Source organism: Vanellus vanellus, assembly GCF_965231255.1.
Source record: "Vanellus vanellus genome assembly, chromosome: 10".
NCBI classification, from domain to species: Eukaryota; Metazoa; Chordata; class Aves; order Charadriiformes; family Charadriidae; genus Vanellus; species Vanellus vanellus.
The window spans coordinates 22,965,025-23,095,190 of record NC_138915.1 but is presented as its reverse complement, the minus strand read 5'-3'; the positions used below and the strand labels follow the sequence as shown (position 1 = coordinate 23,095,190).

The following is a 130,166-nucleotide window of genomic DNA, read 5'->3' as shown; positions in this document are numbered from 1 at the left end:
ATGTCCCAATGTTTTTTCTGTCTTTCTAGTCCTACTGGGCTTTGCTTAGGTGAATTTGTGTCTAGGTTGTTCAGTTCAACAGGTTCCGTTTTTGTGGAAGTAACTGCTAAATGATCTGACACAAAGCTGGGATGAGTGTTGATTGGTGTCTTTAACAGTCACTTCATTTTCATCTCTGGCTTTCCAGTGGTTTTAGCATCAACACATAGGTTCGTGGAAAGCTCTGAAAGACCTTTTTCAAACTCGGTGCTGCTGGAGCTTCCTCTGAACTTTTGGCAGTTAAAGGGCTCAACAGCTGGAGGCCTCGTTAACTTTTACAGTATGTACCTGCGCAGGAAAAACAAATTCAGTAAGTTCTTATTGAGGTCACACTTCTTGCAAGACGTTACAGACATTCTGAGCTGCATTATCCACAGCGCTACTCAGATTGTACTTGGATTTGCTTTGGGGAGATCTGTGAAAGTTGGAGTTTTGAGACTGCTGTGGCGTTGGTTCTCCTCAAACTCCATGTCAAGCTGGTAGGTTTTACGCTCGTACCCATGGCGATGATTTTTCTAGCGCTGGAGGTGAGCACACTGTCCAACATGCTCTGTGTTTCCCCGGTGTGTGTGCTATAGCTGCTGGAGTTGTCTGAGGAGGACATAGACTCCTGAAAAAATGCATAATATTTTTCTAGTTTTGTCATGTCACAGGTGTGTGTGACAGTCTTGTTCCTTGCCACGAACCGTATCAGTATATCCCCAGTTATTCTGTGACAAACAAGTAATAATGGATGAGTGAATGGGCTTATTTACTTAAATTTAAATTTGGTGTTCTTTCTTCTGATAGTAAACTGCTGCATGTTTGTGTTTAAAGCAGTCAAGTTTGGAAAACAATGTGATTGGAAATAAGAAAATAAGCTAATTCAGAGCAGAAACGGATCTTAAAGACCTGTTGTACTTTGAAGAAGAAAAAAAAAAAGCCTGAGGAACACTTTGTATCAAATGTTGCTGGGTGTTCAAAAAATCAGTAAGATTAGGTGGAGGTTTTTTTTATAATTCAGAAGGTATGGCAGGCAACGGGAGGACAGACTTTTGGATCAAACGGTGGTAGACGAAATTAATCAGGCACTGGACTGGAAGTTAGTGGTACCCGAGAAGCAGTGATCCTGGCCTGAGCAGATGCGTTGCGGAACAGCCAGTAACCGTGACAGCTGACACTTCGGAATGGGCACTCTGCTTAAACTGAAGGAAACTATAAAGAAAATTGATTGTGGGGATGAAGTTGTTTATCAAAATGAATCCTTTGCTCAGTTCTGTCCAGCCATTGTTTCTATCTGCTCGTTTGGACCTTTCCTGATACTTGAAAGCTAGTCTTGAAACCAGAAAAGTTTGTTTTTAAAAAAAAAAAAAAAAAAACACACCTTTTTTTAAATTATTTTTGGTGCACCTGGCTGTTGTCTGTAAGCCTAAATAAATTTCTGTGCATGCAGTCCGGAGAGGGCTGCAAACAGGATGCTGGACTACTCAGTCAAGTACAGACCCAGACAACAGGCTGGTGGTGGTCTACTCCATCATTCTTGGTTTGGAACACAGAATTTTTTTTATTATTTTTTAAATGATAAAAGACAGTTAACCTTTGGCTCCAGGGCAAACCCAGGAAATTCTTACAAGACTTCCAGAACGCAGGCAGCATTTGACATGCCCTCTGTATTATGAGTTTAACGTCAGGCAGCAGCCAGCTCTCTCCTCTAAGATAACCTTTGATTTCCCTGATGAAGAATCTAACCCATGAATCTCTGTTTTCCCAAGTGTGGAAAAAACTGTGGTTAGATTATCCGGTTCAGCAGGGCTTGTGCTCCTGGTCACTTGGGTGCCTTGAGAATGACATCTGCCTACCAAATCCTGAAGAACTGAAGTATACGTGTCATCACCTGTGAAGCAAGCAAGGTGACGGACGAAGGGAAGAGAACCACATCGGTGCTATCAACAGGTAGACTTCACCTCATCGGAGCTCCTCACCTGAGAACAGCCCTCTTGTGAGACACGGGTGGGAGCTGCTGTCACACCTGCAGAAGTGCCCTGCTTTACTTTGGGACAGTGTCGGTTCTGCTGGTTGGTACCACTAAAGCCGGGGAAGTTTTTGTCTCTGAAAGGAGAGATGGCTGCCTGTGAGGATTTGCTGTCATGCCTTCTGTAGGAAAACCCCAACCAGCTGTCACTGTTTTACCTCTGAGGGAAGATGTGGAAAGCTTGGGAGGGGAGTGGGAGGAGGTGGCCAAGACTTCATTCCTCTGTGTGGAAAAGTGGCTCAGGAGTGACGTGGAGTTCCAGAATCAGTGTCAAATAGAGTGTCTTTTAGACCAGACCATGCTGCAGCCTGTTCTCCCTGCAGTTCCCTCATCTGTGATCAGCACAATTCCAAATGCTGTGGTAGAGCCAGGTCCCTGAATCAACCAGTTCTTCAGGCTTACTAGACCTCTCTTGCTTCTGGGCTTGCTCAAACGTTTGCCTACGGAAGCATCTCCTCCAGAGCCGGACTTCATCCCTGTTCCTGCCTCCTTGTCATCAAGGTGAGGACAAAGCATTGTTCTGGCAGGGAAGAGCTCTCTAATGGATCTAGTGTCATACACACACCCTAGATGGTCACATTTATATGACCAAAACAATCGGAAAGGCCCAGACCACTCTCCAGCCTGCCATGGGACAACCTCGATGCCTGGTATGTAAGTGTTCCTGCACAAGGAGCCGGAGAGCCACCCAACTGCCCTCGGAGCTCCTTGCTTTTGCTGCCTGGAAACAGTTGAGAAATTTTGAAAAGGCGAGCGAGTCCTACATTGGCCTGATTTAAGCGCTGTACTTCATGCTGTAGAGCATATTGTGAAATAGATTTATTGGAATGGTGGTGACCCCTTCATACTGTTTTCTGGTTGGTCTAGTGTATCTGTGCAAGGAAACAAACAACAAGATCTTGCCACTCTTCTGCCTTTTTACCCAGACTTTTCCTGTAAAATACTGGGCTGAGCCCAGGCAGCAATGGCGTTTTGACCCCAAGTGGGGTGTCCGCAGCTGTGTGCGTATATCCTCCTCTTAATTGCCGTCTTCTCTGTCCAAGCTGGGGCGGTGCTCCTGGGAGTTGTGTGAGATCTTAATAATCCTCTTGTGTAAATGATCTTTCAAGACTTCAAGCAGAGGAAGAAATATAGGGGAATACTCATAAGCTGAATTCTGCTTTATTGCTCTACAGCTCTACTTCTTAAACCAAACCCTGTACTTCTGTACCATCGCTCCCATCTGCTTAGTTGGAATCCAGGATGCAGAAAAAAGGGGCCAACGTGAAGAAGAGCGTGTCCAGCACTTCAAAGGAGGTGCTCTTTCCCCTCTCCTCGGCACCGATGAGGCTACAGCTCAGCGGCCACCTCCTCAGTGGGCAGAGAGACATGGATGTACTGGAGAGTGTCCAGCAATGGGCTACCAAGATGAAGAAGAGGAGCTTGGAGCATCTGGCACACGGGGGGGGGGGGAGCCTGAGCAAGCTGGGGCTGGAGGAAGGTCACTCAGGGGCACCTTACCCACGTGAGTAAATTCCTGATGGGGTAAAGACGGTGGACACAGACTCAGTGGTGTCCAGTGGAAGGACAAGAGGCACTGGGCATGAATGAAACATAGGAAATTCCATTTAAACATAAGAAACACTGTGTGTGGGGGGGGTGGTTTTTTTTCCTCTCAAAAGTGGTCAAACGCTAAAACAGACCCAAATCTTTGCCTCTTGAAGCGTTCTCAATTTACCACGAGTGGTTCTCTCACTGAAGGATGTGTGTGTGTGCGATGCTCTGTAGCCTGCACGGGCAGCGAGGCAGCACTGCCGCCGCTGCGTGTGCTGGTGCTGGTGCAGGCGGCAGCTCCGCAGTAGCTGTCAGTGCTCTCCGCTTGCGCGGTGAGCCCCGTCCCTTCCTGGTGGTCCTCACCACCAATTGTGTCTTGACCCCTCTCCCCTCCACCATCCGGGGGTACAGAATACCTGGAGTGATAATGGGAGGTTTTATCTCTGTCCTGTTCTTGGTGGCAGAAGGAAAACAAAAAAAGTCTTTAAATCCCCCCTTCTTTATTTTTTTTGAGACATACTGGAGTAGCTGTCCATCTAATTTGTAGTTCTGTATCTGAAAATAGTTACCGGCAGGTGTTTCAGAAGCAACATGTCTTGGTTTCATTTTGTTAAATCGGATTTTATGATGAAGTACCTTATTTCCCAGGAAATAAAACCTTGGGAGAACTTTTTGTATTTCAACAAAATACAAAACTCTGATGGCCACTGGGCCAATATTGTCTCTTTAAGGCTTATAGCTGTGCTAGGGACAGCGTGGTACGTCAAAAGGATTTACCGTTACTGGTGGTACCTCTTAGTGCTCCTTCACTGACCAGAGAAGGAGTTTACCCGTGGTCCCCGCAGACCCTCGTATGCTCTTCCATGAAGGTGGGTGCTGGTGGGAGCTCACGTGGACATGGAGCTGCTGCGGTGCCTCCCATCGCCGGGAGCCCAACAGCCCTGGCACGAAGCGCGGCGGCGTTTGATCCTGCCCAGTGCTCGGCCGGAGGGTGTCCTTGTGGGAAAGGCAGTGCTTGGACTGGGCATTCCTCCCACCTTCGAGGAGCTGTGCCGTGCGATCCTGGGCAGGTCAGCAGAGGGCAGCCCCTGGACAGCGAGGACTTTGCAGCGCTGAGTCAAGCGTCGGTTCATACCGCGCAATCGGAGCGTCTTCCAGTCACGGGCGTAGAGAAGCCAACAGTAAGTAGGTGCTTATTGGCAGCCCTGTTGACACCTCTAAGGGTTAGTGACACGTGCCAGTAGACGGGACAGATGGCACACAGGGAGTGACAGCAGTAGCGGTGGAGTCCCAGCGCCTGCTCGTGCCGTATCCAGCCCTGCACGGTGTTTGTAGCTCTCCCGGTGCCGCAACTGGACTTCTCCTGAGTGCGCCAGAAGCGCTGCTGCCTGCCTGTATAGCGAAGGAGCGATGCCGAAGCAGATTACCCAAATACGTAGGTTTTTCCCTTGCTTTGGCAGGAGGCACGAGCTACGCAAAACCCATTGTTTAAGGAGTTCTTCACTTGTGGGTCTGGAGCAATCTGTCTCGGTGTTGTTATCAACAGAGGTCAATGTGCAGGTGTGATTATAAGGCCGCTTTTTTTTGGGGGGGGGGAGTAATGGCATTTATAATCCTCTCCCTCCCCAGCACAAAAGCATGTCCGGATCTGGGTTACTGAATCTTGCAGGAATGTGGGACCCTATCCAACGGAGGGAAGCACTGAAATTAATCACCTGCTTAAGGTTAATCACACAGTTCAGTGTTTTTCAGGGATAGGCCCATTTGCAGGTGATAAAAAGGCCCACAGATAACCAGTGAAGGCAGCACAAAAGAGAGGATTATTTAATTAGTGCCTTTTACCTTGGATGGCTTGAGAAATGAAAATTGTAAGCCTGCCGCTTACCGCTCGTTTGGGAGGTTTTTAGAGCTGGTCCAGGCGTCCCCTACATATGGTTTCAGACCTTTTTATCGGTGTCAGCTGCAGACTGATAGATGTTAGCCAAAAAAAAAATTGATTCTTCCTTAACGCACCCTCTGTGCTATAGTGCTACTGGTAAGTGGGAAGGATTCCACCAGTGGTCTAATAGGATGTCCTCTGCAAATTTTGTTTTCTTGCAGTCTGCGCTGTCTGTCAGAGCTGGGGAGGAGGCGGCAGGAGAGCTGTTTTCCACCCCCCCTGCCCCGTGTTGGCTCGACCTTCCGGCGTGGTTCCTGGCTGCGTGCCGCTGCTGCTGCTCGCCCTCTCATCAGCCGGGCTTCCCGCTGGCGGGGGAAGACAACCCCCGATGGCCCGAAGGCTGGAATGGACGTGGTTAAAAATTTAACTTTCTAGCAAGTCATGCAAAGATGCGTATGTCTGCTTCTGCAGTTATCCCTGTGCTGTTTTCTCTAGGAACGCTCAGATTTCCGGGGTGCAAAGACTGTCTGCAGTGTGGCATCGTCCCTCCTTCCCTTTCCCATCTCCTCTGCTGCTGGCTAAAGTCCCCTGGACACCTCTTCACCCACCTCCTGATGTTGTGGGGTTGCACCGTCAACACAGGTAATGCCGAACACTGACGTTCCCACCGCTTTTCTGGCGTCATGTCATTAATTCCCTGCGCGCTGTAAGGATGGTTCAGGTTTTTTTTAAAGCTGATGGTCAAAGTCAAAAGCTGCTGCAGGCTGGGAGTTTGGGATCAGCCAAGAGTTCCCTTTGCCCGTGAACTCCCCCTTGTTTCAGCAGATCCATTTCTTTTTTATTATTATTTTTTTCCCTCTGAGTTGATGTTTATGTTTTCTTGATGTTTCCTTTTGGGTTGGGTGGGTCATCAAGCCTGGCCGGTAGCAGAGCACATTTCTGTTGAATTTGAGTCTTTCCTCAGAAAGAGGAATTCCCCGTCTGAACTCGGCGAGTAGAGGGGGACAGACGAAGGAAGCGGAGAGAGCTGCCTGTCCTAAAGACGCTCTCAACTTGCAGCGAAGGCTCTTTCTTTCTTCGTTGCCATTCCCGGGCTTCCAATAAACGCATGTGCCGGGGAAAAGGGCAGTTAATCCATCAGCTGGAGCGCCTGGTGCTCGGGGCTCTTGATTTGAATCCGCTAAAGGCAAAAGAGAAGCTGCAGTTGTGTACGTGGGAAGACAATAGAAGCGATTTCAGTGATGCTTATGTTTTGGGAAAGCCTGGGATCAAAATGACATCGGGAACCTCAAGGCTGTAGTCTCACCAAAGAGGTATAAGCAGTAGCGCGGTTGAGTGCGCGAGTTCCCCGTGGCAGGCTGAGCTCAAGAAAATTTGTTACCTGAGGCAGTGCAATTCCTGAGCACCTCCAGAATGCCCCTGCGTGTTCTCCGGTGCCTTTTTTATGCGGATAAACCCTCACCGGCCTCTTCCCCGTGAAAAAGGAGATGAAAACCACAATCCCTGCAACCTTGGGCTTGTCTTGGCACGGCGGTGCCGTGGCCGCTGTTGTCTTGCCTTAGCGCTCCTCGTGCCCGAGACTCTTATTCTGATGTTTGGCCTTCCTGAGAGGGAGTCACAGCTTTCTGCATGTTGTTTTCATGTGATGTGTCCTTCCCATCGCTTCTGTTTTCCTTTTGTGTTCCAAAAAAAAAACAGCCTCGCTGTTCGCTGGTTTTCCGCGGCGGCGTAGCTGGGTTGAGTGGGAGGCTGATGGGCGGCTGATCGGATGCAGCCCCTCGCTGGCACCCAGCCGAGCTCCCAACCTTTGCAGGAACTTTGTGCTTCTGACTGGATAAACAAGGGGCGGGTGCTGTAGGGATGATTTTATTTCTTGTCAAGTGACCCGTCACGGCATTCTTCTCCTCAGCCCCTTGGCAAACGCTCCGGCTGTCGGAGCTGTTCCCAATGCAGCAGACCGAAGGCAGAAATGGCACTGCCGTAAGTTGTTGGCATTCTGCTCGCTGAGGTTGTACTGGCCTGTCCTCTCCTGCAGTGCCCAGCCTGCTCCGAGGAACCGCAGGGGCCGGGGGCTCTGCCCTGCAGGCTGGATGAATCATAGAATCATAGGATGGTTTGGGTTGGAAGGGACCTTGAAGATCATCCAGTCCCACCCCCTGCCCTGGGCAGGGCCACCTCCCCCCAGCCCAGGTTGCCCCAAGCCCCGTCCAACCTGGCCTTGAACACCTCCAGGGATGGGGCAGCCACAGCTTCTCGGGGCACCCTGCGCCAGGGGCTCACCGCCCCCACAGTCAACTATTTCTTCCTAATATCTCATCTAAATCCCCCCTCTTCCAGTTTGAAGCCATTCCCCCTCGTCCTATCAACCCATGCTCTTGGAAAAAGTCCCTCCCCAGCTCTCCTGGAGCCCCTTTAGGCACTGGAAGGGGCTCTGAGGTCTCCCCGGAGCCTTCTCTTCTCCAGGCTGAACCCCCCCCAACTCTCCCAGCCTGTCTTCCCAGCAGAGGGGCTCCATGAACTGGGCTGCCCCGTTCTGTGATGAGCATCATTGTTTTACCTGTCCTCACACGGCCGGGGGAGTGAGACCTCATGATTTTCCTTACCAGTATAGCTATAGCCCAGTTCATCGCAGTGCAGCCACTGGGGCTGTGTGGTGGGGTGGTTTGGAGGGGTTGGGGAAATCACTGCAGGAATGTGCGCGGGTGTGGGGATAAGGAAGTGAACGTCAGTGCGCTGCAGCTGGAATTGTGAGTCACAAGAGTTTTTTCGCTTCTTAATTTAGACAGATTTGGAAAAGCTTTGTGTTTGTGAAAATGCTAATTCTTTGCCTCATGAACTCTTTTTTTTCTGTCCCTCATCTAATTGATATTTGATAATTAACTCTTTTGATAATAAACTCTTAGATTTGTTTTGCCTCTGGTGTAAAAAAAAAAAAAACCAAATAAAAAAAAAAATCAGAGCAATGTTTAATATGAAATGGCGTCTGCTGCCCCTTCAGTGAACTGCTAAAAAGCAGAACAATCCCTGGCTTGCATGCTTTAGGAGTCACAAATAACATTTTGAATGGTTTGGATCATAATAGCTGTATTCATTACCCCCTACAGACTGGCTCTCGTAATCTAAACAATTTCTCTATATGTTGAGTGACTGACAGCATGCCTGTAATTCCTGTGCAGTCCTTGTAGACGGTATTTAATCAGCCATGTGGCACAACATGTGTAAGTTGAAGAGTATGACTACCTGCCAACTCTGTCCAGTTCAGTATCTTGCTGTGAAGATGCAGCACGCCATAAAAAAAGTAAAAAGATGTAAAAGTAAGGCTTTAACATACCGAACATAAAGGGTCAGTGGTCCTGTCTTACCTCTATTATGATTTCAAAATCACCATCCTTAATAATAGTGCACAATGACAAAGTAACAAGGACCGGGAATTCACTTCAGCCCTAAGGCACCTCCCTTTTGCATCCTTACTTCTTGCCTTTGCAGCCTTCGTGGCCTCTATAATTGAAGCTCTTTCCTACAGCAAACCCTGTGGGTTGGAGATGCCGAGTGATGGGATTTGGTCCTGGATCCGGCTTAGCCTGATAGGAGTACGGCTGCTATAGCATGGACGTACCGTGGGCTGAGCTGCGTGGAGACCACCACTCCAAACGGACTGGTGCCCTGTTTGATGCTGAGCCTCCTCGGGGGGGTGGTGTTATAAGTGTCATCGAATTATTTAGTTTGGAAGGGACCTTTAAGATCAGTGAGTCCCACCATCCACCCAACCCTGCCCAACCCACCACTAACCCACGTCCCTCAGCACCACGTCTGCCCGTCTGTTAAATCCCTCCAGGGATGGCGACTCCACCACTGCCCTGGGCAGCCTGTGCCAGTGCTGGACACCCTTTTTGGGGAAGAAATTTTTCCTAATATCCAGTCTAAACCTCCCCTGGTGCAACTTGAGGCCGTTTCCTCTTGTCCCATCGCCTGTCGCTTGGGAGAAGAGACCGACCCCCCCCCCCCTCTCTACACCCTCTTTTGGGGTCACTGTGCGTCCGGTACCTCGGTCCGCAGGCAGGCGGGTGAGCCCAGTGCCACGCCGTGCCCTTACTGGGCCAACTGGGGCTGCGAGGGCGGGACGCGGGGCGCATCTCCCCGCAGCGGCCACCGCCGGCCCGGGAGGAGGACGCTGCTCCCCGGCGGAGCCCGGCCGGGCCTGGCGGGGCCGGAGAAGAGGACATCGCGGCACCTGCTGCGGGGACAAAGCGGGGCCGGGCCGAGCAGGGGCCCTCCCCGGCCCCGCCTCCGGCCCGGCCCCGCCGCGCCCGCCGGGAGGGAGAGGGCGGCAGCGGCCCCGCGGCGCGGCTGGGCTGGGGCTGGGCTCGGCGCGGACCATGTCGCCATGTCGGAAGTGAGGAAGTTCACCAAGCGGCTCAGCAAGCCGGGCACGGCCGCCGAGCTGCGGCAGAGCGTCTCGGAGGCGGTGCGAGGCTCCTTCGTCCCGGTGAGCGCCGCCCGGCCCGGCCCGACCCGGCGGTACCGCGGGGTGCGGAGCGGAGGGCGGTGGCGGGGCAGGGTCGGGCTGGGGATGCGCAGGGAGGGGGAAGAGGAAGAGGAAAGGGGATGGAGAAGGAGGGGGGTGGTGGGGGAAAGGGAAAAGAAGGGGCTGGGAAGGGGATGGGGAAGGGGGAAGAGGGAAAGGAAGGGGCTGGAGAAGGGCAGAGTGGGAGAAGAGGGAAGGGAAGGGGATGGGGAAGGGGTGGTGGTGGGGGAAGCAACAAGAAGGGGATGGAGAAGCAGAGAGGGCGGAAAAGCAAAAAGAAGGGTCTGGGCAGGGGATGGAGAAAGGGCAGAGGAAAAAGAAGGGGATGGAGAAGCAGAAAGGGGGGAAAAGCAAAAAGAAGGGTCTGGGCAGGGGATGGAGAAGGGGCAGAGCATGGGAAGAGGGAAAAGAAGGGGCTGGGAAGGGGATGGGGAAGAGGGAAAGGAAGGGGCTGGAGAAGGGGCAGAGTGGGAGAAGAGGGAAGGGTAGGGGATGGAGAAGGGGTGGTGGTGGGGGAAGCAACAAGAAGGGTCTGGGAAGGAGATGGAGAAGGGGCAGAGAGGGGGAAAAGCAAAAAGAAGGGTCTGGGAAGGGGATGGAGAAAGGGCAGAGAGAAAAGAAGGGGATGGAGAAGCAGAGAGGGGGGAAAAGCAAAAAGAAGGGTCTGGGAAGGGGATGGAGAAAGGGCAGAGGGAAAAGAAGGGGATGGAGAAGGGGCAGAGGGGGAAAAACAAAAAGAAGGATCTGGGAAGGGGATGGAGAAGGGGCAGAGCATGGGAAGAGGGAAAAGAAGGGACTGGGAAGGGGATGGAGAGGAGGCAGAGTCGGGGAAAAAGGAAAAAGAAGGGGCTAGAAAGGGGCTGGAGAAGGGGCAGAGCATGGGAAGAGGGAAAGGAAGGGGATGGAGAAGGGGCAGAGTGGGGGAAAAGGAAAAAGAAGGGGCTGGGAAGGGGATGGAGAAGGGGCAGAGCATGAGAAGAGGGAAAGAAGGGGATGGGGAGGGGTCAGAGTGGGGGGGGAAAGGAAAAAGAAGGGGCTGGGAAGGGGATGGAGAAGGGACAGAATGGGGGAAGAGGGAAAGGAAAGGGATGGAGAAGGGGAAAGAGGGAAAGGAAGGGGATGGAGAAGGGGAAAGAGGGAAAGGAAGGGGATGGAGAAGGGGAAAGAGGGAAAGGAAGGGGATGGAGAAGGGGAAAGAGGGAAAGGAAGGGGATGGAGAAGGGGAAAGAGGGAAAGGAAGGGGATGGAGAAGGGGAAAGAGGGAAAGGAAGGGGATGGAGAAGGGGAAAGAGGGAAAGGAAGGGGATGGAGAAGGGGAAAGAGGGAAAGGAAGGGGATGGAGAAGGGGAAAGAGGGAAAGGGAGGGGATGGAGAAGGGGAAAGAGGGAAAAGGAGGGGATGGAGAAATGTCGCAGCGGGGGAAGAGAGAAAAGAAGGGGCTGGGGAAGGGGCAGAGTGGGGGATGCACAGGGCAAGGGCCGGGCAGGGGCCAAATTCCCACTTTGGGTCCCCCTCTGTCCTTCCTATCCTGCCTTCCACCCCGCTTGTCACCTGCCGTCCCCATCTGAGCGCGGTTTGGAGGTGTGAGAGTCGCGGGGAACCAGCGCTTTTACCTCCTGGGGTGGGTTTGTGCTCGTGTGGTGGGAGCGGGAGTTGGCGAAAATCTGTCAGCGTTGAGCAAACAGGTAACGGAGCCCACCCTGCGCGGGGCACAGGCAGCGTCAACCCGGCGAATAACTAGGGCAGGACTGAAGGGCACGGTGCGAGAGAGACACGGGCGCTGGCGTGAGCCGGGAGTCCGACGTATCCCGGGAATCGCGCTCAAACGTCTGGGGCGAAAGTCACGTGCGTTATCGGCTGCGTTTCGTCCCCGCGTGTGGGATGCTGCAGCAGGTTGGCTTTGTTGTGCGCACAGCGGTGCAAACGATAGCCGCCGTCCCCCGGGTGGGTGCAGGGGTCAGCTCGGCGCTTCCCTGCGCTTTGTTGGCTGTATTTCAGTGTTGCTGGTTGAATTACTCTAGCGTGTAATCAACTTTGACCTTGACTTTGAGGGAAGGTTAGTCAGTGGGGTATGCAGAAAGTGCAGTGCACGTCCAGTCCTTAATTCCTGTTAGTTCTCTACTGACAGATTAAATGGCCTGTGCCGTTAAATAAACGGAGGGATTTAAACAGTTCTTTTAAAAACAGAGTTTTCTTATAAATTTACTGATTTCTATAGCTGAAAAAAGCCACAGTGATAATCCAGTCTGCTTTCCTAGTGCCGTGGCTGCTGCATCCTATGTGCAGATGTTCAGGGATCCTTACGGGCTCCCGTGCGATACGCTTTCCCTCTTTCATCAACAATACATGGGGACAAATGCTTTGTACGAGCTGATGGAACCTCTCATTAAAAATGAAATTGTTTGGATAGGGCCCGGAGAGCTTTGGTGTATCCTACAGGCAAATGGTTACCCGGTGCCTTTGGCAGAGAGGGAAGGGATGGGTGGGACTGCAGATGAAAATACGTAAAACCTTGACGGCAACCCAAAGGAGCCGGCGGAGCCCAGCGTCCACCAGCAGCCGCTCTTTTTCTCATCCTCGCCGGGGTTTCGCTGCCCACAGCGTCCCCGCCAGCCTCTCTGTCTCTCTGATGGGCAGATCCCCCCGAGCTGCCGTGCCGCTCGCTGCCTTTGCAGCCAAGCGCCGGAGGAGGGTGAGGGCAGGTGGCTCCGCTTCCCGGGTCTTGGCAGAGTTTCCTGCTTTCGGCAGTAAGGGATAAATCCCAGCACTTCTGCATCACTAGAAAGAGCCATAAGCCACTGCGGCGGCGTTCAGGGTGCGGGGAAGGAGGTGGCTTATAGGGCCGTCTCAGACGGCGCTTTGGGCGCCCTCAGTGATTAAGGATGCGGTTCACGCTTTCCGGGTTGCTCCAAGAAAAAGGTGGTTCCTCTCCATCTACCAAGTCATCGTCCTTGCGAGGAAGGGGTGTCTGTGCGCTGGCGTGCTGGCTGTGGGGAGGGTGGAGAGGGCATCCCGGGAAACGATGGTGGGGAGTGGTGGAGAGAGGGGGAGACTGAAAAGCCCTATTTTCTCCCAAGGCAAGGCTCAGCCTCGGTGCTGAGCAGCGTGGCCTGGTCCCCTACCCCTCTGCCCCCTCCTTTGCCATGGGCAAAGCCAGGGAGACCACCGGCCCCAGCATCAGCCGCGTGCCGGCGGGCTGCGGTCCCAGCCCTGCCGTGGCCTGGGGTGGTGCTGAGCTCACCGGTGCCAGCGGGAGGCAGGGGCTGGTCGACGGGTACGTGGACGAGCAGGCTGGCAGCGTGCGGTGTGTCCCAGGGTGTCGGAAGCGGGGGCTTTCTGGCAGTCTGAAGCAGGCTGGAGTCGCACTAGGGACCTCGCTTGGCAGGTCCCATCTCCTTCCTGCAGCCTGGACACGGCAGGTGACGTTAAGTCAATAAAAGCACGTGAGTAGAGACCCTGGGGACACCTTGCCTGTCCCTCGGGGATGCTGTCCGGTACCTGCGCTCTCTGTTTGCTTTGGAGCAATCGTGGCCGAGACCGTGAGGATCTGCGGTGGTGAGCACGGGTGAGATGAAGGGGTGGGGAGCAGAGCTAACGCTGCCTGTAGCGGAGCACGCAGCTTCAGCCGCAGGAGGAGTGGGCGCTATGGGGCTCTCTCAGCGCCTAGGCTGAGCTCGGCGTTTTGGGCGTTCAAGGCACTGCCTGGAGACGAGGAACCGTCTGGAGTAAGAAGCCATTTGTAGTCAGTGAATGAAATAGGAGTAAGTGAAAACCTCTCGGTGAGGAAAGCTTTTAACGTCATGGGAGCGGTCAGCTCGTACAGAGCCATCATTTGTGCGTTAAAGGAGTCGCACCTGCAGCCGGGAGCGCGGTGCTCGTGCGTGGCTGGCAGCGTGATGTCTGGTACTACGCGTCTCCAAAACTGCTGTCCTGCGGGTGCAGTGATGCTCATGTCATCTTATTTCTGTTCCTGATTTTCCCTTTACGCTCGTCTAGCGCCAGGAGAATATTTACGCTTCTCTTCGGTTTGCCGAGCAGGAGTGAAGTCGATGGGAGTTTGGTTGGTGTCTTCTGGCAGAGCTTCGCTCTTTTGTAGCTGTGGAAGGGGAGCGCTGGATACGGTGGTGGTCAGCCGTCAGCAGCAAAGAGGGGTTGTCCCTCTCCCAGGTGTCCTGGGGTACCCGTGTCCCACCCGTTGCCCTTTGGACCAGCTGCTGGGATGCAGTCAGCACTGGTCCTGTCGTGGTGTAAGCGGAGCTGTAGCAGCGAAAGTGAGCGTAGGCTGTGGTGGGGAGCTCCGAGGCGCGATGGTCCCCGTGGATGGGGAAGGACAAAGCTTTCACTTGGGGCTCTTCTGTTTCCTCTTAATGCGCTGGTGTTGCCGGCCTCCTGGCTGCCGTTCTGGCCTTGCGTGGCTTTCGGGGACCGCGTAAGGGCGGTCTTGGGGAGGGAAGAGAGTTGAGCGGGGGTGCCTTGAGAGCACGCACAGCCCTGGGGGGGGCACAGGCAGCCCGGGCGGGTGGGAGCCCCGGTTTTCTCTGCGCGCTTTCCTTCACAGAGCTGTAGGGCGGAGGGTGGATCGTAACCCTTTCGGCTTTGAATGGTCCCCGGTGCGTGCTACTGATTATAATTCGTGGATGGAGTTTTGGCTGAATAACTAACAAACAAAGTCGCTGTTTCAATAAACAGACCAATTTAGCAAAAGCATTAAGTTAACAGATGGGATAAATGACACGCTAAAAGATGAAGGAAAACTTTCAGATTAGGTTAAAGAGAGGAACAGTCAAAGCCTAAATGCGATAACTTAAACCATTCTTAACCGAGAGATCACTTGCAGCTTCAACCTTGCGGCATCAACAGTAAAATACAGTGCTAGACGCGCAATTTCAGAGCCGGAGTATGAAGTGCTGATGATACCTGGGAGAGACATCGAGGCTAGACCTCAAGGAGAGCAGCCAGGGACCTTTGGCAGCTGAGTACCAACGAGAAAGTCACGGCGAGGCAGGAGAAACCTTCATGGAGGCGCTGGCCATGATGGGACGTAGGCAGGAGAAACCTGCACGGAGGCACTGGCCATGATGGGACGTGGGCAGGAGAAACCTGCACGGAGGCACTGGCCATGATGGGACGTGGGCAGGAGAAACCTGCACGGAGGCGCTGGCCATGATGGTACGTGGGCAGGAGAAACCTGCACGGAGGCACTGGCCATCATGAGATGTGGGCAGGAGAGACCTGCATGGAGGCACTGGCCATCATGAGATGTGGGCAGGAGAGACCTGCATGGAGGCACTGGCCATCATGAGATGTGGGCAGGAGAGACCTGCATGGAGGCACTGGCCATCATGAGATGTGGGCAGGAGAGACCTGCACAGAGGCACTGGCCATGATGGGACGTGGGCAGGAGAAACCTGCACGGAGGCGCTGGCCATGATGGGACGTGGGCAGGAGAAACCTGCACGGAGGCGCTGGCCATGATGGGACGTGGGCAGGAGAAACCTGCACGGAGGCGCTGGCCATGATGGGACGTGGGCAGGAGAAACCTGCACGGAGGCACTGGTCATGATGGGACGTGGGCAGGAGAAACCTGCATGGAGGCACTGGCCATGACGGGACATGGGCAGGAGAAACCTGCACGGAGGCACTGGCCATGATGGGACGTGGGCATCCATGGGAGCGTTGCAAGACGGAGCTCAGGCCTTGCCGGGAGGATGTGCATGCGTGCTCTGGTGTGCAGTCCCTTGGTCTGGCGGAGGTGCCCGTGCACATCTCCTTCACCCCACCTTGGCTTTCCCCATGAAAGCATTGATGGGCACCATAGAGTTGAGCAGTTTAAGATCACAGGTCAGCACACGCAGATCTGCGATCTTAAGGCGCCGTTAGGAAAATAGCAAAGGCTTTCCCCTCTGCCTCAGGACCCGAATTAGCTGCACGTGGTCACTTGTTTCCCTGTGTGCGTGTACGGCCAAGACTGAGCCAGAGAATCCCCTCTCTCGTTGGGAACGATGCCCTGGGAACTGCCGGGGCCCCGCATGGAGAGGGCTGTGTCTCAAGCCAGTTGCCAGTTTTCCAAAGGTGCCCTTCTTTGTGTCATGACAGAAATAAAACATGCGGGAGACGAGATCAGAGGAGTGAGCACTTGACAAAACCCATTTTCCCACAGCGCTGCCAAGACCAGTCATCTGGTGGCAATTTTAAGTCTCCCACAATTACTCTGATTTTCTTTAGATCGTTTCTAGACAGATTAACTGAAGATACACGCGTTGCTTCTCAGGAGAGATTGAGAAAGGATGCAGACCTGGAGCACCTTATCTGAGAAGGAGCAGCTGCCCGGGCTTTGCCCACGTTGAGCGTCGGCCAGCCCAGTGGTACATCCCTGGGAACCCCAAGGCACAGCTTGGTGGCACCCAGACATACTTACAGCTCTCGGCCACCCATCTGCATCCAACTCCAGAGCCTCCAACAGCAGAAGGCCCCGGAGCTGTTGGAGTGGGGCCAGAGGAGGCCCCGGAGATGCTGGGAGGGCTGGAGCCCCTCTGCTGGGAGGACAGGCTGGGAGAGGTGGGGGGGTCAGCCTGGAGAAGAGAAGGCTCCACGGAGACCTCAGAGCCCCTTCCAGTGCCTAAAGGGGCTCCAGGAGAGCTGGGGAGGGACTCTGGATCAGGGAGGGGAGCCATGGGATGAGGGGGAAGGGTTTTACACTGGAAGAGGGGAGATTTAGATGAGAGATCAGGAAGAAATTGTTGCCTGTGGGGGCAGTGAGCCCCTGGCACAGGTTGCCCAGAGGAGCTGTGGCTGCCCCATCCCTGGAGGTGTTCAAGGCCGGGTTGGACGGGGCTGGGAGCAACCTGGGCTGGGGGGAGGTGGCCCTGCCCAGGGCAGGGGATTGGGACCAGATGATCTTCAAGGTCCCTTCCAACCCAAACCATTCCGTGATTCCATCTGCCCGCACATGAACTCCCAGCAATTGCAGTGCGGGAGAACCTCTGCTTGCAAACAGCTGCACCGATTCTTGCCGTTAGAGAGGTATTCAAGCCGGGTGTCTGCTCTCCGGTGTTACGTGGTGCTGCGGGATGTGCTCCCCGAAACCTCGCCGTGAGACTGTGGGCCGTGCGCCGGGGGAAGGTGGGTTTTGTTGATCCTGGCTGGGCCGGGCTCGTATGGGCGGCTCAGTTTCAGGCAGATGCAAAACAGGAGATAAAAAGCTCCTTAACGGTGATATGAAGAAGGTTTTGATGGGAGGCAAAGAGGCGTTTTGTTCTTTCTGTGGTTTTTTTTTTTTTTTCAGCTGAAACGGTATTATTAGTGTCTGAATTTATAGTCACGCAGAGGAAATCAGCTTTCTGCATAGAATCCTCTTTTAAGAAGCTAAATTCGCTTTGATCGATGTGAAGACTGTTTATATGCAGCCTTTGTAGTGATCTTGAGAGACACGGAATATATGCATGTTCCCCCCTCGGGTGCAGCCCATAGGCTGCGTTTGCATAATTTTACGTAGAAAAAGAGACGTATATGAGACACGGGAGGAAATTCTGCCCCTGCGTGAAGCGGGTGGAAGTTTTGCTGGCGGTTCAGCCTGGGCAAGTTTTGCCCGCTGCGGCGGGGTGACTCCGCAGTCGGCCACCCCGGCTCGCTCGGGATGCGCTTACGGAGAGATTAGTGCCCACATTCAAGAAAACACTCGAACGCATTCTTAAAATTAATGACATGCTTTCCTGAGGCGGGGCTGGTGTGCCCCGAGGGGTTGGCTTTAGCTGGGGGCTGGCTGCGTGCCGTGGAGGTGGTCTGGTTTGCTCCCGCCCGAGCACGCACCGGTTGCTCCGGGGATGAAGGGCACCGTCTTACGTGCTGCTATTTTTGGGGCCGCCTCTTAGCAAACCTCCGGCATTTCTCCTTACAGACACCCACTCCGGAGGAGACGGAGCGATACCTTGCTCCCCCGCGCGCGCCTGCGTGCCGAGGGATGGGTGCTGCAGGCTGAGCCGTGGTTTCTTGAGGTTTTCGGAGGCTACGACAAGCTTTTGGTGGGCACTACACCTTATCCTTCCCAAGGCATCGTTTAAATAGACGTGTCCTGCCGCTCGTTACAGGAAAGCTCCGGGAAGAGAGCAGAGCATCCGGTCCTTACACGCGCGCGTGTATACTTCTTCCCCGCGTGGCCGGGGTCTGAGCGCTTGCTGGGCAAGGCTGAGAGCGGTTCGCGCTGCGCCAGGCACAGCGTCGTGGAAATGCGGGTGTCCCTGCACCGGCGGCGTCTGCCCCGACCTGCCACCGCCAGCGGCGGCGGAACGGCTGGAGCAGATGGTCGGCGCTGGCGCCCGCAGCTAATGCCAGCGATGCGGCTGGGGATTTGGTGCACGCAAAATCCAGCGAGGGGACGACGCTCGGGCTTTTTTTTTTTTTTTTTTTCAGCCTCTTCTGGTATCTGGAGATATTTGCAGAGATGCCCTCCCCCAGGACCGGCAGTGTTTGAAGCTGGACCGCCTGCTGTAGCCTGTATCGGAGCATCCTTTTATACATGCGGCTTGGTGGCTCTTCCAGCATTTCGCTCAGCCCTTTGCGCGCTGATTTATTATCTCTAATGGTGCGAAATTACACAAAGCTTTTGACGTTTCTGCGGTCTGAGACCGCGAGTCGCAGTCGCGCACGGCAGCTGAACAGCAGCCAGGTTTGGGACACGCGTGTGCTTTAGCTTCCCCGGTTAATTGGCCTCCTGGCTCCCTGTCTGTCCGAGGAAGAAAAGGGCGGTTTCATATGCCTTCGTGGGCATTGCTGTCATCTCGGAAAAGCTGGAGCGTGTTTCCCTGCCGCCGCCTCCTTCCATCTCTTTCATTGCCTTAAAAAGTACAAATCGAAGCTCTCCCTTGCTGGCTCCTCTCTGACTTGTCTTTACAGCTTTTTCCTGCCCTCCCGCTGCTTCTCTAACGGGGTCAGGTCTGCTCGTTCCTCACCCCTCTCTCCTTTCTTGCTGAAATGCCATTTTTTTTTCTCTCCCCCATTAATATCTGCTGCCGCGGGGCCGTCCCCGGGGAGCTGCGGCTGGGAGCAGATCCTGCCTGCTTGGGTCCGGAGCGCTCCCTGCTCCATCACCCGGCTCCTGGCGCCGTGCTGGCTGGTGTAGGCACAAACGTGACCATGGGCAGTTCCATCTCAACCTGAGGAGGGACTTCTCTCCTGTGCGGGCGGCAGAGCACTGGCACAGCTGCCCAGAGAGGGGGGGAGTCTCCCCCTCTGGAGCCATTCCAAACCCGCCTGGAGGTGTCCTGTGCCACTGCTGGAGGTGCCCCTGCTCTGGCGGGGGGGTGGGATGGGGGAGCTCCAGAGGGCCCTTCCCACCCTCACCATTTCTGTGAAAATATAGCCATAAAAATCAAACATATATATATATATATGTTATATATATATATATATATATATATATATATATGTATTTAGGCAGTGGTCGGGAGCCTGGGACGTGGGTCGGAGCCCTGACAGGGCTGGAGGAAGCCACGGCTGGGGATGGTGGCTGTCCCCGTGCCTGCCAGGGCTTGGCCAAACCCACGGCTCAGCCCCTGGGGACACAAGGCGAGCTGGAGCGGGGGTGCAGGGGACAGGGCTGGAGGGGCACCGGGAGATGGGAGGCTTGGCGGGGACTGGGTTTGCGACGGGGGCAGGTCGGAAAGGCACAGTCGGGAGAGGAGAAAGGAGCCTCCATCCATCTCATGGAGGGAGATGATGACACTCGCAGGGTGGGCCAAGTGCCCACAAAGGGGGTTTTCAGGGGGGCAGACCCAGGGGCCGACAGACATCTGCTTCCCATGGGGGTCCAGAGAAGTCGCGTTGGACTCGGACCGGTTTCCCGTCGCAGTTCTGCCTTTTCCTCTGTGCCGGGGCAGCCCTAAGCGCTCCCGCGTCCCTTTGCCTAACGCCAGAGCTTGTGTGGATGTCTTCGCCTGGGGGAAGCTTTGAGGTGCTTCCATCAAAAATGGCATTTTGACTGCGGGTGGGTCGCAGCAGCGCGGAGCCCGTCCCCGGGGCGCTCCTGCCTTTGCCGGGGAGAAAAACGTTTAGAACTTTGCAGCCGCACGCGATGCCTGAAGCCGCAACGCAGATGGGGGCTGAGAAAAACAACTTCCTCGGGCGGTTAAACCACCACGGACATCTCTGGGGGTTTGGCTCCACTGTCGGAGGGTGTTTGCTGTGTTGTGTAAAACAACCCAAAACCAGCTCGCCGCTTCCAGCTCCGTGTTTTTCCCCGCCGCTGCTGTACGGGCTCGGGCAAGCGGCTTGACCGGTGCCGTGCGTGTTTGGTGGCCCAGCAATGCCGAGGAGGGTTTTGCCCGCTCGCCCCCGGGGAGCGGCTGCGCGGTTGGCTCGGCCCCGTGCGCAAGTGGTTTCTTGAGTGAAAAACAAGAGTTTTGAAGAGCAGGCAGGAAAGGGAGGGGTTCTGCTTGTGTGCAATTAATTGCTTTAAGATGTGAAGCTGGCTGTTCTGGAACTGGATGCTAAATATAAAACTGATACCACATAAATAAATGATGAAACACCAGTGACATCTGAAAAGCACTTTGGGATGCTCCAGTTAAGAACTTATATAAATAACGTGTATTATTGTCGTTGTAATTACTATTTTCCTTTTTTAGCATGACTGTGCTTAGAGAATGTTTTGAGAAGTCGTATCTGGCAGAAATTCAGCTGTCCCATAGAAACCAGTACCCTTTGGCCAATTTCTATCAATCCTCTTCTTTTCGGAGGAAGAAAATCGAAGCTGGGCTGTGTTTGCATCCCTCTCGTGCGCTGCGGCAGATGCTCAGCTGGATGCAGGTGCAGCTCTGCTGACGTAGAGCCGCGCTGGTCCCTCCCTCTGCTCCCGGTGCCGGACCGGAGCCGGGATGTACCTGTGCGGGCAGGGACACGTGGGACACACAGGACTTAAAGGTGGTGTATCCGGGCACTGGAGATGCCGCGGCAGCCTGTACTGAGCGGTCAGTGGTGTCTCTCACGCAGAAGCGCTTGGTGATGCCGAGGAAGGTCAGGGCGGAGAGGACAAGGGTACCGAAAGCAATGTCAGGCGCTTGCCCTAATGCACCGCGTGGTGCAGGAGCAGTGATGGATCACCTCCAGTGTGTGCTCATGGCAGAGACGGGCTGTGCCCCCCACTACCGCTCGTCTCCGACAGTGCTTTCCCTATCGACTCTGTACTTGAGGGCATCATTTTTGGAGGAGGTGCAGGAAGACGCTGCGCTCCCTCGCAGCCCGGGCTGCTCGCAGGTCGGCTGCGAACCGGCGCTGCTTCGTGAGGGCTGTTTCCTCTGCTTAAGGGGTTATGCAAGAATCTCGAGCTTTCAGGAAAAAACCAGCCCTCCTGGCCCTCGTGGCTGCAGAACCAAGTTTCAAAACGCGATCTGCTGAAGGCTGTCAAGCGTGGAGCCCACTTCTAAGTAAGTGGAAGGGAAATGAAGAGCCGTACGCTAATTTGTCCTGACTTCCTGTTGTTTCTAAGCCAGTTTGAAAATGTTTCAAGGCCTGAATTAGTTTTATTTGCCTAAGCAGTAACGATAGGTAAATGTTTGTATGTCTACACTGACATCAGTTTTTTGACTGTTTTCTTGAAGCCTTCTCCGAGCCGGTGTCTCGCGCTGGTTTCACGCCGCTCTCGGAGGCAGCGCTGGTAACGGCGAGCAGTGCTTTGTCACTAGAGAATCGGGTATGGCATTGAAAAAGGAGATGTCTGAGTTAGGAAAGACCCAGAACCCAGCCTGCCCTTCGCAGGGAAGCTCCGATGAGGGGGCAGGAGGAGGGAGGTGTGAGCGGGCGAGATGCTTTTGCACGGGGCGGCGGGGAGCGCAGGAGAGGGGGCAGGCTCTCGCTCCGCACTTTCGGATAGAAAATGTGACTCATTTCCACTGCAAGTGTCGTCTTGCAGGGTGCCAGAGCGGGTACCCATCCTCCCCTTCCCCGCCACACGGCTTTTTATTTCTCTGAGAGCTCCCGTCAGCCGCAGCCCTCTCCATTTAGCGCAGGGAGGGGTACAGCAGCCTGAGCTGTCGGTGTCCCCGAGCAGGAGCGTGGCACAGACTGGCACAAACTCCCGCGTGGAGGTGGGAGTGTGGGGGCTCTCTGTGTCCTGCTTTCCTCTTTCTGCTCCGGGTTACAGAGCATCCATGCAAGGTAGTGCTGCCGGCTTCGCCCTGGGATGCAGGATTTCACAGAATCATAGAATGGTTTGGGTTGGAAGGGACCTTGAAGACCATCCAGTCCCAACCCCCTGCCCTGGGCAGGGCCACCTCCCCCCAGCCCAGGTTGCTCCCAGCCCCGTCCAACCCGGCCTTGAACACCTCCAGGGATGGAGCTTTCGGGTGAGCTGGAAGGAGGTGTGGGACGGGCTGTCCTGCAGCAGGCAGTGCCCGCGGGGCAGGCATGTTGGAGCTCTCGGGGGTGATGCTGTTTCGGAGGTTGCTCGCTGCCCGCGGCAGGGCTGTGCAGAGCGTTGCGCTGAGCTGCGGTGGTACCTGATCTCTCCCTGTGTCCTGGCTTGAGCCACACAGGACAAATTTTTCTTCTAACTCTTGGGAAAACTGCACTTTTAGAAGACTCCAGTGTCTGAATTTGTGAAAATACTTATTCACAGCCAGCGATGGTGTGCGGGTTTCGAGGTCACAGTGTTTTCGAGCTGGCCGGGTGTGGGGATGAGGGGGAGCGAGACCCGGGCACTGGACCTGAGCTGCCAACAGGGTTATTCCATACCATGGACGGCGCATTCCATAGAAATCAGGAATTTTGCTGAGGAGTTCTCTCTCTCCACCCTGAGAACCCCTCGCCCCGGTGCCGCAGCCCTGAGCCCTTCCCTTCCTCCCGCAGCCGCAGCGCTGGCGGTGTCCCACGTTGGCTGTCACTGCGGGGAGCGCACGGCTTCTACCCACAGAACGGGCCGGGGGTAATCCCTGTGTATTTTATATTGCTATTGGGACCAGTATTGGTTCTTTAGTGTTATCAATGTTAATTATTTAATATTCGTCTATTACATCTGTTTATATTTCAACCCTCAGGTTTTCTTGTTTTTCCCCAATTCCCTTTCGCGGGTGGGGAGGGGTCATCAGATGAGAGAATCATAGAATGGTTTAGGTTGGAAAGGACCTTGAAGACCATCGAGGTCCAACCCCCCTGCCATAGGCAGGGCCACCTCCCCCCAGCCCAGGTTGCCCATGGCCACATCCAGCCTGGCCTTGAACACCTCCAGGGATGGGGCCTCAACAACCTCTCGGGGCAACCTGGGCCAGTGCCTCACCACCCTCACAGTGAAACACTTCTTCATCCCGCGGGGTTCGCGGGATGCTCGTGGATACACGCTCCCCATCGCCCGGTGAGAGCCGCTTCACTGCCTCTCCTCTCATTTCCCCCCAAAAAAAGTGGTTTTGCTGAGAAGCCCACGCAGCCCTTGGCAGCGGCGAGGCCGCCTCGCGTTGTGCCTGCTGCTACGTGTGCTGACTCACGCGGGCTCCCGGGTCCTTCCACCTCTCTCCTGTGCTTTTGGATGCAAAGTCTTTGGGGCAGAGGCTTTATTCTGGCTTGGCGCAGGGTCAAGGCGGTTCCGGGTGCTGGAGAGCCAAGCTCAGGGTTTTCCCCACTTATCAGTGCTCTTTCTTAAGCCCGGGTTCCTGGAATGACGCATTATGTGTGAATCTCAGCTTTTTTTAAATGAAGCTCTGTCGCCTTGCTGCAAGCAGGAGTTAGAGCCTGTAACTGGGATCGGATGGCCATGCGGGAACTGGGGGCAGGAAAAGTGAAGAGTCATAAGAGTGCTATTAAAAAAAAAAACAAACAACCCCAACAAACAAAGAACAAAACCCCAAACAAACAACTCTTAAAGACCACACAATTTGAGAGCGCCCTGACCTGAGGTCTTTGAATCCCTGGCTTTGGAAAAGCTTTTCTCTGGCTAGAAATTCCTCAGTGCCACGTGCCCATAGGGTTTGCCAAGAGAGTTTCTCAGTTCCCGTTTAGATTCTCCCATGGACTGTCAGCTTTCACGAGCGAAATAAAAAATGGGGAGTACTCTTTGCTGCCTGCGAGGCATCCTCGCGATTCAGGATCGCGCGTTGGGGTGGGAAGCGGTCCCTCTCCGCCCAGTGCCGTTACCAGTCTCAGAAGTGATGTGACTGTGACTGGTGCCCAAAGCGTAGTCGTGTGCTTCCCTTTCTACCCCCGCTTTAGCTTTCAATCAATTCCCCAGATTGACTTCGCCTCTTGTTTTCAGTGTATTTCGCCTACTCGGTCCTTTGGGATTTTAAAATTTTAAAATTTGGGCTTTGCCAGGCTCGCCACGCAAGTGCGTTCCAGGGTTGCGAGGGAGGAGGCAGTAAAGGGGCAGGCTGTGAAATGCTGGCTGAATTTTGGGGAGCAGTTGCCCATCCCTACGTACGTGCCGTCCATACTATTTCCGCCTCTTTAGCTACGGTAAAGAGTCAGCGCTTTTAGTGTTCGGATCGCCGGCGTCTCTCTGGCTGCTTTGGCACTGGGTTGAGCTTCGCTTCTGAGGAAGTGAGAAAACGCCACATCCCACGTGCTGCGCAACCCGCGAGCGATTTGGGGGGAGGCACGGCGGAAACGTTGCAGGGCGGCGATGGAGCAGCCTGTGTGTGTGTGTGTGTGTGTGTGTGTGTGTGAAGCGAGAGCGGAGCGTGCTGCGGCTCGTGCTGGGTGCTGGAGGTTGCTCACGCTTGGCTTCCACCGCACAAGGGGGTCGTGTCGTCGCAAAGGGCTGAGCGAATTGGTTAAAGTGGAGCCAAACCAGCCAGGTTTGCCCTCGAATTGTTTTCTTTGAATATTTTTTGTTTAAGCTGAGAGACAGCCTGAAAGGACTGAAAATACAAAAGCTTTCTGATAGTTTTCTTTTGGCCACTGTTTTAAAAAAGTACTCGGATGAAACATTTTTCCTTTACTTTCTGTACACTGGATTATTACACTTGGATTATACCTGTTGTCATTCTGGGAGAAAAGGATCTCAGAAAAACATTAATGATACAGAATCACAGAACGGTTTAGGTTGGAAGGGACCTTAAGGATCATCTCATTCTAACTCTCTGCCCTGGGCAGGGCCACCTCCCCCCAGCCCAGGTTGCCCCAAGCCCCGTCCAACCCGGCCTTGAACACCTCCAGGGATGGGGCAGCCACAGCTTCTCGGGGCACCCTGCGCCAGGGGCTCACCGCCCGCACAGGGAAACATTTCATCCTCATATCTTATCTTGTCTAAGAGTTTCTTCCTGATATCTAATCTAAATCTCCCCTCTTCCAGTTTGAAGCCATTCCCCCTCATCCCATGGCTGCCCTCCCTGATCCAGAGTCCCTCCCCGGCTCTCCTGGAGCCCCTTTCGGCACTGGAAGGGGCTCTGAGGTCTCCCCGGAGCCTTCTCTTCTCCAGGCTGACCCCCCCCAGCTCTCCCAGCCTGTCCTCCCAGCAGAGGGGCTCCAGCCCTCCCAGCATCTCCGGGGCCCCCTCTGGCCCCGCTCCAACAGCTCCGTGTCCTTCTGCCGTGGGGACCCCCCGAGCTGGAGGCAGCACTGCGGGGGGGTCTCCCCAGAGCAGAGCGCAGCAGAGGGGCACAATCCCCCCCTCACCCTGCTGGCCACGCTGCTGGGGATGCAGCCCGGGGTGCCGGGGGCTTTCTGGGCTGCCAGCGCACATTTGTGGCACGTTAGTATGGTGTACAAGCACAGCACACTGGAAGAGAGGTGGCCACTCTTTTTCAGGCAATAAATGTTTAAAACAGAAATGGCCTTTCCTGTACTCCCCCACATGAATATCTCCAGTTGTCGTTGTGAGCCTTTGTTCGCAACAAGCAAATATAAGGAATTTTATAAGCTTTGCGAATGGATACAGAAAGGTGACGGTTTAATCTGACTTCTTAAGATCCCTCCCTCTTGGTTCATGGGTTCCTTCAAACCCTCTCTGGTGGCTTCCCTCCAGCGGGGTGCGTGCCCGGGCTGGCAGGGGGCGGCAGGACGAGCGGGGCGCTGAGGTTGAGGACCTTTCCTTGGGGTTTCCCTCACGCCGGGCTCTTTGCGCTCACGCTTGGCCGAGGGCAGAGCATCGCGTCGGTGTTGGCGGGCATGTTTTTGTCGAAGTCATTTCACTGGATTTCCTGTTAAAATGCCAGCCAGCGTGCCTGCTGGTGGAGAGGCGATACTCCGATAGACGGGCTGTTGTCTCGCCGGTGCCCAAGCGGAGCCTCCTGACCCAGCCTGGCCGAGGGCTCCAGCGCGGCGGACCACCCTCTCCCCCGTGCTCCTCATGGCCTCGTGCTCCGGGCAGCAGCAGGACAGAGCGAGCAACATGTGTTTTTGGGAACACGCTGGCGCACGCAGCTTGAACTGATGTGTTTTTTTTTTTAAAGAGGTGAGTGCGCATCTCCAGGAAGAGCACATTGCTCTCCTCTTATCTTTGTTTAAAAATCACTTTTTTTCCCTCGCTGTGAGGTGTTTCCCAGGGGTGTGGGTTTTTATCCCGGTGCGGCGGGCTTGGGAGCCGCTGCCGGCTGGGCTCGGGGTGCCGCAACCGCGGGAGGAGGCGGCTCAGCCCCGACCTGCCCCCGCGGTCGCAGGGACGCGGGCAGCATCGCCGTGCACCCGGCTGCCTGCCCTGCGTGACCGGCTGCTGCCCGTACGCTGCGCAACAGGGTGGCTTTGGCAGCACCGCGTGGGTTTGGGTTTGGATTTTGTTTTTTTCCCCCAGCAGAAAATGGGTTGATTTCGTTGCTGGGCTGGCAGCGTTTTCTTTGTACTTGGATATCGGCTTTCCCGGTGGAGGAGTTTGTGGTTTCTAAGAGTCTAATTGTTTTAGCGTAATAGTTTTTCCTCTGCTTTCGTAATGACTTTGGTGGGTGCCATCTGCTGTTGTGGCAGTGCGGGGCTGAGCGCTGGGTGCCGGGAGCCGTGTGCTTTAACCCAACGCGCCAGGGAAACTAAGACTTCGGAATCTGATTTTCAGGGCTTAAAGCTTTACCTCCAGCCCTGTTGGGCACCGGGATGGGCCAAAGGGAAAGCGATGTTTGTGCCGGCTCCCTCCTTACTCGGCGGGTCTGTTTGCAGGGGCACGGGCATGCCTGGCCCCGCTGGGCAGCCGGCACGGGTCGGCATGGATGGAGAAGGCTCTGGTCCATCGATGGCAGGCAAGGGACGGGCCACAGCCTTTCGTGCTTTGCTTGGAAAGAGCTTGACCCCCGTCGTTTGGCTTCAGTTTAGAGACATTGAGTCATGCTCAGCGCGAGCGCGGCTGGCGTAACGCTGTGATGCGGGTGACAGAGGGCTGAAACGGGGAAATGGAGTGCTGCCTCCAGCTCTGGGGGTCCCCAACAGCAGAAGGACACGGAGCTGTTGGAGCAGGGCCAGAGGAGGCCCCGGAGATGCTGGGAGGGCTGGAGCCCCTCTGCTGGGAGGACAGGCTGGGAGAGGTGGGGGGGGTCAGCCTGGAGAAGAGAAGGCTCCGGGGAGACCTCAGAGCCCCTTCCAGTGCCTAAAGGGGCTCCAGGAGAGCTGGGGAGGGACTTTTTACAAGGGCATGGAGTGATAGGATGAGAGGGAATGGCTTCAAACTGGAAGAAGGGAGATTTAGATGAGATATTGGGAAGAAATGTTTCCCTGTGCGGGCGGTGAGCCCCTGGCGCAGGGTGCCCCGAGAAGCTGTGGCTGCCCCATCCCTGGAGGTGTTCAAGGCCGGGTTGGACGGGGCTTGGAGCAACCTGGGCTGGGGGGAGGTGGCCCTGCCCAGGGCAGGGGGTGGCACTGGATGGTCCTTCCAACTCTAACCATTCCATGAATCTATGAAATCACACAGCTTGGGTAAGGAGAGCTCTAGGGACTGCATTTCTAACAGCTCCGGAGGAGAAATCCCTGTCTGTGGGTGCTGCAACACCCATCTGGGTTGCGGCTCTTGGCATCCCTGACCTCCTGGGGCTCTCCGGGTTGCTGGCCCCATGTCCGGGGACTCAGCACGGCCTCACGGGCTACAGAGGCCAGCACCAGCCTGCGCAACACATTTTGTCCAATTTCACTAAATCCGCAGGAGTGAGTTATTTTAAGCAGCTTTTTCCTATCCGTGGTGAGCAGTGCTGTACGGGTTTTGAAGCCTCTCATGTGAGGTTGTGGGATCCTTTTCCATCCTTACCCTTTAATGATCATCAAATCCCCCCAGTGTCACGGCCAGGATGTTGTCTTGCGGGTCATCAGAGACGTCAAAGCTAGAAAAGAAATGTTATCGGAAAGCCCGCTTTTGAAAAGAACAACTTCAGAAACAGAGTCCCGGTTTCAGGTTCACGTTGCAAAAATGGACTGAAGATACTGTGTAATTGGAAGGCCCGAATTCTGCGTACCCAAAGCCGCTATTTAATGCCGTAGCGATGTGAAAGGCTCTTAGAGGGAATCTAATTTACCGTTCCAGCTGCTGCCAGGGTGAGGTGAGACGGGGAGTCGGTGTAAGCAGGGCTGGGGCTCCCGGCGCTGCTTTAACCGGTGATGCTGCAGAGCTTTGCTGGGATTGCTGCGGTGCTGAGCAGCGCGAAAGGTAAATCGGAGGGGTCGGCAGCGAGCCGTACCCCTGGTCTTGTGGAGTCCTGCCTGGTCCCCTGGGGTGGCCAAGCTTTGGGGACGCCTGGCCCCAGACCTGCAAAGGGGAGAGTGGCTCGTGAGTGTCCTCTTAATTCGCATTAATAGGCAAAGCTTGGCAAATTTTCAGAAGTGCAGTCTTATCCTGAAATCACTCTCATCACTCTCTGCAACTATTTGAAAGGACACTGTAGAGAGGTTGGTGCTGGTCTCTTCTCGCAGGTAATTAATGACAGAACAAGAGGGAATGGCTTCAAGCTCCAACAGGGCAGAGTTAGACTGAACATTAGGAAAGAATTTTTCACAGAAAGGGTGGTCGGGCATTGGAATAGACTGCCCAGGGAGGTGGTTGAGTCACCATCCCTGGATGTGTTTAAGAGACGTTTAGATGTGGTGTTGGGGGATATGGTGTAGGGGAGAACTTTGTAGAGTAGGGTAGACGGTTGGACTCAATGATCCCAAGGGTCTCTTCCAACCTAGACAATTCTATGATTCTATGACTCTATGAAATAAGTATTTCAGATGATGCACCAAATTCAATTAAGCTTGTAAAGAGCATGAGACTAACTGAGAGAAAATGGGTTCCTTTTCGCCGTCCACCTCTTGGGTTTTGGGGACTCACAGAATTTTTTTTTCAGAGTTGGAAGGGACCTCTAGAGATCATCTAGTCCAATTCCCCAGCTAAAGCAGGGTTGCCTGGAGCACAAGAGACTCCTATTTTTCAGATGATCTCTTTCTTTTTGCTGACACTCCCCTGCAGCTCGGGTCCGGGATGCGGGAGCAAGAGGGGCCCCACGTGCGATGAGGATGGCAGCACGCAGCGCTGGGGCTGGCAGCATCTGCCACCCCGTGCCCCAATCCCCCCCGTGGCCGGGGGACCCGGGCAGCAGCGCCTGGCCACCCTGTCACCCAGCGTGGGCTCTCTGCCGAGTGGCCTTTGTCTTTCCTACCAGTAAACTGGTGGGCTTGGCAAGTTTGCCAATGATACCAAGCTGTGTGGAGAGGTAGACACACTGGAGGAGAGGGATGCCATCCAGAGGGGCCTGGACAGGCTGGAGAGGTGGGCTCACGCCAACCTCATGCTGTTCAACCAGGCCAAGTGCAAGGTCCTACATTAGGGTTGGGGCAATCCCAAGCACGAACCCAGGCTGGGCAGGGAATGGCTGGAGAGCAGCCCTGAGGAGAAGGACTTGGGGCTGTTGGTGGATGAGAAGCTCAACATGAGCCAACAATGTGTGACTGCAGCCCAGAAGGTCAACCGTATCCCGGGCTGCATCAGCAGAAGCATGGCCAGCAGGGCGAGGGGGGGGATTGTGCCCCTCTGCTGCGCTCTGGGGAGACCCCCCCGCAGTGCTGCCTCCGGCTCGGGGGGTCCCAACGGCAGAAGGCCATGGAGCTGTTGGAGCGGGGCCAGAGGAGGGCACGGAGGTGCTGTGAGGGCTGGAGCCCCTCTGCTGGGAGGACAGACTGGGAGAGGTGGGGGGGTTCAGCCTGGAGAAGAGAAGGCTCCGGGGAGACCTCAGAGCCCCTTCCAGTCCCTAAAAGGGGGCACAGGAAAGCTGGGGAGGGACTTTTTACAAGGGTATGTAGTGATAGAAAGAGTGGGAACGGTTTTACACTGAAATAGGGAGATTTAGATGAGATACAAGGAAGAAACGTTTCCCTGTGGGGGCGGTGAGCCCCTGGCGCAGGGTGCCCCGAGAAGCTGTGGCTGCCCCATCCCTGGAGGTGTTCAAGGCCGGGTTGGACGGGGTTTGGAGCAACCTGGGCTGGGGGGAGGTGGCCCTGCCCAGGGCAGGGGGGTGGGACTGGATGGTCTTCAAAGTCCCTTCCGACCTAAACCGTTCTACAAGTCTCTACAAGTCATTCTACAAGTCTCCCGCCATGGCTGCAGTGCTAACACGGCACCAAGGCTTGGAAGGTTTCTTTCAGGACTGTGCGAGCAGTGCAGCAAAGTTTCCAGAGAGCAATGAACCACTTCAGATAGCTGAGCTAATCCACGCTGGATTCCTGCAGCATGGAATAGAGCCATTCTGAAAGCAAAACCCTGTGGGGCAGGAGGCGTATTTTCCCCCGCCAAGGGTAAGAGCTTCTTTGTGGACAGCCAGAAGCACGGCAGAGCAGGTGCTCGGCGAAAGGCTGTGCAGAAATTGCTCTGCCCAGAGGCTTGTATGGCATCCAGGCATGGCTCGCATTAGTAAAACGGGCCTTAATTGCACAGAGGCTCTGTGGTCTCCTCCATCAGAGAGATGCTGGGATGTCATTGGTGCTGCTGGGATGCAGTCCTGGGAACCACGGCGTGAAAGGGACCCGCCTTGCATTTCTGCAGTGCTGCGGGGAGAAGCTTTCATCTCGGTTTTGCTTTCTGAACGTATGAAAAGCTCACCCGTCGTGCACGTGGGAGAGTGGGATGGCCTCTGCCCGGTGGGGCTGGTCCTTTGGGTGAGAGAAGCCAGAGGCAGCCTGAGAGAGGCGGCTGCCTTCTCTGCTCCAGCCCAATTGACCGTCCAGCTCCACTACAGACCCTGAATTTTTATTCTCTTTTTACTATGTACCAGAGTACGTACCAGAGTACGGCAAAAATGGGGAAAGAAATTTTTTTTTTTCAATTCCTGGATTTATTTATTTTTTTTTTTAAAAGATGCTGCTGCATGAGAAGATTTCACCGTACAAAGATTTTTTTTTCTGCAACGTTTCAGAAAAATATTAAAACAAGCTTAAAATATGACCATCCCCAAATAGCTCTTGCCTGGGGCCGTTACCTCCTCTCATGACAACTGCTTCCCCAGGGACCCAGCACCAGCTCCACCTCAATGCAGGAGATGCTCAGATGCCATTAAAGCAAAACCCTGACTCATATCTGCTGCAGAGGGCTTGAAAACATTCCTGAATATGTCCCAGAGCCAAAGGCACAGGACAGAAACCCTTTGGTTGTGTTGGTTTTGGAAGAGCAATATTGTCTTGGCTTATCTGACGTGTCATAGGCAATACCGGGCTGTTTGGGCGCTTGGTGGCGCAGCAGTTTACCCCGTGGCGTTATGTGATGCTGAGATTTGATCCTCATTTTGGACTTATTTTCTCAAGCTGCAGGTTTTGCTGTCTTCTGCGAGAGACCTTGTCCTGGTCTCATGTTTGACTCCGTGAGCTTGCTATGTGGGTAGTCCATCCCAGCAAAACCGTTCAACCGGGGGGGGGGGGGTGAAGTTTGGTGCCGATGGGGAAGCGTCCGACGTTCCTCTTCCGAGGGTGGAGAGCCCAAAGACGCCGTCCCGCGAGGGTGTCATCGCCAGCGGCACATGCCAGCCCGGCATCACGAGGCTGCCGGCGGCGTTTCACAAACGCTCTCCTTGGCGTGGCACGCTTGAGATCCAAAAAAAGGCAAAGCTGATGTTATCCAAACTTGCTTCCCCTTTTATCATGACCGTTCCTATACGCAGTCACGGGTTTGTTTTCAGCGTAAAGTTTGGTTTTCAGACCTGCAGTGCTAAGTGCTCGGCTCTTGCGTATGAAATCCAGAGTTTGGCGCTGCACAGCTGAGGTGACGTGCCTACTTCAGAAGTTGCCCTCGTGTTTTTCTCACTCTTTTTTTTTTAAGTTCTGTTTGCCGGACTTGTAACACAGACAGAAGTAGTCCAATAGCAAACGTAATGGCGTTCTCCTAATAGTTTTCACACGCGACCTCAGGGATTTTGGAGAAGTTCCTCTCGCTTCCCAGAAGTGTAAGCGAGAACAAAACCAAGCCCCAGATGTTTTGAGCCTTCGCCTGTGGCTGAGGTGTGATTTATGGAGAGGGCTTTCCTGCCTTTCCAGAGGGATTCTCTTCCTTCCACGGGGCGAGATTCCTGCGCTGGAGGCTGTAGCAGCCGCCTTGCTCTCATCTCTCCAGAGAGAGCGCGACTCCATCACCTCCTCCAGCACAACCAGCTTCGAGCTGAGCAGAGCCAACGTAGGAGGCCGTATTTCTTCTCAGCTTTACGGACGAGCTGCTCGTACATAAAGACGCTGAAGCCTGCAGCTGTTAAAGCTGTGGCCTGTCCAGGAGGATTTCGTGGTCCATTAAGAAACCGGAGACTGCACTTGGACCAGAGCAGCGCAGCGCTTTGTTTCTTCCCGTAGCTTCTTACCAGGCGCAAATAACTTAACCCCTTGTTTCCCTCTCTGTCAAACACGCACGGCGGTGGTTCCCTGTGTCACGTGAGTGCTGAATTAACGAGCGGTCCGTCGCTAACACGGTAACGGTTTGAAATTGTCGGGCTAAATTAAGCACGAGATGTTAGTTATTTTAGGTATTACGTATAGGTAAATTTTTTCATCTTCTATTTTTCCTGCAGGAAAAAACCAAAGTGGTTGAACCCTTGGACTATGAGAACGTGATCCTTCAACGCAAAGTTCAGATCTACAGTGATCCCCTCCGGGACCTGCTGATATTTCCGATCGAAGACGTATCTGTGAGTTTTCACTGGCTATTGCTCACGTTTGAGGCTCACTCACCACCAGTCCCGCTTACCTTGGAAAATCTCCACTGTTTCACCACCAGTCCCACTTACCTTGGAAAATCTCCACTCTTAGCCACGTGTTGATTTTGGCTGCGTTACTGACACAGAAAACCAAAACGACCCACCGCATTTATTTAAAGCGAGCGTCAAGCCCTGAAGACCCAAATTTGCGCTGAAACCGTTTTCTCCTTTTCCGTGCAGATCTCGGTCATCGGCCGACAGAGACGGACTGTGCAGTCCACAGTGCCGGAAGATGCTCTGAAGAAAGCTCAGAGTCTCTTCGTCAAAGAGGTAAGGGCAAAAGGCTGCTCAACGCCTGCCTGCAGCACATCCTCCCTCCCTTAGGCGAGATGCTCTGCTGCAGCTCCGGGGCTGCGGGGTTGCAGATCATTTAGTTTTCCCCCATGTGGAAAGCACCGCTCTTGGGCGGGTTGGCCGCACGTGATGGTTCTCACAGGTGGCTCTTGCCTTGGGGCTCCTTCTCAGCGGGTTTTGTACGCAGTAGATAAGGCACATGGCTTTGCGCGCCGGGAGCATCCCGAGCGCCGGGGCTTTGTTCGGTGCAGTGCCGCTCTCTCGAACCATTCCCTCCCAAGTGCAGCGGGACTAAATGTCAAGCGATGGTCAATGTCGAATTAGAGGCGCTACATTGCCGAGGGCAGAAAATCGGTGCTTTCTGGAAAACAGTTCCCTCCCAAATCACTACTGCTTTTTTTTAAAGCCTTGGAGCGATGTAAATACAAAATCAGTAGCTGTGTGGTAGGCCAGATGCTGTGTGATTATTTTTATTTTTTTTTTTGTCTCTGTGCTGAAAAGGTTCATTATGAAATTCCGGATTGCGACGCCAAAAAAAAAAAAAAAAAAAAAAAGGCGAAGCGGCCTTATTCCGACCCTTTCCGCTTGGCGCTTACCTCACCCAGCAGTCTGTAACCTTTCAGACTCGCGCGTGGTTTTATTTGGCTTGGTGTCGCTTTCAAAGAGCCGTATTGTTTTCCTTTCAGTGCATTAAAACCTACAGCTCAGACTGGCACGTGGTAAACTACAAGTATGAGGAATACTCGGGAGACTTTCGGATGTTGCCATGGTAAGTGTCGCGCTCCCTTGGAATACTAATACATGGTCACGGGGCTGTGGTTTGCTCAGGAGTAAGCGAACGAGCCTGTCCTTTTTCCCGATGCCTGTCCCACAAGCGGCGTCCCCTCCAGAGGGATATCACCCTGAAGGTTGGAGAACCAGAGGTTGGTGTTATCACGCCCTGGTCGCTCGGCTGTGCCGAGGCGATGCCGACAGTATTGCCAGCGTGGCTCGTTACTTCGCGTCCCATCCGCCAGCGGGGGTATCCCCTCCATTTAGGACGAGGTCGGACTACAGCCTGGGCACGTGGCGGGATAAATAGCGTCGGCAGCGCCTGCTCCTCCCGAATCGGGAGCCCCGTTGTCTCCCCTCCCCCCCCCGCGCTGGTGTTCTCTGTGTGCTGGACGCGCCGTTCCCGTGCCGAGCGGATCCTCTCGGTGCCCGCCGTCGCTGAGATGTTGTTTCACAACTTCAGCCCGGCGGTGTCGTATCGCTGTTCATGCTGGCGGTGCCGCAGGGGGTTCTGTGCTCCGAAACGCGGCGCTGTGCCAGTGGTTCCAGCCTCAAAGTAATGGGTTTTTTATTTCAGACAGGCGTATACGTCTCGGATTTCTGCTGGATTGTTGTTTTCTCGGCGGTGGCGCCTGCTCTGCTGTTGCTCTCCGTGCTCCGCGCGTGTGGGCACCACGGTTCAGACTGCTCATGTGCTTTTTTAGCGTGCTTTTTCTTGTGAATTGGCTGAAGTGGGTCTGTTCTGAAGACCTCGCAGGGATGTGAAGCAGCAAGAGGGCAGCACCGTGGCTGAAACCATATTAAAATTTGTGAATAACCTCGCAGTCTGATCTTCCTTCTTTTTTTAGCGAGGTGGAAGATAAACTGGCCCGCTGCATCTCTGTGCTGCATAAACGCAAGTCAGCAAAAACTGCCGAATAAGACAGCTAACCCGCAGAAAGCTAATTACATATCGCTCGTGCTTAATTTCCACGAAACGTACACTCAGAAGTTAGCTTTCTCCAGCTGTAAGGGGCTGTAGGTCTCTTGAAATCCGTCTTCTGCAAGGAGGGCAGTTCTGCTGTGCTCTGCAGTCTGCAGTTGGGCTGTTGCTTCTGGACCCAGCATCAGCTGCTGGCTGGGAGGGCCCTCGCGTCCCAGTCATTAAAAATGAAACTGTGTTGTCATTTCAGCAAATCCTTTAGGCCAGACAAGATTCCAAGCCACGTGTTCGAAATTGATGAAGACTTTGAAAAGGATGAGGTAAGGAGATTTTGTTCTTTACCTATCCCTCTCTAAGATCTGTTGAAAAGCAGATTTCAGGAGGCAAAGTCAGAATTCACTTCCCAGGAATGGTTTTGGGGTGAGATGCTTCGCGCTGTGAAGATGGGACCAAAACTGAGGCAGTGATTTATTTCAAAGTATGACAAGATAATCTCTGAGAGCCACGGGTCTCCTAAATTATCTGGAAGATTAGACATATTTCTCCTGGCTTTTTTACTTGAAACGCTGCAGCAGCAGAAGAGGAAAAAAAGGAAGTCAAACCTGGTGGTCGTTTTGGACGATGCAGATGCCGCGTTTCCCCGTGCCTATCGTGTTTGCTGTGAAAGGGGAGGGTGGCGTTCTTCTGTCTCAAGTACCCCGTGCGGCTTAATTCACACACATGACACTCAGAACTTTTAGTTTACGGTGGGAAGAGTTTTCCCAGCTGCTTAAAATCCACACGGCACCAAGATGCTGCTGGGGAGGACCTGACAGAGGAAAAGGGGAGTTTCTTTCTTGCAGAGCTGAAGATTTGAAGGGACTGTTTCATACGCATTTCTCACAGTTGCCGTGAGTGTCCCAGCGCACCTCAGGTCTGGACTGGGATGGCTTTTTCCTAAATGGAAATGTATTTTCAAGTTTGGCCTTAATTTTTGTTTTTCGGCTGCGCTGTCGGTTTGCATTGCATCGTTCACTTGAGCTGTTACCTCTTTAATAATATCTAATTTGGGCTGGAGACAGAGCTGGGCAGTATGTTTATCAGCATGCTTCTGAAAAAAAAAAACAAAACAAAGGGACGAAAAAATGCTATCAAAATTTGGTGGAGACCTTTTTTCTTCCGGCCAGTGTCCCAAATACTTAAACAAGTGAAGTTACTGATGTTGGTTAGGGAAGAGTGTTCCAAGAGCTTTGGCAGATCTTTTGGCATGGCCATATCTAAAGGATTCTGTTACAGTTCCGTGACAGAGCATTTGCCTTAGAATTATGTAGTGGAAATTCAAGTAAAAGAAATCTCTTGATGAGAAAAGGCGAACCATTATAAAGGAGAAATCGTGGGGTTTTTTAACCCAGGGAAATAAAGCACCAGAAAATTTACTTTGTCGTTGGAAGTTTGACAAGAAAAGAGGACAAACCTGCTGTTTGGGATGCAGGAGACGATATAAACCAGCCCCTTCGTAGCTCATCGGCAGACAGCTTAGGTCCGCCTCCGCTGCTGAGTCACTGGCAGTCCCAGGGCGAGGTTTTTTCCATCCATCTGGATTCTCATTTCCCTCCCGCCCCAGCGGAGGTCACAGTCAGGTAGGGATGGAGAGCCGATCGCCCTTCCTGCGCCCGCCAGGCAGGAGCAGAGCTGGACATCCCGGCTGGTGTGCCAAGAACAGCCCGGTCGGGTCACTTGAAACTTTTTGGTTTAAAATGTGAAAACAGTCAGTTACGTTTCAGCTATTGGAGGTCTGGTGGGTTTTTGCCCGAATTTGAAACGGGCAGTTGATTTATGCAAAAGGAAATGACGAAATGAGCCTGGCGTTCCGCGTTTTGCAACTTCCTAAACAGACCGTTTTGAAAATTTCCTTCTTCCCCAGGTTTTTGAAATACTGTGTAAGAATCAACATGCTTTTCCTCAGTGCAAAAATCGCCGGCGTAGGTGTAATCTAAAAGGTGGAAAAAAAAAAAAACCAAACAGCTAAAGGTTTAGATTTAGCTAAAAAGCTAAAGGTGACCCAAACCAGCCTGTTCTGCCTCTGTCTTAGAGAGAGTTAACCCTGATTTTTTTTGTGATAACACCGTACGTGTAGCTGTAGATGTTACGTGTACGTTCTACACGTTCCCCTATTGCTGTAGTTAAAACAGTGTTGCTTTCCAGGGTGGACTTATCCCCTGCGTCCAGGGGGAATTTTGCGTGGGAAGCAGTTCACCTGACCTCCTCTTTTTCTGCTCTTTCTCTCTTTTTCAGGATTCCTCGTCCCTCTGCTCCCAGAAGGGGGGGGTGATAAAGCAAGGCTGGCTGCACAAGGCAAACGTAAACAGCACCATCACCGTTACCATGAAGGTGGGTATGATCCAGCGTGATGCTACTGGCGAACAAGGCATGAGGTTTAAGCTCAGGCCACATCTCGAAAGCTAACGGGAGTGCAGCGGGTGGGTTTGGGTTTGGATGGGCATCCATCCCTCGCGGAGAGTATCCCAAAGGTGGGCAGGAAAACCCAGTCCGGTGACAGCCATTGACCCTTCCCTCCCCAGAATATAAGACTGACGCACTCCAAATCCTGCCGGGCAAGGTGGACAAAAAGGGGAAGCGTGTTCTCGTAAACCAAAATTGTTTTCCGGATGAGCAGCTGAGGCCCAGAAGAGGAGGGCAATCGAAATAACTGAAACAGCTGCCCCGCAAAGACGACTTTCCCAATCGATAGTTTCCTTGCTGGTAGGAAATATGCACGGAGGCGAGATTTAAATGGAAAAGTCTTTGCTTTAACAACAGGGGTGATATCCCTGAGGAGATGGAGCATTACTGACCGAGAAGCAGCAGCTGCATTGTCTCCTGTTCTCCACTGGACGTAATCCGGCGTGACGTTGCTTAGATTTTGCAATGGAGGTTTTTAATACTTCCACCACAGGTTTTTGCTGTGGCGATGAGCCCGTCTGCTGTTCGACCACGCGGCTGCCTCGGTACAGCATAGAGAGATTATTCGGGAGTTACGCTCCGCTGCGCAGCTGAAGGATGGCTGCAGCGATATTAACAAATCTCAAAAAGCTCCGTTGTTCGGAGGCTCGATTCAATGAGTTGTGCTTTCACGAGAAGTGGGACAGGACAGTTCATAGGGCTAATTTCAATTTGAGTCTGAAAATGACTCCTCGTGAGCTTGAAGGCGGTAGACAGGACGGGGTTTTCCGATCCTCTGCTTTTCTGAGCAGCAAGGTTGAAGCCATTTTTACTCCCGTAACTCCCGGAGGAGGTATCATACATGCTCAAAGCGGTTAGTTGGGTCCATTCTTGACTGAGCCTCTTGTGGTATCGTCGGCCTCCGTGCCCAGCACCACAGACCCACCTTTCGGAGATGTTTTCTGAACTGCACTGGCTTCAGTTCCGTTAATAAGATCCACAGAGTCTCTCGTGAAACTCGGAAATGAAAGTACCGAAAACCACTAGCCATTTTCTGAGCTGGTCCTGCTCACTTCTGTGTCTTACGAACCCCCTCCTAAGGCACGTGCGAGAAATGCGAGGGCTGTGGACGTCTTCACCCTTACCATGTCTTCAGCCTTACCACCGCGTGGAGAGGCGGCTGTGCTATCGCAGAAGCCGCCGCGTCCGTCTTTTGAGCGCCGGTTCTTTCGTCGCCGTGACGTGCTGAGCTGTCGGTACCTCACGCTGTTGCTAAGCGTGCGCAGAGTGTATTTTGTGGAGAGCCAGCCCCCGAGCAGGCTGTAGTCAGGCTACAGCTGCCAACCTTTATTTGAGAGTAGCTCGTCCTTTGCAGAGAACTCCCCTGGTTTGGGAAGTCCTTGCTCTCCGCTTTGCAGCGAGCGGGTGTGCTGCGTTACAACCACGGTGTCAGGGGTCTTCTCTCTCTCTCTCTTTCTTTTATCTCTGCCCAAATGGACTTCCCCACTTCTGTAGCCGTCCCTCGGCAATTGCTGTGCTCACCAACGGCGTCCGTAGCCTGATCCGAGGGGATGTTCCCTCTGCCCCAGCGTTTATCCATTTCAAAGGATCGTAGTCTTCTGACAATTATTTCTGACAGCAGTGCTTACGTGGGGGGGGCAGATCATGGGAACAGTGTGTGCTGCTTGCTTCTGCGTTTTCTTTTGAACAGGACTCAGAAGGTGCAAATGGCTGAGCATGGAATCCCATACCCACCAGGGATATCAACCCTGTAATATCTAGAGAGAGATCTGCCATGGGTTTCTGTAGCATCTGCTGCCAAAGCTTCTGAGATTGATTCGGCGCAGCACTAAATCAGTGTTTCAACTGGCTTAACGCTCAGCGTGCTGAGATTTCCATGGGGTTTTATGCTGTGGTGAACTAAAGGTTTCGTTAAATCTTACGAAACTTAAAGCTCGACAACCCTTGGAATATCTCTGCAGCGAACGACTCATCTAAATGATGCCGGAGGTTCGCTTGCGGAGGGCTTGGGTCACTGCTCGGAGCACAGTGCTCCCTTCCAGTTCTGTGCGAGTAAGCGAGTGGGTTTATTGAACGTTTGCTAATGTCAGAAATGATGGGAGCAGGAGATTAGTAGTAGTCTTCCATCTGGGATGAGAAATCCTGTGTTTATTCGCAGATCTTCCAGATATGCAGAACAGGGGAAATACTGACAGTGCCGCTTGCCCTGGCTTCCTTCGTGATTCTCCTACCACGGATATCTAGCAACCGTGAAATGCGCCCCGCTCCTTACAGACCTGTCAGCATATGGTGCTGCCGTGATTGCTGCCAAAATGCTCTCCTGAGTTATAGTCCGCTGCTTATTGGCAGACAAGCAGGAAGGAAGGTGTTCTGAGACACTGGAGAGCTGGTGGTTTTTTCTATGTAATTAACACACGGGCTTCATAAAAAAAAACAGTAGCTCAAACATAGGAACAGTTTTCCCAAACTTGCTGCTTTCTGAGGTGAGAAATGAACACTAAGCCAAAGCCAGTTCATGAAAATAGGTTTATATATGAAAAAAAAAAAAAAGACAAAAGCCAAAACCCACACAAAATATGAAGCAGTTGAATGGATTACAGTGTCCCTTGGCTTACATTTGAGTACTAGGAATTTCCACGTGTCTGTTCCAAAGCCTTCTGGAGAATTGCTTTGTAATTCTAACTGAGGGCTTTATTGAAAAGGCTCTGGAAATATCTGCTCTGGGGTGGGGTGAATCCTCAAGTGATGTGCTGAGCTGAATGTACCGTGCAGCATTACCCTGTAAAGATAAATGAGGCGGGAGCCAGCTGAGAGCTGAGCTGGGAGCCCTGGGGCTTGGCTTCAGATGGGCAAACTTAAAATAACAAGAAGGACATGAAAATTAAAGAAGGTGACGAAATCTCTCTTTACCAAACCAAGTCATACTCAAAGGGGTGAGTCTGCAACACTCTCGGGTCATCGGTGTTTCTTGTTACGGTGTTTTCTCAACATCAGGAGGGCAGATACTGAAACTGAGACGGTGGTTTGCAATACACAAAAGACTGTTCTTTTGCAGGTGTTCAAGAGGAGGTATTTCTACTTGTCGCAACTCACAGATGGCTCCTATATTCTTAATTCCTACAAAGATGAGAAAATTTCAAAAGAATCCAAAGGCTGTATTTTCTTGGACGCGTGCAACGACGTTGTTCAGGTAGGTGTGCTTTCTGCATGGTGGTTTCGTGGTTGCCGAGCTTGGGCACTGCCGGCTCCGAGACAGGAATGCTCTCTCAAGGGCTGTGAAGGCATGGATTTCCGAGAGACGGGAATGCTCTCTCGAGGGGTGAAGGCATGGATTTCCAAACTAGCCCGGAGCTGGTTTGCTGTGTCAGCCAGTCTGATTAAAAGGCAGGCGAGAAGTTTCCTAAAGGTGCCCTACTTTTGGCCAGGAAGACAGCAAGTGGAAGAGCCGCTGGCAGAGTAACGTGGAAGCGTTTCATCGTTGCCTCATCTGCTGTCTCCCTGCTCTGTTCATCTCCTTTACCCGGTTATCGTAGGGCAGGTGCTTTCCAAGACACCGTGAGGGCTGGAGCCAGTAGGTAATTGATGTGACTTAGTCTTGGACACCTTCCTCCTCTATTCGCTGCTCACATCAGCTTCTTGTTTCTTAAGTTATGTCCCAATAGGTCCGTGCAAACGTGCAGCCCTTTGGGACTTATGACTTGCAGAGAGCTCGTAAGGTTTTAGGACAGGTATTTCTACAGGGCTTAAACCCGGGTTTGCTTTGTTAGGCCGAGAGTGGATTGCTGCTGTCTCTGCAGAAGCTTCAAGCACCGCCTGTGGTGGAGCTGGTAGAGGGCAGCTTCAATTACTGCGGCGGTTTGCTTCAGCGGGGATGAGTCAGAGCTGTGTGTTTCCGTTGATCTGTCTGAACACAGTGAAAGCAGCAGTGCGCACGCCTCGGTGAGGTACAGGAGGCGCTTCCCAAGTTGCACCAGTTTTGCCTTGGCTTCGCCTTGGAAAATGCTGTTTAAAGGCCGGCAGAGCTCAGAAAAGTTGCGTTGAACCATTTGCTTTTAAGATAGATGCCTGGGAGCGTCCCGGAGCGCAGCGTCACTTACTGCGTCAGACTAATCCAGTTCCTGGCTTCTGTGGGTAGACCTTCAAGGTGTACCGACGCAAGAAGGAACTTGCTCCCGCCCCGAGTGGGGCAAGGAGGGTGCTTGCATTATTATGATGTGATTTATTTTCTTTTTTCCCCCCTCTGTCACGATATTTCAGTTCAGGATGCTTTCACGGAGAGGACCCTTATGGCAGGTACTGTGCCGAGTCGTCGGGGAAAATGTAATACAAATCTTGGTCTTTCTTGTTTGGTTGTTCAGTGCCCTAAAATGCGCCGTTACGCGTTTGAACTCAAGACGATAGACAAGTACAGCCACTATCTGGCAGCTGAAACTGAGCAGGAGATGGAAGAGTGGCTGGTAACCCTGAGAAAGATCATACAGAGCAATACTGAGAGTTTGGTGCAAGAGAAGAAAGAGACGGTGGAATCTGCGCAAGGTCAGTTTATAAATAAACACCTCCCTTCGCCCTTCTCCAGCAGACGCCTGGAGAAGCGTGTGCTTTTCTTTCTGGATAAATAGCAAGAATTGTGGCTGACACGTGATATCACGCAAAAGGGCTTTGTATAATGTAGACGATAGTCTGAGGAATAGGAGTGGAGGGAAACATGACCCTTCCTCTGGATGGGAAATCCATGGCAAAATTTCAAGGCTCTTGGAAAATTGGCTCTCTGCTGAAGTTCTGCTTCGGATAGACCTAGCGGGGCTGTAATAGTACGCTCCGGTGCTGGTAACGTATGGAAAAATCTTCCTCCTGAGGAATGGAAAAGTCTCCGTAAACTGTTTCTCTGCTATTGTAAGCAAATACTGCAGGATGCTTTCTGGCAGAGCAGTGCTCCTGCGGTCGTTTTGAACATCTGGGTTTTGTATCCTTGCAGATGATGAATCGAGCACGCAGGGAAAATCGGAGAACATCCTGGAGAGCCTGGAGAGGAGCATGCACCCGGAGCTGATGAAGGTATCGTGGTTGCAGAGATGGCTCTCCCAGCCCGTAGCTAGTTCTCTCTACCGTGACTTCAAAAGGGATTTGGCACTTTCCGTGTCTTCAGCTCTGGGGGCTCCGGGCAGGCACCCAGCACCGCTGGGGTCTCTGTTGTCTCCTCTGCCTGTCTCACGGATGGAGCTCCGTGGTTTAAGGCTGCACGCTCCTCACCTCCAAACGTGGGGCACTGAAGGAAGAACCAGACTTAGAGCGAACGAAGGGTCGTTATGGTCGGTACTGCTCATTCCTGCTCAGCAGGAGTGACCAGAGAGCGTGTTCGTGCAGTTCGGTGGCAGCCGCCTCCTATTTATGATCCGAAGCGTGGTTGCCTGCTTCTGTCCGCTTTCTCATGTGGCAGAGCCACATCGCTTTACCGTCATCGCACCGTGTTGGTGACTCTGACTGAGAAGCCCTGCGTCGTCTCACGTATCACAAAGGGAACCTGAAAAAAATATGTACTTTGTTTTGCATCCGCTCTTTCCAAATACCGAATGTTTGCCTCTGTGTAACCAGGCGGTAATATCACTGCTTTCCTTTGTCCTAGTACGGAAGAGAAACGGATCAGCTGAACAAACTGAGCAGAAACGATGGAAGACAAAACCTCTTTTCTTTCGACCCAGAAGTCCAGGTAAACATCCCCAACGTTTGCAAACGCGAGGTTTCGGTCCCTGTGAGAGCTCCCTGGGTGTCGGGCCTCCCCTGTTCCCCTGCGTGGCCACAGCGTTCGCCTACAGAGAGAGCGTTTTTTTCCATGAATTGGAGAATAAAAGTGTCGCTTGTGTCCCTGTCAGTGAGAGCCGAACAAGTTGTCAATGCTCAGGTGATAACTCAAAGGGAGGACTCGCAGCAGCCCCATGCATGGCCTCCCTCCAGCTTTGCTGGCTTCTGCGTGATGGACCTTGATGTTGGTGGCTTTCAAACCCACCATCTGGGTTTCTGGCAGGTTCTGAAGGTGGGAGGAGCATCCAAAGTGGTGTTGCGAGGAGACCTGTGATGCTGCATGGGCTCAGCACGTCTCGAGTAGGGAGCGGTGATGCTGAAGACCACCATAGGGGTTGAAGACCACCATAGGGGTTGAAGACCACCATAGGGGTTGAAGACCACCATAGGGGTTTACAGGGCGAGCCTCAGCTTTCAGGCAGTTTTCAAATATAGAGAACATACAAAGAGAAAAAACACCCCATGCTGTTCGTGTCCACCAGAGTAGGGGTTCATCAGCTATTGGCTTTTTTTCTCGGCTTTGACGTCTTTGCTGAGCTCTCTGCCAAGGTCCAGGTGTGGGATTTCAGTGGAACGCGCTGCAATTGTTAACACGGTTTTAGAGTACTGTTCCAAGTTACTTCATAGTTTCTAGTTGTCCTTCTGGCATGCTTTGGCTTGTTCACACCTGTGAAAAAGAATATTCTGCTTTAACAAGGAAATGTCATTAGTCTTTATAAGGTTTAGTTGCACAAAATGAGCTTTTCTCTTGGCACTTCTTTAAGGTCTTTAACAGGAAGAAGATAAGCATCCAGGAGGCTTTTTTTTTTTTTTTTTTTTATAAAGAGAAACTTTGAGAAGTTTCCTATATTCTAGTCAGATAATAAAAAATAGAAATATTATTCAGTGCGGAGCACCTAAAATATCTTTTTTTATCTAACCAAATGGTTAGGCTGAATTCGGTGCCCTCCCTCTATAACCAGAGCTCTTCGTTCTGCTGTGGGTCAGTTGGACACTGGGCATTCAGGGTCACTGCCCTCGTCAGTACCGGGGGTGTACGCGCACGCTTGTATGCCTGGTGCTAAGGAAACTGGGAGCAGGAACATCTACCCGCAACGTACTTTCCTCATCCAAAGAAAACAGGGGAAACAATGGGAAGAGTTGCCCAGAATGGGATTAACAATTGCAGCCTATTTTCCTGAATTTGCTTGGTAGTGAGCTGTCAGCGCCCTAAGTTTGGCATGCAGGTTCCTGCGGGATTCGAGGGGGGGGAAAGACGAATAGGAGTGTGCCAGATTGTCACTGAGAGATGTGCTGGTATTTAGGGGTGTTTGGTAGCTCTGCGTCCCCAGTGCCCAGTACGACGGGTACGGTGAGCGCTGAGGGTCTTTATCTGGCTGATGGTACTTTGGTCACGTACGTGTCTGCTCTCTGGGGAGGGCAGATGTTGAGGCACAGCGCAGGCAGGGGTGTTCTGGATTAGGAAGGAGATGATTATAATCAAGGCCGTTTGGATTCCCAGCCGGCTCCGCAGACAGTCTTTGTTGTTTCTAACCGCGCCGGTTATTGCTGTGCATCTAGAAATGCCTTCCACTTCGAGATGTCGTTCGCGATCCCAACGGCGCGTGCCTTCTCTCTATTTCAGGCACAGGGACCATCTCTTAAACTAGTCACATCTTCAAAGTGGAAGATACTTTTCTGAGTGTAACGACGGCTTATGTTCCGCTTTCTTCCCCAAGCTCTAAGTGGTGTTTGGGAAGATCCCCAGGGTTACAGCAAAGCAGGAAGGAACTGAAATCATAACTGAGGTTTAGTTTTCTGTGCTCTACAAACCAGATTGCTAAAAAACTGATACATCCCCATGAATTCATGTCTTGAATGCATTTGTGTAACATCACCAAATGGCACTCATTTGTGAATGTCTTGTACCTTTTGTACCACTTCTACAAAAAAAAAAAAAATAATCGGTTAAGATAGTATTGGCTGTAATGTGATCCCTTAACATTATTCAGGGCTTTATTTTCTTCTTTTAATGAGACCAGATTTGTTTGTTTGCTGTCTAGAGGCTAGACTTCTCGGGGATCGAGCCAGACGTGAAGCCATTTGAGGAAAAGTGCAGCAGGCGCTTCGTGGTGTGCTGCCAGGACTTCTCCCTCAACCTCCTGGCTCAGCTCGGCGACAGGTCGGAAGGAGGACCCACCAACGTAAGGGGAGCTCTGGCGTGTCCTGCTTTGTCGTCTTTCTCCTCACCAGCAAGAAAAACCCTCGGCAGATTAATCGGGGGGGGATTAAAACATCCTATTTTGCCATGAGCTCCGATGGGACCTGGGCAGGCGGTGGCTGCTGGCCCCAGGTCGTCGCAGGATTTGTCTGCCTTGGTGTTTTGGTGTTCCAAAACTGTGTCTGGGGACAGGGTCTGTCCTGATGTGCCTCAGCCTGCCTGGAACTGGGACTGCTGGGAAACCAGCCGTTCAGAGGCACGGGGAACGGAGAGCGTGTGTCTGCCGCGTTCTGGGCCCCTGTGAAAGTCCTGTTGGTAAATGATTAAGCTCCATCTCCGAACCACTCACTGCTGTGTTCTGTTTCGTTTCCCCTAATGGCGAGGGATTTCCCTGTTCTGAAACCTTCTTCTGACTCCCGGCCTAACTGTATTCACAGCCGCTTTATTATATGCGTTTGCTGTTGTGCCAAAGTTGCGCCTCAGCCTAAAAAGCTCCTCCTTGTATTTTCTGCGGCTCCGATGTCTGTAGACAGCTGCTACGTCTCTCCGCGGCCTTTGTTCTGCCAGGCGGAACAGACCAGGCTCCTCCAGCCTTTCCTCCCAGAACAGGCTCCCCGTTATCGTGTCCTGCGCTTGCTCTGCCTGGGGTCAGCCCTTTGTGCAGAGGTGCCAGCGCCGCAGATAGCGTCACCGGGGAGGCAGCGGCACTGGCAGTGGCCGGGCTCCGCTGGTGGTGCCTTGTCTGATGGCCGTTAGAATTTCAAAAGCTTTCTTGCGATGGTTTCCCGTTGGCAGCTCACAGGTAGTACACCGGGCTCGGTCTCCTGGGTAAATCCCAGCGGATGAACGCGTTGCCGATGGCAGAGATTCTTGTTCTTCATCCTTAATCAGGTCCAGAGTCAGACCCGAGCAGCGCGTTTTTAGTATCGATGTAACGCCCTCCAAGTTATGTTGTAGCATCTCGGGCGCACCACGCTCTTATCTTCAGGCCTTCACTTTTATCTTTCCACGGACGCGTGCCTGCTAGGATCTTTGAATTAAAAATACGTGGAATCGTTGCCACTTGCCTTGCGCTGTCAAGGTCAAAAGCTACAAACGAGTCGGCAGATTTTGCACGTGCGGTTCCTCAGCGGTGTTTGTGTTTGAGCTCTCCTGGCTGGGAGAGCTACCTTTGCTCCAGTGCCGCCCAGCACGCAGCAGCTGAGGAACATCTTGAGTGTCTTGCAGTTGGGCCATCCAGAGCTGATGATTGACTTTGGACAATAAGTGAAGTGGTCCTCAGCATGTGAACATAAACACTGTTAAGTTGATTTCTTTCTCGTTGCAAAGGGTAAACAGCTCTAACTGATGGATTGGGGTCATCTTTTCTTCCTAACGTCGTAGTTTATCATTAATATAAAAAAGCCCTGTGGATTTCATTCGTTATACTTTATTGATGGTTTTGAAGTAGCTTTGGTCAAATTGACTAGACGAATATGCAAGAAAATGCAGGAAAAAAAAAAAAAGGTTTTGTGTATTTATAAAGCAAATAAGCACGGATTGTCTGTAAGAATTCTGTAAAATGCTGGTGTACAAAACTAAAGGAACAAACCTAGCAGGGAGGGCAATGCGTGTTGATACTCCTGAGCCTGTACCTCACTTTTTTTTTTTTTTTTTGACACGTATATTCTTATCAAATTTCCAGGTCGAGCCCTTTTTCCTAAGCTTGGCATTATTTGACCTGAAAAATAATTGCAAGATTTCAGCTGACTTCCACGTGGACTTGAACCCTCCGTCTGTCCGTGACATGCTGCTGGATAACTCCGCAGCCGGAGCGGAAGGCACCAAGGGACGTTCGCCGGCCGAGAGCCTTGTGCACGGGGTCCCCGAGTCTTGCCTGCGCTACATAAAACGGGTGAAGAACTGTCTTTCTCCTCGTTCTGTATCTCTGTTGAGGCTGTGGCCGTTCAGTAGCGTTGCGGTGTGTTGTTATCCACTGTGTGGAGAAGCAGAAGTCAGCTTTTCTCTTGAGCGGTGGGGTTTTGGTCAGTGTCTCAAGCCAATTAATTGTCACTTTGGGCTCAGTGGCAGCAACAGGCAAAGCGCCAGGTAGAGTTTTTCAAGACCTGACCATGCTCAAGTCTTGTGAGCCCCCGTGGGCGGTCCACAGCAGCACCCAGAGCAGGGTCTGTGTGGGTTGTGGGAAGGGACAGCGAGACGATCGGGGCCAAATGCAGTGGTGGGTAGGGTGTCCTGCTGTCTGACTGGCTACTGTCTATCTGTTTCAGGGGGTTTTCTCCGTGACCGACCCACACGTGGAGATCTTCCTGGTGGCCCGTGTGGAGAAGGTGCTGCAGGGCAGCATTACGCACTGCGCAGAGCCATACATGAAAAACTCGGACCCGGGGAAGGTATGGGATGGGGCCATGGGCCGTGAGGTTATCTGCTTAGTGATGCTGTCTGCTGCTGCAGGGAGTACTGTGGTCTGAAACACGGGTTGTTCCTGCTGCTCTTTAGCTCCTTTCCAGCAAATACTGTTCTTCATCTGTTCCGCTACTTGGTCTGTTCCCAGGCTGGCTTCAGCTGGGCTCAGTCCTGGGAGATTCAGTTCCTTCCCCTGGAAAGAGGCAGAGGATTTTCAGAAAGAGCCAAGCCCTTGGGGCAGGGGGACCTTTCCCCATTACACTTCAACGAGGCAACGCCTGGGCTGACAGCTTCGTCCCCAGAGAAACGGGCTGCGCCGCTACACGGTGCTACGCACGGTGTCTTGGACTGGTCCCGGCTCACTCCCGCTGGGAACAGCGATGTTTTAGTAGCAGCAGAATGTGGGCTTCACCCTTTATTCTGCTCGCCCTGCCTCTGTCTTGCTCCGTGCGGAGTGCCGTGATCATATGGGGGAACTTAGGCAAAGGGTGGTCAGAGGGGGGCCCTGGTGCTGTCGGCATCGCTCTGTACTTGCCAGTAAGAGCTGATACTGCCTTGCTGCAGCCAGTCAAAATTAGTCCCTGGAAAATCGATGTATGGATCACCCGTGTAACATCATGTGCTGACATTCCCTCGGTGCACTTCATAAGTCTGTATAGGATGAGGCAATTACAGCCAGTTTTGGAAAATAAAGCGATACCCTTTGAAAAATAAAATACTAGTACCCTGACAGTTTAATGCAGCATCGAGAGGAGATTTAATATGGCCGTGCCCACAACACGTTCGCTATTGCTTTGCGAAAGTAATAGATGTGCACGGTGTGAAGGGGCAGACAGGGGTGTCTATCAGCTGCTTCGGCGGCGGTCGCGCTGTGTTTCCGGGGAGCCGTGCGTCGCGCAGTACGGAGAATTCCTTCTCCCTGGAGAGCGCAGCGCTCTTCGCTCCTTTCCCAGGGCAGCGCGGGAGCCGCGGCGGTCGCTAACCTTTCTTGTGTTTTGCAGACTGCCCAGAAGGTCCATAAGGTGGCCAAGCAGGTGTGCAGCCGTCTGGGACAGTACAGGATGCCCTTCGGTTGGGCTGCCAGGTTAGTCACCCCGGGGTGCCCCTCGGCCGTGGCGGGAGCTGCCGCCGGTTATCCGGGACGTGGTCCGGCCGAGGGCCGAGCGGCTGAAGCCAGTGAAGGTGCAGCCGAGGGCAGAATCTGGCTCCAATTCCCAAAACAGAAGGGGGATTGGCCTGAGATGCTCTGTCTAAAATTAGAAACGAAATATTAAAAAGTAAACAGTGCTGGGAAGGCAGTAACCTTCCTGCTGACCCGTAGCTACTGCTATCAGGGCAGAACATTCCCGGGGATGAGTTATCCCGTCCCCTGCTACCGCGGGAATCGCCGCAGAAATTCCCTCCTGGCATCGGCCGTTGCCAGGGACGGGATGGGAGCGGAGGACCTCTGGGCCTGGTGGGAGCAATCAGCTGGGGTTTGTCTCCCATCTTCGACTCTGCTTTAATTAATATTTTTGGGAATGACTGGAGATAGCGATCCCATTCCCTCGCTGTTCTTTTATTGGGGCTGATAGAGTGCATCAATCCCCTAAACCTCACATCAGAGGAAGGCCTGAAGGCGAGTTCATCCCTCTGCTGCCGCCTCCTGTTGCTAAACTGCTGTTTGGTGCTGACGAAAGGGATGGTAATGACATGGGAACACCAGATGGCTGTCGCAGTGGGCTGGGATTTGGTGGCATACGGCTTGCAATGTGTATTGTGGAGCTGGAATTTGCTGTGACGCTTTCAAGATGGCGTTTCTGAGGTGCAGCTCGCTCCCGGGAGCCACCCCACCGCCTCAGCCCTCTCGCAAGCCTAACGGTGGGCCCTCTGTGGGCATTGACTTTGACGGGCTTTCAGATTGGTTCCTGCTGGGTAAAAAGCAGCATTTGGAGACCAGGGAGTTGGGTGGCCGACAGCCTGGCGTGGGGAGCTGTGCTGCTCTGCATCCCTGGAACAGTTTCCTTGCGGGCTTCAGAGGAAACTTCGCACAGAAAGGGAGTACGGATGCTTTAATGTTCCTGCTGAACGCAGACGCTCACAGCCTTTGTATTCAAGGGCAAAGATGCCGGTGTTCATCCAGAGCAGAGTCCAGCCTGCTGCTCTGGGGTCAGGGGGGAGCTCATGGGGCACTGGTGAGGCCCCATCTCCAGTGCTGTGTTCAGTTTTGGGCCCCTCACAAAAAGAAGGACATTGAGGGGCCAGAGCGTGTTCAGAGAAGGGCAACGGAGCTGTGAGGGGTCTGGAGCACACGTCTCATGAGGAGTGGCTGAGGGACCTGGGGGTGCTCAGCCTGGAGAAGAGGGGGCTGAGGGGAGACCTTCTCGCTCTCTACAGCTCCCTGAAAGGAGGGGGTAGTGAGGGGGGGGGGTCTCTGCTCCCAAGGAACAAGCGATGGGACAAGAGGAAACAGCCTCAAGTTGCACCATGGTGGGTTTAGATTGGATATTAGGAAGAAGTTCTTCCCTGAAAGGGTTGTCCAGCACTGGCACAGGCTGCCCAGGGCAGTGGTGGAGTCGCCATCCCTGAAGGTGTTTAACAGACGGGCAGACGTGGTGCTGAGGGACGTAGGTTAGTGGTGGGCTGGGCAGTGCTGGGTTGATGGTTGGACTCAATGATCTTAAAAGTCCCTTCCAACCCAGACGATTCTATGATTCTGTGTCCTCAGACTGGGCTTCATTGCGCACTCCTTTCCTGGAGAGAAGGGAAGTGGGTGATGACAGGGTGGACTGCAGTCTGTGTGAGCGACACGTGAGGATGGAAGGGTGATCGGGAGGTCTGGCGGCATTCAGATCTGTCCCAGGCCGGCAAACCTCTTGCCTGATAAACTGCCCTTCAGTCTGACGGGTCAAAGGCCTTTGTGTCTGCGTATTTACCGGTGTTTAGGAAAATGTGTCTCTTCTTTCCTGCAGACCAGTTTTCAAAGACTCCCAGGGCACTCTCGATGCTGAAGGAAAATTCTCGCCTCTATACAAACAAGACAGCGGCAAACTCTCGAATGAAGATATGCTGAAGCTTTTAGCAGAGTATAAGAAGTAAGTGTAAGAGGCTGGTGCAGAGGCTGAGCCGGCCTTTTAATATACATTTTTAAACAGTTAAGCATGAGATGACGATTTCTAAAATGCTCAGAGGGTAACGAAAAGTGCTGCTGATGCATTCTGCACCTGAGCTTTCAAGGTTCACACTCTTGTTCCTTTCTCCCTAACGCAGGCCAGAGAAGACAAAGCTGCAGGTCATTCCAGCCCAGTTGAATATCGTCATCAAGGACATCCCGCTGGACTTCACAAGTAAGCGTCTTGGATCGTAAAATAAGTGCTGGTGGCTCTAGCCTCAGGAGTTAGTGCTTCTATGGAGAGTTTTGCTGTTTCGTTAACAAGGATATCTCGAGGCTGCAATGAGAAATGAGTAATTCGGCACAACCACTGACTTGTAAGTCTCTCTGATGGATTCTGTGGAGGGATGTGGTCCAAGTGCAGAGGATTACCCGAGGGGTGCATCTGCTTTGCAGTTTGGCCATCGCATCCTAAATCTGAAGGGAGCCACCTGCCTGCTTTTGCTGTTATTATTATACCAATCTCCGGTCCCCTGTTCAAAAGGCTTTTCTCGTGGACTTAAGTGACGGCCTTTCAAAGAACAGGAAAAATTGAGATGAATGCTCCCTCGTGGTGGACGTGAGTCTCGGTGAATTAGGCAGGGCTTGCCCGCTGGTATTTGGAGGCCACATAACCATCGAACATCTTTCTGAAGCAGAGAGTGGGAAAGGACTGACGCGGTGGGACCGACGCGCTTTGAGACGTCGGTCTCAAGTCATCATCTCAGTAGCCTGTCTGCTTCAGTCAGGTCATGTTTGCGTGATTATAGCACAGTAACTTCATGGGTTAGATTCCTGGAAGACTCGTGGTGCAGGTGCTGGGCAGAGCGGCTGTCCCTGCCCAGACGTGGGTCGTTCACAAGAGGCTTTGGCTCTGCCCAGAGCTACGGGAAGGTGCCATTTCTGCAGTTCCCACTGGCAAGGGGAGCAGAGCCCCCTGGTGCCCGTTCACCCGTCTTTTCTCAGTATTGCTAATGCAGTCGGGGACCACAGAAGTTGGCGTGATCAAGGGGAGAATTTTCCCTTAATCATTTCAACAGGAGCAGTCGAGTCCTGCTGCCTGGTCAAGACACACGGTGCTCTGACGTGAAGAGAACTGGCTGCTCGGGGGCAATGGCAGTTTCAGACCCACGAATTTCCTTTCACATGGGCTGTACTTCGCGTGTTTGTGAGGTGTGTGCTTATCCAAGCTTCCCTTCTCTCCTAGATTGTGTCACAGCTTCTTATATCCCTATAAAGCCTTTTGAGAAGAGCTGTGAGGACATTGCAGTTGAAGTGGAGGAGCTTGTCCCAGAAGTTGCAAAATACTGTTATCCCTTCACTGTCTACAAAAACCACCTCTACGTCTACCCTTTGCATCTGAAGTATGAGAACCAGAAGGTGTTTGCAAAGGTGAGTGACCTGCAGAACGGGCTGCAGCCAGAGCCGGCGTGGTCTGGGCCGATGCCGCTGACCTGTAGTGATGGCTCATCCTCCTCTTCTCCCCCATTTCAGGCAAGGAATATCGCTGTCTGTGTTGAGTTCAGGGACTCAGATGAAGCTGATGGCAGACCGTTAAAGGTGGGTACCTGTTAATAGGGCTGCCGTATGCTCGCTGCTGTGTACGGAGTGCCAGCCAGGCTGAGCAGGACAACGGGAAAGCACTGAGTTTCCACGCTCGCTGTTTTAATTTGGCCAGCAGCGACCCTGAATCCGGCTCTCCGTTTGTGTTCCCAGTGTATATATGGCAAACCCGGAGGTCATCTCCTGACCACGAATGCGTATGCTGCCGTGCTGCATCACAACCAGAGTCCAGAGTTCTACGATGAGGTAAAAACGAAATGGTGGGAAATAGCAGATTTTCCTGGATGCTACAAAGCCAAGGGGCCTTTCGGGCTATCTCTTTTTCCAGGGCTGGGTGAAATATGGGTAAAAATAATCGTCAGCCCTTTGCCTCAGTAGAAGGGCTCAGCAAAGCCAGAGGCTCTGTCAATTTTTAATGCCAGTTTGTTTTCTGCTGTCTTTACTGTCACGCTTTGTGCACTCCAATCACACGCTCCCATTAATAAGTAATGTGCAAACGTGCTGAAAATGTTAGCCAGGAGTTATTTAAGATGGGTAAGAATGTGTCTTGTGTAACTACATACAACATAGCATTTGTGAAATAAAATAGAATTTAAAATATTACTCCACAATTAAAAATACAGTCTTATCTATCATGATATCATTTTAGATTAAAATTGAGCTTCCAATTCACCTCCATCAAAAGCATCATTTGCTTTTCACCTTCTATCATGTCAGCTGTGAAATTAATACAAAGGCAACATCGAAAAAACAGGACACCGTTGAAACTCAAGGTATGTTCACTGCTTAAATTACTTCGGTTGGAGTTTAAGAGTCCAAGATAAAATGAATGTAGGGGCGTGAGAAAATATTTGATTAACATATTAGCCTATCTGAATTTTCTTTATTGAAAGCAACCTAATACAAATCCTAGGTCTGAACTGGAATAAACCACAATGGTTTTAGTGTAGACTAAAGCTCAGATTTTTGCTGCCATCTGAGAGCTCTTTCTGCGTGCTCTTGGACTTGGCTTTTCTGAGTGGGTTGACTGTCAGTCAAGTCACCAACGAAAACTCGCCGCGAGATCAGGGCTTCGGGCGCTGCTCCTGCCGACACCAGGCACGTGGGAGAGCCTGAGCCCACCCCGGTCTCGCTGGTGGGGATGCTTCTCCATTCAGCCGGTCCTTGGGCGGCTGAGGGACCCTGGCCATGGGGCAACAGCCACGGCTCACGCGCCGTTTCTGCCCCCCAAACCCACTCCTGATCTTGGTTGTGCTGCGTCTGAATTTCGTTCCCCGAGTCAGCAGGTGAACCGTGCTTTAGCGAGGCTGACGCGGTCGATCCCAGCCTCATTGAAGCCGCTTGCGCAACTGCGGGTTTGATCTTCTCAGGGTGAGACGCAGCTCGTTTTGGAGCTTGAGCCAAACACGTATCGCTGTGTGTCTGCTAACTCTGGTCCACCGGTTGCCTCCACAGTGGGATACGCCTGGGTCCCGTTGCTGAAGGACGGACGCATTGTCACCCTGGAGCGGCATTTGCCGGTTTCATCCAACCTTCCACCTGGCTACCTGGGTCTGGGGGACACAGAGTCACGAAGGGTAGGAAGGCCGTTTAACATGGGCTTAAACATAAGGGGAAGAGGAAAGCTGAGCTTTTGTTACCACTGGAAGTTCTGGGGTTGTGTTTGTGCCCTGCTCAGTGGAAAGATCCCTACTGCAGTGCAGCCCAACAGCTTAAGGTTCTTAGAGGTGGGAGATGGGACGCTTTTAATTCCATTTTCCGTGGCTATCTAGGTGCAGAGAATATTTTTGTGGCAAGCTGGACCGGGCTGTTGTAGGTGGTGCAGAGCAGGAGAGTGGGCACGTGCTCTGTGGGCACCTTCTCATGGGGGTGCCTTTGCCCCACCGTGGCTGCAGTCAGGTCACTGGTGTTTGCACTGCGGGAGGAACCCGTTCTTCCCCCCCAAACCCGTCCCTTCTGAGTACGAGTCTGTCTGGACAGAGTCACCTTCTCACCAAGTACTCGCGTGTTGTCTGTTCACAGCAGCCCAGCGTGGATGCGAAGTGGGTGGACGGAGCAAAGCCGCTGTTTAAAATCAGAATCCATTTGGATTCGACCGTTTACACTCAGGTAAGAGGAGCACCTCGTTCTTAAAGACTTTCTACACAAGTGCGGAGGACGCGATTGCTGTATCCCTACTACTGCTATGCCGTAGGTGCTGTGGGAAAGAGGTCCCTGTGTTTGCAGAGCAGCACTGGGATGCTTCTGTAGCAGCAGGTCTGGGAGTACTTGCAGGGACGTCTCCTTCGTCTGGACGCGATGAGGCAGTTGTATGAGTGAATGAGCCTAGGGAGAGGCTGATGTTTTCTTGGCCAATTGCACTGTAACTGGCAGGACCAAGGAGACATTTAAGCAAACGAGCTGCTTCGATGATGCAAAAGAGTGAAGATGGGGGGGTTTCCCCAGATATTTGACTCTTCATTGAGTTTAAAAAAAAAAAAAAAAAAGGGGTTTGCTGACAACAGAAGACACAAGAAAACAAGGGTCCTGATTTCCCTTTGAAACCAGTTCAGGTTGTTTTACTGAGTCCTCGTGTGTTCTGCCATGTTATGGTAGTGGTGGACTTCCCCATGCTTCATGTGATATACAGCAAAGATCCCCAGCGCATGCTCTGGGGCACCTCCTCTCAGTGCTGCTCACGGCGGAAGTCCCTTGGCAGGGCTTGTTCTCCCGTCCTGGATGCAATCAGCTGCACTTCCATTCACACCAACTCATTTTCAGCATCATCTAAACCTGTTTTAGGGTCTTGCTGATTCTGTGCAGCGCTGAGAGCTGCGCAATCGTTCCACTCCCCACTAAAGTCATAGAATCATAAAATGGTTTAGGTTGGAAGGGACCTTGAAGACCATCCAGTCCCACCCCCTGCCCTGGGCAGGGCCACCTCCCCCCAGCCCAGGTTGCCCCAAGCCCCGTCCAACCTGGCCTTGAACACCTCCAGGGATGGGGCAGCCACAGCTTCTCGGGGCACCCTGCGCCAGGGGCTCACCACCCTCACGGGAGAGAATTTCTTCCTCATATCTCATCTATATCTCCCCTCTTTCAGTTTAAAACCGTCCCCCCTCGTCCCATGGCTCCCCTCCCTGATCCAGAGTCCCTCCCCAGCTCTCCTGGAGCCCCTTTAGGCACTGGAAGGGGCTCTGAGGTCTCCTCGGAGCCTTCTCTTCTCCAGTCTGAACCCCCCCACCTCTCCCAGCCTGTCCTCCCAGCAGAGGGGCTCCAGCCCTCCCAGCAGCTCCGGGGCCTCCTCTGTCCCCGCTCCAACAGCTCCGTGTCCTTCTGCTGTTGGGACCCCCCGAGCTGGAGGCAGCACTGCGGGGGGGTCTCCCCAGAGCGCAGCAGAGGGGCAGAATCCCCCCCTCGCCCTGCTGGCCACGCTGCGGGGGATGCAGCCCGGGATACAGTTGGCCTTCTGGCCAACACATTGTTGGCTCATGTTGAGCTTCTCATCCACCAACAGCCCCAAGTCCTTCTCCTCAGGGCTGCTCTCCAGCCATTCCCTGCCCAGCCTGGAGTTGTGCTTGGGATTGCCCCAACCCTAATGTAGGACCTTGCACTTGGCCTGGTTGAACAGCATGAGGTTGGCGTGAGCCCACCTCTCCAGCCTGTCCAGGCCCCTCTGGATGGCATTCATACATTCCCGGATGCTTTTCAGGCTTAAATAACCAAGGTAATTAAATTTAACCTTGGAGAAGGAAGGGAGAGCAATGGGAAGGAGAGTGCCTCAGACGGAGAGCAGTAGGTCGGTGAGGCAGATGGTGAGGCAGTCTCGCAGGTGGGACAGAAGGACTCCCACTCCTCCAGGCCAGTGTTGGACAGGGATTGCGACCACAGGAGAAATTTAACGCTGCTGGCAGTTTTGTGCTTCAACTCGAGATTAGCTGGGAGGCAGTGGCTGGGTACGTTGGAAGAGGCAGGGAGCGGCAGTCTACTCCTGGGAGATGGCAGCTGGGGACCGAAAGTGCCACTGGTACCGACGTGGGGCTTGCTAGGCACAGGGCCCACTGCCGCGGGGATGTCGGCAGATTTTTGGGTGTGCGCTGCAGAGTAGGCGTTGACAAATGTTGAGACTGCTGCGTTGAACTTGTTTTTCTTCTCTTCCAGGACATGCACTTGCACAAATTCTTCCAGTACTGCCAGCTGGTTCAGGCGGGAGCTAAGGAAGTCCCAGGAGAGCTTGTGAAATACCTAAAGGTGAACAGTGCCTGTCGGTGGGCTTCGTTTGTGATTTTGCGGACCACCAGTAAATACCTGCAGCCCTGCCCTGTAGGAACACGCGCTCGCTGCGGCGCTGGGACCGGTGCGGCGTGCGGTATCTTTACCTTTGCTTACTGACACGGCGGTCTGCTCTCTGCCTGCTGCTTCCCGCTGCCTTTCGCAGGAGGTACAACAAGCAGTCAGCAGCGCTCTGCCGCGCTGGCGGCAAACCCTCCTCCTGGCGGGCTCGCACACTCCTCCCCCGCTGCCCTAGATCTGATCCAAACCTTTAAACTGTAGCACAATTCCTAGTTTTCAGGGGTTGCCATTCAAAACAGGAATATCTTTTTTTCAGGCTGAAAAAGGTCTGTCTGATTTAAGCCATTATCAATTGGTTAAATATGACCACAGATGACCTGTGACCCAGCCCTGGCTTTTTGGCAATCGCTGCGGCACGAGTAAGGGCCTCGGAGCAGGTCCAGCGAAGGCTTCTGCAGGGAATATATTTCTCGGCTGTTTACTGTCCTTGTTTCCTTCCATAACTGCCTGTTTTTGAGAGTGCTGCTGTAGCAACAGCCCCGCTTCCAGCGGTGGGGATTTATCATCGCAGAGTTACTGGGTGCGTTTCAGATAACGTATAAATATTTTAAGAAATAGAAATAACGGCAGGTTTTGAAGCCAGGCGCTAGAAGAACAGTTGTTTTCTTGCGAGCATTTCATCCCGGCGACCTCGCTGCAGCCTGCAGGCAGGGGGACATCTACGTGCCAACCATAAGCGAGGGCTTCGTACCACCAGTACCTCAGTAATTTCAATAACTAGATACAGATTTAAGAACCTTCCGTTAGATTTGCAGGTTTGAAAATTGAAAATGCAACACACTGCCTTTCCTAGACCCGTGTTGTGAGAGTCAGGCAAAAGAGGTTTATGTGGGTGGAAAGCGTACCCACCAGATGATCTTGACCTTCACCAAGTCCCTTTAATCCCATTTCCGATGGCAAGCTTCGCTCTTTGGGGAAAAACCTCACTGTGAGTCATCAGGCGTCAGGTTTTCCACGCTGAAAACGGGACTTGGTGACTTCACATAAACTGTCTTAAGGGATGGGGAGAGTTGGGAGATTCTGGGTTATTGGGGTCAAATCAGAGCCTGTGACCTCTAATGAAGGCACAGCTGCCTGGGCGCATCTGAGAGGAGGGTTAATACCTGCCACGAGTGATTCATGCTGCTCCCCGGAGGCGTGCAGCTGGGATCTGTCAGCGGGAAGGCAGGCAGTAAGCACTGCTGCGGCTCCGACTCCTCCTGTCCTGAAGCCCAAAGCCTGAAGCGTTCGCTCACGCCTGTCCTTTTGCCACAGAAATGTCTGCGCACTATAAATACTTAACATCTGCAAAATGTTGAACTAAAAGTGTCTGTGTTTTGAACATTTGTTTTAGTGTTTGCACGCCATGGAGAGCCAAGTAATGATTCAGTTTCTACCTGTAATTCTTATGCAACTATTTAGAGTCCTTACAAATGTGACCCAGGAAGACGAAGTAGCCGTCAACTGCACCATGTGAGTGTCTGGTAAATCATCCGGTGTTCTTCGGTTATGAAGGCAAAGCCACAAACTGCAGTGCAAAGCTGCGTGTGGTTTCCCAGTACAAGGTGCTAAGTGGCAGCACTGGTTGTCCCCTGCCGCTTGCTCCCGTGCTGCGAGACACCAGCCGCTGGCTGGGTGGCGTGGGACAGTGTGGGGACCTTGTCCTGGGAGCTGCGTGGTGAAAAATGCGGTATTTTAAAGATTACTTCCACTTTGTTTTTCAAAAGGAAGAGGGTTTGCCGACGGGTTTGGCTCTGGGAGCTGAATTATTGGGGTGTCGAAAGGCACCGGAGCACCCGGGCACATCCCAGCGGCAGGCAGCAGATGAGGTTTCCTTGCGGGAGTGGTGCCCTGGTCCCATCCCTGCCCGCCAGTTCCCGGAGTCAGGGGTATTGCTAAAAATCCCCCGGAGCTGGGCGCGTTGGGCTGCAGAAGCTGCCGCCGCATCCGTGCGGGCTCGGCAGCGGTTTGCGCAGTGATGCTCTACCGAGCCTGCAGCCCCAAGAGGGCAGCACCGGCCAGGGCCTGGGCCACCTTCTGCTGCCTGCAGCCTTCTGCTTGGGCCCAAAAAAGCAGCAAAAGGTGCAAAAGCACCTTTCCTGCCTAGCTCCGGCCACCGCAACCCTACACTGATGGATGCATTAAAACATCCATCTTCCTCCCGTGGTTGTCCCTCTGTGAAGCGCCGCGATGCAAAGGGGAACGCTGGACACCGCTCCACGGAGATCTTCCTCTGACTCCAGGAGGTACCGTGCATCCGTGTACCCACAGCATCTCGCTCCCATGAAAGCGGAGGCCGAGTCCTTGTCCCCCCGGGATGCAGGGCCTGAGCTCTGGCCCCCCCCGGGGCGCGGGACCCATTGCAATCACAGTCCTTGCGCCACGTGGTGCAGGTTGTGGGGACTCCCCCTGTGTGGAGCACTGTAATCCCACTCTGCTTCCATCTCCAGAGGGCAAAGACAGGGCAACAAGTGACCCCTGGTTGACCAGCTCCCGCCTTCACCTCCAGAGATTTTTTCCAAAGCTTGGCCCGATGCTTTCCCGTTTGTCAGTGGCTTTCTCGTTAATGACAACTTTTTTCTCATCCAGACTTTCAGAGTGGATTTTAAAACCCGCTTTATCTGATAAATGGCTTGTAAACTCCTCCCTGTGGTTTGGCCTGTGGGGTCTGTGACAATGTGCAATAGTTTGTTGTTCCCTCTGGCTGGGACTGGAATGTAAATCCCCAGTGTTGGCTGGGGGAAACCAGGCGCTCGCTGCCTTCATCGGCCGCCTGGAGCGCTTCCAGAGGGCTGGCATGTTTTCCAGGGTCTGCCTGTCCCCAGTGAACTGTAAGGCAACAGCCCGAAAATAATCCAGTGCGTGTAACAAGGAGCAGATGATGTCAATTAAGTAAAAAAGAGCCTTCCAGAATTAGTAAATTCCGGGGATGCAGGAAGGTATCAGAGTATAAAAACGATTGAGGAGAAGCGGGGAAAATAATTCTCCGAGATTCTGTGGGGGTTTTGTGTTCATTTTGCAGACTTGATGTAGCAGTATAGCTGTTCGTTGTCGCTTGCGTTATCGTTAGGAAAGGGCTCCCGGTGAGGACAGACCCAACACGTGATAAGCTGTACAGCGTGGATGAATCTGTAGGGTGTGCAGGAGGGGCAAGGGGGCTCGCGCTCCCTCTTCCAGGTCCGTAGATACACCCAGAAAGAACTGGGTGCGGAGCAGATTAACTTAATATTTTGGGGTTTGACTTATCTAACCCCTGAGCATGGCGCAGGTGCCCAACGCTGGCTGCAAGGTGACCTTAAGTAGCTAATCCTGGCACATACGGAGGCTGAAAAATAGGATACATCCCCTGCAGAGAGATCCCACCCCTCACCTCCTCGCGCAGGGGGCCTCGAGCGGTGAAGGCGGCTGGTCTGGGCGACCCCTGGTCCAGCACCAAAGTGGAGAAGAGGCTTTGGCCACCTCGGCTCCAAGTGCTCTATCCAGGGGGCCGTGCTGCGGCGCAGCCACGGGAGCTGTGAGGGATGCCAGCCTGCAAGTACGGGCTCTCTGCAAATCTGGCCGTGCCAGCAGTGAGGCTTTGGGGGTTGAGCAGGGTAGGACACAGCCCGTGTCTGCTTTCAGGAGCTGGAGGAACTTGCCCTCGCGTTGCGTGCTGAACACAAACCACATTTCTCCCCAGGGTTCTTCTGCACATCGTGTCCAAGTGCCATGAAGAAGGTCTAGACCACTACTTGCGCTCCTTTATAAAGGTCAGTCCTGACACACCGCCCTGCAAAACTCCCTGCTGGGAGCAGGCACACTGCTGACACTGTTGCTCTTGCCTCAGTACGTCTTTCGAGCTGAGAAACCCAGTGTCACGCAGGCGAAGATGACCCATGAAATCCTGGTCCTTTCCATGGCCACGATCCTGAAGCAGTCGGCAGATTTTCTGGCCATCAATAAGCTCCTCAAGGTGAAGTATCGGCAGTACTTGGCCCCCGGGGGTGGAGGGGAGGAAGAGGAGGTCTGGTATAAAGCCCAACACTTTCACCCACCCAAACCCACCGCAGGAGCAAAGCCACCAGGGCAGCTCCTCGCATCCACGTCCTTGAGGTTCTCCCCTTACGAGAGAGACGGATTCTTGCAGGGAACCTGTCTGTCTTAAGGCTCACGGCAGGACACGGCAAAGGGCTTTTCCATTTGCCCAGTTTTCTCTGTTTTCTTCGAGCCACGCGTGGGGGGTGGCACCCCAAACTCTGGGCGTGTTGGGGTGCGAAGGGGACAGAGCTGTCCCCACCCCGAGACTGGCCGGACTCCTCCCGGTAGCAGAGGTCCCCGTGCCAAGCTGGGCTCGCTGCGCCAAACATGTTCAGTCCTGCTGGGAAAAATAACTATTCTTTCTTCCTTCTAGTACTCGTGGTTTTTCTTTGAAGCACTGGCGAAGTCAATGGCAATGTACTTACTGGAAGAAAACAAAATCAAGGTAAAAATAAATTTGTTCGATGCTGCGTTACACGGCTCTCACAAACTCTCCTCCCACAGCTGTTCTGAAAAACTATCTAACTCTTTATTTAAAAGAACCCTGCCAAGCTGAACAGCTAGCCAGAGCTTTCCTTTATCTTTTTTTTATCTTTTTTTTTTTTTTTTTCCACTTCACTTTTCCCTTCTTCCCCTTTTCAGTCTCAATTGTAACTTAAAAATTCCAGATCTCCTTATGGCTCCTGCAGCCTCCTCCTCCTCCTCCGCGGTTTCAGCCGGGGCTTTCTTTGTGCCGGTGTTTTATTCGGAAACAACATAAACAAATGCTAAAGAGGACTTGTGCCCGCGCTGAGCTCTCCCCAGCTGCTGGCTCGCAGTGCTGAGCGCGGGACGTGCTTTTTGGTTGCAGCTGCCCAGAGGCCAACGGTTCCCCGACTCCTACCAGCACGCCCTGCATTCGCTGCTGCTCGCCATCATCCCTCACGTCACCATTCGCTATAACGAAATCCCCGAAGAGTCCAGGAATGTCAACTTTAGCTTGGCTAACTTCCTGAAGGTCAGCGGTTTCTTTCCTTCTCCCAGGCTTTTATCAGAGAAAAAAAAAATAAAAAAAAATTAGAAATAAGCAGCAAGCAAACAAATGTGTTTGTACTTTATCACCTCTTTGGTTTCTTCAATGATGAAGGGGACTCTCTTTCCTCGGAAAGAAACTTTCTCTTTCCCAGAGAAAGTCTGTGATACGCTGTATGTTATCTGGGACTTTGGGTCATGGCTAGCAACTGGTCAGAACCTGAGAGGAAATACGCGTGCTCTCATTTTAAATATTTCTGTTGTCCGCTGAAGACTTGAGTGAGGTCATCCAAACAATTCCAGAGAAACAGGATCAAGTAGGTTTTGGAAAAGCAGCAGCAGCCTTGAGGATCAAATCTGGCTGCTGGCGGGACGGTGGGATGGAGATGACTTAGGATGAATGCTTTTATTTTTAATAATTGGTCACATGTTGCTATTTTTTCCTCCAGCGTTGTTTGACCTTTATGGACAGAGGATTTGTTTTTAACTTGATAAACGATTACATTTCTGGCTTCAGCCCAAAAGACCCGAAGGTAAGGGGTATGTTTCTTGAGAGGTGGTTTGCAGTTGTGCATATCTACGTCAGTCAAAGCTCTGCAGCGATCGTTTTGTACAACTCTTGGAGGCCCTTTAGCCACTGTTCCTGCGGAGTCTTCTGGAGGCAGAGACCCCTTTGGGCCGAGCGCCCGTATGCAGCTAAGCTTTAAAATAAAGTAAAGAGTCAGAACTAAAGGAGAGGTTGGTTAATGGTCTGGATGGAAAAGGTAAAGAGGTCCCAAGCGGCAGTTGCACGCAGTGACACTTAGGCGGAACAACGCCAAAATTTGCCAGTTATTACTGAGCTTCACCAAATGCTCTTTAGATTCCCCAATCCTTGTGCAGCAAACACGTTGAACTGTAAGCAGATGAATCAAGCTGAAGACATAGTTTATGTGTTTATGTTTGTCTTTTTTTTTTTTTTTTTCTCAGCTGCTGGTTGAATACAAGTTTGAATTTCTTCAAACCATTTGCAATCACGAGCACTACATTCCTCTGAACTTACCAATGACCTTTTCCAAACCCAAGCTGCAAAGAGTTCAAGGTATGTCCTTTCTCAAGAGACTGGCTAGAGAGCTATAATTTGTTAGTCTTGACGGCTTCTGACCAGATGGAGTTTGGCTTAGTGTCAAGGACATTTATGTCCTGGTTAGCCTGACCTACATTAACCTCAGGAAAAGATGTCGTTCTGGCAGGTTTACATCATTCTGCTCCACAATGGTATGCAATCAGTTTTTTTCAGTATTTCCTATATTTAAGTTTGTGGGGGACGAACAATATCTGAAAGAAACTGCCCCTATTTCAGTAAATACCTAAATTGTGCAAGTGTGGTCCTTTTTTCCTGTGCGTGTCAGCATCCCCCGAGAAGCAGGGTGTCTCACCGACCGGTGCTGTAGAGGATGGAGATACAGGATTGAATTCATTGCTCTGTTGCCGCCTCTCTTTGTGGCCACGAGAAGGTGATTTAGGTTACCTCTTGCTTTCATTTTGAACAAGATTACGGCGGCACACACCTCATTCAAGCTTGTCCTCAAACCTGGGCTGAAGGCAACCAGCAGAGAACTCTAGCCCAATGTGCATAGCAAGGGCGTACGTGCTGTGGCACCACCACCGAGCCAGGCTGCTCTCGCTGTCACACCGTGGCCCCTTTGGTCCCAGTGCTGCTCACCGCGGGGCAGATGGGGTTTGCCACGGGCACCATGCGAATGTGGGTGGCTGCAGCTCTGCTACCGGTGACGGCGCAGACCACAGCGCTGGGCACAGCCCCGTGCCTCGCCGGCCACCTAGGACTGCTATAGACGTAGCCTCATTCTCTCTGGGTCCCGATTTCTCATCCATGCTGGATAAATACAGTAAAGATTGGCAGGTTTGGATGCTGATAGCCTGGCCGAGATAAGTACTGGAGAGGAGAGTGAGGTTTGGGATTCCCCCATATGAAAGCCCAGTGGATCTATGATAGAATCATAGAATTGTCTAGGTTGGAAGAGACCCTTGGGATCATCGAGTCTAACCATCTACCCTACTCTACAAAGTTCTCCCCTACACCATATCCCCCAACACCACATCTAAACGTCTCCTAAACACATCCAGGGATGGGGACTCAACCACCTCCCTGGGCAGTCTATTCCAATGCCCGACCACCCTTTCTGTGAAAAATTCTTTCCTAATGTTCAGTCTAACTCTGCCCTGTTGGACCTTGAAGCCATTCCCTCTTGTTCTGCCATTAATTACCTGCGAGAAGAGACCAGCACCAACCTCTCTACAGTGTCCTTTCAAATAGTTGTAGAGAGTGATGAGAGTGATTTCAGGATAAGACTGCACTTCTGAAAATTTGCCAAGCTTTGCCTATTAATGCGAATTAAGAGGACACTCACGAGCCGCTCTCCCCTTTGCAGGTCTGGGACCAGGCGTCCCCAGTTCAGTCTAAATCTACCCTGTTGGAGCTTGAAGCCATTTTGGGCTTGTTCTGTCATTAATTACCTGTGAGAAGAGACCAGCACCAACCTCTCTACAGTGTCCTTTCAAATAGTTGTAGAGAGTGATGAGGTCTCCCCTCAGCCTCCTCCTCCTCAAACTAAACAGTCCCAGCTCCTTCAACCCCTCTTCATACGATTTGTCTGCCAGGCCCTTCACCAGCTTCATTGCCCTCCTCTGCACTCCCTCCAGCACCTCCATATCTCTCTTGTATTGAGGTGCCCAAAACTGGACACAATACTCGAGGTGTGGCCTCACCAGTGCTGAGTACAGGGGCACAATCACCTCCCTACTTCTGCTGGCCACGCTATTTCTAATACAAGCCAGGATGCCGTTGGCTTTCTTGGCCACCTGGGCACACTGCCGGCTCATATTCAGCCGCTTGTCAATTAGAACCCCCAGGTCTCTTTCTGCCCGGCAGCTTTCCAGCCACACCTCCCCAAGCCTGTAGCGCTGCATGGGTTATTGTGGCCCAAGCGCAGGACCTGGCACTTGCCCTTGTTGAAACTCATACCATTGATGTTGGCCCAATGATCCAATCTATCTAAGTCTGTAGAGCTTCCCTATCCTCCTGGGAACCAACACTCCTGCTTAACTTGGTGTCATCTGCAAACTTGCTGATGATACACCCTCTGTCCTTATCAAGATCATCAATAAAGACGTTAAACAGAAATGGTCCCAACACTGAGCCCCGAGGCACACCACTTGTGACCAGCCGCCAGCTGGATTTAAATCCATTGAGCACCACTCTTTGGGACCTTCCAGTCAGCCAGTGCTTGATCCAGCGGATCGTATGCTCATCCAGGCCCTGCGAAGCCAGTTTTTCCACGAGAATTGTATGGGGGACAGTATCGAATGCTTTTCAAAAGTCCAGGTATACAATATCAACAGCCTTTCCCTCGTCCAATATTCTGGTAATCTTGTCATAGGAGATGAGGTTCGTCTGGCAGGACCTGCCTTCCATAAACCCATGCTGATTAGGCCTGATCCCTTGGTTGCCCATTATGTGGGTTTTGATGGCACTCAAGATGACCTGCTCCATGACCTTCCCTGGTATCGAGGTTAGACTGACAGGTCTATAGTTACCTGGATCCTCCTTTTTGCCTTTCTTATAGAAGGGTGTTACATTTGTCACCCTCCAGTCCATTGGGACCTCCCCAGTTAGCCATGACTTCCTGAAAATGATGGAAAGCGGTTTGGCGAGCACGTCTGCCAACTCTTTCAGCGCTCTTGGGTGTAGCCCATCCGGTCCCATAGACTTGTGTGCATCGATTGATGATTCTATGATTTATTCTGATGGAGGCAAGGAGATGTTTGGTTGTGCCTCAGGGTGCAGCCAGAGCGGTTCCACACATCCAGGTGGCAGAAGCAGCAGTAACTGTGATTTTTTTTTTATTTTTTTTTTTAATCCCTTATTTTGGTATGTTTCTCGCCGCTCAGAGCTTTCTGGACCAGCTGCTAATCTCTTACACTTACATCAGTTTGGCTGCTTGCCTGGCACAGTTTAACAGAGTGCACTGCTAGGAATGGCTGAGAAAGAGAAAAACGCGGCCACGATGCCTCCCCGTTGCTCATCAGTGCCGCGATACCATAAGGATGCTCTTTCTTGGTTAACGTTCACCTTTGCATTTGCGACGGTTCCACTAAAAAGCCGTAAGAGCAGCTCGTCTTTCCTCTGCTGTTTTACTCTGACCAGGACCTACCAGCTGAGGTTTTATTTTTCAATATATATATTTTAAAATAGTGGTCGCGATTGTCATCCACGCGTATCTCTTAAGTCGGGCAGCAGAAGCGCCCTTGCAGTGGTGCCTGTGCTCTGCCTGCCGTGGCAGAGACGTGTAGGGATGCGTCTCCATTGCAAACTTGTGTTTTTATGGACAGACCTGTGATTACAGGGGACAGCGGGCGCAGAGATGGGGAGGTACGATGTGCACATCACCGAGGAGGTGTCCTGCTGGCGTGCCTCACCTCTTTATCAGCTTATTGGGCTGAAGAGAGGGGATGTGCTCAGCCCTCTCTGTTTCTGGGAAAAGAAGGAATACCCCCCCAGGAAGGGGGACAAAGAAGGCTTCTGCAGCGGAATCGGGTGGAGACGGGCCGGCAGGCAGAGCACATCCCTGGGACCGCGTCCTGTTGAGTGGGAGCATTGCAGCTCGGAGCAGTTTCTGTGAAACCTCTCAGCCACTAAGGCTGGATGCTGCTCTGCGTCCCTGCGGCCTCGCCTGGGGGGGCGGGTGGGTTCCGTCAGGCAGAGCAGAGCCCCGAGCCTGCCCTCGAGCCTGTCCTCGCAACCGGCAGCGCAGGATTGGTTTTGCAATCTTGTGATAGCGGAGAACCCAAGAGACTGACAGAAGCCGGGAGTTAAGCAATAGCCTTACAAATAATATTAAACCATGACATGCTGTCCTGTTTCTCCAAGATTGAGAGCGTTACTTATTCCTGTTTATTTTTGCCCTCTTTTTATTTGTCCCTTTTCTTTTTACACACGAATTAGATTTTTTTTCATTTGCTGTGGAACGGTTCACTTCAGTAGGTAGGTCCAGCTGAGATCACTGCATCCTCTAATGTCAAATTAAATACGCAGCTTCCAATCAATTAGCTTGCATCCAACTAAGGAAATAACCACGGTGTGTGACGCTTAGGCATTTGCTAACATGATTAACATTGAGAGCTCGATAACGCTCCAGAATGCTTTCTCTTTCCTCTGAATCAGACTTTCACAAACCAGTAAATGCTACGTATGAATCAACGAACTTAAAAATATCATTTGCAGCCACAGAGCTGTCGGAACCCTTTGGCTGGGATTTTCAAAGCTGCGTGCGTCCACCCTGCCTCACCACAGAAAAACTTTCACACCTGTGGGTTTTTTTAAAAAAAAAAAGGCTGAGCTGAGCCCACAGCATTTGCACCCTTTGGGGGAAGAACGCACAGCTTCGGGCTTATCCCTCTGGGAGGCTTAGTGTCAAAACGCAACAGTCAAAGAGTGCCTGTCGCAGCTCTGATTAGGCATATGGGCTGCCTGACGGAGATAACGGTGTCAGGGCAAGGGCACGGGTGGCAGCCCGAGTGCACACTCACCCTGCGCTGAAACCCGCGTCTCTGTCGCTTCCCTGCCGTGTGATCCAGGCACGGCAGTGGGAATGATGCCTTACCCCCGTAGCAGCACTCCTTTGATGACAGCGTATATGCGAGATGCGGGGTACAAGTTAAGTTAACCGAGGTGATTAGGGACCGAGCTGCCTTTCTCCTGGCGGTCAGCGCGGCTTTTAAGGAGCGGTGTCCGATATCCGCCGGTGGGGAGCAAAGGGAGTCTCACCCGTTCTGGCAAGCAGCTGCCTGGAAGCCTGCCCTGGCTCCCCGGTCCTTGCAGCGGGGCTGGGGAGCCTGGCTGGGTGAAGCGCTGGAGGATGCAGCAGTGGTCGCTGGGCACCGCGTCCTTGTTTGCATCCCTCATGCCAGCAGGGATCTTTGCCTTTGCTCTGCTCTCTGCCCTGGCAAGAAGGAATGTAGGTGTCACGGAGGGTGTGGAACACGCTGCAGAGGTGGCACTTGCTCAGGCTGGCCGACCGTGATAAATGCACCGTCTTCCCTGCCCGATGCCACCTTCACCGTGGAGGTTGGCTCCTCCGCTGCCTGGGCAGTTTGGGGATTTACAGGATAACCCCCGGTCAGGAGCAGAGCAGCCCCCAGGCAGTACCTGGCGCTGCCTTTCCCCGTTTCATCCATCTCTGACTTTACGGATTACTCTTCGGAGCGCTAAGCTTTGTCAAGCATCACACTGCAGAAATCCTTCTTTTTGCTGGTGCTAAACCAGCGAGGGCTGAAATGAATGATTAGCCTGAACTGGAAGATGCCGAGTTCTTTGATATGACTTAACTCGGTGGTGGGGAAAACTGTAGTCAGTTCAGACTTTATTGAAAGATCAGTGCAGTGTAGGAGAGCGTGATGAACCGTACTCACGGACCGTTGCGGCTTACGCGACCGTTATGTCTTGCTCCGAACAGATCCTCGGAACAGTTCCTTTAACCATTGCCTTGTTGTTTCTTTCAGATGTAAATCTTGAATACGGTTTAACTGATGAGTATTGCAGGCATCATTTCCTGGTGGGGATGCTTCTCAGAGAAGCCTCTGTTGCCTTGCAGGACAACTACGATATCAGATATATGGCCATCTCAGTCTTAAAAAATCTCTTGATAAAGCACGCCTTCGACAACAGATACCAGCACAAGGTCAGGCATGTTTTGTTGGCTTTTAAACATAATGTTCTTGAATTTTGCAGGGGAAAAAAAGAAAAAAACCCAAAAAGAAAAACCAAAACACGCACATCAGAGTATTAGATCTTGCATGGTGCACCAAGGGTATTCTCATTACTTTTTAGGGAACTGTTGTAAGTAACTGATAGTTATGGCATAGCAGTAATAGCTCTGAGAAATGATCTAGGAACACAAACAATGCAGTCAGATAACTGCAGTGCTCTTGCTCGTGCTCCGTATTTAGATAATAAAGCCCTGAGCCATTAAGGAACTTGAGAGTGTCGTTAGCCAAGAGGCTATTCAACAAAATTAAGCAACGTCAATGTTCTTCTGGTCTTGGGCTTAAACTAATATCCTGCATTAATATACTATAATTAGGAAACGGGACTGATCTCTGTTACAAGTCAGCTGCGTGTTTTCCTAATTAGTGACTGAGAGGAGAGGATCTGGGGATTCTCATGAGATGCTGGATTTCCGCTGGGTCGCTCTCAGCTTTCCTTGGTCAGAGGCTCAGCGTGTGCTATTGCTGAAAGAGCCCAGAGATGGGCTTGTTTTCTTTCTTGGTGCTGCTCCCTGCTGACCCTTATGTCCTTGAACATGCTGCACTACCTGCGCGGGGACTACCTGTCCTTGCTCTGGGCTGAAACACCCCTCTGTTCAGAGTTTAGCTCCTCACATTGCTCCTAGGGTGCTGCATTCCTGAGTTTTCTCTGGGAATGGGGACAGCCTCCTGGGCATGAAGGGTGAGAGAAATGACCTGAACGTTCCCAGGGGCTCCTCCCCTCTCCCCTGCCCCCTCTCCCCTGTCCCCTCTCCCCTCTCCCCTCTCCCCTCTCCCCTCTCCCCTCTTCCCCTCTCCCCTCTCCCCTCTCCCTGTTTGGAAGGGCTGAGCAGGAGGTGGGCTCACTTTTCTCCACACTGAGCATCCGTGGTGATTTGCACTGCCTGGAAACAGAACTGCAGCCCATGGTAGTTGGCAAGACTTGATATTTTGGGGGAGATTTGCCAGCTCTCTGCCCAGACTGGGTGAGAGGAGGCTGTTCCCACCCTTCTGGGTTCCCGAAGGCCCTCACGCTAGTTGAGGGGCTGTTTGCCCCCCGGCGTGCGGCGCTCTCCCTACCTCCTCAAAAACACCACCTCTCTTAAAATCGTCCCGTTGGGTTTTTGTACGTGTGTTGCGCTCGGGGCTGCGTGAGCAGGAAACGGCCTGGAGCCGGGGTAGGATGCTCCGCTGGTGTGCCAGGGCACGAAAGCAAAAATAAAAAATCCCCACGTCATGGGCAGGACAAGGCTGAGCGTGGCAAGGTCTGTTGCTGCAGTCTCGCTCCGACCAAGGAAAGCTTGGCTCCATCAATGGCTGAGAGAGGGTTTTCCCAACCCATGGGTGTTTTCAGGATTTCTTTTATCTATTGTCATACTGAATCAAAAGAAAAAAATTAGATTCTTATATCAGTCAAAATGTACCGTTCAATTTGCAAGCCTTAAATTTCTTTTTTCCTTTTTTATTTTCAACCTTTCTGTTGAGTCCGGAATACTTTTAACCAAAAAATTGGTTACGAGAGAGCCCTGCATTTTGAAAATGTCAACCAGACCATTTTTGATCTGTATCACTTAATCCAAATTAATCTGTTCCTACAAACTGGTTTAAATAGAAGCATTTGCTGTGGAGAATTCCTGAGTGGAAGCAAGAGCCAGCACCAGGCGAGGAGCAAATGTTTTTGTTTCATTCCTCCTGGGTGTCGCACTTGAAAATGAAGCCATGGGAGCGCAGTGCCAGTTAGAGAGCTAGGAAACGCGGGATTTAGTTTGTCATGCATCCGGTATGATTGGGAATGTTATTCAGCCCCCAGAATCCCTGAGTGCCCCAAGTTGGCTGTTGGTAATACCTACCTGGCACTTTTGGAGGTGGAGATGAGAAGCCAAACCAACCCGTGTCCTCAGACACTGTGTACAGTGTGTTAAAAAAAATAAAAATATATATATATATATGTGTCTATGTGCTTTGGCTCAAGAGTTTCCCTTTTTCGCTCCGTTGGCAAGCCTGGGTTCTTACCTACATTTTTCTCCCTGCCTTTTTTCAGAACCAGCAGGCAAAGATAGCCCAGCTCTACCTGCCGCTCTTCGGGCTGCTGCTGGAGAACCTCCAGCGAGTGGCCAGCCGTGAGGCGCTCTACTCCTGCGCGGCCGCCTCCAGCCCCGTGAGTAAAGCCCAGCGATGCCTCTTTGCCCTCCTCCGCCGCCCTCCTCTCCCCGCGCACCCCCTCTGCGACTCCCGCTGCCTGCAGCCAGGCTCAGCTTTAGAAATAAGGGTGGTTTTCTTCTCCCCAGTGGCCATGTTTCTTTTAATTTGGCCTTTCCTATGATTTTGCCCTGGGTACAATGTCTCTGCCCTTTTGCTTGCTATCGTTAAATGTGTTCCTTTACGGTATGCGTAGTGCCACGTGAGTCCCTCCAAGTGCAATGAGTTGCAACAGGACTCAGCCTCAGACTCCAGCAGCTGTTCTGGGGAGCTGCCCACCTGCCTGAGGGCTGTGAGTGGTTCCCAGTTGGGCTCAGCCTTGCGGACTAGACTTTCCTCCTTGTTTGGGGCAAAACAGCAAAAACAACAAAAAAAGACATTTGAAAAAAGGGCTGGAGCCCCTCTGCTGGGAGGACGGGCTGGGAGAGTTGGGGGGGTTCAGCCTGGAGAAGAGAAGGCTCCGGGGAGACCTCAGAGCCCCTTCCAGTCCCTAAAGGGGCTCCAGGAGCGCTGGGGAGGGACTTTTTCCAAGGGCATGGAGTGATAGGACGAGGGGGAATGGCTTCAAACTGAAAGAGGGGAGATTTAGGATAGATATTAGGGAGAAATGTTTCCCTGTGCGGGCGGTGAGCCCCTGGCGCAGGGTGCCCCGAGGAGCTGTGGCTGCCCCATCCCTGGAGGTGTTCAAGGCCAGGTTGGACAGGGCTTGGAGCAACCTGGGCTGGGGGGAGGTGGCCCTGCCCAGGACAGGGGGTTGGAACCCAATGATCTTTAAGGTCCCTTCCAAACTAAACCATTCCGTGATTCTATGACTCTCTGAAAACAATTCAAAATTTCAACTCAGGGGAAAAAACACTACGACTTACTTTAATACATTCTGCTATTCTTTGCGCTCCTCCCCAAGTCAATTGTATCCTTGTTATGGGAGAAAGGAAAGAGATTTTTATTTTTCTATCTGCGTTTTAAAAGATGCTCTAATTTCCTTTTTTAAATTTCATTATTCTCTTCTATAAGAGAATAGGTGTTATCTTCCGTTGGTCACTAAAACCTCCTATTGCTTTACAGGCATCCCGGGATGAATTCATGTGCAGTTTCGCATCCCCCTCAAATAGGTCCAGCCTGATTGCAGACAAAGATCCGGGTAAATTGATTTTTCTAAACTTTAACTTTCCTCTTTATTTTGAACGTAACTGTTACCAGTGCCAAAAAGCCAAAACCCATTACCCAAAACCTGAAATAGCCCTCTGCCAAAGGGGCCTCTCAGAGTTTGCGTGCTTTTGCCTGGACGTGGTGTCACACCAACTGTCCTTTGCAGATTAATCAGCTTTCAACGTGGGGTTTTGGCCATTGGCGCTGCCTGAATCGCATCCTCCCCTCCCTGGCAGTGATGTGCTGAGTAGTGCCTGTGCAATAGGGTTAATTGCGAGATTTGGGGTTTTTTTCAGCACTTCCAAATGGCCATGCGATAAAGCGAGAGGACTCGAAAGGATCCCTGAACTCAGAAGGGGCAACCAGTTCCCCGGACCAGAGTGAAAATGTAACGTATCGGGGGTTAGAAAGGCCGGTGCTCACTGCGCCAGTCTGTGGGCTGGGTTAAATATGGGGGAGGGAAAAGGAATTCCCCGTGGTAACGCTCTCAAAAGCCGGCTTATAAATATCTCTGTTTGGAAACAAATAGATTCGTGTTTAACAGAGGAGGTCGGTCTCACTGGTCTGGTATGCTTTGTCTCTTCAAACATCTCTGAGCCAAAAATATAACTGTTGACAAATTACATATCGAAGATGAAAAGCAAAATCTATAGGGAAAATCTCTGCTCCTGTGGTGCGTTTGTCCCTCCTCAGACGTGCTCCCTGCGCACGGATGGGTCTCAGCCTGGCCAGTGCCCAGCGCGCCGTGCTGGGAATTGGTTTCCACACACAGCTGGGAGGCAGAGCACCGGGATGTGAGATTGCCAGTGACCGCTGACTTCAGAGAATCCCCGAATCCCAGAGTGGTGAGGGCTGGAAGGGCCCTCTGGAGCTCTCCCAGTGCCACCCCCCACCAGAGCAGGGGCACCTCCAGCAGTGGCACAGGACACCTCCAGGCGGGTTTGGAATGGCTCCAGAGGGGGAGACTCCCCCCCTCTCTGGGCAGCTGTGCCAGTGCTCTGCCGCCCGCACAGGAGAGAAGTCCCTCCTCAGGTTGAGATGGAACTGCCCATGGTCACGTTTGTGCCCATTCCCTCTTGTCCTGTCACTGGGCACCACCAAAAAAACACTGTTCCCATCCCCCGGCACCCGCCCTTGAAGGATTGATAAGCGTTGATAAGATCCCCCCTCAGTTTTCTCTTCTTCAGCCTGAACAGCCCCACGTCCCTCAGCCTCTCCTCACAAGAGATGCTCCAGTCCCCTCATCATCTCCGTAGCCCTTTGCTGGACCCTCTCCAGCAGTTCCCTGTCCTTCTTGCCCCAGGGAGCCCCAAACTGGACACAGTGCTCCAGATGTGACCTCCCCGGGGCAGAGCAGAGGGGGAGGATGCCCTCCCTTGACCTGCTGGCCACGTTCATTTTAATGGGGTATTTGCAGGAAAATCGGCACAGGCTAAAAATCACTGCCCCATACTTGCCAAAGGTGACCGTTGTCACACCACAAGGAGCTCTGACCCCGCTAGTGAGACAGGGTGTGCTCTCCTGGTTGGCAGCTTGCACGCATGGGAATCAGGTATTTGTGCAAACCAGCCCCTGTTTTTTCTCAGGGCGCTTTCCAGATGTCTTGCGTTGACGTGAATCATTGATGCATCTGTAAAAACTTTGGCCCTTCCAACAAGCAAGGCGCAGATTATCTGGCCTCCTGCTGGCTGTGTCCTGACATGCTTAGGAGAGGTGGGGCCTTTCACGCTCTCCCACATGAATCACGAAGCTGCAAGGCCAAGTATAGCCAAACTCTTGACTATCGAACCCTTCAGTGGCGGAGCGCAGCTTAAACACCGCTCTGCAGAGGTAGACACGTTCCTTATTGCCTGTTCCCCTGGAGTGAGTTGTGTGCTGACTTGATAGTTTGGCATGGTCAACGGCGAACTTCTGGCTGTAGCGCTGTATCTGCAACTCCGAACTGAATGTTTAATTCTCTTTTATTATGACTCACATCCACAGCCTGTCCCAGAATAAACAACAAATAAGATCTGTGGATCGCTCTCCAAACATGTGAGGCACAGCTTTAAGAGAAGCATCCTGCTTGGGGCTTAATTGTGTCCATTTGTTGGAGGATATGGCTAGGGCGAGCACAGAGGATGCAAAAAAAAAAAAAAAAAACTCGGTAAAGCTTTAAAAGTTGTGTTTCCCACCACACGATGCCCAAGCCTTTCCCACAGAGATTGTCTCACCCGCAGAACTTCACTTATCTTTGCTTGAGTCAGTAAGTAGGAGGAAAAACAAGAGAGACTTCCAAAAATCGGGGGAAGACGAATTTATTTTCTTAAGCTGAAATTTCCTGGTGGTATTTTTTTTTTTTTTCAGTAAATGATGTTTTATTTTGAAGTGTATAACTTTAACAGAAAGTTACATTGTTGCTTTAAACCGTGGCAGCTAATGAGCTATTTTGTTTGAACTGACTTCAGAAATGTCAAGGACCTTAGCCGCTGCGGAGAGCAGGGGCAGCGAGAGCAGGGCTGCCCCACGTTTTGCTGGAAAAGCCGTCATTCTCTGCCCAGACATCTATTTTCCGGGCAGAGAAGCATCTGGCCGTGCGTCCAGGATTTCCAGGTTGCCTATCACTGGGTGGGCAGCAGCCCTGAAGGAGGAGGTGTCTCCCCAACATGTCACAGATGGTGCTGGGGGGGGGGGTGGATGGAGAGGGACAGGAGGGAGGTTGGCACAGCTGGTATGTACTGGATTTGCTGTGCCCACGCTGCACGGGGTCTCGCCCTGTGCTCTGCTGGGTGCAGCCCAGGCACTCATAGCCGCTGGCCTCCGTGTCACATCCGTGTCCCGTTAGATCCGCAGAAGCTCCACGAGGAGCAGCGTGTCGCACTGCAGCCGCCTGGACCAATTTGAGATCCGGACGCTCCTGATGTGCTACCTCTACATTGTGAAGATGATCTCTGAAGGTTGGTGGGTCTTACTCACTGCAAGGCAGCCAGAAAGACAAGAGACCATCACTGGTGGTTTTGGTCTGTTAGAGCCTCCTTTTACGTTTTTGGTTTGTTTGTTTTTTTTTTAAATCTCAGTGCACTGTTTTTTCCTTTCTTTCAGATACTCTTTTAGCTTACTGGAACAAATTCTCCCCCCAAGAGCTGATCAATGTCCTTGTGCTTCTGGAGTGAGTATCATGAGGCTGCGATTCAAACACTGCACCTTTGCGCGGGCCAGCATCGGCCAAGAAGAAGAGATGAGGGCGGTGCACCTCGCCGGGTGCCCGTAGCCCTGGGCAGCACTAGACAGGGTGTCACAAAATGCTCTTCCTCCCTCCGCGGAGAAACTCGTGTATGTCGAGGGAGCGCGGTGAAGCGACGGTGCCCTGTGCTGGGTCTGGGCTTTGTAGAGGGTGTCCCTCACCCGCGGCTCACGGCACAGCCTCCCGCCATAACCGGCACAGCCTCCGCTTTGCAGCGGGTTTGGTGGAACAGATGGGTGAGGTGATAGGGATGTGCCAGAGGGTTTGGAAACGGAGGGTGTGAGGTCAAGTAATGTGTAAAAGCAAACCCCAAACCCTCGTGCACAGAGGAGTGCGTCTGCAGACAAGGACAGGGTGGATTTTAAATCACAGAATCGCAGAATGTTAGGGTTTGGCAGGGACCTCTGGACATCATCCAGTCCGACCCCCCCTGCCAGAGCAGGGTCACCCACAGCAGGTTGGACAGGAACACATCCAGGCAGGTTTGGAATGTCTCCAGAGAAGGAGACTCCTCAGCCTCTCTGGGCAGCCTGTGCCAGTGCTCTGCCACCCTCAGAGTAAAGATGGTTTTCCTCATGTTGAGATGGAATGTCCCGTGTTGCAGTTTGTGCCCATTGCCCCTTGTCCTGTCGCTGGGCACCACTGAAAAGAGTCTGGCCTCATCCTCTTGACACCCTTTAGATATTGATAAGCATTGATGAGATCCCCCCTCAGCCTTCTCTTCTCCGGCTGAACAGCCCCACGTCCCTCAGCCTCTCCTCACAAGAGATGCTCCAGTCCCCTCATCATCTCTGTAGCCCTTTGCTGGGCCCTCTCCAGCAGTTCCCTGTCCTTCTTGCCCCGGGGAGCCCCAAACTGGACACAGTGCTCCAGATGTGGCCTCATTGGGGCAGAGCAGAGGGGGAGGATGACCTCCCTTCACCTGCTGGCCATGCTCTTCTTGATGCCCCCCAGGATGCCATTGGTCTTCTTGGCCGCCAGGGCACATTGCTGGCTCATGGCCATCCTGTTGTCCCCCAGGACTCCCAGGTCCCTCTCTGCAGAGCTGCTTTCAAGCAGGTCAGCCCCCAGCCTCTACTGGTGCATGGGGTTATTCACCCCCTAGTGCAGGACCCTACACTTGCCCTTGTTGAACTTCATTAGGTTCCTCTCCACCCAGCACTCTAACTTGTCCAGGTCTCGCTGGATGGTGGCACAGCCTTCTGGTGTGTCAGCCACTCCTCCCAATTTTGTGTCACCAGCAAACTTGCCGAGGGTACACTCTGTCCCCTCAGCGAGGTCATTAATGAATATGTTGAACGGGACTAGACCCAGTACTGACCCCTGGGGAACATCGCTTGCTACAGGCCTCCAACTGCCCTCTGTGCCGCTGATCACAACCCTCTGAGCTCTGCCATCCAGCCAGTTCTCCGTCCACCTCACTGTCCCCCCATCTTACCCACACTGCCTGAGCTTGAACGATGTTCTGGATCGTTCCTGATCTGCAGGATCTGTGACAGATACCTGTTTCATTTCCTTTCTAGGGTGTGTTTATTTCACTTCAGATACGTGGGGAAGAGAAATATTGCCAGGTACTGTATTCTTCCATTGGGGGCCGGGCTGGGGGGCCGTCCCCGTGCTCCCGGTGGCAGCCGAGGCAGGACGGGACCGTGCACACCCGCGCCGGGACAACCCAATCCGGCAGGGAGCCTGCGGGGCCGGGACTCTGCTCAGCGCCACGCCGCGAGCAGAATCCCCTCCTCTTAGCACCCTGCCCCTTCCCTCCCCTCCAGCTCCTGCATGAGACCCCCAGGCCCAGGCGGTCCCGGCTGCCCGCCCAGGTCGGCGGTGTCCCCCACAGACGGCCGCAGGTGAGACGCGAGTGGCACCTCTGCTCCCTGAGCAGCAGCGCTGCCGTTCCCTTAGCTCTAGGGCCATCTGGTGCGGGTGAGAGCAGGGTATCCCTGTGGGATTGTCCGGGATAAGCCAGATCAGCGTGTTGGAGGGAGGCCAGGCCTCCCTCCTGGTGCTTCGTGTAATCCTCTAGTGGCGTGGCCGCTCCTTGTCCAAACCCGCGGTCTTCGCTTCCCCTTGCAGGGTGCACGACGCCTGGTTGTCCAAGCACACGGGAGCCGATAGGAAATCCCAGACGATGCCGGCGCTCCGCAGCAGGGCTGGAGGGATGCAGGTGCGGCTCCAGCATCTGGGCAGCTTGGAGACCTCCTTCACGCTCAACCACAGTATGTACAGCCGAGCGAGATGGCGCCGTGCGCAGTGTTAGCCTGTTGAAAACAGCATGTAGCCGTTGTCCACGGGTTGCTTGTTGCTTCAGGGTACTCAAACTCTGCAGAATTACAGCGCTCGCCGCTCCTCCCTGCAAAATTCCTAGGTTGGTGGGGGTGGCATTTAAACCAGCCCCTTAAAGATCACCCCTGGAGCTTAGGACTTGGGTGGCTTTTTCCTCTCGCCTGTCTTGGCTGAGCTCCTCGGCCGAGCGCGTGTGCGGGCGATGGAGCGGGGCAGGCAGGGCAGCCCCCCCCGGGGCGGCACTTCAGCCCTACGCAGATGCTACGGGGGCCGGGATCTGCTCTAAATCCACTTGGGTGAGTTTTGCCCCATTGAAGCACCGTGCCGCTTCCCCTCTGTGGATGCAGCTTGGACATCTCGTTGTCTGTCTGGCTTTAAAGACAGTGAAATTAAGGGGAAATACCGACATTGGTTTTCTCGGTTGGCATCGGGCTGAGGCAGCTTCTCTGAATGGAGGTGGCTAATTCAGCATCTCGCTGGTCTTAACCGCGTCTTCCAGACCCAGTGAAGAGTAAGGGGAAACCTTATCTGTATCAGCATTGCGATCTTGTGGGAGCTGGAGTGTTGAACGCTGTTTCCTCCTGATTTGCTCTCCGTCCGCAGATGCAGGCACCTCAGAAGCAGATATCGTGCACCAGGCGTTACTGGAGGGCAATATCGCCACCGAAGTGTGCCTGACAGTCCTGGACACCATCTCTTTTTTCACTCAGAGTTTCAAGGTCAGCATTGAAATCAACAGTATTGTAGAAAAGCGCGATGGGTTTCTGCATGGGGGAGGGGGGGGGGAGGATTTTGGTGATCCGCTCTCCTAGAGTGGCAGGTTGTGGAAGGCTTCACAAAAGCAAATCGTTTGCAGCTTGTTTGTTTTCCACAAGGCCGAGCGTTTCACGAGGTCTCAGAGTAATGGTGCAGTTATGCAATCTTGCAATTTCTTCAAAACTGCAAGACCAGAGAAAATTACGTGGACGTTGTACCATGAGTGTAGGCATTGCAAAAATAGAATAAGAGGAAATGTACATCATATAGAAAGGAGGGACTAGAGGAAAGGGAAATGAAGGTCTAACATTCTTAGAACAGTCTCTGTTTTCTACCATAAATTGCCTAGAAGCGAGGCCCGGATTTCTTTGAACGTGAATGTCTCTGGGGCTGAGGCATTCCAGCTGTGATTACCAGTTCAGAGAGGACCAGTAGCAGTGATAGAAGTCTTCTCCTCCGTATAGCGATTCACACTCGCAGCAGTCATTGACATCTACAAGAATCAAAACCTCTTTGGTGAGGAGAACCCCGTGCTGGCAGCAAAATACCAAAATACTGTTCCAGAAAAGCTCTTCCTCGAAGTGTGGTTGGAGGAATCCTGCTCATGGCAATGTGCCTTGCATAATGTCACAACCACAACTCTGGATTTCAGAGCAAGCATAAAGAAGATTTCCTTTTTAGATGCGTTGAACGACATGAAGAGAAATTTCATTATATCCTCTACTTCATATCCTTTGCTCTGTTTTGTTACAGAGCAAAAAAGCCATCCTGGTGCATACGTTAAATTACTCCTTAATAGTTTGGCAACAGCAGAAGGATTTAGATGCAAGAGTTAAAACTTGCTTGACTTTCTCAGTTGCCTTTTTTTGAATATGGCTGAACCACAAAACAATGTGATTTTCAAACCACAGGATAGACTGGATTCCCTTCCGCTTTAATGGGCTTCTGCTTTGCTTTTATGGTCATGCAGTGTTACCACACAGAAGTGTGCTCTGTACTGCAGTAAAAGTGCTGGTGTTGTACTTACTGACAGTTAAATGAGATCAGTTAAAAAGTATGGATCCCAAACTTACCCTGCTACAAGATGTGTATAGGATGTCAGAAGACTAATCTCATCCAGCCCAAGGATGGCTTGGACTGGCAATGAGATAGGGACTATTGATCTCCCATCGATATTCAATCACAGAATGATTTGGGTCGGAAGGGACCTTGAAGACCATCCAGTCCCACCCCCTGCCCTGGGCAGGGCCACCTCCCCCCAGCCCAGGTTGCTCCCAGCCCCGTCCAACCTGGCCTTGAACACCTCCAGGGATGGGGCAGCCACAGCTTCTCGGGGCACCCTGCGCCAGGGGCTCACCGCCCGCACAGTCAACAATTTCTTCCTCATATCTCATCTAAATCTCCCCTCTTCCAGTGTAAAACCATTCCCCCTCATCCCATGCTTCCCTTCCCTGATCCAGAGTCCCTCCCCAGCTCTCCTGGAGTCCCTTTAGGGACTGGAAGGGGCTCTCAGGTCTCCCCGGAGCCTTCTCTTCTCCAGGCTGAACCCCCCCACCTCTCCCAGCCTGTCCTCCCAGTAGAGGGGCTCCAGCCCTCAGACCATCTTCTTGGCCTCCTCTGGACCCTCTCCGACGTGGATATGGGGCAGCCATGTCCTTGCTGGGTGGCTATGATGTCCTGCGCAGCACAGGCATAGGCAAGATAACTCTGACACCAAACTATATTAATCCTCTCCAAGTAATTCCATTTTACCATCTCTCTGCAGGGAAGGGGGAAAAGGGACATAGGTTCCCAGGAGGTGCAAAATGTCAAAACTTTGCAGAAGATGAGGGAAGTGTAGTGGCTTACTACAGCTGTGAATCTGTCCAGTGAAAAGATGTGATAGTCTTTTTTTTTCCCCCTCTCTTTTGGGCTGCAAATAAAACACTTAAATAAAAAGAAATGGAAAAAACAGTGCGATAGTTATGTTGGTAACAGCCTGTTTTATTTAAAATAACTCTAAGCAACCAATGGAAGTCGTACAGATTATTGAATTAGGTTTTGGAAGTAGTGATGCAAAAGTGATAAAATATTTTTTTGTTTATTCTCTGCTGTAAAAATAGCTTCTGACCAACTACTGTAAGTTTGTACTGGTTGTCACATTTATTGATTATATTTTTATCTTAATCCTTAAACCTATTTTTATCTTAACCCTTATCTGGTTTAAGAATTTATGTGATTAATTATGCAGAATTGCCCATGTCATTTCCAGCTTCGGGCACAACGTTTCTGCCAAATAAATTCTCTCGTTGCTTTCCAGACCCAGCTTTTAAGCAACGATGGCCACAATCCGCTCATGAAGAAGGTTTTTGATATTCATCTTGCTTTTCTCAAAAACGGGCAGTCGGAAGCAGCTCTTAAGCATGTCTTCGCCTCTCTGAGAGGTTTCATTAGCAAGGTACGTAATACGTGACTCCAGAGGTGCGGGAGAATTTATATAGGTATGACGGAAAAGATCGGTACACTTAAGCTCCTCTTAAACTGCTCTTTTGTGCCGTTTGGAGCACAATTTCTGAACTGATTTGAAAAACAGCCCGGGTCAAGTTACCTGTTTCAAAAATTAATTGTTATTTGTTGGATACCAGAAAACAAAAGGAGGAATCGCGAGGCATTCCTTCCCTTGCCTCGGTCACAAAACTGCTGTTTATGATTAGTACCTGCTCAACCAAAAGCTGGCGCTTCTTGACTCTTTGCCCCAAACTGTCAATATTGCTGACGATGCTATCGCTTGAGTAGTACTTGTACTGACAAGCTGCTCCTCTCCCACTGCATTTGAAAGATGAAATCATTGTACTCGCTGAACCTTTCTACGCTTTTCTGAGCCCTGCTACACGAGGCTGTTTAATCCCCTGAGCTCCGGCAGCGTCAAAGCCGCGGCTAACCACAGAAGAGCGGTGACTGATGCTGTTGCTGACATTTCCCTCCGTGCTTGTCAAAACCTGCCGCTCCTAAGTACGTTTTCGAGACCAGCCCTACATGCAAGCTCCATTCCTTCCGAGCCTGCGCGCTTACCAATGCCCTGCTTTGAGGTAAAACGCAACCGAACCACGATGGTATAAATTCAAAATGAATTCGAGCCCCTCAAATCGCTTGAATGCCACCCTTCGTTAATGAGGGTGCCTTCGTTAATGCCCCCTGTACTCAGCACTGGTGAGGCCTCACCTCGAGTACTGTGTTCAGTTTTGGGCCCCTCACTACAAGAAGGACATTGAGGTGTTGGAGCGTGTCCAGAGAAGGGCTACAAAGCTGGTGAAGGGTCTGGAGGACAAATCTTATGAGGAACAACTGCGGGATCTGGGGTTGTTCAGCCTGGAGAAGAGGAGGCTGAGGGGAGACCTTATCACCCTCTACAACTACCTGAAAGGAGGTTTTAGAGAGATGGGAGCTGACCTCTTCTCCCTGGCGACAAGTGATAGGACGAGAGGAAACGGGTTCAAGTTATGTCAGGGCAGGTTTAGATTGGATATTAGGAAGCATTTTTTCACTGAAAGGGTTATTAAACATTGGAATAAGCTGCCCAGAGAGGCGGTGGATTCACCATCCCTGGAGGTGTTTAAGAAAAGGGTAGATGAGGTGCTTAGGGACATGGTTTAGGAGTGGTGGTGTTTTTATCAGGGTAGGTTAATGGTTGGACTTGATGATCTTAAAGGTCCCTTCCAACCTCACTGATTCTATGATTCTATGAGGCGAAGCCACGTGGCGTGGGATTGCAGCCAGGCGGAGCACGGTCCGCGAATGACATGCAGCAAAGCGTTACTTCCAAAGGAGGTCTTGCAGCAGTTGCCGGGCAAAATTTTTGATTAAAGAAAGAGACCGCTCAAGTGTTTTTCAAAGGTGGAAAAAGTCGGTGCTGTGTACTTCCCCCCCCCCCCCAAGAGCTAGTATGATTATGTCTAGGGCTGAATTTTGGTTTGTCCTAAGCAAACCCATGAGAAGCAGAAAATGCAGAAGTCTGGCTAGCTACCTGCCTGGCTGCAGGCAGCGGGGTCTCCTGCGAGATGTTTTTCCGTGGGGCTTCTTAAAGCCTGCTAGATTGGCAACTGGCAGGAACCACTCCGTTTTTCTACGGGATCCAATACATGTTTATTGCCCTACCTTCCTTTTGAGTTTTGTCCTTGAGTGTGATCTGCTGAGCCTGGAGATCCAGCCTGCCGCAGATCTGCGCGCGCCCCACTCTTTCCCTTACTAGTCGAAAGTTTTGGTTAGCCGGAAATATTTGGTTTATGCCTAAAGTGACTGTCCTTGCCTCCCTGGCAATTTTTGCTGTGGTTGTTCAAATGCGGAGGCAAACCCGCACACCCGCTCGATTGGATCTCACCCTCAGCCTTCCAAACCCAGAGCCCTTCAAGGGCTTCTTCCAAAACGCCGATGACAGCGACGCAGGATGTGGGGTTTTGGTTTTTTTTTTTTGGCTGCTGGAAAGGACGGGCAGTGGGATCGTTTTCTTGGATTTACGCCAGCCCGAATCCACGCCGGATTTGGCATCACGGGTCTTCAAAGATATGAAAGATTGGTTTCAGTTAATTTCTCGCATTTCCCCTATGGCAGGACACAGTGTTGCTTCTGTAAAAACAAGATACGAGCCCAGCAGATGGTATCTATAAGGAAGTGTTTTCTTTGCCAACTCCATAACCACATGAGTCCCAAACTTCCTTTTAAGTCCCGTGAAGGGCTTTTTGGAAGTCGAGAGTGACAATAAAATAGCGGGCCAGGGCCATTGAATTTCATACGTGCGTGTTTTCCTGCAAGTTTGTCGTCGAATTTCATGAGGAGTGCAAGGATGGCATGTTTTCCTGCAAGTTTGCTTTGAAGTAGGAAAGCTGAACTGCTTTGTTTTGGGCTGCATATCACCGTTACCTATAGATTAGTGTTAACTTCAAGGAAAACAAAAGTGAGTTATACCTTTGACGCAGTTAGAATGGATAATTTGGGGTTTTTTTATGGCCTCCTGTAGCTAGTAATTACAATGAAAAGAATCCCCCTCTTATCTAGGGTCACAGTAAATGGTTGCTGGAGGGGAAAAAACTCCTGAGACTTTTTCTGCATCCCCAAATCTGTCTTAAAAATAGCTTGCTTTCTGCATTAAATCTGGTTCCTTGATAGGCGAAAGACTTAAAAACCAAGAAATGTCGCAAGAAAGCAAAGAGCAAGCACGCTCTATAATTGCTTGCATGTTTGGTTTTGTTTTTAGAATGAATGCTGCTTGCATGCACGTGTGCCGGGAATTTGGGCAGAGAGCTGTTTTACTGGCTGGGAAGAAGCAACAAAAGCTAGATTGCTCTTATTTTATACTCCAGCTTTTCTTAACGATTAAATCCTTCTTTTCAGAGCATCACTTACAGATGGATACGTATCTACCTGCTTGGGAATGGTCTGGAAATTAAAGGGTTGGAAGGAAAACACGCACAGAGGAGGGGGCTGAGATAGTCTGCCCTGCATGAAATTGCAGCTCAGACACGGGGTTGTGGGAGTGATGGAAACCCCGCGTAGCTGCCCTCTCCCTCGGTGCGTCGACGCTGGCAGGGCACCTTAGAGGCATCCCAAATCCCGAGCTGTGAATCACAGAATGGTCAAGGGTTGGAAGGGACCTCCAGAAGGACCGGGGCAGCAGAGCCTTGCTCCTTTGGGAAGCTTTTCCCTGTCTGTTAGCAGTTCCCTCTGACCACGTCAAGCTGTGCTTTCCCCCCCCCCCCCCCCCAAGTAGTGCTTTCGGGGTGCAGCATCTTTACAGCCTCCCATGCAGTGGTGAAGGGCACTTGGCGTGTCCTGCCTGCTGCTGCGGCTCTGCCCTCACCTCCTTTTTGTGCCCGGGCCTCTCTGGGAGCTGCTCGCTGCGTTGTCTCCTGCCCTTTTGTATTCGAGCTGACTCAGCAATGTGCTCCCCCAGCGCGCGCAGGGGCATCGCCACTTGCTCTTCCCAGCTCGTGTTCTCCTGCCAGCACCTGGCCGGCCGGATCTCCAGCAGGCATATGCCTGTGGGTCTGCTGCCCCGAACCTGGCGCCACCAGCGGTTGCATCTGCTTGGACTTGGTCTCCAGAAGGCAGCTGCCTGGGGACGTGGGTTCCCCATGAACCGGGCACAGGTTTTCCTCCAGAGCTGCTGCGGTGTAGAGGGGAGCGCACAGGGAGGGATTTTGGGCTTTCCCTGCAGCAGATTCCCAGGCAAAGTGTTTCTCTCTGGCATTGGGTTGGAAATGTCTGAAAAGCCCCTGCGGGCAAGTGGTGGTCCCTGCTGAGAGTGAGTGCCAGCCATATCTCCTTGGGTGCCCGTGCCTGTGCATGCCTGTCGCACATCGCTGTGGCCAACTCTGGGCTAATCCCAGTTCTGAGCGTGATCCCATCTGGCTATGGGAGCGGGATTGCGTTACAACAGGCAGCAATTACTTTCCCAAGCGCACACACGTGATCCTCTTGGCCCTGAGTTACTATGATGTTTATTTGCTTCTTTTCTTTCTCCCATTTCTTTTTTTCTGAAAATATTGTTGGCCAGAGACAGCAAACACCACATCTGTGGGCAGTGTCTTCACGCTGCCATGTAACCTGTGTGACTCGGTGTAATCCCAACGGTGTAGTCTTGCTAGCCACAGCTCCTAGAGGCCTGTTTTGAGACCTCTTTCACCAGCACGCCGTGGCGGTGGCCACAGCAGTACCTACAAGCTTTTCTGAATCATATATACTTCATACAGGGACCACAGTAACAGCTCCAGGCTCTGACTTGGAGGCTGTGAGTGAATACTCTGATGGTATTTACTGTCATCTCCCATGGGGAGAAGGTAGTGGGGCAGCTAGAAGAGCTCACGGACCATGCCCCATGAGAACCGTTGGGTCTTGAATTAACACATCGAATGAGCGTATCTTTCCTCTGAAAGGGCAAAAAAGCGCGGTTGCCCCTGTTGCCTCTTTGTGCCAGGAAATTCCCCGGGGCCGGTCCCCAGCTGCGGCAGAGGGAGCAGAGTGCCGCTGTGCCATGCTCCAACGGCCTCCGCTCCCTCCGGGAGGTGTTGGCGTCACCCCTCTCCAGCCAGGTCCCTGCGGTGGCTGCGGGAGGCGGCTGCGTGCCAGCACCAAACCCTTCGTACTTCTGCTTCCCTGTGCCCAGCCCGCTGCGGCCGGGGTGGAAGGAAGCCATGTGTGGTCCCCTCCTCCCCACCAGCCACCGCCGGTGCCCGTGGCCAGACGGCCGCACGCTGGCGGTCCCTGCCCTGGCGAGCCATGCGTGGGGCAGGGCACGGCTCAGCCCTCTGCTTGCCAGACATGGCTGAGCTTGTCCCTGCAGACGGGCTCAGAAAGCGGTGTTTGGGTAAGGTGGTAGACGTGCTACGGCAGTCCGGGGTGCTGGTCTTCCCCTTCTGCTTTTCTTCTCCCTGCTGCAAATCTCTGAGCCCCGTTGCTAAGCGAGGTAGCTCACGCTGCGGTTTGGCTCCATCCTGCCGTTCCTGGGGGCTCCGTGTGGGGGGCCAGGGCAGGTCACTCTGTATTTTAGGCTCTCTGGGACAAGCAAGTCTCTTGTTTGCATTCCTGAATGAAGGCAGTCATGATTTTAGGGGTTTTTTGAGGGGAACGTGTAGTAGTAGCTGTGAGAGCATCTCAGGTCACTTTTCCCAGCGGGGTCAGACTTCTTGGGTGGGCTCCGGCGGATTTTCTGATGTCCCAGATTGGCAGTCTTTGGTGGGAATGTCCGTGGGACCTCTCCTCTCTGCCCCGTTGCTGGTGTTTATGGCTTTTGTAAGAACATAAATCTTCTGTCCGTCCGATTTGGTGAGAATTTGCCAATGAACCCAAAAGTTGTTGGGGGAGGGGACAGATGGACATACACGAGCACATCCCCCAAAAGCGTGACAGCAAAGCTCACATTGCTCTAGGAAACACGGTTTAAAATAGGCCTCGGATTCAGTCCCACAAATACTTTCAGGCTCAAAACTCTGACAGAAGTTTTGTTGAGGCTGTCCGGGCTGGAGCCCACTGTTTTGCCCCACGCCTCTGCCCATCTGAGCTCCGGGGGTGTAATTTTAATGGTGTGTTTTCTCATATTTGCATGCCGCTTGTGAAGTTTCCCTCAGCCTTTTTCAAGGGAAGGGTGAACATGTGCGCTGCCCTCTGCTACGAGATCCTGAAGTGCTGCACTTCCAAGGTGTCCTCCACGAGGAACGAAGCCTCCGCTCTTCTCTATCTCCTGATGAGAAATAACTTCGAGTTCACCAAAAGGAGAACGTTTCTGAGAACGCATCTTCAGGTCAGTGCCTGGGGGAGAGGTAGGGAGCACGACGCCGTAGACTTAATGAACAGATATTCCTATATAATTACATCACCTCATATCTGCAGAGGGTCTTGCTGTTGTTATATGGTCTAAAATCCTCTTGATTTCCAGGCTTTGCCTAATTCCTGTTTCCAGTGATTGGCCCAGGGCCCTTTGGGTAACACACACTGCCATCGAGTACTCCAAGCTGTTGAGTTTTTGGAAAGACAAAGACACAAGGCACATCTCTGCCCGGGAGGCTGGCCGGGCTGGGGTGGAAGGGGCGGCAAGAAGAGCTGCCTTTGAGGCAGGAGGAGGGATTTTTCTGGAGCATTGTGGGTTTTTTAAAGCAAATTTAGATACCCAAGGGAACAGATGAATACCGCCTGGGTTGTAATGAATCACAGAAGAAGGTAACTAATGTACAAACGGGGATTTGTATTATGATTGTCTTATTGTTAATTGTGTGAACGTGCTGTTGAGCAGAGCAGTTTGATCCTCGGGAGAGCATCGGTCCGTGGGAGATGTGACAGCAAAGCCGTAACAACAACTATTGCTTATGTTGTGGGAAAGAGCCGATGTTGTCCTATGAGCATCTTATGTAACTGTGACGGTAAAACTCCTCTACCAGGGCTCGTTTAAATAAAACCCTTGCTCTGTCCCAACAGATAATAATTGCGGTGAGCCAATTAATAGCAGATGTGGCGCTCAGCGGTGGGACGAGGTTTCAGGACTCCTTGCTCATCATTAACAACTTCGCCAACAGTGACAGGCCTATGAAGGTAAGTCGGAGACGTTAAATCCCATCACGTGCTATCAGCCATTAACGCCAGACTGGGGACGCCAGGAAACCATGTTTAAGGGTAAGGGTAATGCTTGGAGCTACGATTTACAAGCTCGTACTGGGCTGTGGTTGCTCAGTAAACAGGTATTATGCCACCAGCCACAGGGCCAGCGGCACAGGCAGGTCAGGCTCCATCCGTGAGGCCTCACGCCAAGAGGAGGGAGCTCTGCGGTTCAGGTTATGCTTTGCGAAGCGTTCTGCCTGCAAGGGTGTCCAAAGAGCTTTCCAAGAAGTTCCAGCCTTGAGAGGAATGACAAGGGAGGGTCTGGTGCTTCTGTTGCCTGAAGGTAATAATTAGCAGGAATTAATTTTAATTAATTGTCAGGAATGTTAGGAAAGCACTCTTTCGTGGAGATTAATGGTTGTATTTCTTTGGAAAATAATTGTCTGTTTACGCTAGAATTAACAGCTTCTACCCAGCCCATTGAACAATATCTCACCACCGCAGCTTGCTCCACTGCACACAGCGTAGCTGCCAAGGTAGAGGAAAATGGGAAGCGCTTTTACAGTCCTGTGATTATCCTGTGACCTAAAGGTGGAATGGGAACCTCAGTTAGTTGTTGAATTGTGTTACAACAAAGTTGTAGTTGGGATATGACGAGTTGACGAGAAGCTCAACATGAGCCAGCAATGTGCGATCGCAGCCCAAAAGGCCAACCGTACCCTGGGCTGCATCAGAAGTGTGGCCAGCAGGTCAAAGGAGGGGATTCTGCACCTCTACTCCACTCTCGTGAGACCCCACCTGGAGTACTGCATCCAGCTCTGGAGTCCCCAACGTAAGAAGGACATGGACCTGCTGGAGCGTGTCCAGAGGAGAGCCACGAGGATGATCCGAGGGCTGGAGCACCTCTCCTATGAGGAGAGGCTGAGAGAGTTGGGGCTGCTCAGCCTGGAGAAGAGAAGGCTCCGGGGAGATCTTATTGCGGCCTTCCAGTGCCTAAAGGGGCTACAGGAGAGCTGGGGAGGGACTTTTCACTGGGGCATGTAGCGATAGGACGAGGGGGAATGGCTTTAAACTGGAAGAGGGCAGGTTCAGATTGAACATTAGGAAGAAGCGTTTCACTGAGAGGGTGGTGCGGCACTGGCCCAGGTTGCCCAGAGAGGTTGTTGAGGCCCCATCCCTGGAGGTGTTCAAGGCCAGGCTGGACGTGGCCTTGGGCAACCTGGGCTGGTGGGAGGTGGCCCTGCCCAGGGCAGGGGGGTTGGAACTCAATGATCTTCAAGGTCCTTTCCAACCTAAACCAGTCTATGATTCTATGATATACCTTGCAAAACCCTCTTTCCATACACGGGTGTTTATAAGGGTTTTGCTGAGCCATGCCTTGCAGATCGTATTTTACACCAGGAGACCATCATTATATCCAGTTTATGTATTTATATAAGTGCAAGAGAGATTTCGATACACTGGAGAAGATGCCCTGCACAGCCGCAGTGCCGGCTGGGGAGCCGGAGCCCGAGGAGAGGGGACGTGAGAGCCAGGCTCATCGTGGAGGAGGGAAAGCTGAGAGGGGACCTAAGGGCTGCTGCCCACTGCCGAAAGGGAGATTATAGAGACGAGAAGGTCAGGCTCTTCTCGGAGCTGTGCAGTGGCAGGACAAGAGGCAAGGGGCACAAGTTGCTGCAAGGGAAGTTGGAACTCTACTTAAAGAAAGAATTTCTTTCCCACGATGCAGCCCTGGGGCAAGGCCCAGAAAGGAGGTGGGATTTCTGTCCTTGGAGATTATAAAATTTGGCCGGACAAGCTTTACTCTAACTCGATGATGGCCGTGGTCTAAGCAGGGGATCAGACTGGAGCCTGTGGGTTTTTTTTTTTTCCTCTATTTATTACGTTCCTGTGGTGGGAAGCTCTACAAATGCCTTCGGTTCTTTAGGAATGAAAGAGTGACCACATCAGAGACCAACAAGCCGGATGTTGAATGACATGAAAAATACATCAGGCGTGGCTTATGGTCCCATCCTGGGACATTCGCATGCACGGAGCACTTCTCTCTCGCTCTCAAACCAGCTCCTCGGCACGTCCAAGGACCGGTCTTGCTGTAGCACGGGAACAGCCAACCTGGCACCCTGCGCGAGGCCGGGAGAGGTTGGCCCCGGGCACACCAGATTGAAATACCTCTAATGGCATCGGAAACACTGTACACTGTATGCAGTGTGAGTTCAATCAGTAAAAGCTGCCATTAGTCTTATCTCCTGGGTTCTCGGCGTTTTCAGAGTGGCAGTAAGTGGAGCGTTGGCGGAAAGGGCAGCAACAGTCTTTCTTTGGCAAAGCCTGGCTCACCACATATTTGCTTCTAATTAGATTTGTTCTCTATCAGGCAACCGCTTTTCCTTCCGAAGTCAAAGATTTGACAAAGAGAATCCGTACAGTGCTTATGGCTACCGCTCAGATGAAAGAACATGAGAAGGATCCAGAAATGTTGATAGATCTCCAATACAGTTTAGCCAAATCTTATGCGAGTACCCCAGAGCTCCGGAAAACGTGGCTGGACAGCATGGCAAAGATACATGTCAAAAACGGGGACTTTTCGGAGGTAATTCATGTAATGAAAAACATAGCGCGCAGCAAGACAGCTGGACAGATGACATTTTAATTTTCCCTTTGTACTTTGCAGGCAGCCATGTGTTACGTTCACGTAGCAGCCCTCGTCGCAGAGTTTCTGCACAGGAAAAGTAAGTCTGCGCTGTTTGGAAGGCACAAGGAAGATGCTGCAGTGCTGGGTTTTGGGGGGGGATCAGAATATTTTAAAAGAGAAGTTTCTCTCGATTTGGTAAATGATTATTTCAGAAACAAGCTAAAAAGGAAAAAAAAAATAACACGGTGGATAAAGCTAGAAGAAGATGAGTATTTTTTAAGAAAGGAATCCAAGAGGTCAAGCACAGGCATGGCCAGGTCTGCTTAGCCAGTCATGTTCGCGCTTTGCTGAGTAAAATAAGAACTGACACATCACGTCTCAGTTTAAACGTTCAGTTGTATTTTACATTGGGAAATGTGCTCGCAGGGGAAGCCCACGTTAAAAACTGGCTGTCAGTATGTTCATCGGAAGTATTGCTATAGGCAGTACAGAAAACTATAGAATAAAGGAATCAAAATTTTGTCCAAAAAATGCGCTTACAGCCTAACTATACAAATATGTAAAGAAAAATCAGAAGCAACACATCAGAATGTTGTGGTTTAATGCAAAACAGGAAGGAAGGACTGACTTGTGTGTTCTCAAATAACACCACCTTGCTGCTTTTCTTTTAAATATCACTTCCACAGTTGATAGATTGACCCCATTTCTTATTTCCATGTAAGGGGCTAATTACTGAAATGGACACTTAACATTTCAGAAAGTTAAGGCCACGTAAAAGCTGATTACGTGCACTGCCTTGGCTGGAAAGGTCTTAAGTGCCTCGCTTAGGGAGGTTGGAGTCCCTCCAAATTCTGTACTTTGTGTTGGCTGAGTGGGAAAAAACAGGACTTGTTTTTCTGATTCGTATACACATTTCACGTGGCTGCAGAGGGGAGAGTATTGAAAGTTGGCAATTCTTTTTTTGTAACCTGGAGGCTTCTCGCCACAACCAGGGGTAAAGGAGAACTTCTAAAAAAGAAGAGGAACGAATCCAAAGGAATTTCAAGTGACTACATTGAGTTATCTCTGTCACTGGCACTCTTTACGTATACGTAGGCTGGAAAAGGTTCAGTAAAGGCTGAACTACTCAAAGTTTTGGGGTACATAATCGTGCTTTCTGCTAAGAGCGTACAATCCTGTTCGCCTACTACCTAGCTCTCCAGCATCCAGCGATAGCTTTCACCTTGCATCTTCTGTGCAAAAATACACCCTCGTCCTTCTCTCCTGACTTACAGTTGGCTGCAGCCCATTGGGTTGGTCAAAGGTGACTTCCAGGCAGCAGACTGGGAAATCTGTTGTGCTTGGTGTTAGTCATTAGTGAGATGGTAGTACTAGGAATGACTCCCCTGGCAAATGGCCGGGGAGGTTCTGATGTGTTCAGTCTCATATAGCAAATCAGTAGCAAAAACAGGAGGCAGGTCCCCTGCTACTTGTAGGACTTTGCTGTCAGCTAGACTGCTTCCCTGGCCATCGAAGCGTGACGCATTTGAGATGTGTTATTCCACTGATCCATTTGCTTTTGTCTGCTACAGAACTTTTCCCCAGCGGGTGCACTGCCTTCAGGAAAATCACTCCCAACATAGATGAAGAAGGTGCAATGAAAGAAGATGGTGGGATGATGGACGTACATTACAGTGAGGTGAGGTCCTCTAGTACAGACTGCAGGATGTTTGATCGCTCATTAGGATTTAGTTTTAGAGTTTGTTCACGTGAGCTCTTACAAATTAAACTTGTGAACCGACGTCTGTAAGGATGTTCCACGGCAGCGTCCCAAAGAAATCGGCATTGAAGGATTTTCTGTGTACAATTCCGATAGGTAAAACCGGCGTAAATTCTTGGTTCCTTTGAAAGGCTTTTCTAGCACTGAGACTGAAAAAGCTACACCACAATCTTTGCCTGCCCCGTTATGCAAATGCTAATTCTGCCAGCACAGGGCAGGGCAGCATGATATTTCCCAGGAGGGACAGAATGCAAGTCAAGCTCTGCCAAACGAGGTCAGCTTGCGTTCCCCTTGAGTTAGGGCTGTGCTGCAGGACACCACGGTAAGCAGAACAATCCAGAAGCCATAGCAGGGCACTGGGGAAGTGGGGACATCCTCCCGTGAGTCATGAAGTCTCACAATTACTTCTGCACCGGCCCTGTGCAGCTGCGTTGGGTGGGCCATGTGGCTGAGCGAGGTGGCCCTGCAGCCCAATTGCCCGTTCATCCAGACTGGGCTTGAGGATCCTGAGCATCACATCCTGCTGCTACAGCACGCGTGTGCCTTGCACGTGTTTCTTAGACACGTATCTTTGACCTCCAGTGCTGTCGTCTTCATACCCTTCAAGAGTTTTGCCGTTCTCCTGGGGAGATAGCTAAATAGCCAAGGCTATTGTGCTAATGATTTATTAAGAATGAATGAACTTTTAAAAAATATAACTTGTCCTCTTTTATTCCCCCCCCCCAAAAAAAAAAAAAAAAAATTAGAATACCTTTGGAAAGGCCAGGAACACACAGGGTTTAAACTTCTGTTACTGTGGCTACTTATACTGGGACCTGAAGTTAAAATGGTTTTCTCTTCTCACTTGGACTGTTATTAACAGCACCCGTTTGGTTGCTCTCGTAGGAAGTCCTGGTGGAGCTGCTGGAGCAATGCATTGATGGCCTGTGGAAAGCAGAGCGTTACGAAACAATTTCTGAAGTTTCCAAACTGATCATTCCTATTTATGAAAAGCGGCGTGAATTTGAGGTGGGCTTTTTGAACTAGTTTGCATCTATCAGGTAATTTCCTAGATCGCTAAGAAAAAAAGCAGGAGGCTTTTTATTTTTGAGGTTATGAGTTAATGAATTGGTGTCAGTAAAGAGCACACTGTGCTTCATTGCTGGTCATTAAACAAATTAGTCAAAGCAATGGTCCGGGGGGTAATTATTAAAGGTAAACACATGGAAGACTAATATTTAGTGAATAATTCCCACCTTCCTTCCTCTAAAAAAAGCTTTCATCGTGCCATATGCTCATCAAAGCCAGGGGTTTTTTTGAGACTTGTGAATTTTAAGGGTTAAAAACAGTGAGAACTGTTCAAAGAAAGGACTAGTTCTGCAGGTAATTCAGTGGGAAGTGGAGGGGAAGGCGGGAGGCTGTTACCAACTCTCGCCTCGCTCCTTCCCCTCCTCTGCCATCACCCGTGCTTCAGGCTGCGCTCCTCCTTCCATGACCCCCTCCACATCAGGACAGCATCCAACTCCCTAACTGAAGCTAGGGGAAGCCTTGATCTATTTTTTTCATCGCAAAGGTGTTATTAATCAAAAAAAGAATTTCTGGGTAAGATACTTCAAGCTGCTCTACCCTTACAGACTCGGTCAGGGAACATGCTGAGACGGAAGGCTCAGCCTTCTCTCGAAGGACGGTGACGTTATCGCAGTCTGCGGTACCTTTCAGACCTGAAGCTAAGCATGTGCTTAAAACTGAGGTTTTGCAAAGAAAACAGCATGGGTTCAACCTCTTTAGAAATTCGAATTTGAATTCTCCGAAGGACTGTGCTCAGATATCTCAGTGGCTTCCAGCGTTAGCCAGAATTTCCTGCTTGCAAAATCCTGCTTTAATGATGTCAGGATTTGATTTGCAGAAACTTACTCAGCTGTACAGAACGCTTCACGGAGCGTACGCTAAGATATTGGAGGTCATGCACACGAGGAAGAGGCTTCTTGGAACCTTTTTCAGAGTGGCCTTTTATGGACAAGTAAGTACATACAGCGGCTCGCCCGCTACCCCTCACCTTGGCCCCAAAAGTCGCTGCTCTGTCAGACCTGAGGCTGAGAAGCCTTCTGGCTCCTCCGGTACAGCCCCGGCACCTCTCCGTGAGCCTTTGGGTATTGCACCCGAGAGGTGAGGGTTTGTGTCTCTCTCCGGGAGCGCTGGATCGATTATAGAGTTAATGATTCTGCCGGTGGGATTTTCATAAGACAACTCAGCAGGTAGGGAATGGCTTAGTGGGTTCGGAAAACGCCGGGGGGCTTGGCAATTATAGTTATTCTAAGTTGCACAAACACAATTTAGTGTGTATAGTATATAACCAGTCACAGTATAGAACCATAGCATATAAACAGTAGTAGTAACAGAAACAAGACATTTTCTTCCACAGACAATTGCTGCGCCCTTCTAGATTTTAGTAGAGTAAAAGGTTATCGGAGAAGCCGGAGGCAAAATATGTACCAGTGTTGTTACACACTTGTAGAGATAGATGGTATTTTTTGGAAAATAGACAAGATCTGGAGCTCAGAATCCCGAGAAGGAGCATGTCTTACCGTATCTGATGATGTCTGAGCCTGAAAGCAGTCGCATTTTAATTTTTTTTTTTTTTTTTCTAATAAAGCGTGTTAGCACGCATCTCCCTTGTGTCTCCAAACTGTCTACTTCTGCCTGTGGACCCATAACCGTGGGGGAGATGCAGGACCACTCTTTAGGAAATGCTATGTAAATGATATGAGCCCTGCCTTTCCTGGTTCCTTCTTTCAGAGGAGATGATGAATAGCCCTGAAACCATCCTGGGTTTGTACCTTTGAAGACCACAGTCATTACACGCACAGAACGTATCTAAGCATTGGCTTTTGCAGCAGCAAACATACGTTTTATTTTTGTCCTCCTCTTCAACTTTGGATATGTAAAAAGTTTAGCAACAGATAAAAGGAAACAACTGCTCTTTGGTTTTCTAGAAGCTGTAGAAAGAACTGGATCGGCTCCTAAATTAAGCGATGTAACATATCATCCTGACAACCCGCACTTGATCCAGTTATGCACTTTAAAGCTTTGCCGGCTTTATACGCCAGCGACACAGAGATAGTTTTAACACTCTGTCACAACTTCTGACTGCAAGAGCTCGCCAAAGCATGAAGCTTTCATGCTGTTTCCATTCCAGGGAGGACTGGCAATGCAGGCACAACCTTTAATGGGATTTCGTCTCTATTTACAGCAAATACCCCAAGTTCCACTTCCCTGAATACAAGAGGAATCAAAGCGGAGGAAACACATTTCTGTCTTTATTGTTTGAAGTCCCCCTCAGCCCTACAGAAAATCCTTCTCTATACGCTTTTCTTGGGGCTCTGCTGTCAGGGCTTCTTCGATATACGTGTCTTTCTGCTCCTTCTCTGTGCCTTGTTTTTGTGGTTTTCCTCCTGCTTGCCTCTTTCCAACCTTCCTAAAAGTCAACCGCTGGCCAGACCCCCCTTCCACATTGTTTACATGTCTCACCGGTCATCCTCAAGGCTTTGTGCTCCGCAATGACGTGTTTGTGTTGGTTGTGGAATGTTATGATTTTTTACACAATTTTTGAAGCAAACCTATTAAACAGGCCAAGTTCAGGCTTTATGCAAGCCATAGCCTCCTCAACCTTCTTGACTTCCTGAGATGTTAGTAGAAAGTTGCTTTCAAAGTAGCAAAGCTAAAATCAAGTTTTCCAAGCGAAGAAACCCAGCTATTCCTCACCGCTTGTTTGTGATTATTGCTAGACGTTCTTCGAAGAAGAAGATGGGAAGGAATACATCTATAAGGAACCCAAGCTGACGGGCCTCTCGGAGATCTCCTTCAGACTTCTTAAACTTTATGGAGAAAAATTTGGGTCGGAGACTGTAAAAATTATCCAGGATTCTAACAAGGTAGAGTGAAACTGCACGAAGAGGCTAACGAAATGCTATTAGCGGCGACCACCGGGGCCACATACTAGAGAGTGCACGGATGAGTGTGACAAAAATACCGATTGCAGTCTAGTACTGTTCAGGGCCTGAGATGACGCTGCTCTGAGCACTGTGCCAAAGGAGCGCGGACGGATGAGCTTTGCCCTGTGGAGCCGGAGTCGGGAGGTGACAGAGCATCCTTATCTCCTGCCAGTAGGAATGGAGGAGCGAGCTCTGTCCTCTGCCCTCTTCACGAGTTTTGGCGCTGGTCTGGGTCCCAGGTGGAAATCAATGAGTTGGGAATTACGAGTGGGCAACTGCAATCCACATCTCGCTGAGCCCTGTTGTTGGCAGGCGTTAGGAGCCAGCACAGAGCAGCAGACGATCGATCGGCAGCGGAGTTACTTCTTGTGGCTTTGACGCTGCAGGTCTAAAAGGAAATCTTTTGCGGCCTTGCAGCCGTAGCTCCTTCCTTTTCCTCGGGAAGACCCATTTATGTGCCCTGCAAGGGCTGTACCCGCCCTTAGGTTGCACCCACGGGTTCTTCTGGGTTGCTGAAGGCAATGGTGGCCATCCCAAGCTCGCGTTGTGCGAGCCCGCAGATTTGCATGCGGCAGAGCAGCACTGCATGAACGCGAGCGCGTGGCCTGGGGACAGTATGGTCATATTAGAAGGACTAAGTAGCTGCACTGATGGGTTGGGTGATGTGGATAGCTGTTCCAAGTGGAGCTCGTTTGGCCCCAGACGAGGTGTTTCTTGTGCCACACCTCATTGTCCCGTGCGGCTGCTCGGGGACAGTCTAGACATGGCAGTGGAGGTCAAAGTGTGTCATTCACCCGCATGCCACGGAGCTGGGTCAGCAGGGCATCAGTTTAAATCAGATCCCAGTAGATAAATTAAACAATTCTAAGTTATTAACCTTTGTCCTTCTAGTGACTAACCCTCTTATTTCGCAGGTCAACATTAAAGACCTTGATCCTAAGTATGCCCATATTCAAGTGACTTACGTGAAGCCCTATTTTGAAGACAAAGAAATCTCTGAAAGAAAGACCGAATTCGAAAGAAATCATAACATCAGCAGATTTGTATTTGAAACGCCTTACACTTTGTCTGGAAAAAAGCACGGCAGCGTGGAAGAACAGTGTAAAAAAAGGACCATTCTTACTAGTAAGTACAAGCACCTGAACGTGAGACTGTACGTATCGGCAACTATTTTAGCTCGTAAAAAATATCCCAAAAGAGGCAGAAATTCTCGCAGCTTCTTAATCAGAATTGTGACAGAATAGTCTGTTTGGCAGGGGGAATTTGCCTTGTATTTCTATGTGCCGATTTTTACAGATTAACGAATCGTGCTGGTAAATTATAGCCTTGTTTGGGATTGCGCGAACACACACAGGGGGTACAACCCTGAGGGCGAGGATCTGCCTGCACGCGTTCCGTGAAGAGCACTCCTATTTGCTGCGTGGCTTTTCACTCTAGAAACTTCCTTTGCTCTTTCCCCTAGCTTTGAACTCCTTTCCCTACGTAAAGAAGAGAATCCCAGTCAATTATGAACATCAGGTCAATTTAAAGCCAATTGACGTTGCTACCGACGAAATAAGAGACAAGACAGCAGAGCTGCAGAAACTCTGCTCCGCCGCTGACGTCGACATGATCCAGCTGCAGCTCAAATTGCAAGGCTGCGTCTCTGTGCAGGTGAGGCTCGCTGTCCCTCCAAAATGACGTTGTAGACGCATCTCGGGGTGAGTCACGTTTCCACGACGCAACACCTTGACTTTCCAGAAATCATTAACTGCCTCGTTTGCGGCGCTGCCGCCGTGGCCCTGCCCCGTGCCGGGGTACGTTAACGAGCGCCTCACGCTCATTAGTGTTTTGTCCGGTGATGTTGGCAGTGTCAGGTCCATGCGTAATTGCGCACCGGCTGACCACGGGTGAATGGTGAAATTTACTTAATTCTTGCGGATTGTACTGTAAATATCAGGCACAAATAGCCTTTTTGTGAGCCTGACTTCTTAACCTGGATAAATGACCTTAAGACTCAGACGGTACTGCCTTTCCAAACAGAAACAAGAGGAAAGTATGAGGAAACAGTCTGCATTTCTCTTTTTTTTTTTTTTTCATCTCCGTTTATCTTTTGGTCTTAAAAGAACTAGATGGAAAAACTAATACTCAAGTTTGGAAACTTCAGGTGCCTCCGGTGACATTTGTAATGCGGAGTCAGTGGCATTCAAATAATATGCTAATGGATTTTGTAAAAAAAAAAAAAAAAAAAAAAATAGTTATTCCCTTCATAACCGCCTTTAGCAGCTCAACAGAAGTTCTAGCATAAACGATTTCTTACTTCTTTGCTTCTAGGTTAATGCTGGCCCCTTGGCCTACGCCAGAGCTTTCCTGAGCGACAGCCAGTCCAGCAAATATCCTGCTAAGAAGGTGAACGAGTTAAAAGAAATGTTCAGGTAGGATTTCTGATGTAATAAAAACTAGCCAGCTGGCTGGAACACGGTACTTCCTTCTCTTTTTTTTTTTTTTTTTTTTTTTTGTCTCTAAGATGAGCAGATGCGAAATGCTCAGATGCGCCTTCCAAAGATCCAGGTCTGACGGGGTTGTGGGTTCTCAGACGTACGAACAGAGCCGATGTAACGGCGTAGGTCAAGAGTTCCTAAACTCAGGGCTGTGATCTCCATGGGGAGATGTACCTGAATGTCTGCTTCAGCGGTTTCTGTGGGTATTTGAGGTTATAGTGTGGAGAAAGTACGTTTGAAAACCAGGGGTCTGACAGCCTTGTGTTCAGGGATCTTTCATGTTGTGCGTTGTTTCCCAGTCTTTCCAAAGGGATTTTTTTTACTACGTAATAATGAACTTGCAATGTTTTAAAGCAAATGCCTTTCCAGTTTATGGGGGACCGTCGCTTTTGTTTCTGTTGCTAATTATTGAAATGATATGACTCACGCAGGCGTTTTTTCTAATTCCTGTCCCTTAGGGTAGGTTTTACCTCCCACTTGAAAGCCTCCCTCAGGATATAATCGGGCAGCTCCTGCTTCGCCTCAGGATGACGTGCCTTTGCCACGCTATTTTCTGGGCTTCTTGGGAGCAACCAGTGGCCACCAGCTCCTGCATTCATTTCTGGGTGCTGGTGACTCCCGTATTGCCCGTGGGTTACTGTACGGAGAAGGTGGCACTTGGGCCAATCCTGTTTTCCTTCAGTGTATTAACTGACCTAGCAAACCGTGGAGCAAATGAGGGAACAATCTCTAAAAACCTGCCACGCATGGATGCAGAACAGAGGGAAGGTGGTTTCACTTTCCAGCCTCACGGTGCAGCCAGAAAGACAAACGCAATCTCTCTTTCATGCAAAAAATCTCGGAAAATTCCAGTCGTGCTTCTTATAGTCTACTAAAAAAGGAGAAATACGCGCATGAAATGAAGCGAAGAAAATGAGTAACTGTAACCAAGAAAACAATATTACAGCTCCCGGTGATCTAAATTTCTTTCTGGAGGGTGTGCCTGCTGTTCGCAATTTGACCTCGAGTGCACATGCGGCATCACCTCCATCCAGATCCGCCCGGCCCTGAGCGCTGGGTTCCCTCTGTTCTGTGCCCCCGCGTGCAGCTGGTTGGGCTTAGCTGGGATCCTCAAGCTCTGTGCGGTCCTACAGGTTGGGGTGAAGGTGTGAGACCACCGTGCCAGGGTGTCCCAGCTCCTGAAGAGCCAGGCTTGAAGGACCTCCAGCAGAAAGCCCGCTGCCTGTGTTGCAGTCCCTCCCCATTCCCTCGTCCACCGTACCAGGGATGCTCCTAGAACCTGACTTGGCCCCAACATTGGAAAAAAGGAGGTGGGGGGAGAAGAGATTTGCCTGTCTGTTGGGTTGTTTGCTTTGGTAGAAGACTGGGCTATTGTAATGCCCAAAGTTCATTCCTTTCCTCCCCAGGAAGTTTATACAAGCCTGTGGAATTGCTCTGGAGCTCAACGAGCGACTCATTAAGGAGGATCAATTGGAGTACCACGAGGGGCTAAAATCCAACTTTCGGGATATGGTGAAAGAGCTTTCTGACATCATCCACGAACAGGCACGTACCGCGTGGCAGGAGCCCACCGAGGTGGTTCTCCGGGCTTGAAACTACCTAATGCTGAAAACTGACCCAAAACTCGATCGTTCTTCCTGTTATTTAGCTAAATATGAATAAAAAGGCGAGTAACTGTGAAAAGTAAACAATACACTCGGTGGATTCCTAAAACCGGTTTCTGCTGATGGAAAGTCTCGGCCTGGTGTTGGTATACAGCGTGCTTCAGGGTGGAGTCTTCGCTGACACATGCCATTAGTTTCCCGGCTGCCGCGGTCACCAGAAAGCCTGTGCCAGGTTTTGCCTTATGTTTTCTACATCGTAAGAATCCTGTGATAAGTCACAGGTCGAAATTCTCTGGCAAAATTTCCGTTTCCTCAGTTACGTGCCGCTTAAGTGTTGGGGTTTGTTATTTTTTTTTTTTTGTTAATTTTTTCATTAAAGGATGTTTTCTTGTAACTTTGGCTTAGTGCCAACACGCTATTCACAGGCACTGCCCAAACATAATATGGAATATAAAATAATAATTCGTCTGACCTATGTTTTAACGTTTTCCTAGACCTTTCTAGGAAAATACATTTAATAGTAGCGTCAGAGAGGTGAGAGGCTCAAAGCACAGTTGCACGTCATCATGCTGTGAAATCAGCTGAAAGCTGCCTTTCTGAAGGAATCTCCAGACTTCTGCTCTTTAACAAAAAAAAAAAAAAAAAAAAAAAAAAAAGCCCATTGTGGATTTATATTATCAAGCACGTAAGACGAAGAGTGCAGACTGCGTTGCGATTCGCAGTACTTGACATTTAGAAGAACGCTTTCAAAATCTCCCTGTTATTCTACACACAGTCCGCGTGTGGCTTAATTAAAACTGCAACACTTTAAGTTGCTAAAAATACATATAGGCAAATCCCACAGTAAGTTGAGCAGTTGTTCAAACTAATGCAAAAACGGGCAAGTGGCAAAATAATACAACTACAGTTGTATTATTGTACAGGCTGCTATTTGTAAGTTGGGTTTTTTTCACAGGAAAATAATGCTTATAGGAATCAAACGGAGTCTCGTTATGGAGGAGTACAATATCGTATCAGGGAAACAGTCTCATGACGGGGCTGAATTTTGTTGTAGGAGTGTAAGGGAGGATCCCTTTGAGAATAAGTGACTGTCGCATCCCCCCTCCCTTTTGTGAGATTTCCCGGCTATTCTGCTCGTGACCACCACTTTCTTAGTGTGCAAAACTACTAATTTTTCACACCCGGCACGCTCCTTTTTGTTCTTATACGTTACCTACCATGTGTACTCCGCTGGTGAATTTTGGTCAGAGGTGGTCCTTCATGGGAGTTGCCACCTGCTCATTGTAAGCTGTTTGCAAGTAAACCTTTCCAAGACACTTAATTTGCATGCAGCTGCTGGAACTTTTGTGGTTTCTGAATTCTGCAATAGTCAAATGAAAAACAAAGCGCTCAGTTCTGCACCGTCGCAGTACAATAGTTGTGATTATTGGAGAACAAAGCAGCATTGTTAAAGCGCGCTCCCTATTATCTCGATCGGTTTACAAATGCACTGTCGTGTTGTCTTTGGTTAATGGGCAAAATATTAGAGCAACTGAAATGTCAAAGCGAAGGGCTCGCTGGGAAGGGTACGCTTTTCATTTTCTCCGTGTATTAGATCAAAAGGCAGCTTAAAAGATCGTGTTTACGAGCACTGTTCTTTATGGTTGTGCATTATGTAGATAACTGCTGGCTTGAACTTTGTATCGCCATCAAATTACCCAAGTATCTAACAAATTAACCTTAATGGAACATGTTTTCCTCTTCTGCAAAATTACTCAGTTGAACAGAAAAAGTACGTTACGTTAAATTCGGGCTCTCGTTGCAAATATCATACTCTCTTCTAAATATTGTCGGTGCCCCAAACCAACGCTTAGTTTGGGACGGTGGGGCAGATGGGTAACTCACCGGCTCAGCCTATCTGCAGATCTTTTAAATTAGGGAAATGTAAACACAAAAATATCAATAAACTGCAGCTGAACAGGTACAGGGAGCCTCGGAGCGTGGCAGAAAAGTAGATGGCCAGAAACTGTTGATGATGGCCAGTGACCTCAGTTTCACTAATGTAAGTTCAGCTTAACTAACTTGTTGACTGGGCAACCATAGGGTGAAAAACAAACAGAGAGTCAGCTCGAGAGCAGCTCGACCAGTCCGGGTAGATGCTGGGCTGGAAGACCGTCCTTCGGGTGATAAAGCGCCAAAGCTTGCGGCACGGCACGCATGTGGCGAGCGTTTGCTGGGGTTCGGCTGCAGGTACTCCCTGGGCTTACCAAAACAGCACGCAGAATTCCATTGCTGCTAAGATATAATAAAAAAATTGCTATACAATTGTTTCTTTCCCATACTGGATAATCGTAACTAAAAATGATCCAGTAATACGCAGAACAGCGTAGACATGGATGCTACCGAAATTGCTAAATTACTCTTCTTTCTCGTTTCTCCGTTATGCTGCCTTTGCGAACCAGCTTTGAAGACAAGGTTGGCTATCTCTTTTGCATACCTTTTTAAACAGCTTGATTGTAATAATGAACCGAAACTTTTACTGAATTTGTGATTATTTTGTTTTGTCTAGATCTACCACGAAGATACGATGCATTCGCCGTGGATGCATGACTCCCTCCACGTCTTCTGTGCCATCAGCGGAACATCTGGTGATGGAAATTACTGTTCACTCAGACCCACTGCTGAAATATAAACATATCAGTCGCATTTTACAGAGCTTTCTCAGGAATACTTGGAACTGTACAAAGGACGTTTAAAGAAATCCAGGATGAGCAAAGATTCAATTTTTATTTCTTTTTTTTATTTCCCTTCCCCCCCCTCCCCAAAAAAAAAAGTTGCCATGCTTTCAAACAGGGTGCTTGCTTATTTTGCTGAGCGACATGGAAAGTGCCTGGACATTGCACCACTGTGCTTCTTTTCTACTAATTTTTCGCTTTTTTTTTTTTAAGCTAAATGTATAACAGGACGTGGGAAGGCAGTTGTCTGAATGTGGCTTGAACTGCTGAACGATGAATTGAACTGGGTAACGGCACTATGTAAAGTTGTACAATGGAATATAATAAAATGTAAAACTACTTTTGTAAATAGGAAGAGCGTAGAGTATATAGAAATTAGCGGTATATCATATTGGCTGCTAAAAGCTCTGTGGGACAGGGAGCGGGAAGGAGAAATTGTAGTGGCTGGTGAGAGACGTTCCTCTTCTAGAATGTGACTTGGGGTCCGGGTGCCCCCGGTCCACCCAGACGATGAGGTTAAACTTGCCCTAGTCTGGAATAACTAAAACCCAAGTCAGAAATGATAATTTTCATACATCCTCTGAGCAGATAATTCTAAAGTAACCTCCATGAGAGCTGAGCTTACTCTAGCTCATGTCAATTTTGGCTCATTTTTGGCGGCTGCAGGAGGATGGATTGTACGCACTGAGGACAACATAAGAGATTTGTCATTTGACACAAGTTTTTGTGTTTACCACTCATGGTCTCAGGCAAATATAAACTCTGTGGACACCTTAAATTGAGTTGGGAGTTATAAAGTGTTTGAACACCTTCCAGAAAAATTCTAATAATCTGAGAGATGTGCTTTAAAAAAAAAAAAATAATAATAAATGCAGCGCATCAAAATAACTCATACAAAATTGAGGGGTATTTTTAATCATCACATGACATGCGTGTTCCCTCCTGTGAAACAGATCTGGTTTCTGAAAACCTGCTATTTTTGTCTTGGTGGTTGGAGAAAATTTTCCAAAATTCTATTATTCCTTCTTCCCCTCCCCAAAGCTTTAATGCATTATCTCTGTCTCTTTTTAATAAGACACTTTCAGACGCAGGAAGAAGAAAACAGATCTGTAATTCTTTTATCCAGCAACATTTTTAACATCCCTGTTTTTTCAAAATCCCACCAATTGTAAATATGGTTCCGGTAGTTCCAGTAGGGTGGTTGGTTTTTTTTAAGGATATGTAACAAAATGCCATAATAAAAGGACTCCAGCTGGGTATTTAGCTTGACTATAGCATCTATGAAATATTGAGCTCTTAATTTCTGTAACAAAAAAAGTATCTTCAAAGAGTGGACCACATGTCCAAATGTTTATTATGCATGATTCCAAAGTCATTGCCTTCTGAGAAAATAACGTTGTGATTTGTAAATTCACCCATTGGCTGTCGCAAGCGAAATACAGATGTGCCTACCAAACAAAGAGACCGCGTTTCTGCTCCTGTGTGCTTTTATGCCAGGCAGGCTCTAAATTTAGCTTAAGAGAAAGAGGAAGAGAGATCCGTATGTTTAAATACGGTTACTACCTTATTGATTCTCATCTTTCAACAAATAATATTTAAAGGCAGACAGTGAGAGTTTTCCAAATTACTTTACTGAAAGGTGCTGAAGCTGTTTAATAGCGGATACGTTACAAGATTTTTTTGGAGCGAGTTAAACTCCCACCATCCGAACTGAAGGCGTAGCTCGGATACAGTCGGCAACGATGACGTGGACATCCAAAAACTCCTGCACTATGACTCTTTTAAATGCTACAGTAACCTAATAGTTTTCCGGGAATTGCAGTGACATTCTTATTCGCGTTTTTTTCATGTCTTTATGTTCTGAAAAAACATCGTTGGCTGCTTTTTTTTTTTTTTGCAATTGCTATTCCTTATTTTTACTGGAATTCCAGTGAAATTCTTATTCATCTCTTCGGATGTCTTTCATGGTCCAAGATGAATTTTTGGTCTGAACTTCTCAACTTATTCTTGGTATTGGAGTTGTCCTGTCATTTCTATTTAATATAGTGGAAAGCTGTCTCAGTAATTCAGACAAAAAAAAAAGTATTTAATCCAGTCCAATTAAAATATATACGGTCAGTACTGTTCAGAATATATGCTTTTATGCGGTTTTGGTGAATAACAAAAATGATCGTGCCCTAAGGATTTGCCTTCTGTCCTGCAGGTAAATAATTCAACTGGATTTTTAACAGAAAAATCTCAAAGGAAAATTTGTCCTTTTTAGATGGCTTATAAAAAGACTGCTAAAAAAACAGCTTGGCTTTTCTTTAAATTTTCACCGATCTAGAAATGATAGGGACTGGTCATTAGATATTTTACAGCTGTATCCGGACAACGGTACCACGAAGGTGTTCACGTTCTCTCTTTCTATACTTTTCCTACATAATTGTCCCAGTTCAAAGAAGTCCTCCGGATTTTTGCTTATTTCTGGCTGAAACAGCTTAATTCCCAGATATATCTGGGGAGCGTTCTATGTACGCGCCTGTTTCACGTAGCTGGTACTCACACCGGGTACTTCCTATTTGCTACCTTTTTGGGGGAAGAATATAAATGTTGATTGTTCATTAACACTTTTGCTTTTCTTATACCGCCGAAGGAACGGCGGGAGATTTTGGGTCTGCAAAAAATCAGCAGACGCGTTTCGAATTGCAGCTCTTTCCATGTACCAGTATAGCTCCACATAGATATTTTATATGAACACCTCTCATTACTTTCGCTGCAAAACTGCAGTAGGACACACCAAGTCTTCAGAAGGCACCGCATTGGTAATTTGGCATAAAAGGAGAAAAAAAAAAAAATAAGATAAAGTATCTGTCCTTGGGGATTAAGAGCGCTTGGCTCCTCTCAGTGTCAGGACTGGTTTGGACCCAGTGGTGTGTGTTAGAGCCAGATCGTTTGCAAATGGGACGTACAAAGCCACAACAGGGTTTACATAAACGTAACGCCTTTTGTCTCATTGTAGGTAAAATATGTTTGTTTTCCCTCCCTGTAAAGACAGAGTCCCATGGACCTCCCAGCAGGAGGCTTCAGAATAACCCCGCAATTTGACGTAACACCGCCCAAAGGAATGGGAGGAAAACAGAAGTGGGCTCAAAAGTCTCTTTCGAATTAAACCACATCCTACTCACTTTACCCACCTGAGGAGAGTAGCACGTGTTCATTTGATGTTCACGGAGCTGAGTTCTAATTAAACAAGGGCTTCTTACTGGGTCGAGGAATACTGTGTACAGCTAATTATTATGCAACAGACTGTAGTACGTAACCTTTAAAATCACGCTTGCGTCAAGCAACGGTGAACTAATTATGATATGCGCATAATATTTCGGCTATTCTGGATGTAATTTACTCTCTTTTCATGTCGATTTAACACGGGCTACTACATATTCATAACAAAAGTGCTTTTATCGTGTGTGTTGTACGTACGTGTGTTGTACAAGCCCTGTTTAACCTCCTGTGTGTGACGGCAGAACGGAGATATCCCGTTTGCCTCCGCTGTTAACCGATGTACCCGTGACACCGAGTAATACACAACACAGCGATCCCATTTATTGTTTTCCATAATTTTGATAAGAAGCCAGGGCAAAACCACATTTCAGACGATCCAGATAAAAGAGAGTTTATTCCAGGTCAAAAAAAAAAAAAAAAAAAGACTACAAAACCAGGAAAAATAAGTGTTGCAATAAATATGTTTTGCGTAGGGTTTGTTTTTTTTTCCCCTTCGCAGAGCAGGATGAGTGATCTGAAGTTAACACCGGTGTAAGATTCACGGGACTAAAACCCATGAGCTGTCGCATTTGCTGCCTCTAAAGAAGGTTACCGGAATAAATCTTCAAATGCATAAGTAAACCAAACATATTGTTAGCACTGAATTATTCAGCGCCAAATAGAAGACGTTGATTCAGAAATCCTGAAGAAGCACAGATGCTTCACATCCAACTTGGAGGATCCTCAAAACCCTATTCATCGGGGAACCGGAGAGGGCCATAGAGACGCATACAAATTTATAAATAGAAATAAGAAGTGAATCCATAGTGAGGAAACATCCCAGCAAATCACCCTACTTTCCTAAAATAGGTTTGTCATCAGGTTTTTGGTCTGTTTTGTAGTTCCAGTCTTCAGACCCAGACTTCTGCTCTTTGGGAATGTATTTATTGTCGCTCTTCTCCAACTAACTCAACTTAAAAGTTTACAGTGTATATATATATGTAAATATATGCCAAGCTCAGGCTTCCGTGATGTAATGGAAGTTGGGTATAACTATTGTTATTTACCTCCGCAGCGGATAAAGGACAAACTGCTTTTCCTACTGGCTTCTAGCGCTGAGGCTCCCTGCACGGGGCTGTCCCCAGCCTTGGCCAGACAGCTGTAGCACCGGGTCCATGCCTTGCTGCCTCCCGTGACGGGTAAAGGAGTTACTCCCTTGCGGGATAAACAGGTGAATTAAATAGACCTTGGCATTCAGGGAACCGTGAGCAGAAAAGTTGATGCACGGACTTGCCATAGCCGTTTATTGGGGAGGGATGCAATTTTTGGACAAGAGCGCTTGGTTCCACGTCTACCCAAAAGGGCTCTTCAAAGGACGTAGATTTTATTCCGCGTAATTTCCGGTGATGCTTGGGCAGCAGCTCAGAGGGAGCTCGCAAAGTTCAGAGCCGTTTTGCACACACGTATCACAAAACTTTAGACAGTCCCCGAAGAACACTGAGGTCGAAAAGGGAGAGGCCCCGTGAGTCAGACCGGGGTTTTTCAGCTCACAACTTTGGATTTTTGTGCCTCGGATCCAGCTGTATTCTAATTGACTGAGCCCTTTTTCGAACTGACCCCAGCCACCTTCTGAAGAACCTATAATTATCTCAGCTGAGACCTAAAGTATTGACAGAAGCCGCTGCAAAATCCGAAACGATAAATGAAGGAATCTCACCATCAGTAGAGGGCAACTACAGACTCTTCTGCTCCCAAAAGGGATGATTCCCTGCAGCCCCATGCTGCTAATTACTGCTGCCTCTTGTCGGACCTAGTAACCGTGCAGCCACACCACGCAGCAGTGTCATTCGTTAGTATGATTTAGAGAACATGTATAGAAAAAAAAAATAAAATTTAGGTTTTTTTTTAAACGCATCAGCAAACTCACCGCGCGGCCCCAGAATCACTTTGGGCGTGTGGGTGGGAACAGGAGGAACGCACGGCCGAGGGCAGATCACCGACGTGACGGTAAATCAGTTTGCACCAAGCACGAAGCCATCCCCCAAGCATCTATTTAACAGATCGTTTTAAAGATACCTCAGGTGTGTCTGTGCGAATTCCAGTCACTGCAGCGCAGGCGTCTTTTCCAAGAACATGAGCGAGCGTGAGATTCGCAACTGCGAGATGCGGGACGGGACTCGATGAGATTGAGAAACGGGGAAGTCTCGGGGAGGCGGCAGGGACCAAAGGCTTTGGCAGGAGTTGTGATTGCCGTGCGCCGGGACGGGAACGCGAGGACAAGGCGAGAGCTGGGGGAGGAGGGAGACAGCCAGGGAAAAAACATTTCCAGGCCGGGCGGGCAGCCAAAAGCACGCGAACCCTTGGGTGTCTGCTTGGCACTGGCTCTCCTGGGAGAAAGAGTGGACAAAACAGAAAGAAGGAAGGGAAGAAAACACCAGCGAGGAAAACGAAAGCGAGAGAGAGAGAGGGAGAGGTGGCTGCGCCTCGGATCGGCTTTTCTCGACAAAGGTCATTGCCAGCAGGCAGAGTCCGTGCCGGCTCTAAGGGAGTCGTACAGCCGGAGCATGGTCGGGCAGCTTAAACATCCCGCGGCCTGGAACTTTAAGCCACGATTTTTATTTGATTGTAATTGCAGGCCTTTGGGCACTTTCTAACAGCAATTAGGAAATTTGCTAAATCCTCTTCTTTTCCCAGAAATACAACAAACAAGCAGGCAGAAAAAAAAAAAGAAAAAAAAAAAATCAACATTAGCACAGGATATTCCCCGCCCTATCATTAAAAGATCCGCTTCCCTTTTTCTAAAACGAGTATCTAAAAAGCAGATAAACTCTTGCAAAACTCCTTGCAGAGCTGAGTGAGTACTGAAACGTTCTGTTGGCTTAGGAAGAAGTCATTTTCACTAATGAATTTTGGTTTGCCTTGAAACTTAGCCAAAAGTTTCCTCTCTGCCAGATCCGTATTATTTTTATAATACCTGTATTTGGGTGGCAACTAGGAGCAGGCTCGCCAGCTACCACGCGAAATGTAGTTCAGAAGAAAAAGCCTTATCCCGAATGTTTTCTTATCCTGAAACGTGTCAAAACATCGCTCGAGTGATATTCCCACTTCCGTGAAAATTCGGGAAAGCTGTGTCACACCCACAAAAGCGAGAGCAGAACTGCGAGCGACCACGGCTCGCGTTGGGAAGGGGCTAAAGCGGAGGGCGGTGGGAGAAGTTCGTAGAATCTGTAGGAAGCGGATCAGGGACAGAACGAGGGGGTTTAGGAACTTTAGAACTATAGAAAGGGCCTGGATTTGCAGGAGGGATTTTGGAAAGAGGGGTCCTGCCGGGGGGTGAATAACCGGGTTTAAGGCGAAGACAACTAGTCGGGGATGAGCTTTGGGGCCGGGAGGACATGGACATCTTGGGCACAGCTCGGTAGCAGCGGGAGCCGAGCGTCCATCTGGTTGTAAAAGGAGGATGATGAGTCCGAGTCCCCAGAGCAGATGCCGGCGGAGGAGGGGGGGGGGAGGGACGGGGGACAGCGGGCGGTCCCCGGCGGGGGTGTGCGGGCAGCGGGGCGGGGGGCCCCCGGGAAGCGTGTGCGTGGCGCGGGTGGCGGCCGGCGGAGACGGGCAGGAACAGTGGGCGACACATGGGGTGACACGAAGGGTGGCAGAGAGGGGGGTGATAAGGGAGGGAGGGAGGGAGGGAGGGCAGCGGGCCCGGGGGACGCGGCGGGGCCCGGCAGCCCGGCCCCGGGGCGGCGCTGCGCAGGTAGCGGGGCGGCCCCTCCGCCGGCTTCGGGTTACCTGGGCGGGCCGCGGCGCCGCGCTTCCCGTCCGGCCCGGCCCCCGCCGCGGCACGGGGCAGCCGGCGGCAGCGCTGGGACGGCCGGAGGGAGCCATGGATGCGGCCGCAGCCCCGCTGCCGCCCCTCCGCCGCCTCCTCCTCCTCCTCCTCCTCCCCCCCGTCGCCGTCTGCTGGGTGGTCGCGGCAGGTACGGAGCGGGCGAAAGGGGGGGGGAGCGGTACCGGGGGTCTCACCCCCCCGCGGCGTGGGTTGGGGGGAGGGGGGAGAGGCTCGGTGCGCCTACGGGAGCGTAATTTCAGCCAAATTGCTTTCGGTTTGCGGTTAGAAATGGCTCGGAGGGCGGCAGGCGGGTGCGGGAGCAGCGTCGGGCTCTCGCCGGGAGGGGGGGGACGGGGATGCTCCGACCCCCCCCCCCCCCCCCCCCCCCGACCCCCCCGGCTCGCTGCCGGTACGGCGGAGGCGGCGGGGGCCTTTCCAGGCCCTGCCGTCGGTCCCCGGGGGTCAAATAAACCCAAACAGGAGCCCACCGACCCCCGGTGCCCGTCCCTGGGGCGGGGGCGGGGGCGCGGGCGGGCGCCGGGGGGCGCGCAGGGACCGCCGCCCCCATCGCCCGCGCCGGGAACCGGCGTCTCCCGGCGGTTGGGGAGGACGAGCGTTTCCCGCAGGAAAGGTCCGTGTGTGCGTGTTTGCGTGTGGGGCTCGAAGCATTCGTGGCTCTGTCTTTGCTGATGTTCCCCAAAAATGCCATTGCCAACGTTGGAGAAGTGTTATTTTTGCAGTGGGCTGCGACCCCTTTCACAACCGCGAAATCAAACTTAAGAAAGTGCGGGAGGACAAAATACAAACGCGAAGTCTTTTTGCGATGCTCGACAGGACTTTTGTCACACTCGAAGTGTTTGTTGGTGTTTCCGCGTTACGGCTTTTTCTGAAATAAAACTTTTCCTACGCAGGATGGCCCCGGCTCATCTCTGCTGGTTACTGCTCCGCTTTGATTTCCTCGGAAGCATCGCCGCGGGTTTGTTTTTTAAGAGCGAAATAGGGTCTCGCCTACGTTTCGTAGTAGGTCTTTGAGCTGTTCTGCTAAATTGCTGCAGCTGTGAGATTTTAATAGCGAAAGTATTAGACTGTACCTATATTTTATACAACAAAACTATGAGAGTGGCCAAGCCTGTGAATAAAAGCAAGTCTTCAGCTGAACGCAACATTAAAGCACAGGCTTCAGAATTGTCTAGCTTAATCTAAAACCTACCACATTAAAACTCTTTATGCTAATTTATTGCTACAATTTATGGGTTTGTTTATGCATTTTGAATATTCCCTCTGCTTTCTTTGTGCAGTTAGAAATCTGCAAGCTTAAGCACAATTACTTCTAATCACACCTATTAAAAGGAAACGTGTAGAACTTCAGAGCGGCCATCAGGGATGACACTGTACATTTTTTTTAATGGCTTATGGCTTTTGTAGGTACTAAAAAGTTTGATCAGGAAAAGACAGAATGCTTGCAGCTGCGTAGTCTTGTTGAATAAATTATTTATTTTTTCTTTAAATGTGATCTAAAGGACTCACTATTGCAAACTTAAGGCCTTGATGCTGTTCCCATAAACCTGTCATAAATCTTTGTTAGTGGAACAGGTAATAGGCAAAGACGTTCTGGCTAGGTTCAGTTTTCTCAGAGGAGAGTGTATTTTTTGTAAGAACAAAAATTGCTCTTGTCTGCTCCCGAGGTCAGCTGTAAAACCGAACAAACAAACAAACATACAGAAATCCCCAAAGCTTCAAGTATGGAAAAAAAGCTAAGCGTATTCAGACTGGAACTGTAAATCCCAGTAATTATTCCCATTTTCTGTGCGAGCGTACGTTATCCGCACATACGCGCGGCTGATAATAATGCCTCGTATCCCCCATTGCCTCTCCTTTGACTGTGCAAAGGGCTGGGAAAGCTCCAGGAGTCTGATGAATTTCCTTCAAGCTTTGGCAGCTCTGGCTCTCAGGAGATGGAAGGTGATGGTGGCATGGACGCTGCGAGCAGAATTCGTCCTGAAATAAGTTGCTGTGCCATTCCACCTGCCCTCTTCCTCGCGCTAGCCGGAGGAAACGGGGCTGCCCCGTGTCCCGGATGGGAAAACCGATCTGGGTGGAATAATTCTACCCTTTCCCTACGCGCTCCCCCAGATGTTGGGGCGGGTTGAGCCGCGTTTCCTGGGATGAGCAACTTTCCTGGGATGAGCAAGACCTGCAGCGCTGGTTGATGTCAGTTTGAGGTGTTTGCGAAACTACCGCGTGAGAAGGGTACGTACTTGCCACAGCCAAACAGGTGGCGGTACCTCAGCGATGATACCTGTAGATACCCTCGAGAAGCAGTCTCACCTCCTCACAGCTCACAGCGGAGGAGCCCTTTAAAAAACAAACAAAAAATTCCATATTCTTAGGGAATTACCAATGGGTAATTTTTTCTAGCATTGGAGCCTGACCCATACTTTCATTTTTCCCGGCAGTTTTCTGTTTTCTGCCATATTTCCTTTCTTTGTTTTCTAATACGACCTTCGAGCTGTGGGACTGGGGATTGAGCGGGCTGTGACTCAGCGCGCAAGAGTAAGGGTCAGTGCACGAAGGGATTTATTCCAGCAACTATCTCTGAGTCACGGCTCTTCCTTGGCTTCTCCCTTGCTTTTGGGGAGGTGAAAAAAAAAAATGCACCGCCGAATTGCGCCAGCAGCAAATTACTGTTTGTCCCACACTGGTTTTGCTCACTGTGCCAGAGCGTAGCATTAAAAGTTTAATAGGTGAGTAATTGAAAAAGCATTGTGGTTTCTTTGTTGTTTTTTTAACATTCTCGGTTTTGCTTGGGTTGGGCTAAAGTGTGGCTGTAACATGCAGCTGTCGCTCGCAAGATGCAGTCGCGTGTCTTTTTAAGGTTGTCTCTCTGAAACTGCATTGGTGGATATTTTGGGGGTAGAATAAAATATTGATTGCTCTGCAAAACGTATCTGCTGGTTTTACTACAAATTCAGCACGCGTGATGCAAACTTGCAGCAGAAAAGACCTGAAAAACGAGACTCATCTTCCCTCCAGGAGCAGAAGTTTCATTACCACCTCCACTACACTGTTGCACACTGTGATTTCTTAAAAAATTACCTTTCAATGATTTTATTTTTTTTTCTTTTTGCGTGTGCGTTTCTTAAAATTATTTAAATGATTGATGGGCTAAGATAACAGGAATAGTAGAAACGATTTAGCGGGCAATCACTTATCTGACAGCAAACGCGAGCTGACAAAGTTGCGAAGCCGTTTGTGTTCTTTTCTGTTGGAGAGTTAAAAATCTATCGATATTACTGACGGTAAAATACGGACCAACAGGATTGTTCCACTGGTCACTTCTTTCTTTTAGGAGCGAAAGTTCTTCCACCTCCATCCAACCTGGACTACTCGTTTATCCAAATCTGCACCCTGAACTGGACGTGGAACCCTCCAGAGAACGTCAGCAGTAGCTGTGACCTGGAGTATTCCAGCGACATCGTGATCGATGAGGTCCCTCTGGGGAAAACGGTGAGCGCATCGCCTCTTTAAACTCCGCGACGCTCCAGTAAACGCCCGATTGCGATAAAACTGGCTGCGTGTAAGCTTATATACATATCTAAATACAGTTTTAATATAGCCTTTAATTCTTGTCGGGGGATGAAAACCTCAAGACTGAGTCATACCAGCGGGTGGGATCTTCCGATCGGAAAAATCTCTCTGTCGCTCTCTGATAATTGAGCCGCTACTGATAACGCAGAAGTACCGTAACGATAATCCCGTGAAAAGACTCGTTTCAGTCTTTGCTTCTGCAGCTTCCTACAAAAAATGACATACGTACAGGGCGGTCCACATCCCGGAGACTTACATGGGAATTTGCAGAGGCTGATCTCCTGCGCTGTGAGCTCGCGTCAAGGAAGAGGCGTACGCCTCTTGCTGGACCGTGGCGACGCTGTCATTGGGCAGCGCAGCGTCTTTTGGAGGTCATGCCGAGTCTTGCCATATTCCCGCGTTTACCCTGTCCCCGCGCCCACGGTTATTCCCGGGGGGGGTTGTGTTACGAAGACGACGCGGAATGCGTTTGTTCCCCGGAACAGAAACTGTAAAACTTCTTTGGTTTGGGCTTTTGTTTTTATTCCTGCGGTAGACGGTTTGCAGCCCAGATGTGATCCCCGGGGGTGCGTTAACAGCTGTTGGGTCAGGACCGAGCGCGGCATTGCCGCGGCACTGACGGGACTGTAGGACAAACATTTTTTTTACAATTTATCACCAGTAAGATAATACGCAATCAGGCCGTAATTCCAAACCGTCGGAATTTGAAGCCTTGAATACGTACCAACTGGGGGGGGGTCAGCGGCGCCGCTGTTTTGGATATGGTTAAAATCGATACGATGCCTCTTGAAACAGCCCTTTTTTCTTGAGCCCTGTTCGTTTTCTGGCCTGACGTTTCCGATGGCCTCTTCACGGTGGCTGCCGTCTCCTTTCTGACAGCTCCAGGATATCCTGGACTTGAAGCCAGGCTGCCGTTTGGCCAACGGCTGAGCTGATTTGATGGCTTAACGCTGCTAAAAGGGTGATGTTTCATTTTTTGACGCCCCCCTCCCCCTTCTCTGATGTTCTTCGTCAGACCTTTAGGTGAGCCGGTCAAACTTGCTAACTCAGCAGTAACCAACCTGTTTACCTCTTTGATAGGTTCATTAAGGGATTAACAAGCCGAAGGCGTGCTCGGTTAACGAGCTGAATGAGTTTGTGGAAGGGTCTAACAGATGTTAAGCTCAGGGGCAGCGAAGGAGCTGCGGGACAGCGGTTTCGGGTGACGGGATGACCCAGACAGCGCAGCATCTCGCCGCGTCTTTTTCGCGTTACAGCTGGTGCAACCTGGTCTGTTCATTGGCTGTTTGATTTCCTTGCCCTCTCATTAGTGCTAATTTTTATTTTATACATTTTTAATTTTTTTTTTTTTATACAGAAGCAGTTGCACCGTTCTTTGGTCATAACAAAGATATTTATTTTTTCTTTTGTCCTGTTTCCAGTTAAAAGGCATCCCCCCAGCCCAATAAAAGCAGCTCGAGAGAGCGTGTGAGAAGAGCCTTTTATCTCACACAAACACCCCCTCCCTTCGGAAAATGGAAGCTCGGGGACTGCTTGGGCCCGATGCGGTGTCACTGCATTTAATAACCGTTTGTGGATTTGTGGTGGTGATTTTATTTTTTTTTTTATTTTTTTTTTTTGTCCCCCTTTCCGTTCGTCGCACGCTCGTGCGTGCGCACAGCAAGGTGCGGATTAGGGCTGTAAACGCCCGTTTCTCTGGCTGCAGTGCAAACCTGCTGTGTGGCGTTATCCCCGAAGGCTCGCAGCAGGACCGTCCTCCCCCCACGGTACAGTTGTTCCTTAGTTTCTCTGTGGCCGTTGCTCCCGTCCGCAGCCCGCTGGAGTAAACGCGGTTTTCCTTTGGTGGGTCCCGATGAGGAAAAAGCAGCAGCTCAGTGATGCTGAGGCTTCCCGCGCTGCCAGACGCTCGTTTCGGTCGGCTTCGAGTTGCGGTCTTTTTTGGGGGCTCTAACCCATCCTTACATTAACAGTAATTCCCGCGTGTTTGGTGCACTATTGCCAAATGTTCCGGTTTTCTCTCCCCTCCTCCCGCCCCCTCCCCTCTCTAAACCCAGGAATGGAGTAAGAGCCGCTTCCGTGTGACGGATACGTTCCTGAATGAGGAAATGCGTTTCAAAGTGAGAAGTGAATGCAAGTGCGATAACGCCAGCGAGCCCAGCCGATGGGTGGAGGCCGCCCTCCTGCCAAAAGGTAACGCGCGCGGCGGCCGCAACCCCGGGGCGGACCTCCCTCCCTCCCTCCCTCCCTCCCTCCCTCCCTCCTCGCCCCGGATAACAAAATATCGCCGCCGTATATCAGGGAGAAACGCGGAGAGATAGCGCGGGCACGGGCTGGTTCGGTTGGTAGAGTTTAAAACGCGGCGATTGTACCGCATTTAAACGCGACCGGAGTCTTCTGACGCGCAAAAAACTTACGGGCGAGCTTGCGAAGTTTTAACTGCGCTTTCCAAGGCGGCGGCGCGATTCCATTCTCTCTGCCGTGGCCGTGGGATAAGAGGGAATTCGGGTTGGGTTCGGGCTGCCGGCTTCGTGGCTAATAGCTAAGCTGGTTTATTTTGTGTGGTTTTTTGGTTTTTTTTTTTTTTTTTTTCCTGTCTGAGCAATAGTCCTTAAAATAACCCCGCGTTTGTCTGTCGGAGGGGTGCATCTAGCAGCGAATTGGACAACTTGTTGAATAAAGAACCGACTGAACGAAATAATTATAGCAGGGCGCGCTCTTTTTCAGAGGAGGCGACTGGGGCGTCCAAAGCTGCGCGGAGCGAAATGAATAGAGGGGAAAAAATTTTTTTTCTTTCCTGCTGTGCAGGAATAAGGGGTCCGTAGGGAAACCGTTAGGAAGCAGACTTTGAGGAATAACGTGTTCTGCCGGATGCTGGCAGCTGGGAGGCACAGCGCGCGCGCAGAGGCTCTCGCCATGGGTGGTGAAAGTCTGTGTGACCCAATAGCGTGACTCGTTGGGGATGAAAACCGCACGTGGACGGGAGAAGCCGAGGCCCCGCCAGGCTTGCGTGCGTCTCTCAAAAGGGTCTTCTGGAAAACCAGGGAAGCAGGTCGTCAGGACAGCGCGCGCTGAACAGGTTGGGGCTTTTCGAAGTCCGCTTGCAGGCGAAACGTTTTTGAATGCTTCTTGGGATAGGAAAACCAGTTTCGTTTTCCTGTACTCTCAGACAGTTGCTGTTCCAGGGAGAACGCAAGCTCGGAAGTAGAAGGTAGCTTGGGTTTTGCTATCAATAAAAATCTGGACTGTTGGTACAGTTAACATGCGTTTGATTTTTAGTTCGTGGGGATGTCGCCACTTGTTACAAGGAAAAAATATCTAATGCGCTCTAATACGATAATACAGTATAGAGAACTTGTACCGTACAAAAATGCAAGACTGAATATGAATCGTAGAATCACGGAGTGATTTAGGTTGGAAGGGACCTTAAAGATCATCTCGTTCCAACCCCCCCTGCCCTGGGCAGGGACACCTCCCACCAGACTTATTACACGAAAGACTTACTCTGTAATTGCTCTGCCCGGGAAATACATTGACGTCTCTATTCACGATTGTGATGTATTTATGGATTTGAGGTTTCGATATGTTGAAGAAGTTGAATGTCGAGAGGTATATGAGCCTGAATTAAAAATTCATCTTAACCAGCGTTGCTTTTGTTCATATTTAATAAATACAGGTATTTCCATAGTCAGAATACCGAGAAACTAATGTTGTATCTGGAGAAGATAACAAATGCTGACTATTTTTAACACTGATGGCTGTAGTAACTGCAACAAAGCTTAAGTGCTATCCCAGTAATTGCCAGTTACTTTAAATCCTCTTTAAAGTATCTGTAGTTCAGTCGGAGGAAATATTTTCCTGACTCGACCCCTCGTCCTTAGCGTCGGGTAACTCCAAGGAGTAATTCAGACGTGGCGCCAACGGAGATTCGCTGTTGCCATCAGCTTGCGTTTAGAAGTAACTAGAAGAAGATTTCGGCTACTGCAAGCGATGAACAACTGGAATTCGTCGTTTGCTGTGCTGAGACAGGCAGTGCGGGCTGGGAGCTAACCCGTCTTTGCCTCCCAGCGCTTTCAGTTATGTAAAAGGGGATGTTTTACTGCTGGAATTTGGGGAGAAGGCTTTGCTGGCGAAATACACCTCAAGAGACCTTTCCAACTTGCCTTGCAGGTATTCCAGGTACTGCCGCTGTTGGTTTGAGCTGCGTTTGGCACAATTTGGAGTACATGGATTGTTCGTGGCGTCCCGGAGAGAATGCGAGCAGCGATACCAATTATACGTTGTTCTACTGGTTCGTATGAACTTTTTATTCCCGACTCTAAAGCGCTTTAGCGCTAATCTTTAGTTTTGCGTGACATGTTTTACTCGTCTGCTTTCTGTTGCTTTGAACGGTCTCGGGGCGCTGCGTACAAGTTAGCCTTGGGTCCTGTCCAACAGAAAGCTTGGCTGCTGGAGGGTCAAGAGGTGGTTGTTGCCGAGTCTTTTTTTGGGCAGTTGATAGAACCATTATGCGAAGCCCTGGCTGCTTCTGTAGCCCGTTTTAAAATAACCGCTATTGCTTCCTACTTTTTTCCGATGGTGGCTTCGGAGAGGGAAGACTTAAGAACTGAGCTAGACCGATATATTAATTGCTTTCTTTGCAGCCCGGCGAACGTGGGCCGTTTTAAGTCAGAATCACTCACTAATGTATGTGTCAGCTCTTAAATCATCGGCAAACGGTATGAGAGCACTAATGACGTTTAGCAGTAGCTTTGTTTGTATCTTCGAGGTCACAAATAACCGGTTCACCTTGAAAGTTATGGAGAAGGTCTTTTTATCATCATCCCTGCTTGCCAGCTGACTGCCATAAATAGCCTCTTCTTCCAAAGGAGCAGAGTTGTGGTGCGAGCGAGAACTTGGCAGCGAGATCCGCGCGCGCTGCTCTGTGCATACTCCTGCACGTCGGCGGGGCTTGTGAAACGCCACATTGCATTAGCTTCTGGTAGAAATATTGAAGTTGGCTTTCCGAAAGCCCCGCGTTGTAGTTTTAAATCAGCTTTCCGTCTTATCTGCTCTGACTGAATCAACTTTTTCCTCTTCCTCTCCGGTGGCAGTCTCGCGGGCGCACCGCTCCGACGGCGAAGAGCGGAAAACTCGCTGCTTTAGTTAAATGCAGGGAGGGCTGTTCTCTCTCTAAGTTGCTACTCCAAGAAGGTTGTTTGTTTTTGTTTTTTTATTATTACAAGAATAGTGCCAATGAGGCGTTGAAGATCTGAATTTCTGGGTACACGGATACTTACTGGAACAACGCTTTAGGTTAGAGCTATATATTTTCAACTTACCCCTTAGTTTTAGTGAAAAGTGTAGAGGCAGTGACAGCAAAGTGTTTTGATTCGTGCGGCTTAGAAAGAAAAAGACTTTTTTTTTTTTTTTTTAAGTTTTAAAGCTGAAAACTAAGGGAACACTTGACTTTTGGACTAAAGATACATTTTTCCGTAATGCAGGTGAGGCGGGGCTTTATGTTTGGTTCTAGTTTTTCAGGAATGAGCGAACAATTACCTGAAAAATTACAGTTCCATTTGATATTCTTCTTCATTGCTATCTAAAAACCTCCTCTTTTTTTCATCCAAAGTGAACGCGAACGTGAATCCAGTCAGGGCGCAGGGGTAGTGGCTGAAAGGCAGGTTTATGAGAGCAGGATGATGCATCGCAGGGCGCGAGCTGCCCTGGGCGCCCCCCCTCTTCCTCAGCCCCGGGGAGGGGGGGGGATAAAAAAGGGCTCTGGGCATGAAAACGGGACGCACGGTTTTGGCTTCTCCAGCCCCCATCCAGGGAGATGTGAAGTAGGGGAGTGTCGCTCTTATTGTGCTCCTAAACGAAGCTCTGATTTGCTCCGTATCATTTAAAAAAAAATGTAAAAAAAAAAAAAAAAAAAAAAAAAGTAAAAAAACATTTCCCAGTTTTCTACGGGGGAAAAGCTACTGATGTATTTTCATTGGAACTTGGAGAACTTGGAAAAGCAAGGAAGAAGGTTGTCATGGCTTCTCTGTTATTGGAAGTGAGCACTGACATTTTGGAAAGCAAATGCCGGTGACGATAGGTGAGACTCGACCGGCTCGAGCAGGAGCTGCGATACCTGAGGCGCTGCTGAAGGAGACCGATCAGCTCATCCTGTCACAGAAGCGAAATTCTTTTGACGAGAAGTGATCCAAATTAGCTTTCTTTATAAATACGTGGGTGGTTTGGGTTTTTTGTGTTTTTTTTTTTTTTTTTTCTTGAAATTCTTTTCCCATGTGGAAAATGTGAACCAAAGCTGAAAGCAGCTGTTGTCTTTGATGCCTGGGCATAAAGCAAACCTGCGCCTTTTTCTGCTACTTGGCGCTTTTTACCGAAATAATACTCTTTCTAAAGCTTGAGATAAGTGAGAAGCTTCTTACTTTGCTTAGCTTTACTTTTATGTATGCTATGGCACAGCTTTAATGCAAGATCGCTCTTGAGAATTTGTAACACAGGTTTAAAAACAAGCTTGCCTCTTGCTGTCCTGTTCTTTTGCGGTTTAGATAAATATATTTAATTCCTATAGGTTCGACGGTTTGAAAAACCATAAGAAGTGCAACAACTATTCTATGGACCGGGGAAGATGCATTTTCAATCTCAGCTTCCCCAAGGTCACCAATACGTACCCAGCTATAAGTATTTTGATTAGAGATGATTCTGAAGAAATTAGGCCTGTGTGCGCGAGTAAAAATCCGACCACCCTTGGTGAGTTTAACACCACGCTACAAAAAATGTAAAGAAAGGAGTTTGCTAGTATGTCGTCGTGTTGTGAGAAGCTTGCCACTCGTAAGCTGTGGATGGGACAACGTGGTTAGATGTTCTCTTCTTCTATTGGTCTTTGCTTTAGGAGTTGTATAGACGGGGTTTGGTTTTTGAGGGGTGGATGTTTGGGTTTGGTTTGCTTGTTTTTTATTTTCCACTGAATTTTACTCTTATTCTGTCGTTGCTCTTATTCTCTCTTTACTTTTTGGTGCTTTTTCCTCTTTCTGCTCCTAAGCTGGTATAAGTGTAAAATTCTGCGATGCAGGACTTCTAACCACTTTTGGAATCAGTGAAGTATAAAATTTTTAACTAATTCTTCCGTTTTGCATTTCAGTAAGACCTGCTACGCCAAGAAGACTTACGCTGTCAAAGATTAATGATGAGATATACGTAGAATGGAGTGGATCAGACACCTTTTCAGAAAATTGTTTATCTTATGAAGTTAAATATCACAACGGTGATACCACTCAGATAATTCAAGTAATTTTTCATTACTTAACTGATTTTTTTTTTTTCCCCTATGTATCTTTTATTATTCGTGTTGATATTCACAGTAACTCAAATATTTGCTGTTTAAGATGAAAAATTATATGCTGCCTGTGAACGGCGGGTCTGGTGCACTAGCTGGAAGCCTTGTGTGGACGTAAGATTATTCTCCCGTACGCTAATAGCGTCTACACAACACAATTCATACCGGTCTGCCGAATCCTTGCCATTGTGTGTTATTGCAAAGCAGTAACGTGTGAAAACAGTCTGATAAAGAAGTATATACTAAACTAAACAACGCTTATCAGGAAATACACTGCAGTGCATGTACCTGTTTGCTTCTGGGTGATACGGGACTTTGGTCCGGTGGTGTCGGGTTTTCCTGCTGTTGGCCGGCGCTCGGTCAGATGATTGCCTTGTTATTGAACGGCACGATTTGATTGCCGTAAAGCAAAATGAGTGGCTGTTGCACACAAGAACGCGGAATGTTATACAGAAAAGCAAGGGGATGAAGAGACTGAGGATGCGGGGGAAGAAAAAGGCGTGCCGTCTCAGATGCGCCGATTTTAATGTACGTACAAAAAGCATTGACTTCGATGTCTGGATGTACTCACGCCTGCATCTGCATAGCCAAACCGGCCGCACCGTTTGATCAGAACGGTAAACAGTGTGGTAAATTTAAGAGCGAGGTGGCACTCTTCTCCTGTGGAGAAGCTGTTTGTCCTACCTCAGATTTAGCAAACTGGAATAATATCAACATACCCAGAAAACCGGCGTTTTGGATCAAGAATAAGCGAGGTTTGATCCCAGCTAGTGTGCTCGCGGGCCTCTGTGGAGGCATCACAGAAGACTTTTGCGCGGTCAAAGTTGGACCGGCGTTGCTGCCCTGACAGAGGGGGGAAGGCAGCGTAAATCACAGTTGTTACTCGAAAAAAAAAAAGAAAAGGCACTGTTCCGGACATGGAGTGTGGGTTTAATCATTGATGCCGAACGCTGCACGATAGATGTAGCAGTGAATAAGATGATTAAATCTTAACTTTGGAATCTCTATTTAGGCAGCCTTCGCTGGTTAAATGCTACCACGTCCTATTCTCGTGAAGTTTAGTCTTCACAAAAAGATCTTCCGTCCAAACGTTCAGAATATATTAACCGTTCAGAATATATTAACCGCACAATGAAAACGTGCTCGTAAATGACTGAGAACGCGCTGGGAACTGAACAACGCGCTGGGAACTGAACAAATTACCTTTTCTTTTCACTTTAGGTTGAAAATAATTATACGTCGATTCCTAGCGTTGATCCTAATCGCAAGTACACCTTCCGAGTGAGAGCGAAACCGAAGCCCGAGTGTTACAGCAGCAAGCTCTCCAGCGACTGGAGCGAAGAGAAGAGCATTGGTGAGAACAATCGTGCCTGCGATTTCTTGCGCTTTATTCTTCATCCGTAAGACCCTCTGTCTGCTAAGTAAATGGGAGTTGAAGATTCTCTTCCTATGTCATCTTAGGCGAAAAGAGGGCAGGAGAGTTCTAGTCCTTCAGCGGTGCCATCAATTACCGTAGTGTACGGCCGTACACGTCGATGGGGTTACTGCTGGTGTAGCTGTGCAATAACCCCTTCCCAGGGCCGTCAGTTTTTCAGCCCTGAGCCTTGCTGGTGGTCATTTTCTTGCCAAACGTATCTACCTTATAATATCGTGCTTTGGAAAGTGACCCTCCAGAAGTGCTAGTGTATTTGAAAAACATCCCGTCTCTGAACGAATTAGAGAGTTAATCAATTCGTTGTCGTTATTCCTAAAAAGCCTCGCAAAACATCCCTAAGTGTCTACAATTTTTCTTTTCCAGGTGAGAAAACGGACTCTACGTTCTATCTTGTTTTAATAGTCACCATTCCATTAATAGTAGCGGTATCTACGATAATTCTACTAGTTTATCTAAAAAGGTAAATAACGATCTCCCTTTATTTACAATCCACTAGTTCCGATTGGTCTTTGATTCGCGTTACAATTTGTGTCTCTTCCAGGTAACCGTCTGTGATGGGGCTGTTTCATCCCGAACACGCACTGCGTAACAAAACCAGCAGCACCATTGTGCCTCAGTCGTTAGAATTGGGTTTATAGACCTCATACGCACTCTTGGCCACACTTGGGTGACATTGCCTATGTGTGCTTACTCATTCTCCTTGCAGGGCTATTGCATCCCTTCTCTTTAGGCAATGAAGTCCAAATTCAAAATTAAGCTTATATTTGACCAGGTTTTTAAAAAAGCCTCCTTTTGCTGCTGTCTCTGTCACCGGGGAAAGTTACTTAGAACCTGTCTGTGTGAATAGTCCCATTTCCTTTTCGTTTGGGGTGTAAAAATGAGAATTGGGCTACAGCTGCAGAGAACGAAAGCTGGCCAGTGATGTCAAAGCTGACTCCGCAAGTTTTCTTGACCGCACCCAAGCATGGCATTGAAATGGTGATTTTTATATGAATACATCTTTCGTCTAAAGCTTTTCTTTTTAATTTTCTGAAGGCTGAAGATACTAATTCTTCCGCCAATTCCAGACCCTAGAGAAATTCTGAAGCGCATGTTTGGAGAGCAGAATGAGGATTCCCAGGTTAGTAAGAAGCTGTTGGGCCAATGAATCTATTGGACCGGAATCTATAGGCTTCCGATTTTCTTTTTCCTAATACCTATGTCTATCTTAAAACTAAAAGCTAACTGTATATAAGTAAGTATATCGTATGAAGATTAAGTATTTCCAATAGTAAGAGTTGTTCAGAAACAATTACCCAAAACTGAGAGGGACTTCCCCCCCTCCCCCCTCAATTTGCATATACTTTTCTCAATGCATTAGTAGAATTGCATTATTCTGTTATTTCCCACACTGCTAGTCCCTTAAATGTGTTTTGGGTTGGTTTGGGGGTTGGGTTTGTTGGGTTTTGTTGAGGCTTTTTTTCGTAGAATCATAGGATTGTCTAGGTTGGAAGAGACCCTTGGGATCATCGAGTCCAACCATCTACCCTACTCTACAAAGTTCTCCCCTACACCATATCCCCCAAACACCACATCTAAACGTCTCTTAAACACATCCAGGGATGGTGACTCAACCACCTCCCTGGGCAGTCTATTCCAATGCCCGACCACCCTTTCTGTGAAAAATTCTTTCCTAATGTTCAGTCTAAATCTACCCTGTTGGAGCTTGAAGCCATTTTGGGTTGGTTTGGTTTGGGTCGGGTTTTTTGCAACTCCATTAAACTACTTCTCCTGACCTTTAGGTCTTTCTCTGCTTGTTGCTCATATTTATGATGCTGAATAAAGCTATTCACATTTGTCTTCCAGAAACTCATATTTGTTCCTCTGTCACATTTATCACAGACAGCGAGCTATGAAGGAAATCAGGACACTTTGGTTGATGAAAGACTTGCTATGGGCCCTTATTTCAGGAAAAATAAACATAATACTGATTATGGAAACTCTTCTTTCTAAACAAATCTAACTGAGTAGCTCTTTGTAAAAATCCGAAGGGAAGTACGCTGACAAGCCCTAGTTCAAATCTCGACCTGAGGCAATGGATGTTGTTCTCTGAACACAGTCCTTGTATGGAAGGGACCTTCTGACTCACTGTGGCATCTCAAAATTGATGCCACCTGTGAAGTGTTTGTAGAGGGCGATGACTATCGGGGTGCCTGGTGCTGCTTGCATGCTGGATGTTCTCAATTGAACAGGAGTTGCAGGAAACTTTTCAAAAAGAAGTCTCCTTTTGTGGCCTCCCAATCGCAAAAGGAGTCCGAGTCCAAAATCCGGTATTCCCTTTTTCCACAGGGGTATTCTGACTTCACCTAATAATAAATCAGAACCATGCGGAAAACATGGATCTGGCCTCCTAGTTTACTACCTTTTGCATAAATATTTCAGCATTTATTGGTCACTGTGGGACTAAGATGGGACTCTTGGCCGTGAGGATCTTGAGTATGGTAGCTGTTACGCTTTGTCGCGCTTTGACCTGTGCTTTGTTTCTGCCCCAAGTGACGCTTTGTTCTCGCCTCTGAGTATTACTTTGATCTTCTCTACGCGCTCAGGGTCTCGGTGAAAACTCTACTAAGCGTGTGTATCCTCACTTCTCCATCCTCCTGCCTGAGCGTCCCCCATTCGCTGTAGTTGGAAGCACTCTTATGACGGGGACCAACCTTCAGTCCTTCCTTGTCTCCAGAGAGGATTACTCTTCTGTCAGCCAGGCCTAACCCTGTCCCTAATAAGCACAACTTATTGCCCAGCTACCTTGGCTTTTTCACCATAATCTAGGCTATACGTTGTGAAACGGGTCTGTCCTATCGGGCTGAAAAAACAGCGCTCGCCATGAAGCAGCACTGTTAAAAATGTCGTTCTTCTCTTTCAGAGCTGTGCGAAGGATGATTCTGCGAATGCTTACGACAGGTTAATTAAAGAAGAAGAAATTCATTCTTTAATTTTAACAGAAACGCCAGAGTACGCTAATTCCGAAACAGAAAACCGATAAACTCTGTTTTCCCAGTGAAAGAGGAGGAGACTGTGATTCCTGCTCCCGTACAATGCAGATGTGAAGAAGCCTGCCAGACATCCACCGACTTTTGCCTTCCCGCGTCTCTTCTGAGCCTTACTTCTGTGATGCTCAGGCGACACACGGCTAGCAGTGGCCATTCCTCCCTCTCTGCTCGGAATACTCATCTCGGATCACTCGAGAGGAGCGTGTACATCCCTTCCCTCCGCCTGCACCGCAGCATCTCTCGTTCTGGCTCCAGCCAGCTCTGCCCTATTACTTGTCCTTTGCACTTGTGTTTGTGCCTCGCATTAGACTGCAGATGGTGGGGTTTTTGGGGTTTTTTTTGGAGCGAGCACTGTGACTTCTCTGAAGCGTTGGGCTCGATTTTGCAGCGGGCGAGATGAGGTTTGTTTCCGGTAGATGGCTCGTCATTGCCACGACGTGGAACCGCTGGCGGAGCTTGGACCGTTTGTGGATGGCGTGTTCCGCGTGCTCCGGGGCAGGGCGCCTTCCAGAGGGCATGGATGGACTCGCCTTCTTACGCTACCGCTTGATGTGCGTCTGCTGTGGCCTGGTCAAACCCCATAAAAGAGGGTTGGGGTTTTTTTTCTTTAAAAACATGTATGAAAGGCCGCTCTGCTTTCCAGCTGGTATTCAGACTATTTTCAGACTATTCATAGAAAAGGCGTAGTTTTTTATCCTTTCAAGTGCCTGTCCTCAGATGCCTTGCCTTCGTGGACTTCATGGGTTTATTATACTTTGTTTAAAAAGATAAATAGATTTTTTTTTTCTTTTTTTTACCTGTATTGTGCAGCGGCAGATAACTGTATTGAGTCTTACCGGACTGTGATTCAACTTTGGCCATATTGGCCTGAAAACACCTTGATTTTTGGAAGCTGAGTCATCCTGAATCTGTCCAGCGAAGTTACCAGGATGGACGCGTGAGTCTGAGGAGCTGTGGTCAAATTGATTAGCGAGCGCTCAGCCACTGCAGCCGAATTAATTCAGAGACCCATCCGTAAGGATGCTGAGCCTGATGGATTTGGGGGAAGAGGGGATGACAACCTTGGCCTGCTTTCTAAGGGATAAGCTTTATTCTTTCTATAGTGATAAGGCTGTGATTTGAGCTTCCCCTCTAGGAGCTTACCAATTTAAAGCAAGGTGCTGATTTGAGTTTTCTTTAAAATTTACTTTTTTTTTTTTTTTTTTTTTTTGTAAGTTGTGAATTGATTTGTTCGGGTTTGGATGGTTTTGTTTTCAGGTTGCTTTACCCAGCAAAGCTCAACAGACGTTTTCCAGCACAACTGTGACATTGCTCCGCTCTGAATTCTGCGCTGCAAGGGTGTAAACCGCAGCACCTTAGTTGGGCTGGAGGCAGAAAGTAATGTAATGGGGAGAAAGAAATCCGTGCAAGCTGGTTATGCTTAGCGTTCAGGAATTTCTCGCTCCTCCCAGGGAAGTGCAGACACGTTAATCGTTGATAGAGTCAGCCTTAGCAGACCGGGAGGAGATCTCCTCAGCGGTTTGCTGGAGGCAAACCGGGTAGCCACTTACCTTGTTAAAGTTCAGCCCTGTCCACAAACTCCGTTCAGTCAAAAATCTCAAATGAAATGCTACCTTTTGAGAACGTACTGTTCTGCAAGGAGGAGAACTAAGGGAGCCTGCTTTTTAGCTACAAATTCACATCCTTTACCCTCTTACGTATTCCCTCCCTCTCAATAGATCCAATTCTTGCCCCAGTCCCCACTGAGCCTTTCAAACACACAGTTTCTGCCACATCTCTTACCTACCTCGTTACTGGTGGTAGAAAGGGAAGGAGAAATGTAGCAGAACCAGCAGACCCCCTATCAGCTTAAACCTTTCACTTAGAATCAGGCTGAGAAAAAAAAAAAAAAAAAAAAAAGACATTATAAAAATTGGTTAATGAGACAAAATGAGAACAAAGCCTCAGGGATTTCAGTGAGATAAAACAAAGCTCAGGTTATACAAAGTCAGCTAGCAGCACTGTCTGATATTCCAGAGGTAAAGGAATAGCGTGGGGGGAAGGGTAATTAAATCCCTGTGCCAACTTCGGTCCCTCTCCCCTGCAACATTTATGTCGTTATAGCGATTTAAATATTTCTCAAATCTACCTCATCTAGAACATTGCTCTTCACCACTAGACAAACAGAAATGGGTGATTTCAGGATAAGTAAGCGTAACAGTGCAGTATAAAGGGGTTTTGGCTTTCAGTATAGCAATCGAGGAAGATGATCCTTGGTACTTTACCCTAAATTCTTTTGACTTTTGTTTCGGTGTGAAACCAAAGCTTATTTGTTTGAAAACCAAACAAAACAAAACCCAAATGCATAAAACCAAAGGAGTGGAAAAAACAGACAGAAGGTGTTAGGACAAAAGAAGACTTGAATGCAGAGGATGGTTTAGATGGCTGTATAGAAATGGTTTGGGTAGTTCTTTGTTTCGCAAATAATAGTAATTGACACACTTCCTAATGGATGGATTCACTGAGCCTGTGTTTTGGCATGTAAAGTAAGTGTCCGAGTATATTTTTGTCATTAAGTGTCTTGTTCATGGTTAGGGGGTTTTCAGCTTGAAACTTTCCAAGTTTTGCTCTCATTTGTTTGTTCTTCGTTGCAGTTACTTGATCTGTAAGTTTGTTTAAAGAATGAATAAATACGTTTGAATGTTTTTCAATATAATTGGGTGGCATTTCGTTCTTGGGTTGAGAAGATGAACTGAGACAGACGAGACGGCAGTGGCTTAATGAGAAACCGTGTTTGAGGCGTGCAGAACCCCGAGCAGAAAAACCGAGCGTTGCTTTGCCCTCTTCCCTTTCACAAGTGAACTCAGCCCAGGCGACGGGTGGGGAATGCTACATGGGTTTTTTTTTTTTCCTAATGCTGTAGAGAGTTAATAAATTCTCTAACCGGTGTTTGACTGAGGTGCCTTATCAAACGTAGCTCCGGTATTTTATGTCTTTGTTAGCTGCTGAAGTCATTGAAAATGCCAGATTGCCGAAAGGATGAAAGCCATTACCTGGTTGCTTAGACTCAAATGTCTTCAAGTGCCAAATAAACACATTAGCAGTGGCTTCATTGAGAGATTTCGGGGAAAGCCTACTTTGTTCCCTTCGGGTCAGTGAGCAGATCATTCACAATTAAGGAATAAACCGTGAAGTTAAAACGCAAGCCTATTCGGATTTTTCTTTTCCAGTTCTGCAGTTTTTGTAGCAATGATGATTTTAATCACACCCATAAGTGACTTTTTCCGATTTTAATACATTATGTTAAATAATTTAAGTTGTCTGCGTTTGGCATGCTAGAAAAATTAAACACTTTATTTCTTTTTTTCTTTTTTTTGGTGAATTTTAATTTATTTCAATTAAGGAATGCCATGACATAGCTGGATAGCTTTAACGGAGTCGCTAGATGAACACACCGTATTGTAAGCCGATGCTCGCTAGGTAGAACTGTTCACAGATTGGGTATTTCCGTTCACTGGAAAGTATGCAATAAACTTAGTTCTGAATTGGAACTTCAAATATTCAGAATTTCCCCTGAAATGGAAATGTTAATTTTTTTTTTTTTCATTAAAAAAAAATAAAAAGAAGAAACTTTCAGTTTTGGAGGGTTTTCCCCTCACCCAAGCGCGAGTGGGAGGTAGGTGAGTGGAAACCCGGCTATGGTCAGGGCGCTGCAGAAACCACCTTCTCGCCGTGGTGGGGCAGCGGCTGAGCCCTTCGGGTCCAGGAATGGGCAGGGTGGGGCTGGAGGAGCAGACCTGCCCGGGTTATCGGAGGCGCGTCAAGATGATTTCCCCAATATTTCAGTTTTACTCAACAGTCGCACAAAACCTTTCATGGGAGCAAGCGCCGTGGGTTGCGTTGCCGCCTGTAGAAATGTGGCTTCTAGATAGCGCTTAAAATCCAAATGCAAAACCAGATTAAAATCTCTCTGTTTGGATGAGCTTCCTGCCAGCGCTGTTGAATCACGGTGAAAGCAGGAGACTCGCGATCGCCGTGATGTAACCGAATCCACGCCATCACCACAGCAAAGCAGTACGGCTTTGGGTGGGAGGCACGGGAGAGAGACAAACTTGCTTTCAGGTCCGGAAACTCTACCTCAGGTTTGTAGCACGTAAGAGCCTGAAAGCTTGTTGATGACTTTTGGGGTTGGTTTTTTTTGGTTTTTGGGTTTTGTTTTTTTTTTTTTTTTCTTGCTTCTTTCTCCAACTATGTTGGTTAGGTTAATGAAATCCTTTCTCTTTGCTTGTAAACCTCGTGTTGTTTATCGCTGAAGTATCCCTTCTACAGCTGTGCCCCGATTGTTGCCAAGTAGTCTTCTGAAGGTAATAACTCAGCGGGGAAAGACGATCGCTGCTGTCACCGCAAAGCTGTAAAGCAGCCAGTGTATTCTAGTAACACTCTGCTCCTTGTTTTCCTTTTGCCAAAAAGTACTGCAATTATTTTGATGACTCTTGCACAAAGCATCTCTGAAGAGATGCTTTCCAGTTAACCAGTACTTCCAGTAATCATACTCTTAGCTTATTACATTGAAGCTTTCCTCTATTTAAGTTGGCTCAGACTGCTAGGACGGACTTGGCTAAGAGCAGGAGGAGATTGAAGGCCGAGTGGGAAAGAGGTTTTGTTAAGCCCAGACGCTGTCACTTCTTGGAAGCTGGGCAAAATTTACTAAGCTAGATCAAAAGTTAGGAGCAGCTTGAACCGGGAGATAACCGAATGTTTTGCTTTAAAAGTAGAGTTGGCCGGACATCTTCTGTGCTAAAAAAAAAACAAAAAAAAAAAAACAAATCCAAACAACCCAATATGTGCTTCATGCCGGGAACAAAGGGGTGTGTGCAGTGGGCGTCCTTTCCTGGAGATCTAACGAAAGATCGATTAGATTCCCCGCTATCGGCAACTGCTGTCTCAGAGCCCTCGGCAGGTGTACAGCCTAATTCGGAAAAGCCTGAAATGCCAGAAACCGGGCGCGTTTGAGGCACTTAGCTATGTCATTGCCACTTCTCCTCAACCTGCTTTAACGTAGCGAGTTGAAACAAAATCCACTGATCTTTTTGACAATGGCGGCGAGAGCACCGAAATTAGCTTGTGTCTATCTGGTTTGCCTGATGGAGCCT

General features: G+C 50.3%; 2 protein-coding genes across 2 annotated transcripts; both read left to right on the top strand.

The window, feature by feature from the left end:
- Nucleotides 1–9,846: 9,846 nt before the first annotated feature.
- Nucleotides 9,847–104,043, top strand: DOCK11 (dedicator of cytokinesis 11; the record flags this gene model as incomplete). Its single annotated transcript, XM_082488470.1, has 54 exons — nt 9,847–9,990; nt 32,898–33,014; nt 33,264–33,353; nt 34,064–34,146; nt 35,321–35,390; nt 37,345–37,440; nt 40,568–40,702; nt 41,871–42,048; nt 42,488–42,567; nt 43,136–43,219; nt 45,354–45,494; nt 47,196–47,405; nt 47,779–47,901; nt 48,916–48,998; nt 50,866–50,988; nt 51,164–51,240; nt 52,252–52,436; nt 52,539–52,604; nt 52,761–52,853; nt 53,257–53,380; nt 54,063–54,184; nt 54,630–54,716; nt 56,748–56,837; nt 58,273–58,391; nt 60,598–60,667; nt 60,745–60,870; nt 61,309–61,380; nt 61,786–61,932; nt 62,396–62,479; nt 62,916–63,027; nt 68,508–68,686; nt 70,792–70,908; nt 72,015–72,090; nt 72,377–72,486; nt 74,923–75,034; nt 75,180–75,246; nt 76,845–76,892; nt 77,094–77,171; nt 77,398–77,540; nt 78,211–78,326; nt 80,663–80,800; nt 86,453–86,635; nt 87,307–87,420; nt 89,798–90,013; nt 90,095–90,152; nt 91,627–91,733; nt 92,700–92,822; nt 93,700–93,813; nt 95,579–95,725; nt 96,700–96,910; nt 97,248–97,438; nt 98,099–98,199; nt 99,672–99,810; nt 102,418–104,043. The coding sequence occupies 54 exons, from the start codon at nt 9,847–9,849 to the stop codon at nt 102,538–102,540; spliced, it is 6,342 nt and encodes a 2,113-aa protein (XP_082344596.1). The 3' UTR covers nt 102,541–104,043.
- Nucleotides 104,044–109,712: 5,669 nt separating this feature from the next.
- IL13RA1 (interleukin 13 receptor subunit alpha 1) lies at nt 109,713–127,729 on the top strand (the record flags this gene model as incomplete). The annotated part of the gene is made up of 10 exons (XM_082488469.1): nt 109,713–109,806; nt 113,008–113,165; nt 115,301–115,436; nt 117,414–117,534; nt 119,806–119,984; nt 120,376–120,521; nt 121,792–121,924; nt 122,369–122,465; nt 123,041–123,125; nt 124,908–127,729. 10 exons carry the CDS (start codon nt 109,713–109,715, stop codon nt 125,025–125,027), a joined length of 1,269 nt encoding a protein of 422 aa, XP_082344595.1. The 3' UTR covers nt 125,028–127,729.
- Between the last annotated feature and the right edge of the window lie 2,437 nt (nt 127,730–130,166).